The 144,179-nt window shown below is 43.2% G+C and overlaps 1 protein-coding gene across 1 annotated transcript; it reads left to right on the forward strand.

Annotated features, from left to right (window-relative positions):
• Positions 1 to 7,370: 7,370 nt before the first annotated feature.
• Positions 7,371 to 115,030, forward strand: LOC144817799 (uncharacterized). Its single transcript, XM_078674628.1, has 4 exons — positions 7,371 to 7,429; positions 79,773 to 79,858; positions 97,084 to 97,590; positions 114,014 to 115,030. The coding sequence occupies exons 2-4, from the start codon at positions 79,813 to 79,815 to the stop codon at positions 114,493 to 114,495; spliced, it is 1,035 nt and encodes a 344-aa protein (XP_078530754.1). The 5' UTR covers positions 7,371 to 7,429; positions 79,773 to 79,812; the 3' UTR covers positions 114,496 to 115,030.
• The last annotated feature ends 29,149 nt before the right edge of the window (positions 115,031 to 144,179 follow it).

Consider the following 144,179-nt stretch of genomic DNA (forward strand, 5'->3'; position numbering starts at 1 on the left):
CTGTGTGATATACGCCCCTAGTGTATATTTTACTTAGGTGGTTAGAGTCTAATCTATTTAGAAGTGTGGGATACTGTGCCTGTTATGATTTATATTACAGGTTGACGCTGAGTATAGTGTCTGCCAGTGATTACTGGCTGTGTTATAGGTTCATATATATATTCTTTTACTATTTCTTTACCAAGTTCTAATTCTGACAGTGGCCCATGTCTCCCTGTCAGGGGTAAATAATCCCTTGTAAATATTGCCTGTGTCAGTTGGCACAATGTATATGTGTAATTACTATCTAATGTGTTTTGAGAATAAAAAGGCTGGTGGGTGCGTGCACAAATGCTTCACACATTGCATCCGGGATAAGCCTTACTGCTCGTGCCATGCTACCAAGGGGGTGAGCAGGGGTTATCTTTGGAGTGTAACTCCCTTGCCCGAACTAGAGTGGTGGTCTCTGCCTGGCTTTGGCGCAAGCCTCATCCAACCAGAGATCCCATTTCTAACACAGGGTTATCTAACAACTCCATGCATCTGGAGTGCAAATATATGTGCGTCTGGTTTATTATAGGGGTGAAGTGGTGTCTGTACACCAGCGTACTTTCCTTAAGCGTGTTTCTGATGACCCTAGTCTTGTGTGGTCTTCCCATCTTTTTACTGCCTAATGTTTCTTTTAGAGGGTCTAGTGGGAATTCACTATCTTCTGCATCTGTTGAGTCTGCATTTATTTGTGGCTCATTACTGTTGGTCTGTTCAATGTGTTCCCACATTGTCAGTACTTCTGGGCAGAGTCTTACCCCCCTAGTTTCTTCTCTTGTCAATGCTCATTTTCAGCTCTTGCCCATTGTGTTACATCAGTTTTGCATGTCTTGACCAGAGGTCCTGTTGTTATTTTCAAATCTATCACTATTCTCCATTTAGCCAGTCATAACGCCAAGTCTAAAAATCTAGTGCCTACTTCCTTGGAATTGAGTCTCGGATAAAGCCCCATGATACATGCCTCAAGTGTGCGGGGGGAGTTTGCCCAAGTGTCAGTATCTCTGACCAATATGGTTGCAAACATGTACAGTCCCATATCATGTGCATGAAGTCTGCGTCCATGTGCCCACATCTAGGACAGGGACAAGGATAACGTATAGACTTTGTGGTGTCATGTAGGTCATATGCACGTAGTTGTATTGGGTTTATTTTAATCTAGTATTTCTAGAGACCTTTTTTGGTGAAGCTAGTATTTTTCGCCATTCCAGATCTGATACCTATGGTTGGAGGGTTCTTTCCCAACTGCCCCGTAGCACTGTTAATGGGGCTCTAGTCATGTTGGCAAGGGATCTATAAAACTAAGTCACTAAGTGCATCAGGGCCCCCATAGACACCATCTGTTGTAAAGTGTGTGTGTCATGGGTTCCACTCCTTCCTTTTCCCACAGTTCCTGAAATGCTTGAGACAATGCTTCATACATAAGAAACTGGCCGAGAGGTAGCTAGTAGCAGTCCATTAGGTCCTCTGTTAGGATCAATACTCCCTGTCGGTATATCATCCTCACATAAGGAAATATTATGTTCCCAACCTTCTACTTCCACCTATCAGCCATGTCCCATCTGTCTGTATCGTTCTGCAAGAGGTTTGATTGCTAAGGCGAACAGGAGCAGAGAAAGTGAAGTGGGTCAGAGCAAGGGTTTTCGGAAGGTGGCGCACAGCTTAAAGTAACGCTAAAAGTATGAGTAACGATTCTAGTTGTGCGAGGTGCAAAGAGACGAGGGGATACGCCCTATAAACCCTCCAGAGGAGTACTAACCGAAGTCAGTACCTAAAAGTCAAAACAAACAGGGTGCCCATGCACACTCTAATAGTAAAGATAAACAACATAGTAATAATTAACAGTTTCTATAGAGACAAAGGTTACTGCCAAAACATGTATGATAACAAGTAGTCCAGCGCGGATGTGATGTCGTTTATTGTTCAGACACGAGAAAGACCAGCCGACATGTGTTTCGTCGTATATGGCACAATCAGCCTATGACTCTTCAGGACTGTACCAAACGGGTATAAAACGAAAGGTCGCCTTATCGGTGATACTTCCGACCCGATAGGGCCCAGGACGGGTGAAACGGAGGTCACGTCCGTATTTACAGGCTCTTAAGCAGAATCTGAGTGACAATCTGGATCCAGGTATCCAAAACAAGGCAAATTTTGTAAGGCGATCCGATTTAAATTGGTTAGAAATTATTATTAAATCGTAGGGAAGGAGTTGATAAACGGACGGGTTGCTCCGACGAAATATCAGTACGAGCCGGATAAGCTCATGAGCTTATCCGGCTCGTACTGATATTTCGTTTCGTTTATCAACTCCTTCCATAGATGCTCCCTAGGGTGATTTGTTTCCAAATAATCTGCCTCCTATTAAAATATACCTGCCATCTCTATCTATGGTGGAGTGAATGAATTCAAATGGGTTCCCTTGGTGTATACCGAGTAGGATGTGGCATAAAACTAGCCTTGCCATCTCCTTCTCAGCCTATCTATCTCAGGCCCCTACAAATGTGTTTCCTGAAGAATGGTAATCTGGACCCTCTACCCTTGATATATCTGTGAACGTTGTGCCTTCTGTAGGGGATCCCATTCCCTTTACATTCCACAGTATAAAAGCCACCCCAATGTCATATTAGGTGTCCACACTATTCTTGTTTTCCTTCGCAGATCCCCCACCTCAGTCTCCCCATCTCCCCCCTGAATTAGGCTCATGCTCACCATGTGGATTAAGGTGTGGGATAGAAGAACAAAAAAAAGAAAATAGAGGAAGTGGAAACCCAACCCCAACAACAACTCCTGAGACTCAGGGCAGTACAGTACTCTGCCCCAGCCCAATATTTAGAGAGTAAGTTTCAATTGATCCAGCTTGTGGATAATTCCACCTAATAAAAGGAGCAAGCTGGAGGCCTCTTTCAACCCAAATCGTTATTGTCTCCAATAATTCTAAGGCAACCTAGTTTCTCTCGGACTCTTACCCCCCACATTCTGTTTCAATCATTGAGTCTTATGTATATAGCATTAGAAGAAAAAATTATATTATATCACCTGCAGTCTGCGGTGTCACTGCTGGGAGTATCCTTCCTCTCCTTCAGAGGAAATCAAGTCCGATGTGATCAATTTACAATCGGATGAGGATTCTCAGTCTTTGAAGGTCTTCTGAGTCAATCCTATCTCAGCTACCATCTGCACCACTACCACCCATTCCATTTCTGTTTGTGATGATGACGGACCACTCCTGATATTGATCTGCAGTTTTGTGAAAAAGCATCCTTGTTTCCCTCTTCTTTGGGGTAGCGCTTTTGTACGTGTTGTCTGTTGGGTCATCCCCGCTTTGTAGTCCTACATCCATGACCATGCTAGATCTGTAGTGTCCCAGAAGTGCATAGTACCATCTACCATAATTCTAAGCTTTGAGGGAAACTTTAGGGAGCATTGTATTCCCTGGTCACGAAGTGCTCTCTTGGCTTCTGTATAGGAAGCTCTCCTGGCTTTCAACGTCGCTGTGTAATCTGGATATATGGAGACTTTTTTATTGGTCACTACAAAGAGGCCTTCTGTAAAATGGTTTCTCGGTCCCTGTAATGCAGTAAACTTGCCATTACTAGTCTCAGTAGCATGCCCAGTGCTAGTGGTACTGATGGGACCCAGTGCACTCTTTCTAGTGCAAGGAAGGGAGTCATGGTCCCAGGGACAACTTCAGGCTATAACCAGTTGTCGAGTCAGTCTACCAAGTCTCCTCTTTTAATTCCTTCCAAAAGACCTACCACCCTAATGATGTTGTGACTGTTGCAGCCTTCAACGTTTTCAGCACATTTTTCCAACAAGTGAACTATGTCCCTCAATTTCAACATTTGCTTGGAGAGCTTTTTATATTCTGGTTGTAGTTCCTGGACATTATTTTCCACTCCTTTGATGGTGTCTGTGGTGGTGTTCTGTTCTCAGTAAACCTGGTCCCATGGACACCACGCCTATATCTTGCCATAGGGCATTCTTGCTAACCTCCAGGATCATATCTAGATGCAATCTTATCGGATCTGTGGGGGCGTTTTGCTCCAAGTCAGCATTTGCATTCTGAGCCTAATCTTGTGACTCGTGTGGAGCTTGATTCTAGGCGTACCCATTATGGCCTTGTCGAGGTGGCTTGTAATCCTCACGCGCTATCTGTGCACAGTGCTTTCTGTGAGTGATAAATGATCAGTCATACCCTCGTATTGGCAAAGCAAGCAGGGGCAATACATGCAGCGTCTTGGCAATAGGAGTATTGGAGTGAGTATGTACTTCAGGGGGAGAATTTCACATGTCTTGTTGTCCTAACTGGCTTGCGTGATGTTCCTGGTAGTTGAGCAGCAGAGCGTTCTACCCCCACTAAGTGTCCACATTAAGAGGCTCAGGCCTGTTTCATATAGGTCATCTGTCAGTCCCTTGGGGCGTAGTATGTGGCCATGAGTGCTGTTGTTGAAAGCGAGATTTCAGGCACCTTCTCGTTCCCTTGTGCTTGCTTTCTGCAGTCCCGGGCACTGCGCTTCAGCCTTGCTCTTGGGGAGACTAACCGTTCCCGCGGTGGTTCGCCCCACCTGCTCCTCAAATGGTGCTTCTAAGTGTTTTTTTAATTGTTTTTTTAAACGTTGTTTTCCAGTTCACATTGGTTTTACAACTATACATACCTACAATGTCTTGCATTGATAGTTACACTGTTATCCTCACATAGGAGATATGCACTTCAAAGAATTGTAATAGATGCTGTGTCTGACAGCGCTGGCATGAAGAATACAGTAATATCGTAACGCCATCTTTCCGAAGGCCACTTCCCCGCCCGCAGCCATTGTTGTATTCAGCCACTTCCAGTACCTCAACATAGTAAACATCGAGGACCATCAATTCCAGACATATCATCAGTGTGAGTTGTTCCTGTTAGTAAGAGAGCCCAACCTGTTGAAGTTTGTTACACCATTCCCTCAGGGACAATGCCATTTTCCAGTTGAGAGTTGGAGGCACGTTGCAGACTTTCCATGCAGGAACAATATGGGCCCTATATGTCTTTAGGACAGGAGGAACTGGGCATTAGGCTGGAATAGGTGTCACTATTCACATTAAAATAGGCCAAACTGTTCAGCCAGTTCTACACTGTAGGTGCATTTTTTTGACCCCAATGAATCGGGCAACACTGCCAAGACTAAAGGAGACCCTTTTGTGAATAAGAATGGCTGTACACCTGGCGTAATTGCTCAAATTGGTGAGGTATCTATGGCCACCCCAGCTGGTGCCGAAGTGTGCTGCATATGTTTTGGGTAGGTGTGTTTCCTGCAAGTAGGCAATGTCATCCCTGTGTCTCGTAAGGTAGTGTACTACCACCTGCCATCTTTTGCGATTGTCTTTGAGCCCTCGTACATTCCAGGACACCATGGTCAGGCTAAGGGGCCCTCTATGTTACCCAGGCAAGCCATAAGATGAACAGGTCAGACCAGTCATAGCAAAGCAGTGCCAAAGAAAAAGAATTTGTGACAGTGAACATATTTGCAACCAATAAAGAGCATATAGGTGAACCTGATCACCCTCCCACCCCCCACCCAGCCTCTCTATAACAAAGTGAGGCCAATCCCTAACTAGTAATAGAACATGGAGCACCAATTGACTTGATACCTAAATGACAGTCCCCAAGAACCGCACCCTTGTGTGTACAAGAACAATCCCAAGGGATACACCATATGGGGTGGCATTGCAAGGGCGAACAAACAGCCAAGTGAAGGATCAATGTTTGCACTGATTGCACAGTGCTGGATGCTTGGCTGCACTGTGCAATCATTGCAAACGGCATCTTGCACAGTGCAAATGTTTTTTTTTCTGCCGCTCGAGTAGATTTGTACTCGAGCGGTGACTTTCTCAACGCGGACTGGTAGTTGCTCATCGCGAGCGGTCATGAGCATACGCAACCACTCGCAATGAGAAACCTGACCTCCCTGTGTTGAGAATCTCGCCCGGAGGTTTATTTTCCACGCTCGCAATCGGCAACTTGATGTTGCTGATCGAGAATGAGGAAAAGTCTCACTGGGATGTTGATTTTGCTTGCTCGCGGTCACCAACTTGAAGTTGAGGACCGCGAGCAAGCAAAAAATGCCTGCTACACTACGCTAAGCATTTTTGCAATGTGCTTTGTTCAATTTGTGAAGCTCATAGTAGCGCAAACTACGTACGGTCGGCGAGCATTGCATAGTCCTGCTCCCAGGGTTAGTCTCATCATCATTTTCTCTCAATACCATAGATAATTTCACTGTCTATTTTCCAATGAATATTATATTTTTGCCATTTTCAATTAGGACTCTGAGTCCATTCAAGATAGAATAATGAATGCCAAGGAATCGGAATAATGATTGTGTTGTCTTTTGAAAGATTTGTCAGTTTGTGTAAAGCTGAATTTGGTACTTCTGATACTTGTTGTTTTGTGCCTGTGCTTACTAATTGGTAAAGATAAGGCCATAGCTGCTTCTGTACAAGTCTCCTCCTATAGTTCACATGATTCCAATATCTGTAGCACAGTCAGAAGGATACTTGCAATATTCATTATTATTTTTGCATATTGTGTGCCAGTGAGACCTTTGTGTGCACCCAAATATCTCTGTGTCCTTTAGAGTAGGAAGTTGTATCTAGATCATTCTTCTTACTTTGGAAATACAAAGTCCTTCTTTTTGGCCAAGATTACTTGCTAAGTTTTAGCTTGAAATTGTAGGTTACAGTACGTCGCTACATCTAGCCCCAAAGATTGAGTGGAGCTTTGCATGACACCGCCTGACTTTGCATCATTGTAAAATCTTGATAATTGTGTGCCTGAAAGAGGGGGTGTGAGGACTGTTGATGGTGTGCATATGTGAATGAAGATAAATGGCATAGTTAGTGAGTGAAGGTGAGAATGTGGTTAGAGACTTGTCTTGCATTTATCATGCCTTGCTGTGTTGCATCCTTATGAAGCAATGCCACATATTTCTCTTGTTTACCTGTTTATTTGCATCCCCTCAAGCCCTTGTTGATTTATTCCTAAAGCATTAGCATTCATTTGGCATTTTACTTGTGGCAACAATATTTGGGTACATGCCATCTGTGAAACTTTGTAAATTGTTGACTATTGGAATATCTAAATTACTTTTTTTTAAAGTATTGTGAATATTCTCAGAAGCAATTTCCTCTGGCCTTCCAGTTGCATCTGCATGCTGGGGGTGTGGCGGGTGGAGACATGGGAGATAGCTGCAGGGGAGTGGCCATTGTGCAGTCGGACATCCCACTTTCTGCCTCCTCTTGTGATTGCATTCACGGCTCCTATAAAGAAGAGAGTCTGCACAATGAGGCATGCACTGTGCAGAGGGATCCTTCAAGCACAGACTGAAGAACCTGTACCTGGTGTGAACTCTTCAGACACTAGGTAAGGGACAAGAAATGTACGGGAATCCAGAGCAGTGCCCCTCCTGGAGGAACTAACCCAGACCAGTACCTGAAGCAATGGACTGGCCCTGACTGACGTAACACAGCAACCTGGGGTCAGACCTGACTCATACCTTGTGATCTATTTACCGACCCTTCTGATTGCTCATGAGAAACATTTAATTTCAAAATAGCGAAAGTGTTTTAGCTGTGCTGCTCTTAGGGGAGCCAGGTAGCAAATTTACACATTATAGTATTTTGATCATCTGCATACCTAAGCTCACTCCAAATATTCAGACGTGACAATGAAAATAATAAATTTCCTCCTGTGCTCTTTTCTCCCGTATCCAGGGATTAGAGTTATGGAAATGTGCATGGAATACTATTTTTCTTTGTAGATATAGCTCTTCAAAACAGGAAGATTTCACATGTGCATTTATGTTGATAAACTGCATTTGGGCTAACTACGGATTGTGAGTGAGTGAATGTAAGAGTCAGTGACTGAACAAGTAATTATCCTGGCATATATGTAGAATTTATATAGCAGGGACCTAGCCTGACAGCAAAAGAGAGTTGCGTGGTGACATGCAAAGATACAAAGAGTGATAAATAGAGTGTGCTCTTACTGCCTCCGAATGTAGCTCTTCAATGGAGTTGGCTGCCCATGGTGATTGGATGCAGGGCTTTGCTGCACTCTCGCAGTGCATTGCTTTTGACCTCACACCTTACATCAGTCATAGCATCTTCTAAGACATAATTTAAAGCATCACTGGTTACCCCAGCACGCACAACTATCATCCAGCAAAGAGGAGACGGGAGAGAGGAAAATATTTGCCCACAACCTCCTGTCCACCACCTTAATCTGAGGGAGGGTTGTAAGCGAAAAGACTAGTCTCTTTCCAATAATGCATTCTCATGACACTGTGGAGGAGGGCTAGATAATAGGTAAGTTTGTCCCCATACCCTACTATGCACATCGAATGTTCTGGGGACATCTGTAAGCAAATAAGCCAATTCCCCACACACACTACTCTGTACACTCATTATTGAAGACAGAGGTATCAGCAAAGAAGCCATTCCCTCCACATGCCCTGCTATGCACACCTGTTATCGGAGAGAGAGGTTGAAAGGAGAGTCCAGCCCCTATGCACTTTCTACTATGCACAACAATTATCTGTGATAGAGGTCTCAAGGCGAAGCTAGTACACCCCTCCCCATGCACTACTATGCACACCCATCATCTGAGAGGCAGTTCTCAGAAGATATTCTAGTCCATCCCCAAAACCTGCTACTAATATTCATATTCTGGGACATGCCCTGTCCTTTCGACACTCTACTATGCACACCCGTCATCAGAGGGAGATTTCTGAAAAGAGGAGGCAGTACATCCTTACCCAGTCATGCAAAAGAGAGGTGTGAGAAGAGAGTGCTATTACTCTGCACTGCCTTCTAGGCACTTCTATCATGCAGAGGTAGGTCTCAGAGAAGAAGTCAGTCCCAGTGCACACCCTACCATGTGCTCCTGTCATCCAAGAGTAAGGTGTCAGCATGTAGAGGGTAGGCTGGAGGTCCTTTGGCAGTGTGTGCCAAGGGGGTTACACATACTCATTATAATTAAATATTGCTTTACTTAGAAATTCACAAAAAAAGGTTAAAGTAACATTATAGTCAGTGACAACATTAATGCTTTGACACAGAAATACACCACTTATATTTAGCAGTGCTAGCTATATCTTGCACCCTGATATGCACTGCTCATGACTTCAAATATTATTTCACTCATGGCATGTTATATGACATAATTTATGACATTGTTGATGGCATCTAAAATGACATCATTGATGACATCACTGATGACATCATCCAATAAGTTTGTTTTATAGATTATACAGTGACAAGTGAGTAGCAAATTTATTTTCTGCCTATTTTAGTAGAGCCTGGGTCCAGTAATGAGTGTAAGTATTTGCACATCTGCTCCTAATGCAAAAAAGGTGTGCAGAGGCATTAAACTTGTTATATGTATTTGTAATCAAGAGTAACTCTGTGTGCAGGAAATAGTTGACTTGTGTTCATTATGTTTCACACACTTATTTAGTGCTGCAGAAAAAGTATGCATTAAGAGATAGATTCTACGTAGTCAATCTAACTTTTATAAGCAAACAGAGCAAGATGATGGACGAAGTGCTGAAACCTTTCAAACACTCACCCCAGTCAAGAGATCTAGGTGAAATCCATTGTTCTTTTGCTCAACATCCATCCCCTGTTTGGACACAGTCATATGCAAATTAGTCTTGATCCTGCTCCCCATGGGAATAGTCCATCCCAAAATGCCAAGCCAGGTCCACCCTAGATGGGAAACAGGCATCCTGGGACCAGCTTTGGGGCATAAACCCTCATCAGCTAGGCTAGCATGAATCCAGTGGCACAGCGAGCAAGATACCCACGTCTGGGCATACCCTTAGTCTCTTAGGGTGAACATAGGGTGATGGATTGTGTGCTGAAACTTTTCAAAGACTCATCCCCAGTCAAGAGATCTGGTTTAAATCCATCCTTCTTTAGCTCTCCATGCTACCCCCGTTTGGACCCAGCCATATGCAAATCAGTGTTTACCCTGCTCCCATTGGAAACAGTTCAGCCTGAACTGCAAAGTGAGGTTCTCCCTGCACCAGTTTCGGGGTAGTGCACTGCATCAGCAAAGCTAGCTTGAATCCAGAGGCACAGCGAGCAAAGGACTCAGATCTGAGCAACATGGCTGATGACCGGTGGAGCTGCTAGACAGCTATAGAGGAAATTGGCCCTGGTTTTCCCCCTTGGCCGTCACCTACCCAGCCGGACATTGGGTACAGTTCTCCTTGTCCCCCCACTGTGTCTCACTCTGACGAACTACTTTAAAATTGTTTTTTGTTTGCCTGTGTTTTTACTATGCTCTTGTAACAGATGTAATTTGTATCTTGTAACTCAATGTTCCTCATGTAAAGCACTCTGATACCTCCGGGTCTAGCCAGAGCTATATAAAACTCTTCAAATAAAACAAATAAAAATAAATTGGGCATACCCTTGGCCATTGAGGGTGAACATAGCAAACACAAGAATAGGATGGACGGGGGGCTGATACTTTTTAAACACTCACCCCTGTCAAGGGATATAGGTTAAATCCACTGTTCCTTTTTCACACCATGCTTTCCCAGTTTGGACCCAGCCATATGAAAATCAGTCTTTGACCTACTCCCCATGGGAATAATCCAACCCGAACTGCCAAGCCAGGTTCTCCCTGGGACAGAAACAAGCATGCTGGGACTAAATTTGCGGTATCAGGCCTCATCAGCCAGGCCAGCTTGAATCCAGTGGCACAGCAAGCAAGGGACCTATGTATGGGCATTCCCTTGGCCTCTTAGAGGGAACATATGATGGATGAATAGCTAAAATTTCAAACACTCACCCTAGTCAAGAGATCTGGGTTAAAACCATGGTTATTTTGCTTACAATGACACCCCAGTTTGGACCTAGTCATATGCAAATCAGCATTGACCCTGCTTCTCATTTGAACAGTACAGTCCAAAATGTGAAGCCTGGTCCTCCCTGGAACAGAAACAAGCATCCTGGGACCAGTTTTGTGGTATTACCCCTCATCAGCCAGGCTAACTTGAATCCAGTGCAAACACAAGGATATGATGGATGGAGCACTGAAACTTTTACGACACTCACCCTCAGTCACAGATCTGGGTTGAATCCATCATTGTTCATTATCTCACTTCGCAATCCCAGTTCAGACCCGGCCATATGAAAATCAGTGTTGACCCTGTTCCTCATAGTAACAGTCCAGTGCGAATTGCTGAGTTAGGTCTTTACTGGCCAGAAACAAGCATTCTGGGACAGGTTTCGGGGTAACACTCTTCATCAGCCAGGCTAGCTTGAATCCAGTGTTAAAGTGAGCAAGGGACCCACATCTGGGCATACCCTGCCATCTTAGGGCAAACAAAGCAAACACAGCAAAGATTACCGGGACATTATAGTTTGAAAATGGTATAAAAATACCTTAGAAATTCACTAAAAAAATAATGGTTATGGGGATGTTATCGTTAGGCTCAGGTTTCACTCCTACAAAAACAGTGACATTCAGCAGTTATAGTTAGCTCCGCTAATGAAAACGTGTGCCCCCACATTCAATGCTTATGAACTCACATAGTATATCACTCATGACATGGCCAGTGAAATCACTCATGAGATCAAACATAACATTTCAAATGAATCACTGATGACATCATACAGTGACTGTGAGTGTTTTTAAAAATATATTTTACAAGGTGTATTGGTGAATCAGTGAGTGCATTAGTGCCTGTATGAATGAATCAGTGGGTGCATGACTGACTGTATAAATGAATGATTACGTGCCTCAGTGAATATAGGAGTGAGTGACTGGTTGTGTGAAATGTTTGTTTCAGTTTGTCAATGATATCTAAGTAGCTGTATGAGTGTGAGTGGGTACATGAGTTGCTGCATAGGTGGGTGATTGGCTGTCTGAGTACCTGTTTGGGAATCCGAGTGTCTGTGTGGGTGGGTGAGGGTGTGTATGACTGCCTGTATGTATGAGTGAGTCGGTGAGTCAGTGGCTCTTTTTGTTAGTTATGTTATGTTATGTTATGTTATTCGAGCTTGTAAAGCGCACAGCTGCCCCAGCGAAGGGGCGTTCTGGCGCTAGATCCAGATGAACAGATCAGGAATGTCCAGAGGAAAAGGTCAGAAGAGCAATTTTTACGGAAATAAATATGTTTTTATGGCTTTCCTAAAAGTAAACAGGTTTCCATTTCTCTAATATAAGAAGGCAAGGCGTTCCATAATTTTGCAGTTAGAACGCGGAAGGAGCGTCTTCCCGCTCTGGTACGCTTAAATCTAGGAACTTCAACCAAGTTTTGACCTGCCGAACGTAATGTTCTCGCAGGAACATACAAGTTCAGAAGCGCACTCAACACGCTAGGAGTGGCCAATCTTAAAATTTTAAATAAAATACAGAGAGTTTTGAACTGTACTCGTTGGGCTAAGGGGAGCCAATGAAGCCTGCGAATAGTAGAAGAAATGGGGCTAAATCTGGGCAGGCCTAGGAGGGCTCTGGCAGCCGCATTTTGAATGCCTTGCATTCGAATAAGTTCTGCCTGATTAGCACCTAACAACAGTGAACAGGCGTAGTCCAGTCTAGACAACACTGTAGACTGGACAATCAGCTGTCTGGTGCATGAGTCAAAAAATGTCAAGACAGGTCTCAGGCTACATAGGATGCCAAAACAGGTAGCGGCAACCTTTTTAGTATGTTAGTGAGTGAGTTAGTTAGTGAGTTAGTGAGTGTGTGTGAGGCGAGTATGCAGAGTGGTGCAGAAAAGGGCAATGGTCTCCTATCACCTCTCAGCAATCTTGGTGAGTGGGACTTACTGGGGTAACAGGAGGACGTGTTAGCCCCTAAGCACCCTCAGCAGCCAAGGGGACTTGAACCCCATAACATGTAGCATGCCAGGAGGTGCGATTGCAGAGTGCTGCAAAAAGGGGCGGAGTCTCCAGCATTGTACTATTTTTTTCTTTTTTATAAAGGAAGGAGAACTGTGAAGTTTTCCCTTTCCTAGGCCATATTTGGTCAAGGATTTCTAGAATGGGGAGGGGGCCATGCGACCCCCTCCTCGGGTCGATATATGCCCCAGGAACCCATCTTCTCGTGCCTGGGCTCACCAGAGATGGGGGCCGAGGGGTCAACTTACCAAGGAAATACTTGTGAGACAAGGAGTACGTCAAGGTTGTGTGTTGGCGCTCACCTTGTTTACCTTGTATGTAAATGATATCCCTTCTTTCTTGGAAGGTTGTAAAAACGATTCCCCTAAGCTGACTGGTGAAGTAATACCCTCATTACTTTTTGCAGATGATACCATCTTAATCTCGCAAACTCCCAGCAGCCTCCAAAATCTGCTGAATTCCTTCCATTTGCACTGTGCTAATAAGGGACTTAAAGTAAATCCCAGCAAGACCAAATATATGTCTAATAATCCCCACAAATCTGTTAAAAAGAATCTAGAGTTAAATTGCCAAAGATTAGAATATGTACACAGTTTTAAATATTTAGGCATCACACGAAATTGACCTGGAAGCCACAACTGGAAAAAAATCGAATAGTATTGCTCCGAAATTGTACCCCTATTATAAAGAAGCATGGGGGACTACCTCTAAGGCTGTATCTCCTGCCATTGAGGTTTTTACATTCAAGGCTCAGTCAGCTGCCTTGTATGGAGCAGAAATATGGGGACCCTATTGTAAAAGTAATTTTGAATTTGGAGAAAATAACTTTATCCATAAATTATTGTCTCTACCTAATAGGACCCCGTTGATTCCGGTAACATTGGATTTGAATTTAAAACATACTGATAATCTTGCTGTATTACGCCCCCTTTTATTTTGGGTAAGAATCTGGTCAACAGTGGAGCTTGTACACTATAAAAAAAGGTTTACAGGAGATAATAAGTATTGGCCTTTTAAAGGCCATTCCATGGTTCCATCACGTGTCAACCCGGTTTGAAAAAATAGGGTTATCGCACTACTGGGAGGAGCCCTCAGATCTGACTATGGCATGTAGTAAGCTTATTAAGTCATCTTTTTGGACCTACGTTAGCAGTAAATTACTACATTACTCCAGTCTAGGATCCCTAACCACGTTGTTTCTCTTCTTTAAAGACATAGCCGAGTTTGACCCATTTCTAGATGAGGTGCGCCCGCAAATTGCCAAATCTTTGTACCTGAAATTTAGATATGGCGTTCTACAAACAAACAATAATAAATCCAAATGGGACAGTAATCGCGATGATTAAGATTATGATAGGTAGGTTTTGTAAAAATTTGTCAGAGGCCAAGGAAGATGTTGCACATATACTTTTTTTTATCCAATATATAACACTCCAAGAAAAAGATGGATTAAACCACTCTGCAACACTTTGAACATAAGGCACTGTAGAGAGACAGAGCGTCTATTAAGGACAGATGCCATGCAATTGCGGTTTTTTTGTGTATCTAGACTCCTGTGTAATGTGATGTTTATATGAGCCAAAATTGGTTTGAAACTGTAATACTGCTACATGAAACTCTAGCAAACAATTGACATATTTTGCATTTATATTTTATATTTGCAAAGAATCCAGTGAGGAATTTTTCAACCGCTTAAAATGGTGGAGCTATCGGATGTTATATATTTTGAAAATTGTAATTATGAGGAGTGCGATTGAAAGATTTTAGATAGTTTTTTATAGATCAATTGGTTTTTATTCTATACTTAGGACGGACCATGAAAATTGTGATTTCTAACACCCAATCAATATGACAAAAACTGCTATCGATTAAGTGTATGATGGAAATGTTTACTTTTTTATGCACTTTTATGGTCTAAGAGACCGAAATAAAGTTATAATTGAATTGAATTTATACCTTTTGCGCCGATTGACGGATCTTCCCTAAAGTTTCAAAACGTATGGCCCGCTCCGGTCCGCTCCGATCTTGTACGTTTTGGGGTGATTCGGCAAGCGGGGCGAGAAAAAAGGGGGGTCCCAAAACGTAAAATTGAAATTAAAAAAATGTCGATATCTCGAGGCGCGCAGGATCGGCGCACCCTCCCGATCACAATCTTCATGCTAATTGGCATTCAACTCTCCAAACCAGGAAGTGTTGGCAGCCATCTTGTGCCTCGGTAGAACCGAGGCACAAGAAAAGAGAAAAACACCCGACTCCGAAGGCCTGCTCAGGAGGTCCCACAAGGACCCCCAGGGCTCAAAAAATTAAAAAATAAACCAGGAACTAGGTGCCTCCAGTATTCACTAGGGAGCTGCATTGCAGAGAGGAAACTATTTCTCTCAAAGACATTCAAAGGCTCAATGATGTACAGAGAGACATCCAGGACTGGCTGACATGTAACCACCTTAAACTAAATCCCTACAAGACGGAGATACCCTTAATCTCGAACAAGGAAGAGAACCCCCAAATTGCGGAATGGTTAAAAGCCATTGATGCGCTCAACGGGAATCTCACTCTAGCCGACTCAGTCAAATGTATAGGCATCACCCTAGACCCAATACTGAACATGACGAGACATATCAAGAATTCGGCCAAAAGTGCCTTCCTTAACCTCAGAATACTGAACAAAATAAAATCCTTCATTCCGCCCTGTAATCTCAAACAGGCCAAACAAGCACTAGTACTGTCATGACTGGACTACGGGAACGCAGTCCTCTCTGGAGTTCCTAAAGTGCATTTGCCTCCCATCAAGGCAGCGCTGCATGCTGCTGCCAGAATGATCACCGATATCAAGAAATTCGAACATATCTCACCCACACTCAGAGAACTTAAGTGGCTTCCAGTCAAAATGTTGATCTGCTTCAGAACAGCCTGCCTCACCCATAAAGCCCTTCACACCGGCCAACCCGAATACTTGGCGAAAAAACTCAAAAAAGCCAGTCAGACTAGGAACCTGAGAAGTTCAAACTACCTCCTACTCATCCCTTCAAAAACTAGAAGAAAAAAACTGCGAATCGATGCCTCACCGGAAGCGCTCCAAAAATCTGGAACTACATTCCCCCTCACATCAGAACCATTTCCTCCTTTGTTGAATTCAAAAGACAACATAAAACTCTATTCTTCAACCGCTCCCTAGGGAAGGGATAACTTGAGCCGGCTAGCAGACATCTTGCTCTGTCCAAGCTAAATGACGCTGAATAACCTTGAAGTTAAATCTGTCCTGCACTACAATGTGTTCCTCTTCTATTTTGCACTCTTCATAACATGTTTTACCTCCTTTTGTATATATGGTGACTACCTACTATGTATATGGTGATTATCTGTTAGTATCTGCTGTAAAGCGCTCCAATACTCTAAGGGTCAGGCCAGCGCTGACTCCTTAAATAAATAAATAAATAAAGGTATTCAGAGGCCACGCCCCGTTGTAAACCTGTCTGCAATGCAGCTCTGTGGCGCTTACTGGAGGTACCTAGTGGGCTAGTTGGACCCAAGGGACCCTCAGGATTCAAGGGGACTTAATCTCCCAATTTACGCAGTTTACGCAGTGGTGAAGGGAGCGGACGGGGCCTGAGGTGACATGTGCAAACACGTCCTGTGGCGTTTTTCAAGTTGAGGAAATAATTCCTCCTTAATCCTGAGGGCCCCTGGGGCCAACTAGACCACCAGGTGCTTCCAGTACCCGCCACTGCGCTGGGTTGAAGAGAAGTGGTCCATGCAGTGCCCCTTTTTTCACCTCTCTGCAACGCAGCTCTGTGGTGCTTGCTGGTGATACCTGGTGGGCTAGTTGGACCCAAGGGACACTCAGGATTCAAGGGGACTTTATCCCCCAAATACAAACGGCCAGAGGGCGTGTTTGCACACGTCACCGCAGGCACCCCCCTTCCCTCATCAGTGTGCAAATGCGCCTCATGGTACATTTTAAGAGGTAGTTTTAATCCCCCTGCCCTATTATGTAGAGGTCGGCGGAATTTGTGTAATTGCGTTACGCAAATCTCTATGAAACGGTAAAAAATGTCCACGAACACTCGGAATTGCTTGTTCTCGATGCTTTTTTCCTGTTCGCAATTGCTGTTTGCGTGCTTGGGGATGAATATCTTGGGAACACACATTTTGAGAACGAGAACAAGCAAATAATGTCACCAAGTCGCGGAACGCTGAATTTTGGGCAATTTCGCATTCTCGACAGAATGCGAAATTAACCAAATTCCATTCCGCCCAGGCCTACTATCATGTTCTAGGGTCGTACAGGAGGAGGTCACGGTAAACACAGGGGCACCCCAATGCATAGTGTTCCCTACTGTATGTAGGTGTGTTCACTATATTCTAAGTGTCTTTTAGCATAGCACTGGCTCTAGGCCTGGTTAATCAGATTAAGTTACAAAGGCATAGTCCCAGGCACACGTGGTGAGGATACACAGAAGTTGCTGTAGTCTCTAATGGTAAAATATTCTGAGGTCAACACCAGTGTGTTCTTGAGAGACATTTAATGAGAAGTGTAATAGTACTTTTATTTGATTTAAAAAAAATCATAAAAGGGTGGAGCTTATCACCATTTGGTCAATATTTACATTTTAAAACAGCACAAAATCAACTTCAAGTCAAAATAAAACGAAGAAAAGAAATCAATGAAAAGAGAATGTAAAGTTACACAGGCTTTTCGGAAAGAAATGGGAAAGTGGAATTTAGGGAAATGATCAAAATTGGATTAAATTATTGGATAAATTGGAATACTGGAAAATGGGGAAAAAGACCGTTAAGAAAATGAGGGGTACACTTTTGTGACATGACATTAGTAGCTAGGGAGTGGAGACTGAAAAATACATTGAGGGAATAAAAGTGAGTCCATGGCCGGCTGTGTCCAGACCTGTTATCCTGAGTTCAATGAAACATTACAAAGCCATGTTTGAAAACTGAGAGCAAAAATGTAGACATATACAAGTGAGTTCACTGATACAGGAGAGACTCAGAAAAGACACACTAAAGCAATATATTTTGATTTCATATTTCATATACGAAGAATATGCTACAGGGAGACTGAAGGACCAAAGGATATTGTGCATGTCTTCACTTGTGTTCATGCCATTAGGCATTTTAGTATCGATGGCCAGAATGAAGTGCCATTTGACGCAAACTTATTTCTCGGTTCCCTCTCTGTCCGGCGAGGGGAACGGCACCTAACACAGAATACGTCAAGTCTTTCAGTTTATTCTGATGGACCAATTTGAAGTGCCTGGCAACTGGATAACTAAAGTCGGAGTTCACAATAGCCCTGACATGCTGCAGGAACCGTTTATGTACAGGGGCATGGTGTTCCCTATGTACTCAAGGCTGCAAGTGCACCGTAGTATATATATTTCATATTCAGGTGGATAAGTGAAATATTCCATAATTTCTATTCTTTTGTCACTGAATGCAGTCACACAGTGTGTTGCGTTAGTTGCAAAAGTACAAGCACGGCATGAGGGGCACTTGTAGAAACCCTTTTTAGTGAGCCATGTACCTTTGGGTTTAATCCCAGGGCTAGATTTGACGAACGCATCCCTCATGGGGGGGGAGCCCTCCTGAATGTGATGGCTGGCAAAACCGGTAAACTGGGTCCTAGTGTTATGTCAGTAAGTGTTATCCGCCATTGAGAGTTAATGATTTTGAAAGATTTTTTGTTGCTGTTGATTAAAGGTGGTAATAAGTCTAACATTCTGCTTCTTAAAATCAGTATTCCCAGAGGGCAAGACTTGAGCAGAGACCAAGTGATCTTTAGGTGCAAACAGTACTTCTCTAAGCAAATCGTTAGCTTTGTTGAGTGCCTGAGTCAGCTGGGACATCTTATAACCTCGTTCAAGAAACCAACACAGTGACACCTGTTGACAAACCTGCAAATCAGTGTCTAAACTGTAAATTCGGTGAATACGCACAAATTCGCCATAAGGTATGCTTTTGATCAGATGACGGGGATGCAAACTGTCTGCATGTAAAATCGAATTACCAGCAGTTTGTTTGCGATGGAGCCTTGTGTGGATTTTGTCCTCACTGATATATACAAGAACATCTAAGAATTACACTCTCTTATTATCAATTGTGGCAGTATATTTAAGATTTGGCTCATTAGAATTGATAGCAGTGACAAACCTAAATGCTGTTTCTTAAGTTCCGTCCCAAATTAAACAACTATCATCTATGTAGCACCAGCCATACTTCACATGTCTATACCAATCCTATTGCTTAGTCATGAGGACACACCTCTCCCATCAGCCAACATGAAGACATGAATAGCTGGGGAGAAGCATGCCGCTATACCCACCCCTCTAAGCTGTTGGTATATGTCCTGATTGAATGAAAATAGCTATTACATAGGCACAATTCTATCATCTCAATTAGCAACAGTTGTGTTCCTTCATGCTGATATCTCTATTGTGCAAGAAGTACTTAGTTGCAGCTAGACCATCAGAATGGATAATGCTTATGTACAGGGATTCAATATCCATAACTACAGGCAAATATTTAGGTTGCCATGCCTCAAAAAATCGGTAGAGCCCTTTACATACGATGGAAGGGAGTTGGCATGGGGCTGTAAACAATAGTCCACATATTTTGACACATTGCACAGTATTAAAAGAAGCATTGTCCCAGCCTGTCTTTTATTTCAATTATCCTCCTTTGGACCTCACAGTAGAGTAAGTATAATAATTGTATTCTGGGATGTGTAGTACAATAGCTCTAGTTTAATCGAGGATGCCTCTTTAAATATTTGTTCACCGCTTCTGCACTCAATCATAAAAAGATTTCCTTTTACCCTCTGGTGGGCCTCTGAGCAAAGAATTCCTGAAAATTATGCCGCTCTTTTTTTCCAAATGGACGTGAAACAATTACATGTCCTTGGCCCCTCATTTCCAAGGGTGGTGCATCCTCACGACTGGAACGCCGTCAATTTATGGAATCAATCTCTCCCCGGTACAAGGAGTACTCCAAAACAGACTCCAGTGTAGGCAGCCAGAATTATTTGATTAAGAGATTTATTCAACTCCGTAATGTGTAAGGCGTGTGAACAAATCTCTAAATCAAAGAATACTGGCTACCTACACTAGGGTCTGTTTCCCCATGTTAATTTCCATAGGACGGTCCGACAAGTCTACAGCCCGAACCGCTGAATGGAATTACGCCAAACTTGGCAAAATTGTAGGGACTGGTACGCAGATGTGCCTTTGCTATATTTGGTGAAAATTGCTCCGGTGGGTTTTTTGAAAATGAACTTCAAAAACAAATATATATCTATAGGCGCGCTCCGAGGGCGCACCGGTACGCGTACCGGGGCACGCACCCGGCGCACTACGGGAGTGCGCGAGCAGACAGCTGTATGGCTGTCGGGTGTCTGTCAACATTCTAAACAGTCCGCAGAGTCCGCCATCTTGTGTCTCGGTAGAATTGAGACACAAGAGGTAAAAAAAAAAGGGGGGAAATAATTAAAAGGGGGCAGGGTAGACATCCTTTGACCCCCTAGGTTTTTTGAGGTGGGCCTAAAAGGACCCTGAAGAGCAAAAAAAACTGTTTTATTTTTTTTGAAATTTTCGCGGGGTTAGCGCTGGGTGCGTTCTCAGGTGCGCTCACCAGTACGCTCACCCAGAGCGTACCACTGGGAAAAACATTGAAAGAAAATAGTGTAAAATAAGAATTTGGAGTGCTTAGAGGTAGGGTAGCTCTAAAAAGAGCTGTTGTGTTATGTGGGTGATTTAAGGTACTGATGCAGAGTCTAAAATTCACTTCAATACAATCACTTCGCTACTACTTCAAAAATTTGAAATAAAAATGAATAATATGTTGACTAATTTTGAATTTGTAAATATTAATTTATTGTTCAGAATTTTCATAATTTAATAGAACTTGTAGCATGTCCTCATCTGGAATTTCCTCTTCAATCATATGATCAGGAATGTCCTCATTAAAAGTGTGTCATGATGATTCTATTTTATCTAAACATTCGATTAATTCTTCGTCAAGAGATTCATCCCAAAAATTGTCCGTGTCATCTTGAATTTCAAGAAATATTGTGGAAATTTCAAATGAAATTTTCTTGGTCTCCTCATTTGGATTCATTTTAATTTCAAATTTCTTGCTGTAAATTGCAGAAAAAAGTAATCACTTTCAATTATCGTTTTTTAGTAATACATAACATAAAAGTAGCGTAATCAAGTATTTAGTTCTTTAAAATTAATTGGGCAGTGTATAGTATCAGACAGGAACTAGAAATATAAAGTACTGCATGTGATAAAGCCAAGCTTAAACAATTATTATAACAGAAGGACTGTAAATGACTAATAGAAAACATTTTCCAAATTATCTTAAAGTGTACAACATAGTTCCCCTTACTAATTAACAACTCACCTTTTTGAAAGTAGAAGAGTTAGTACTGTGATATTCTAAGTCCAGCAATTGAGCACCCACATTTTCTCTCAAAAGTACCTCAAACTGGGTATCACAAAATGGCTGTTTTCCTCTCATTTAAGATATATACATAACCAATCAAACTTCATCACACACAAATTACAAACTAAAGTAATATTTTGATTGGTTCTAAATTTCAATACTTTCAGATGTGTTTTCCCCATGCAATTTTCCATAGGACATTTAGACACGGCTACAGCCTGAACGGATAAATGGAATTACACCAAAGTTGGCAAAATGATAGGTACTGGTATGTAGTAGGGCCTTTTCTATATTTCTTTGAAATTGCTCCTGTGGTTTTTATGAAGGCCAACTTAAAAAAAACATATATATCAATAGGCGCGCTATGAGCGCTCACCGGTACGCATACCGGGGAGCGCACCCGGCGCGCTACGGGAGTGCGCAAGCGGAAAGCTGATTGGCTGTATGATGTCTGTCAACATTGTTAACAGTCCGGACAGTCCGCCATCTTGTGTCTGGGGAAAATCGAGACACCTGAGGTAAAAAAAAGGGGGATATGATTAAAAGGGGGCAGGGTAGACACCCCCTGACCCCTTAGATTTTTTGAGGGGGGCTTAGAAGGACCCTGAAGGGCCCAAAAAATATATATTTTTTAAATTTTCACGGGGTAAGCACTGGGTGCGTTCCCGGGTACGCTCTCTGGTACGCACACCCTGAGCGCACCACGTGGAAAAACAGTGTAAAAAATAGAGTTAGCTCTGAAAAGAGCTGTTGTGTTATGTGGGTGTTTTTTGTACATACAAGTAGGTACCAATGCAGAGTCTCAAATTCAAGAGGAAGACTCTATTCCCCTCATCTGTAAAATGAACACCATCTCTCCTATAGATGCCTTGCATGTTGTAACGCAAGTTGTTGTGGTAAATGGAACCCATACCATAGTCTCTGAGGAAAGCAGAAACAGATTTATTTACATGTTTCCTTGCTTTCTCAATCTGTGGACAAAATTGGTTGGACCAGTTCCATTTTTGCCTTTGGCATATATTAGAAAAAACCAAGGCAGTTTTTGGAAAAAGTGACATCAATTGCCCTAAGATGTCCATTAAAAGCATTTACAGACCTACCCCAGTCAAAGTGCCTAGGTCATTTCCACCACAGTGCACAATTATAAGGTCAGGGTGTGGAAGATGCATAAAGGATTTTACCAATGGTATCAATTGGTGACATCTCAATCCTCTCTGTCCAATCCACACAATGTCCACATTTGGTAAATCAACGTTGTAAATACCTCTATTGCTTGCACATTTTTCACTCCAGAAGACATAGCTATGACCCACAAACCAGACTTTTGGCATCATGAAGGTAGATGTGCTTCTAGTCAGATGAGTTGTGGAAATTAAATGGCAGTTTAGTTTGATTATGAAAAAAAGTGGTTGAGATTCAGTGCACTTGAAAAACCAGAAATGATTGGTGCTTTCTTAAAAATCTCCACTGAAAATTAGGGTGCATGCTTTTTTTTGTAAGAAGCCATTTCAATGGTTGAGAAAAAGTAATTTAAAGAAACATTGCACTTGATTAGCTAGTACATTGAGAGGTCAAACACCCTTGATGGATTATTTTGCAACATAGTATGATGAACTTGTGAACTGTGTGCTGGGTTAGGCGGGAGTTACCATGGTTACAGGGTGAATGAGCAGTGGGGGATGAGTGAATGTTATGTGAGTTTCAAAGTCTTGAAATGTACAACCAATTAAAATGTGCAGTTTGGTTTTGAATTTGTGTGGGAACAATTTTGATTGGTTATGTAGAAGAATATAGGTCTGAAATGAGAAAGAATCTGTGCCATTATTCTGAGGCTCAAGTGAAAGAAGCATTATTCAGAGATTCTGCTTAAGAATATCTGTTGAGTGTCACTGACACTGTTCTATATCTTCCAAAGCATTTTTAAAGGTGAGTAATGATTCTTTTAAAAAAGATAGAGAGCTCTATGCACTATGGGGAAGATTAAGAAGCATATTGTGCTTCTTTATTCTTGCATTTTGTCTCATGTTTTATTGTAATGTTGTTTAAAAAAAGAATGGTGCATATTTGAAATGTATTTTGAAAAGGAGTTAGGTTTCTGCCTTGTTTCCTTAGTGGTCATTTAAATGAGCTGTGCTTTGTGTCAAACACGATTTAGTATGGAAAATATTTTCTGGAAAAAAGTCTGCTTTTTAAATTTTGGTGAAGTATCACACTGCCTTTCTGTTTGCAATAAGCGAAAACATTTTCACATTTTTCAATAATGTCACCTGTGCCTTGTAACAGTTTGCATCAATCAGGTTAAAGAGTATTCTTTGCTTGTGTCTAACTTTACTCTGTGCCTGTGTGTTATCTGATATATGATTCATTTAATGAAGATACACTGCTGTATACAGTATAGGGTAGATTAAGAAGCACATTGTGCTTCTTTATTCTTGCATTGTGTGTTATGTTTTTTTGTAATGCTGTTTAAAAATTGTATACTGCATATTGGAAATGTATTCTGCAAATGAGTTAGGTTTCTGCTTTGCTTTGTAGTGGTCATTTAAAAGGGCAGTGCTTTGTGTGAAAAACAATTTACTATAGAAAATGTTTTCTGGTAAAAGGTATGCTTAGTTGATGTCAAGCTTCACTCACAGTGTGATCTTAGGCACATGATCAGAATGTTAGATATAATGTACCATGTCTGTCTCTGCCAACAGTATGTGAGACTCTGCCTAAGATCACAGTGATGGGTGAATAAAGCTTCAGTCACAGTGTGATCTTAGCACATGATCAGAATGTTAGATATAATGTACCATGTCTGTCTCTGCCAACAGTATGTGTGTCTCAGCCTAAGATCACAGTGATGGGTGAATAAAGCTTCAGTCACAGTGTGATCTTAGGCACATGATCAGAATGTTAGATATAATGTACCATGTCTGTCTCTGCCAACAGTATGTGTGACTCTGCCTAAGATCACAGTGATGGGTGAATCAAGCTTCAGTCATAGTGTGATCTCAGGCACATGATCAGAATGTTAGATATAATGTACCATCTCTGTCTCTGCCAACAGTATGTGTGTCTCAGCCTAAGATCACAGTGATGGGTGAATCAAGCTTCAGTCACAGTGTGATCTTAGGCACATGATCAGAATGTTAGATATAATGTACCATGTCTGTCTCTGCCAACAGTATGTGTGTCTCAGCCTAAGATCACAGTGATGGGTGAATCAAGCTTCAGTCACAGTGTGATCTTAGGCACATGATCGGAATGTTAGATATAATGTACCATGTCTGTCTCTGCCAACAGTATGTGTAACTCTGCCTAAGATCACAGTGATGGGTGAATCAAGCTTCAGTCACAGTGGTATCTTAGGCACATGATCAGAATGTTAGATATAATGTACCATGTCTGTCTCTTTCAACAGTATGTGTGTCTCAGCCTAAGGCCACAGTGATGGGTGAATCAAGCTTCAGTCAAAGTGTGATCTTAGGCACATGATCAGAATGTTAGATATAATGTACCATGTCTGTCTCTGCCAACAGTATGTGTGACTTTGCCTAAGATCACAGTGATGGATGAATCAAGCTTCAGTCACAGTGTGATCTTAGGCACATGATCAGAATGTTAGATATAATGTACAATGTCTGTCTTTGCCAACAGTATGTGTGTCTCAGCCTAAGATCACAGTGATGGGTGAATCAAGCTCCAGTCACAGTGTGATCTTAGGCACATGATCAGAATGTTAGATTTAATGTACCATGTCTGTCTCTGCCAACAGTATGTGTGACTCTGCCTATGATCACAGTGATGGGTGAATTAAGCTTCAGTCACAGTGTGATCTTAGGCACACGATCAGAGTGTTACATATAATGTACCATGTCTGTCTCTGCCAACAGTATGTGTGACTCTGCCTAAGATCACAGTAATGGGTGAATCAAGCTTAAGTCACAGTGTGATCTTAGGCACATGATCAGAATGTTACATATAATGTACCATGTCTGTCTCTGCCAACAGTATTTGTGTCTCAGCCTAAAATCACACTGATGGGTGAATCAAGCTTCAGTCACAGTGTGATCTTAGGCACATGATCAGAATGTTAGATATAATGTACCATGTCTGTCTCTGCCAACAGTATGTGTGACTATGCCTAAGATCACAGTGATGGGTGAATCAAGCTTCAGTCACAGTGTGATCTTAGGCAAATGATAAGAATGTTAGATATAATGTACCATGGCTGTCACTGCCAACAGTATGTGTGACTCTGCCTACGATCACAGTGATGGGTGAATCAAGCTTCAATCACTGTGTGATCTTAGGCACATGATCAGAATGTTAGACATAATGTACCATGTCTGTCTCTGCCAACAGTATGTGTGACTCTGCCTATGATCACACTGATGGGTGAATCAAGCTTCAGTCACAGTGTGATCTTAGGCACATGATCAGAGTGTTACATATAATGTACCATGTCTGTCTCTGCCAACAGTATTTGTGTCTCAGCCTAAGATAACACTGATGGGTGAATCAAGCTTCAGTCACAGTGTGATCTTAGGCACATGATCAGAATGTTAGATATAATGTATCATGTCTGTCTCTGCCAACAGTATGTGTGACTCTGCCTAAGATCACAGTGACGGGTGAATCAAGCTTCAGTCACAGTGTGATCTTAGGCACATGATCAGAATGTTAGATATAATGTATCATGTCTGTCTCTGCCAACAGTATGTGTGACTCTGCCTAAGATCACAGTGATGGATGAATCAAGCGTCAGTCACAGTGTGATCTTAGGCACATGATCAGAATGTTAGATTTAATGTACCATGTCTGTCTCTGCCAACAGTATGTGTGACTCTGCCTATGATCACAGTGACGGGTGAATCAAGCTTCAGTCACAGTGTGATCTTAGGCACACGATCAGAGTGTTACATATTATGTACCATGTCTGTCTCTGCCAACAGTATGTGTGACTCTGCCTAAGATCACAGTAATGGGTGAATCAAGCTTAAGTCACAGTGTGATCTTAGGCACATGATCAGAATGTTACATATAATGTACCATGTCTGTCTCTGCCAACAGTATTTGTGTCTCAGCCTAAGATCACACTGATGGGTGAATCAAGCTTCAGTCACAGTGTGATCTTAGGCACATGATCAGAATGTTAGATATAATGTACCATGTCTGTCTCTGCCAACAGTATGTGTGACTCTGCCTAAGATCAAAGTAATGGGTGAATCAAGCTTCAGTCACAGTGTGATCTTAGGCACATGATCACAATGTTAGATATAATGTACCATGTCTGTCTCTGCCAACAGTATGTGTGACTCTGCCTAAGATCACAGTGATGGGTGAATCAAGCTTCAGTCACAGTGTGATCTTAGGCAAATGATAACAATGTTAGATATAATGTACCATGGCTGTCACTGCCAACAGTATGTGTGACTCTGCCTACGATCACAGTGATGGGTGAATCAAGCTTCAGTCACAGTGTGATCTTAGGCACATGATCAGAATGTTAGACATAATGTACCATGTCTGTCGCTGCCAACAGTATGTGTGACTCTGCCTATGATCACACTGATGGGTGAATCAAGCTTCAGTCACAGTGTGATCTTAGGCACATGATCAGAGTGTTACATATAATGTACCATGTCTGTCTCTGCCAACAGTATTTGTGTCTCAGCCTAAGATCACACTGATGGGTGAATCAAGCTTCAGTCATAGTGTGATCTTAGGCACATGATCAGAATGTTAGATATAATGTATCATGTCTGTCTCTGCCAACAGTATGTGTGACTCTGCCTAAGATCACAATGATGGATGAATCAAGCTTCAGTCACAGTGTGATCTTAGGCACATGATCAGAATGTTAGATATAATGTACCATGTCTGTCTCTGCCAACAGTATGTGTGTCTCAGCCTAAGATCACAGTGATGGGTGAATCAAGCTCCAGTCACAGTGTGATCTTAGGCACATGATCAGAATGTTAAATTTAATGTACCATGTCTGTCTCTGCCAACAGTATGTGTGACTCTGCCTAAGATCACAGTGACGGGTGAATCAAGCTTCAGTCACAGTGTGATCTTAGGCACATGATCAGAGTGTTACATATAATGTACCATGTCTGTCTCTGCCAACAGTATGTGTGACTCTGCCTAAGATCACAGTGATTGGTGAATCAAGCTTAAGTCACAGTGTGATCTTAGGCACATGATCAGAATGTTACATATAATGTACCATGTCTGTCTCTGCCAACAGTATTTGTGTCTCAGCCTAAGATCACACTGATGGGTGAATCAAGCTTCAGTCACAGTGTGATCTTAGGCACATGATCAGAATGTTAGATATAATGTACCATGTCTGTCTCTGCCAACAGTATGTGTGACTCTGCCTAAGATCAAAGTAATGGGTGAATCAAGCTTCAGTCACAGTGTGATCTTAGGCACATGATCAGAATGTTAGACATAATGTACCATGTCTGTCGCTGCCAACAGTATGTGTGACTCTGCCTATGATCACACTGATGGGTGAATCAAGCTTCAGTCACAGTGTGATCTTAGGCACATGATCAGAGTGTTACATATAATGTACCATGTCTGTCTCTGCCAACAGTATTTGTGTCTCAGCCTAAGATCACACTGATGGGTGAATCAAGCTTCAGTCATAGTGTGATCTTAGGCACATGATCAGAATGTTAGATATAATGTATCATGTCTGTCTCTGCCAACAGTATGTGTGACTCTGCCTAAGATCACAATGATGGATGAATCAAGCTTCAGTCACAGTGTGATCTTAGGCACATGATCAGAATGTTAGATATAATGTACCATGTCTGTCTCTGCCAACAGTATGTGTGTCTCAGCCTAAGATCACAGTGATGGGTGAATCAAGCTCCAGTCACAGTGTGATCTTAGGCACATGATCAGAATGTTAAATTTAATGTACCATGTCTGTCTCTGCCAACAGTATGTGTGACTCTGCCTAAGATCACAGTGACGGGTGAATCAAGCTTCAGTCACAGTGTGATCTTAGGCACATGATCAGAGTGTTACATATAATGTACCAGGTCTGTCTCTGCCAACAGTATGTGTGACTCTGCCTAAGATCACAGTGATTGGTGAATCAAGCTTAAGTCACAGTGTGATCTTAGGCACATGATCAGAGTGTTACATACAATGTACCATGTCTGTCTCTGCCAACAGTATGTGTGACTTTGCCTAAGATCACAGTGATGGATGAATCAAGCTTCAGTCACAGTGTGATCTTAGGCACATGATCAGAATGTTAGATATAATGTACAATGTCTGTCTTTGCCAACAGTATGTGTGTCTCAGCCTAAGATCATAGTGATGGGTGAATCAAGCTCCAGTCACAGTGTGATCTTAGGCACATGATCAGAATGTTAGATTTAATGTACCATGTCTGTCTCTGCCAACAGTATGTGTGACTCTGCCTAAGATCACAGTGACGGGTGAATCAAGCTTCAGTCACAGTGTGATCTTAGGCACACGATCAGAGTGTTACATATAATGTACCATGTCTGTCTCTGCCAACAGTATGTGTGACTCTGCCTAAGATCACAGTAATGGGTGAACCAAGCTTAAGTCACAGTGTGATCTTAGGCACATGATCAGAATGTTACATATAATGTACCATGTCTGTCTCTGCCAACAGTATTTGTGTCTCAGCCTCAGATCACACTGATGGGTGAATCAAGCTTCAGTCACAGTGTGATCTTAGGCACATGATCAGAATGTTAGATATAATGTACCATGTCTGTCTCTGCCAACAGTATGTGTGACTCTGCCTAAGATCAAAGTAATGGGTGAATCAAGCTTCAGTCACAGTGTGATCTTAGGCACATGATCAGAATGATAGATAAAATGTACCATGTCTGTCTCTGCCAACAGTATGTGTGACTCTGCCTAAGTTCACAGTGATGGGTGAATCAAGCTTCAGTCACAGTGTGATCTTAGGCAAATGATCAGAATGTTAGACATAATGTACCATGTCTGTCTCTGCCAACAGTATGTGTGACTCTGCCTATGATCACACTGATGGGTGAATCAAGCTTCAGTCACAGTGTGATCTTAGGCACATGAACAGAATGTTAGATATAATGTACCATGTCTGTCTCTGCCAACAGTATGTGTGACTCTGCCTAAGATCACACTGATGGGTGAATCAAGCTTCAGTCACAGTGTGATCTTAGGCACATGATCAGAATGTTAGATATAATGTACCATGTCTGTCTCTGCCAACAGTATGTGTGTCTCTGCCTAAGATCACAGTGATGGGTGTATCAAGCTTCAGTCACAGTGTGATCTTAGGCACATGATCAGAATGTTAGATATAATGTACCATGTCTGTCTCTGCCAACAGTATTTGTGTCTCAGCCTAAAATCACACTGATGGGTGAATCAAGCTTCAGTCACAGTGTGATCTTAGGCACATGATCAGAATGTTAGATATAATGTACCATGTCTGTCTCTGCCAACAGTATGTGTGACTATGCCTAAGATCACAGTGATGGGTGAATCAAGCTTCAGTCACAGTGTGATCTTAGGCAAATGATAAGAATGTTAGATATAATGTACCATGGCTGTCACTGCCAACAGTATGTGTGACTCTGCCTACGATCACAGTGATGGGTGAATCAAGCTTCAATCACTGTGTGATCTTAGGCACATGATCAGAATGTTAGACATAATGTACCATGTCTGTCTCTGCCAACAGTATGTGTGACTCTGCCTATGATCACACTGATGGGTGAATCAAGCTTCAGTCACAGTGTGATCTTAGGCACATGATCAGAGTGTTACATATAATGTACCATGTCTGTCTCTGCCAACAGTATTTGTGTCTCAGCCTAAGATAACACTGATGGGTGAATCAAGCTTCAGTCACAGTGTGATCTTAGGCACATGATCAGAATGTTAGATATAATGTATCATGTCTGTCTCTGCCAACAGTATGTGTGACTCTGCCTAAGATCACAGTGACGGGTGAATCAAGCTTCAGTCACAGTGTGATCTTAGGCACATGATCAGAATGTTAGATATAATGTATCATGTCTGTCTCTGCCAACAGTATGTGTGACTCTGCCTAAGATCACAGTGATGGATGAATCAAGCGTCAGTCACAGTGTGATCTTAGGCACATGATCAGAATGTTAGATTTAATGTACCATGTCTGTCTCTGCCAACAGTATGTGTGACTCTGCCTATGATCACAGTGACGGGTGAATCAAGCTTCAGTCACAGTGTGATCTTAGGCACACGATCAGAGTGTTACATATTATGTACCATGTCTGTCTCTGCCAACAGTATGTGTGACTCTGCCTAAGATCACAGTAATGGGTGAATCAAGCTTAAGTCACAGTGTGATCTTAGGCACATGATCAGAATGTTACATATAATGTACCATGTCTGTCTCTGCCAACAGTATTTGTGTCTCAGCCTAAGATCACACTGATGGGTGAATCAAGCTTCAGTCACAGTGTGATCTTAGGCACATGATCAGAATGTTAGATATAATGTACCATGTCTGTCTCTGCCAACAGTATGTGTGACTCTGCCTAAGATCAAAGTAATGGGTGAATCAAGCTTCAGTCACAGTGTGATCTTAGGCACATGATCACAATGTTAGATATAATGTACCATGTCTGTCTCTGCCAACAGTATGTGTGACTCTGCCTAAGATCACAGTGATGGGTGAATCAAGCTTCAGTCACAGTGTGATCTTAGGCAAATGATAACAATGTTAGATATAATGTACCATGGCTGTCACTGCCAACAGTATGTGTGACTCTGCCTACGATCACAGTGATGGGTGAATCAAGCTTCAGTCACAGTGTGATCTTAGGCACATGATCAGAATGTTAGACATAATGTACCATGTCTGTCGCTGCCAACAGTATGTGTGACTCTGCCTATGATCACACTGATGGGTGAATCAAGCTTCAGTCACAGTGTGATCTTAGGCACATGATCAGAGTGTTACATATAATGTACCATGTCTGTCTCTGCCAACAGTATTTGTGTCTCAGCCTAAGATCACACTGATGGGTGAATCAAGCTTCAGTCATAGTGTGATCTTAGGCACATGATCAGAATGTTAGATATAATGTATCATGTCTGTCTCTGCCAACAGTATGTGTGACTCTGCCTAAGATCACAATGATGGATGAATCAAGCTTCAGTCACAGTGTGATCTTAGGCACATGATCAGAATGTTAGATATAATGTACCATGTCTGTCTCTGCCAACAGTATGTGTGTCTCAGCCTAAGATCACAGTGATGGGTGAATCAAGCTCCAGTCACAGTGTGATCTTAGGCACATGATCAGAATGTTAAATTTAATGTACCATGTCTGTCTCTGCCAACAGTATGTGTGACTCTGCCTAAGATCACAGTGACGGGTGAATCAAGCTTCAGTCACAGTGTGATCTTAGGCACATGATCAGAGTGTTACATATAATGTACCATGTCTGTCTCTGCCAACAGTATGTGTGACTCTGCCTAAGATCACAGTGATTGGTGAATCAAGCTTAAGTCACAGTGTGATCTTAGGCACATGATCAGAATGTTACATATAATGTACCATGTCTGTCTCTGCCAACAGTATTTGTGTCTCAGCCTAAGATCACACTGATGGGTGAATAAAGCTTCAGTCACAGTGTGATCTTAGGCACATGATCAGAATGTTAGATATAATGTACCATGTCTGTCTCTGCCAACAGTATGTGTGACTCTGCCTAAGATCAAAGTAATGGGTGAATCAAGCTTCAGTCACAGTGTGATCTTAGGCACATGATCAGAATGTTAGACATAATGTACCATGTCTGTCGCTGCCAACAGTATGTGTGACTCTGCCTATGATCACACTGATGGGTGAATCAAGCTTCAGTCACAGTGTGATCTTAGGCACATGATCAGAGTGTTACATATAATGTACCATGTCTGTCTCTGCCAACAGTATTTGTGTCTCAGCCTAAGATCACACTGATGGGTGAATCAAGCTTCAGTCATAGTGTGATCTTAGGCACATGATCAGAATGTTAGATATAATGTATCATGTCTGTCTCTGCCAACAGTATGTGTGACTCTGCCTAAGATCACAATGATGGATGAATCAAGCTTCAGTCACAGTGTGATCTTAGGCACATGATCAGAATGTTAGATATAATGTACCATGTCTGTCTCTGCCAACAGTATGTGTGTCTCAGCCTAAGATCACAGTGATGGGTGAATCAAGCTCCAGTCACAGTGTGATCTTAGGCACATGATCAGAATGTTAAATTTAATGTACCATGTCTGTCTCTGCCAACAGTATGTGTGACTCTGCCTAAGATCACAGTGACGGGTGAATCAAGCTTCAGTCACAGTGTGATCTTAGGCACATGATCAGAGTGTTACATATAATGTACCAGGTCTGTCTCTGCCAACAGTATGTGTGACTCTGCCTAAGATCACAGTGATTGGTGAATCAAGCTTAAGTCACAGTGTGATCTTAGGCACATGATCAGAGTGTTACATACAATGTACCATGTCTGTCTCTGCCAACAGTATGTGTGACTTTGCCTAAGATCACAGTGATGGATGAATCAAGCTTCAGTCACAGTGTGATCTTAGGCACATGATCAGAATGTTAGATATAATGTACAATGTCTGTCTTTGCCAACAGTATGTGTGTCTCAGCCTAAGATCATAGTGATGGGTGAATCAAGCTCCAGTCACAGTGTGATCTTAGGCACATGATCAGAATGTTAGATTTAATGTACCATGTCTGTCTCTGCCAACAGTATGTGTGACTCTGCCTAAGATCACAGTGACGGGTGAATCAAGCTTCAGTCACAGTGTGATCTTAGGCACACGATCAGAGTGTTACATATAATGTACCATGTCTGTCTCTGCCAACAGTATGTGTGACTCTGCCTAAGATCACAGTAATGGGTGAACCAAGCTTAAGTCACAGTGTGATCTTAGGCACATGATCAGAATGTTACATATAATGTACCATGTCTGTCTCTGCCAACAGTATTTGTGTCTCAGCCTCAGATCACACTGATGGGTGAATCAAGCTTCAGTCACAGTGTGATCTTAGGCACATGATCAGAATGTTAGATATAATGTACCATGTCTGTCTCTGCCAACAGTATGTGTGACTCTGCCTAAGATCAAAGTAATGGGTGAATCAAGCTTCAGTCACAGTGTGATCTTAGGCACATGATCAGAATGATAGATAAAATGTACCATGTCTGTCTCTGCCAACAGTATGTGTGACTCTGCCTAAGTTCACAGTGATGGGTGAATCAAGCTTCAGTCACAGTGTGATCTTAGGCAAATGATCAGAATGTTAGACATAATGTACCATGTCTGTCTCTGCCAACAGTATGTGTGACTCTGCCTATGATCACACTGATGGGTGAATCAAGCTTCAGTCACAGTGTGATCTTAGGCACATGAACAGAATGTTAGATATAATGTACCATGTCTGTCTCTGCCAACAGTATGTGTGACTCTGCCTAAGATCACACTGATGGGTGAATCAAGCTTCAGTCACAGTGTGATCTTAGGCACATGATCAGAATGTTAGATATAATGTACCATGTCTGTCTCTGCCAACAGTATGTGTGTCTCTGCCTAAGATCACAGTGATGGGTGTATCAAGCTTCAGTCACAGTGTGATCTTAGGCACATGATCAGAATGTTAGATATAATGTACCATGTCTGTCTCTGCCAACAGTATGTGTGAATCTGCCTAAGATCACACTGATGGGTGAATCAAGCTTCAGTCACAGTGTGATCTTAGGCACATGATCAGAATGTTAGATATAATGTACCATGTCTGTCTCTGCCAACAGTATGTGTGACTCTGCCTAAGATCACAGTGATGGGTGAATCAAGCTTCAGTCACAGTGTGTTCTTAGGCACATGATCAGAATGTTAGATATAATGTAGCATGTCTGTCTGTGCCAACAGTATGTGTGACTCTGCCTAAGATCACAGTGATGGGTGTATCAAGCTCCAGTCACAGTGTGATCTTAGGCACATGATCAGAATGTTAAATTTAATGTACCATGTCTGTCTCTGCCAACAGTATGTGTGACTCTGCCTAAGATCACAGTGACGGGTGAATCAAGCTTCAGTCACAGTGTGATCTTAGGCACATGATCAGAGTGTTACATATAATGTACCAGGTCTGTCTCTGCCAACAGTATGTGTGACTCTGCCTAAGATCACAGTGATTGGTGAATCAAGCTTAAGTCACAGTGTGATCTTAGGCACATGATCAGAGTGTTACATACAATGTACCATGTCTGTCTCTGCCAACAGTATGTGTGACTTTGCCTAAGATCACAGTGATGGATGAATCAAGCTTCAGTCACAGTGTGATCTTAGGCACATGATCAGAATGTTCGATATAATGTACAATGTCTGTCTTTGCCAACAGTATGTGTGTCTCAGCCTAAGATCACAGTGATGGGTGAATCAAGCTCCAGTCACAGTGTGATCTTAGGCACATGATCAGAATGTTAGATTTAATGTACCATGTCTGTCTCTGCCAACAGTATGTGTGACTCTGCCTAAGATCACAGTGACGGGTGAATCAAGCTTCAGTCACAGTGTGATCTTAGGCACACGATCAGAGTGTTACATATAATGTACCATGTCTGTCTCTGCCAACAGTATGTGTGACTCTGCCTAAGATCACAGTAATGGGTGAACCAAGCTTAAGTCACAGTGTGATCTTAGGCACATGATCAGAATGTTACATATAATGTACCATGTCTGTCTCTGCCAACAGTATTTGTGTCTCAGCCTCAGATCACACTGATGGGTGAATCAAGCTTCAGTCACAGTGTGATCTTAGGCACATGATCAGAATGTTAGATATAATGTACCATGTCTGTCTCTGCCAACAGTATGTGTGACTCTGCCTAAGATCAAAGTAATGGGTGAATCAAGCTTCAGTCACAGTGTGATCTTAGGCACATGATCAGAATGTTAGATAAAATGTACCATGTCTGTCTCTGCCAACAGTATGTGTGACTCTGCCTAAGTTCACAGTGATGGGTGAATCAAGCTTCAGTCACAGTGTGATCTTAGGCAAATGATCAGAATGTTAGACATAATGTACCATGTCTGTCTCTGCCAACAGTATGTGTGACTCTGCCTATGATCACACTGATGGGTGAATCAAGCTTCAGTCACAGTGTGATCTTAGGCACATGAACAGAATGTTAGATATAATGTACCATGTCTGTCTCTGCCAACAGTATGTGTGACTCTGCCTAAGATCACACTGATGGGTGAATCAAGCTTCAGTCACAGTGTGATCTTAGGCACATGATCAGAATGTTAGATATAATGTACCATGTCTGTCTCTGCCAACAGTATGTGTGTCTCTGCCTAAGATCACAGTGATGGGTGTATCAAGCTTCAGTCACAGTGTGATCTTAGGCACATGATCAGAATGTTAGATATAATGTACCATGTCTGTCTCTGCCAACAGTATGTGTGAATCTGCCTAAGATCACACTGATGGGTGAATCAAGCTTCAGTCACAGTGTGATCTTAGGCACATGATCAGAATGTTAGATATAATGTACCATGTCTGTCTCTGCCAACAGTATGTGTGACTCTGCCTAAGATCACAGTGATGGGTGAATCAAGCTTCAGTCACAGTGTGTTCTTAGGCACATGATCAGAATGTTAGATATAATGTAGCATGTCTGTCTGTGCCAACAGTATGTGTGACTCTGCCTAAGATTACACTGATGGGTGAATCAAGCTTCAGTCACAGTGTGATCTTAGGCACATGAACAGAATGTTAGATATAATGTACCATGTCTGTCTCTGCCAACAGTATGTGTGACTCTGCATAAGATCACACTAATGGGCGAATCAAGCTTCAGTCAGAGTGTGATCTTAGGCACATAATCAGATTGTTAGATATAATGTACCAGGTCTGTCTCTGCCAACAGTATGTGTGACTCTGCCTAAGATCACAGTGATGGGTGATTCAAGCATCAGTCACAGTGCTGATCTTAGGCACATGATCAGAATCTTACATATAATGTACCATGTCTGTCTCTTTCAACAGTATGTGTGTCTCAGCCTAAGGTCACAGTGATGGGTGAATCAAGCTTCAGTCACAGTGTGATCTTAGGCACATGATCAGAATGTTAGATATAATGTACCATGTCTGTCTCGGCCAACAGTATGTGTGACTCTGCCTAAGATCACAGTGATGGGTGAATCAAGCTTCAGTCACAGTGTGATCTTAGGCAAATGATCAGAATGTTAGATATAATGTACCATGGCTGTTTCTGCTAACAGTATGTGTGACTCTGCCTAAGATCACAGTGATGGGTGAATCAAGCTTCAGTCACAGTGTGATCTTAGGCACATGATCAGAATGTTAGATATAATGTACCATGTCTGTCTCTGCCAACAGTATGTGTGACTCTGCCTAAGATCACACTGATGGGTGAATCAAGCTACAGTCACCGTGTGATCTTAGGCACATGATCAGAATGTTAGATATAATGTACCATGTCTGTCTCTGCCAACAGTATGTGTGTCTCTGCCTAAGATCACAGTGATGGGTGAATCAAGCTTCAGTCACAGTGTGATCTTAGGCACATGATCAGAATGTTAGATATAATGTACCATGTCTGTCTCTGCCAACAGTATGTGTGACTCTGCCTAAGATCACACTGATGGGTGAATCAAGCTTCAGTCACAGTGTGATCTTAGGCACATGAACAGAATGTTAGATATAATGTACCATGTCTGTCTCTGCCAACAGTATGTGTGACTCTGCATAAGATCACATTGATGGGTGAATCAAGCGTCAGTCACAGTGTGATCTTAGGCACATAATCAGAATGTTAGATATAATGTACCATGTCTGTCTCTGCCAACAGTATGTGTGTCTCTGCCTAAGATCACAGTGATGGATGAATCAAGCTTCAGTCACAGTGTGATCTTAGGTACATGATCACAATGTTAGATATAATGTACCATCTCTGTCTCTGCCAACAGTATGTGTGTCTCAGCCTAAGATCACAGTGATGGGTGAATCAAGCGTCAGTCACAGTGTGATCTTAGGCACATGATCAGAATGTTAGATATAATGTACCATGTCTGTCTCTGCCAACAGTATGTGTGTCTCAGCCTAAGATCACAGTGATGGGTGAATCAAGCTTCAGTCACAGTGTGATCTTAGGCACATGATCAGAATGTTAGATATAATGTACCATGTCTGTCTCTGCCAACAATATGTGTGACTCTGCCTAAGATCACACTGATGGGTGAATCAGGCTTCAGTCACAGTGTGATCTTAGGCACATGTAATGACGGATATACAAAGAGAGAACTGGCACACATAAAAAGAGAGATTATGCACATGCATAGTGACATGAGATACAGACAGTACCTTTTTAACTAAAAGAGACAAACTGTTCTAAGGCACAGGTGATATTATTGAAAAATGTAAAAATGTATTTCTAGAAACTTAGGGGCAGATTTATGTTGGGAATGCGGCACGTTTGCGTCACGCAACTGCGGCGTAAACGTGGCGCATCCCTATGACCCATTTACAACGTGATGCATCTAGGCAGATGCGTCACGTTGTAAAGCCCTGCGCCACTTGTGGGTGTTCCGGCGCAGGGTGGGCGTTCCGGGGCAGGTGCGCCTTGCAAAAGTGGCTGAGTGAAATCTATAAGATTTCACTTAGTCACTTTCAGGCCAATGCTGCATCAAAACCCTGCGCCTGCTTGAAGCAGGCGTAGGTCTTGACGCAGCATTGTAAAGATGGGGCACCCCCGAGCCTTGCTGGAGCTGCGTCGCGCTTGCGACGCAACTCCTGCGATGCGTCAACTTTACGGAACAGATGCATCACGCATCTGTGCCGTTTTGCCCCATGGTGCGCCGCATTGTAAATGCGGCGCACCATGGGTGGCGGAGCAGCGGCGCAAAATAACTGGCGCATCCCTGGGGATGCGCCAGTTATCATAAATCTGCCCCTTAGTGTGATCATTGACAAACATTTTTTAAAGCCAGACACTTCACCAGAAAACTTGTTACCTAGTAAATCATTTTTGTCACAAAGCAAAGTACACGTAATGTAAATAGGCTTTTTGTTCTATACTACTGTTTATATCGTTTACTTATTGTAATTGCTATGTAATATGTTTGTAGTGGTCTATAATATGTTATTTTTTCTTTACCACAGATTATAATTATCTCTACAAAGGAACAATAATAAGCCGTCTAAACAAAGACGAGCAAAAAAATATAAAAAGGATTTAAGGTCTAAGGAAAGAAAAATAGAAGACTCATCTAAAACAAAATCTTCAGTCAACAAAAATAATGCTCCTGGTAAGCAAACTAAAAATTTTCTCAGGAACTTATTGAAATGTCAAAAAATAAAAAATGTGACTTCAAAGAAAAGTAAGACACCTTTAATTACAAAAAAGAAAGTGTGTCTCTCCAAAAATGTTAGATCTCTAGAAGGGGATGATATTGTCTATGACAATAGACGGAGAAATCAATTTATTGAAATTTGTAGACGAATGTTTTATAACAGAATTATATCTAATTTATTTAAAAAAGTAAAAAGGTATCAAAAAAAGACCGCTTTTTACAAGAAAATAAAGCATAATTAAGATTGTGGATGAGGCATTTAAAGTGAAAAATAAGTTATATGGATTAGTAATGAATAGATTTCGTACACTAGATAAAGTAATCAATGTGTTCAAATCAAAATATAAGTGGAAGAGAGTAATTAATCGGACTAATGTTTGTGATTTTTTTTGTGGAGAATGGAAGCCTAGTTCAAGTTGTGAGCCATTTTTTAATGAAGAAAGTTACTTTCAGGATAATGATTTGGTGCATGCAGTTGACACCAGTGGTCGAGCATATGAGGTGAAGGACGGTTGTCCGGTTGAAAAAGAAAAGATTGTGCCTAGAAATACAGAAGAGGTGTTAGCTGATGAAGTTGTAGGCAGATGTCCTAAGGCTCCAGTCTATACTTGGAATTGTAGTAGTATTTGTAGTGTGCGACAGGATTCAATTGATTTGTTTTGCAGTTTCTTACGGACATATACTAAGAAAAGTCTAACAGAAAAAATTTAAATTTTGCAAGAGTTAGATCCTTGTAGAGTGAGAGAAAAAACAGGTTTGCAAGGGCATTCACTGGCTTGTCTTTCAAGAAAAGTATGTCAGAGTGTTTTTCATCATTTTAGGATGTTAGCAGTGCATCATAATAAAGTGAGGAAATTAGTGAGACGGTTGTATTATTCAAAAAGTCCAGTACTTAAACTAAAACAGTTAAACCGTGCTCTTTTGCATGGAACTGAATTAGATGTGAAAAACATTTGTGAAGAAATTGAGTTTTGTTACTTTGGTGAAAAAGAGGTCAGTGCAGAAACTGATACAGTATTAGAAAGTAATGTAGAAGTGAAGGTAGACATTTCAAGTACAGAAACATTTTAACATGAAATTACAAAGTTTAAGGTGAATTCACGTGAATGGCCTAATTTTACTTGTGTGTGTTGTCGACAAACTCATTATAAGCATCAAACTAGATTAGTTGATTTATACGTAAAAAGTGAAAAGATAAATAATTATGAGTGGAAGGATTTTGCAACTTATTTGTTGGTAGAAAATTGTTTTGATTTGGGTTCTGATCAACGTATTTGTAAATATTGTTATAATAATTTAAATGAAAATAGAATGCCTGCTAGAGCTGTCCATAATAATCTGGAGTTGGTAGACATTCCTTCTGCATTGATGGATTTAAATACCTATGAGTCTATTCTGATTCAATGTGTGCATCCTTTTCAGGCTATTGTTCGCATGGAGCCTAAGACAGGGAAATTGCCTCCTTCACATTTACTGAGAGGATTAAAGGGAAGAGTTGTTTATTTGCCTCTAGATTTTAAGAATAATATTGATACAATTGGTGTTGAAAAAGTAGAAGAGGAACCTCTGGTTATTCTAGTTAATGGTGTTCCAACAAAGAGTAAGAAAATCAGGCAAGAATTAGTGGATGTTAGGAAAGTCAAGAAGGCAACGTTGTATCTGATAAAAAATAATCAGTACTATAAACATGTGTATGTGGAAGAAGAGGAAACAACTGTAGAAGACAACACTGTTTTCTCAGCTGGGCAAATTGAAAAAGTTGATGTCTCTAGAAGTAAAGAAAATTATGAACATTATAGTGTTCATCCATTGCATTCCAAAGAAGTAATGGGGAATGCTATTGACTTGTTTCAAATGAAAGAAGCAAAAGGAAGTCCCATTAGTGTATGGGAAGAACGTTTGGAAGCTCGTTGTTTTCCACAGTTATTCCCAACAGGTAAAGGTGGACGATATGACGACCGACCTGTTCAAATTCCTGCATCTGAATACCGGACTTCAGGATTAAATGCAGAAGATCCAAGATTTTGTCAATGCATTGCATATTTGTTCCATCTACTGTTTGAGAGTGACTTGTCTGGACTTTCTTATGCAATAAACCATATACTGAAAAGTTTCGGCAAGGGATTTCATGGTTAAAGTGAAACTGCAAGACAGTGTTTTGGAATCTCAGCTAATTAATCTCATGGCATGTCAGTCGTCATGGGGAATTGAAATGTATGCTAAGAAACTTAGGAACTACTACATGGTTCCTCACTCTTATCTGTGCTTGGGAAGACTTACTTGAATTTCTACGAGAGGCAAATAAAAACATTGAAAATATTGAATACAAGACACCTGGAGAACGGTGCTCTTTGGATCCAGTTAATGTATGCAGGTATTTCAATCATAGGTTTGAAGCTATGATGTCTTTTATTACAAACAAAAAAAATCCTCCGCTTGGAGAGGTGTTGGATTTCTTTTGGAGAAAGGAGAATCAAGCGAGAGGTGCTCCTCATATACATATGCTGCTATGGATTAAAGATGCACCAAAATTTGGAACAGATTCAGATGAGAAAGTGATGAATTTCATGGAGCAGTATTTTACATGTGCTGTTCGGAAAAGTACAGAAGAAAACTACTAGGAGGTACTAGGAGGTGTGGTGGCAGCACTACTGAAGGTCCGCTGAGCGCTGGGGACAGACTGCGAGCTACCGGCATTGGGTGGAGCTCATCTGTCACCCCTCTCCATTTTTGCCTGTTTTCCTTTCTTTTAGCAGCTTTTCAGCGCCTGGCAGCGCGATCTTCTTTTAACAGCTTAAAATTGAATTTTCTTACCTAAATACATTTGGGCCAGACAGCGGGTGAATCACTACTCATTTCCGAGCTTAGGGTGTGCCTCCCAGCCCCGGTCCATCACGGCTGACGTGCCGATTGTAGTGGAGGGCAGGTGCCATCTTAGGTGAGGACCTGGTCCCCGGCGGTTACGCGCGCTGCGCTCTAGCTGGGGGTGGGGTTTGGGCTCAAATTGCAATGACATCCCGGAAGCGCAGCGGACGAGCGCAGCGGGCGCGACGACGGCGCGCCGAAGGTGCGCCTAAGGTAAGCCCGTCTGCGCCCGTCCGCGGCCGACCGGGGCTGGGGGCTAGTCCCCCTGTCTGTTCTGCTGGGTATTCATCTCCCCTTCTAATCCAACTACATGCTAATTGGCCCCTCGCTGCCACCACTCGGCTGAAACTCGAGTCATCAGGGATATTTTATACTAGGTCCTCGTTTCCTGAGATCCCTCTGCCCCCGTCACAAAGTCCAGCAGGTCCCCCTCCTCTGCTCCTCCCTGCAGCCATCGATCCCCCCCCCCACTAAAGGGTCTTCATTATTAAAACTCTCAGTGACATACCTTAACACTCGTTCACTAGTTAAACACCAGTTGGATATTTTTATCTACTTAGACTCCGTGAAACCTGACCTTTTGCTGCTGACTGAGACTTGGCTCAATGCTGACTCTACCCCAGATATTCTAGCAGCTATCCCCCCTGGCTATTATATCTTGCAAGCAGACCGAGCCTCTGACAGGCCAGGTGGAGGAGTAGCTGCAATTATTACAACTTCTATCAGATTCTCTTCCCTAACCACAGTCCGCATCCCCTTGGTTGATCATCTGGTGTTAAGATTGGAATCCTCAGTCACTCCCCTGATCTGTGTATTAGCGTACCACCCCCCTCAACCCATGCCTAACTTTCTGACGCTGTTTGGCGATATGCTTTCTGAATTAATCATCAATAACTCTAATATCCTAATTTTAGGGGATTTTAACTATTGGCCCCTTGATAAAAAGGAGAGTGTCTGCTCCAGTATGTTCTCTGAGCTCCTATCTGGTATGAACTGTTGCCAGCATATAAATGTTCCCACCCACATTAAAGGCCATATACTGGACCAGGTCTGGACGTCTAACGTGAAGATTTCGGATCTCTGTATTTCCCCCTGTTTATGGTCAGATCATTTTATAATTTCTTTTTCCCTTACAGTCATTTCCTGTCCCAGTAGAACCTTACAGAGCAATTTTCAAGCCCGGAATTGGAAGAGGGCTGATCTTGGCGAATTCTCCGATTTACTTAACATTTCGGCCCCTTCCGCAGCCAATCTTACTGACTCTATTGACATCCAAGCCTCAGCTCTTACGAACTGGCTTGTGACAGCCAGTAATGCTGTTGCCCCACTTAAACGAATCAAGCTCAGACGCCCACATGACGCACAAATATGGTTTACTGAAGATCTTAAAATCCTAAAGTTCGAGCTTAGGCAGGCTGAACGCCAATGGCGGCGAGGCTATGCCGCGGACACGAAGTTGCGGTATAGGTCCCTACACTAAGAGTACAAATTAGCGATTTTAACTGCTAAGACCTCTTACTTCTCACAAAAAATTGTCAACTGAGCCACCAAATCGAAAGAGATCTTCTCTATAGTGGAGGAGTTATCACTCCCTGATAGGGTCACCATCAAACCCCTCCCCTCCCAAGCGCTCTGCGATTCTCTCAATCAGTTCTTTGTGGACAAGATTATCAATATTAAAAAGAGCATTTCTTTTACTGGCCCTCTTACCCCCTGTGGGTCTGCCCTCCCCCTGTCCCCTTCAAACTCGCAGCAACTCACTCAGATCCCCCCCATTTCGGAAGAGGACTTTTTAACTCTTTTGAGGAAGGTCACCATTGGGTCCCCCACTGACTGCTGCCCCCCTTTAATTCTCCGTGAGGCGTTTACCGCCTGCCTGGTCCCTCCCCTGAGACTCTTGAATTCGTCTCTGTTTTCCGGTTTGGTTCCCAGTTCCTTCAAGGTGGCTGAGGTTGGGCCCATCCTGAAGAAACCAACAGCAGACCCAACGATCATGAGCAACTTTCGCCCTATATCCCTCCTCCCCTATCTTAGCAAGGTGCTTGAGTCTCATGCCACTAACATACTAAGCTCCTTCATTGAGAACTCTCAATACCTTGACCCCCAACAGGCCGGTTTTAGACCCGCCCATTCCACCCAAGCAGTTATTCTTTGAGTTATGGAGGAGCTGCGGAGAGGAGCGGACTCTAACATCAACCAGGTTTTAGTGCTCCTGGATCTGTCGGCCCCCTTTGACATGGTCGACCATAACATTCTGATCGACTGTGTCAGGGAGGGTGGCATCCGGGGCACGGCTCTGGACTGGGTCCGCTCCTTTTTGTCCAACCGCCACCAGGCGGTCCGGCTCTCTCAGTTCTCTGCTGATAGAGTAAGCCTCACGTGTGGCGTCCCGCAGCGTTCCTCCTTATCCCCACTCCTTTTTAATTTATACATGTCCCCTCTTATCCGGTCTCTACGTGGCAACCATGTCACCGCGTTTAATTACGCGGATGACATTCAACTGATTTTTAATATTGATGGCTCGGTGGAGTCCATCTCCACTTTTCAGTCTACTCTTTGCCACATTAGCGACTGGATGGTGGCCAACCATCTTAAGCTCAACCCCGACAAGACCGAACTGGTTCTTGTCGGGGGTGCCGCCAACCCATGGAAATCCACCTTCTGGCCGGTGAGCCTGGGCTCTCCCCCCAGTCCTGTTAACTCAGCGAAAAGTCTGGGAGTCATCATCAGTGATGACCTCACGATGAGGCCCCAGGTAAAAGCTGTAGTTTCCTCTTGTTTTTTCCAGCTCCGGGAAATCCGGAAGATAGCCCGCTTTTTGACCATTGAAGCCCTTACTTTAGTTTTGCTGGCCCTAGTCATTTTGAGAATTGATTATGCCAATTCACTTTATGTAGGTATTCCATCTTACTTGTTGAAGAGGCTGCAGCTTATTCAGAACCAGGCTGCAAGCCTCATTCACCATCAACCGAGGTATTCCCACGTCAGCCCTCTGTTAAAGTCCCTCCATTGGCTCCCTGTGTCTGAGCGGTGCAAATTCAAATTGGGCTGTATTATTTTTAGGTCCCTTGCCGGTCTGAGTCCCTCTTTCATTTCTTCCTTAGTGCACCCCTATGTCCCTGCTCGTGACCTCCGCTCTTCCCACCTTGCGCTACTCAAGGTTCCCACCTTTAACCGCAAGAAACATGGAGGTTCAAGATTCTCATTCCTTGCCCCTTCTTTTTGGAATTCACTCCCTCTGAGCATCAGACTTGCCTGCCCATATGTTTGCTTTAGGTCTCTCCTCAAAACCCACCTGTTCCGTAATGCTTTCTGCTAATGCCTTCATGCTGTGATCTGTTCTCTCCCCACTGCTCAAGCGCCAAGAAACCGTTAGGTGTTAGCTGCGCTCTATAAGTAATTTTTATATTACATTACATTACAAAACAATTTAAGACATCAAGTTTTACGCTTTCAAACCCATCGTTCTGGGAAATACTGTCGTCGAAAATACAACTCCATGGACAAGTTCTACACGAAATTTCGTTTTGCATTTCCACGTCCAGTAACATGGAAAGGAAGAGTCAACAATTTTATGTCTTCTCTGCGACATACTGTGACAAGAAAATCGCCCAAAAAATACATACAACCTAAGAAGAAATAAGGAATCCAAATTCATAAATGACTACAACCCAGTCATTTTGTCCATGTGGAATGCTAACATGGATATTCAATATGTGGCTGACAACTCTATTGCTGTGGCTCGATATGTGACGTCTTACATCACAAAATCAGAAAAGACGGAACTGAAGGAAATGTGGGAGGAAATTTCACATGAAAAGAGTCTAAGCAAGAAATTATACAGTTACAGTTTGAAGATGTTGTTGCATCGAGAAATTGGAGCATATGAATGTTCTGATTGGTTATCATCAGCAAGTCTATATGCCAAATCTAGAACCATCATTTGGGTGAGTCTAGGTCTTGCTGCAACACGAAACCGAGTTTTGAAATCTGTACAAGAAATAGAGTATTTGGCGGAAAAAGAACCAGACAGTACATATATTCTGAAGACAAACATGTTGGATACATACTATCCAAATAGAAGTACTCGTCTTGAGAACGTTTGTCTTTATGAAGTTCTACAAACCTATATTTTTAAAAAGTACGTCACAGAAGACATCAATAAAGGTGTATATGCTGTAATTGGTGGTGAAGGCTGTCTAGTGAAACAAAGAAAAGGCCATTTGATTAAACATTGAAAATTGAGTTGTGATTCTCCAGACAAAAGGGAATTTTATTATTTATCTCTTTTGCAACTCTTTAAGCCTTGGCGTACAGAAGAGGAACTACTTTGAGATTTTCTTACTTATGAATGTATGTAAATGTATAGGCATTTATATAGCGCACTACTTACCCGTAGGGTCCCAATGCGCTTCGACCGCTGCGAAACCCTTCCTGGCTTCCCTGAGAGATGGTCCCTTAATGGGTATCTCCAGGGTGAGACCAGGCATCCCCGGCGGTCTGGTGGGGCCGTTAGTGAAGATGAGGCAAGCTAATGCCCAGAGTTGCCGAGTGTGATCGCTGATCAGAGTGGGCACCGAGGCGAGAGAATTATCGAGTCCGCTGACCCTGGTCCAGAAACCTGCCGCGCTGGGAATCGAACCCTGGTCCCGGGCCGTCCTCTGCTCTCGGGTCTGCCGCCTCTAACCAGTGAGCCACACTACTTCACAATGAAGATTCGTTCAATGCAACCAAGGATACGATTGAATGGCCTGTTTTTTCAAATTATCTGCAAATGTTGAACGAGGAAATACAGCAAGAAGCTACAATTGCAGCAGAGATTGCTAGAGACAGTTCTCAAGATAGTCAGAGTTCTGCTTCATTGAGTCAGGATCCACTAGGAGGACTAATTATACAAAATGAAGCTGCCACTGCCATGGATGAAGTTGAAAGAGCCATGGAACAAGCTCAGGAGGATGGAGTTCACTCAGAAGATTTGGAAAAAGAACTAAACGTTGAGCAGAGACAAATATATGACGAAGTCACAAAACACATTGAGCATGGTTTATCTCATGAGAAAAAAGAGTGCTCATGTTGTGGAAAAGTAAATTTTGCCATGTTCTGTGTCCCTACGCGTCCTCCATCATATGTTATCTGTGCATGATTAATATGCATATGTATTCCCCATGTTCGATTAATGACGCAATTACAGTTGTGTCCATCTCTAGTATGCCAGTTTCCAGTTCTCGTGAATACTACGAATATCAGGCATATGTAAAGCTACGTTGCCACGTTTCTCAGTGTACATGTTATTTCATTATAAAGTCCCCGTTTCTAGGCCTCAAAAGGGCCCGGACACTAGATTCAGCTTCTGTCTCCTGAGCTTCGCTGAGGAGCGATACAGCCCCCACCTGTATCCTCGACCCTTCACTTACTTCCTGCCTCGCAGTGCCTGGCCCAGCCTGGCTCTGCCTCTGAGTCTGCCAAGAGTATGTTATGATTCTAGTTATCAGTCCAGCCCTCCTTCTCTGCATTCCTAAGCTACTGAACCGCATCAATAGTTTCCGTCATAGTCTAGCCTTTACGTCTCCATGTTAGAGAAATACTGTATTAATGGTCATTTAATATTCTTCATCACGCACTACATGTAGAATAATGCATGCTCCAGTCTTAGAGTCTGTTAGCCTTTACCCCGACAGCTTTTGGATTCTATCAACATGTTCTCTAAACATCAGATACTAGATACTGTTTAGGTACATGTCGCCCTGACTCTCCAGACTTCAGTCTCTGCTCCTAGCACAGAGTTCGTAGCCCCCAGCTTCTCCTAGTAATACGTCATTGCCAGTTTGCGCGCACCACTAGGTTAGAGGTCCCGGCTCCTTAGGTAGCCCCCTCCATGTTTCCGCCCCATTCATGACATATTCTGTTACGTTTGCATCACATGTCTATGTATACGCCCTGTTACACCCACTTTCACCCTTATCTTTCGCGACTGCTACGCGTCACACCCTTTGCTCCACCCACCGCTCCGCCTATCATATGTACTGTAATGCAACTGTTTTACTATATATACTTGTGTATTGTTATTAAATGCTAGCGCGCTCATCCCAGATCCAGCCCCGGCAGCTGCCGGGCCCTGCCATCCTATTCCTATGCAGGTTGTCCTGTTCCTGTCCTTTATGCTGTAATAAACCTGCAAACTCCTACTACCTCGAATCTTGACTCTTATTTATTGAGCTATCTGTTATTACTATGCCTAGTCAAACCTAGATCCGGTATTATTTATTTATATACCACATAATGGCGCCCGAACAGGGACTTGCCCTTTCCCCACGCGTCGGTGAAGCCACGCCGGCCCCCTGACCCTCTGCAGTCGTGACGGAACTCTTCTGCGCACCGGCAGATATTTCTGCTTCAAGTATCCCTCAGGCCCACGGAGGAGACGGAGGAGGCGGTCCAGCATCCAGACGAGACGGTGGAGGAACGCGGCGAGTCCCGACCAGAGCCCAAGCCGAGAGTCCAAGGTCCGAGGTATCCGGAGGCCCACCCGTAACAGAAGTCCGAAGTTCGTCGTCCGTCGTCGTAGCAGTCCAGTCCAGTCCGAGGCCTTCCGTTCTTGCTGCCCGGTGAGTACCGTTGCTGGGGTAGTATCTAGACAGGGTCAATCTAATTGACTCTGGTCCGTGGGTTGGTGGTACACAGACCCACAAAACGAAGTGTCCACTTCGGTGGATGCGGGTCCTGACGTGTCTCTTTATGAGACCGGTGAGTTTCGTACTGTTTCAGCAGTGCATCTAGTTTCTGTTCTGGTCAGTTCTGTTCTCGAGAAAATTCATGTATTCTGTTTTCCGTATTCCAGGAAGTATTCTGTTCGAACTGTTATTTTAAATGTTCTTCATGTACTTTAATGTCGTGGTATGAGTGTGAAGTAATTATCGTGTTTATTGTGTATTGTATTGTGTCCAGATTATAGTTCAGTCATGCCGCTATTTTCAAAACTGCGTCAGTTAAAAACCAGAAAAGGTCTGCTAGAAGCACAGTTCCTGTCCCGCCTAGGGACAGTCAAGGTCATTTTATGTATCAGAAACATGGCATAAGCGCCATATTGTATCTAGATTTATGGGTAGAGTATACCAAGGAGTTAGAAGAAAAGTATAGATGGCCCGTATCAGGTACGTGGGATGCCGAGTGCATCATGAGAGTAGAAGAGGCATTATGGAAAAAGAAGGCCAGACAGTCACAGAAAGACGCCATCGAGTTATGGCGCAAAGAATCTCATAAAAGAACCGAAAAAGAAATCAGAAAGTCAGAAATAAATCGAGAATCCTTAGAACGAGCCCAAGAAAGGGAATTAATCGAGATAGGTGAACGAGTTAAAACCGAACAGTCAGACAGACAGAGGAACGCCCTCATTAAGGGTATGTATCCTCTTCTTGCCGAGGGCTTGCCAAAAGCGACCCCGGAGGCATCCAGTAACTTTCCGCCACCCTTAGTTCCGACTAAGCTACGTCACAAACCAACCGCAGCTGATATTTTCATTTCGTCCTATTTGGACGATACAGTCCCGGAATATGCAAATCCTGCTCCGCCAGTCCCTGTAAATCAGGCACTTCCTGCTCCTCCAGACACCGGGGCACCCCTCGCAGTACCTGCTACGGTCCCCCAGGTTCAGCCCGCCATACAAGTTCAGCCCGCATTTCAATTTCCCGCCGCGCTAGTACGAAGAGCATCAGTCGATGATTCCAGTTTAGGGGCCGCAGGAGGAGGTCCTCCTGGTACCCCGCCACCGCACCAACGTAAAACGTTGGCCGAGTTACATGAATGTGCGTCACAACGTACGCCCAAATATCAGTCCGCTGCAGATATCCGACCAGTCCTTACTGAATGTCGCTATGATCCAGTCACAGGTGATGATAGTATGATTCTATATTCTATACGTGTAAGACGGGTGCTCGGGTTTTTAGACACCCTACCAGATATGAAAGAAGATCTAGACAGAATATATCGTTTCATCCGTACAGGGAATGATCCAGAAAGTATTAGTGACGTTATGTGCCAAAGAAAAGTTGAAGTCCAGCTCATGCTATTAAAGTTTCTGATTAATTGTCTAATAAGAGAACAAGATTATCCGACCAAAGATCAAGCCGAAATGAGAACCCTGACAAGATGGAGTGATAATATAGCCGACGGTAAGCATAGAACTATCGGTAGTATAGAGAGTATGTACAAGAAAATTCGTAAGGAAATAATAAGATTACATGATCAACGTAAGGCAGCACAAGTAAGCGAGAAAGAAAATGACTCTGCGGAAGAGGTAGAGGACGAGAATCCCGCCAGAATAGCGTATGTAGGAAAATCTAGATTTCCAGACCGCCATTTACGCCTAGAACACAAGTCAACTTTCCATCGTCCAACACCAGAACAAGGTTCTCTAGAACAAGTATTTCAAGCTACCGACCACATTCTGAAATCACGAATCGGTTATAGCGAGTTGAGTACTATGCATGAACAAGAACTAGTCCGATCAGCAGTCCGATGGATTACTGATTCTACCACTTTTCCAGACGAAATAGTGGCACAAATGTTTCTGAAATTGCCCCCAGCCGAGCAACGACTGGTGGGTATGTATATGATTCAACACCTCATTACTTTGTATGAGGGTCAACATTCTGATCCAGGTCCGTTACATGATGTCCTGAACGAGTTACTCCAGTATAAATGGAAAGGTTTAGGTACCGATTTAATTAGTGTCATTCTAGAACAGCGCCACAAATATAGAACGTTCTTGAACCCGCATTTTGTTCATGTCTCACCCCCAGAAAGTAAACCCTTTTACATAGACAGACAGAATCCGTTACGAGAAGTCCACCCAGTTAGAGGAACGGGTGGCGAACTAGAACGAGTGTTTGTTTACACCCCTATCACAAAGATGGAACTCTTAGAGATGAAAAAATTAATTCCCTGTCATGATAAAGATCCAGCAGGGTTCCACCGAGAATTAAAAGACATGCTCCGTATGGGAGAATACACGTATCCAGACATAATTAAAATGCTAAAGGTCCTGTTGCCCGCAGGGGTATATGAGAAACTCAAGGAAAAAGAATGGGAGGTGGGAGAGAAAAAGATCGATTGGGCAGTTCTAGAAGCTGAAGATAAGGCACGAGTACCAGGTACCGGTCTTGGAGATAAATGTAAAGAATTACCTGAACTGTTAATACAAGTTTTGCCCAGACTATTAGCAACTAAAAAGGAAGACTGGGATGCAATCTCAGCATGTAAACAGAAACAAGATGAAGATATTAGTGATTTTTACTCTAGATTTGAAAAATGTTTTATTATAAACAGTGGCCTCAAGACAAGTAGCGAGTCATACCCTCACCTTTTTGTTACCAAATTAGTCGAGAATTCAAGTCCACTAATTAAAAAACGAGTTTTGAAAGTCGAAAGTACCTGGCAAGCTAATACCCCGTCCCAGATGTTACAGATGCTTCAATATCACCAGAATAGAATCAGAGAAGAGCAAGAACACGAGAGAAAGCGTATGAAAGACACGAAAATGAAAGTACTAGTTGCACAATCTGTCCCACAAGACAGTCAGAAGAGGGGTCCGAATCAAGCCAGTCATCCTACAGCTCCCGTTAAAGGGAACTGCAATTATTGTAAACAGCCAGGTCATTTTATAAATGAGTGTGCAGTTCTGAAACACAACATAGCTACCGGTAAGACTAAAGAAAGACCACGTCCGCCTAGACAAGAACAAGTTTCACAGACTCCTCAGCCACAGAATGCACAACAGACAGTTACTGTACCGCAGCCCATCGCTGCAACACAGCATGTTACACAGCAGATGTACCAGTATGCACAGTCCGAGTATCCAGAGTATCAGCCATATTCATGAAACAGCCTAGAGAGGGAGGTAGGCTTGCCTCTCATTGAGATACCTGTAGATCAAGAAGGTCCCTATGTTCATAGTCAAGTACTAGGGAAAGACAGAAAGTTTCTGATTGATACAGGGGCAAGTAGGACCACTATAAGTCACGCCGAAGTTCCAGGGGCTCCGCTCTCAGGCTCTAGAAATGTTTCCCTTGGATTTTCGGGAAAGCCTATTGTAAATGAAATATCAAAGCCAGTTACCCTAGAAGTAGGTCCATTGTCCCGCACTACTGATCTCTTACTTACTAAGTCATGTCCAGAAAATCTATTAGGCATTAAAACACTGAAAGAATTAGGTGCAGTTATATGCTGTTCCCCAGAGGGAATACGATTGTTTCTTCGTGACTTCAAGGGTCACTATGTATTACGAGATTTTGATCCGAGATTGTCCAATGTCCCGCAGCATCTATGGGCACAAGGTCCAACTGATGTTGGTTATATGCAAATCACACCCCATCGTGTGACTCTCAAGCCAGGTGTAGTCCTGCCACGAATCAGACAGTACAGATTGCCACCTGAGGCTGTAGCAGCCTTATCCAAAATTATTGACGAGCTCATGGCTCAAGGAGTAGAGGTAGAAACTGACTCCAATGTATGTAATTCTCCGATCATTCCTGTCATGAAACGTACTGATCCAAATGCACCTCCAGTATATCGATTAGTGATTGACCTTCGAGAACTCAATAAATGTATTATTCCCCAGTACCCAGTTGTCCCAGATATCTCTTCCCTATTGACAGCCATTGATTCTGAAGCCACATTTTTTACAGTCATAGACCTCAAGAACGCGTTTTTCAGTGTCCCCATTCATCCGGACAACCAGTTTCTTTTCAGATTTTGTTTAAATGGAAGGAGCTATATGTTCACACGCGCTCCTCAAGGTTTCACAGAAAGTCCTAGTATTTACAGTCAAGCACTCAAGAGACAACTAGACAACATTCACATGCCTACTGACACTGCCCTGCTCCAGTATGTCGATGATCTACTGATCACAGCCCGTTCTGAACGTGCTTGCGAGCGAGCATCCCTTACAGTCTTGTATTTCCTAGCCGAGATGGGGCACAAGGTGTCCCCTTCTAAGCTTCAATTCTGTGTCCAGCAAGTGGTCTACTTAGGACACTTACTGTCCAAGAGGGGTAGGCAGTTGACACCAGATCGTATTCAGTTAATAGCGAGTCTTCCTCAGCCCAAGACCCAGAAGGAGGTACGTGCTTTTATCGGCCTTACTTCTTATTGCAGACAATGGATTCCTCAGTATGCATTTCTAGCCAAGCCACTGATACAGTTAACGACACAGGAGGCAGCCGTATCGACTGTCCTCCCTTGGACATCTGAACATACACTTAGTTTTAATGAATTAAAGAAAGCCCTATGCCAAGCTCCAGTTCTAGCTACACCGAACTACAGTAAGCCTTTTACACTTTTCGTCACTGAACGCGAAGGTACAGCATTATCTGTTCTCACACAAGATCAAGCAGGACAATACAAGCCTTGTGCTTATTTTTCGAGCACATTAGATCCTGTAGCCCAGGCTCTGCCTGCGTGCCTCAAGTCAGTTGCAGCCACAGCACTAGCTATCAGACAAAGTGATTCCATAGTCTTAGGACACTCCCTGACAGTACAAGTTCCACACTCCGTGGAAGTTCTTTTAAACCGAACACAAACTCAGCACTTGACAATTGCACGTTTAACAGGTTATGAATTGACACTGTTCCAGCCACACATAGAGATCAGACGCTGCAACGTCCTAAATCCTGCCACACTGTTACCGTCAGTTAATCCAAATCCTGCCACACTGTTACCGTCACTTAATCCAAATCCTGCCACACACGATTGTGTGGAAGTAGTTAACATCATGACCAAGCCAAGACAAGATCTGACAGATATTCCATTACCAGATCCCGACCTGACACTTTATGTGGATGGTTCATGCATGAGAACAAGTACAGGAGAACTAGTAGCCGCGTATGCAGTAACTACTGACACTGAAGTTATTGAAACACACCGTATTGACACCCTGTCTGCTCAAGCAGCAGAGCTAGTTGCTCTGACTCAAGCCTGCATACACGCCAAGAACCTGAAAGTTAATGTTTACACAGATTCACGTTACGCATTTGGAGTTGTACACGACTTCGGAGTGCTCTGGCAGGAGAGAGGTTTCATGACTTCTCATGGAACCAAGATTCAGCATGGTCTCCTTATTCAGGCTCTGTTAGATGCCATACATTTACCGACATCCATTGCTATCATGAAATGCAAAGCACATACGAAAGTTACTGACACTATTTCTCAAGGTAATGATCTAGCAGATCGCACAGCCAAGCTTACAGCTCAGACTCCAGACATTCCAGTTAATATGACACCGACACTTACTCCAGATCCGACTACCTGTATGACAGTTAAGGACCCTACACAAGATGTCATAGACATACAGTTACATGCTACTCCTGAAGAAATCAAGAAATGGTCCGAACAAGGAGGGGTCCAGACAGATCAGGGATGGTTAACGAAGGGTAGAGCCACATGGTTTCTCCCCGACTCTATGGTTCAAGTCATTATCAATACCGCACATAGTCCAGCACATTTAGGAGAAAAAGCTATGTTAGACAGTATCCAGAACATTTGGTTCAACAAGCATTTACGAGCTGCAGCCAAGCAGAAAGTCCGTACCTGTATGATATGTTGCCAGTTTAATCCAGGTAAAAGTGTCCCGGTGGAACAAGGTGGATTCCAGCCCCCTGACCACCCTTTTGAAGTCCTCCAGATGGATTACATTCAGATGGAGCGATGTCGAGGTTTCAAGTATGTCCTTGTAGTTGTATGCGCTTTGTCCAGGTGGACAGAAGCATATCCAGTCCCAGATTACACAGCCGCGACCACTGCCAAGCAGTTGGTTTGTGAGTTCTTCCCCCGTTATGGACTCCCTAGAGTCGTATATTCTGATAACGGCCAGCCATTCTCATCTGAGTTGATGAAACATGTTTCCCTGTTGTTAGGGTACCAGTGGAGGTTCCATTGTGTACGCCATCCTGAAGCAGCCGGTCTCGTAGAGAGACATAATCAGACCCTGAAAATTCGCATTGCCAAAGTATGTCAAGAGAAAGGTGTGGACTGGCTAGTAGCTCTGCCGGTCGCCCTGTTCTATATGCGCATGGTCGCACATTCCAGATCAGGTCTGTCCCCGTATGAGGTCGTTTTCGGCCCCCCCCCTAACATGTGGGGTACTCCTAGACCCCGAAGTATTACCGATGTTTCAAGTAATATGCTGACAGATTACCTAGCTTCCTTGATGTCTGCCCTCAACTCTTGTCGTTCACAGGTTGCCGCCGCATTTCCAGACAATACCGAGGTGGCACCGCATGAAATCGTTCCTGGATCCATGGTCTTAGTGCGAAATTTTGATCGTTCAAGTCCGCTGGAGCCTCGCTGGAAGGAGCCCCGACAGGTCCTCCTGGCCACCCGTACAGCCGTGAAGTTGGAGGGACGCAAAGGCTGGGTGCATCTTTCGCATATCAAAAAGTTTTATGGATTGAAACCAGTTTCAAAGAACATTTCCGAGGATTTAAAGGACTGCCAAAGTACTATTCTTAAGGACTGTCCATGCAAAAGACAATGATACTGCACCCTCCCTGTTAGAGACAACTCCGCAACAGGAGTATAAGAAAAAGTTAAGGTCTAGTAAAATAAGTCAGCCAGTTTGATTGTCTAAGTCCTCCCCTAGGTGAAACGGTTAGACCGGTTTCTGACATGTATAAAATAGACCCCTATAGTGAGAGAGTTAGTCAAAACTCAATCCGATGTATCATTTTTCTAAGTTTCATATTATTTCTCAGCATTATGATTTCCTGCACCAGTTATGCATTTTATCTGTATTTTCCAGTTTCTCATGTAAATAAGTCTTCTAATGTTACAGTAGAGCACACGTTTAGTGATCTGCCTCCTCATGAACTCTCTTATCGCCTCGCTATGCGTAACAATTCTTTTATCCGCATGTTACATTATTCACACCAGACCAGCAATGCCACTAATTGTTGGGTGTGTGGTCGACTCCCTCCTTTCCAGACACCGAAGGGAGTTCTGCCACTCTTTCCTTATCCATTTTCACATAATGGTTCGTGTGGAGCATGGTCCACGTTAACGTCATCCTCAACAGATATGTCTTTTCTTAACAGTACATGTTTCCCAGACAAGCAAGGTCTTCCCCACAGAACAGGGTTAGATCTAGAAAACGAAGTTTACAATTTAGGAAATTATTCTTCGAATTTTATGGTCCTGAATGTTCAGTCTGATACTACTCCAGACTTACCTGCTATTTCAGTACTACCAGTCAAAGGCGAATTATGTGTCCGAAATAATGGTTCCGTACATGTAGGCCATAGCGATTGTACTACTATTGTCAAGTATAGTGACAGTGGGAAATCTATTTTCAAAGCTTCACGTCATTCTTATTTTATTTGTGGCCAAACCGCATATGTTCGTCTGCCCCTCGATTGGGAGGGAACCTGTTACATTGCCTTCCTACTGCCACCAGTTTTCCTAGCCCCATCTGATTATCATAGAAACACACATCTAGTACACATTAGACATAGAAGGGAGATCGAGTCCCCGATTGTCGATTATACTGAAACTGCTGTAGAACAGTATACAGATTTCAATAGAGGTTTCTTCTTCTTTATAGGACCTATCCAGAATAGCAAGCTAATCCGTAGGTTAACAAGAACCCTTGAAGCTGTAGTAAACGAGACTGCCTCTGCTCTAGGTAACTTAACCGAAGAGCAATCTGCTATGAGATTTGTCGTGCTCCAAAATCGTCTCGTCCTTGACGTCATACTGGCCGATAGGGGCGGGGCCTGTAGAGTCATCGGATCTAGTTGCTGCATTTTCATTCCAAATAACGCGCCGTCTGTTTATTCAGCTATAACCAGACTCCATAAAATTGCCCATCTGTTACACCAAGATCCAGGCACCTGGACATGGTCCGGTTGGTTCTGGAATATAATTTCCGTCTGGGGTTGGAAAGTATTGTCCTTTCTAGGTATTGCAGTAGCGATCATATTCAGTTGCTGCCTCTGTATACAATGTGGCCCTGCGATTTGCGGCATTTGTGCTACCTCTTGTATTCCTAGTCCCAAGCCCCGTTCTAAATCCCGTTCCAAGAAAATTCGAGACGAGCAAATGATACTGTATGAAATGATAGATGGTATCATGAATATTGATGTTTCCTGATGGAAACGTAGTGACAAGGAGGGAATGTGGAAAAGTACATTTTGCCATGTTCTGTGTCCCTACGCGTCCTCCATCATATGTTATCTGTGCATGATTAATATGCATATGTATTCCCCATGTTCGATTAATGACGCAATTACAGTTGTGTCCATCTCTAGTATGCCAGTTTCCAGTTCTCGTGAATACTACGAATATCAGGCCTATGTAAAGCTACGTTGCCACGTTTCTCAGTGTACACGTTATTTCATTATAAAGTCCCCGTTTCTAGGCCTCAAAAGGGCCCGGACACTAGATTCAGCTTCTGTCTCCTGAGCTTCGCTGAGGAGCGATACAGCCCCCACCTGTATCCTCGACCCTTCACTTACTTCCTGCCTCGCAGTGCCTGGCCCAGCCTGGCTCTGCCTCTGAGTCTGCCAAGAGTATGTTATGATTCTAGTTATCAGTCCAGCCCTCCTTCTCTGCATTCCTAAGCTACTGAACCGCATCAATAGTTTCCGTCATAGTCTAGCCTTTACGTCTCCATGTTAGAGAAATACTGTATTAATGGTCATTTAATATTCTTCATCACGCACTACATGTAGAATAATGCATGCTCCAGTCTTAGAGTCTGTTAGCCTTTACCCCGACAGCTTTTGGATTCTATCAACATGTTCTCTAAACATCAGATACTAGATACTGTTTAGGTACATGTCGCCCTGACTCTCCAGACTTCAGTCTCTGCTCCTAGCACAGAGTTCGTAGCCCCCAGCTTCTCCTAGTAATACGTCATTGCCAGTTTGCGCGCACCACTAGGTTAGAGGTCCCGGCTCCTTAGGTAGCCCCCTCCATGTTTCCGCCCCATTCATGACATATTCTGTTACGTTTGCATCACATGTCTATGTATACGCCCTGTTACACCCACTTTCACCCTTATCTTTCGCGACTGCTACGCGTCACACCCTTTGCTCCACCCACCGCTCCGCCTATCATATGTACTGTAATGCAACTGTTTTACTATATATACTTGTGTATTGTTATTAAATGCTAGCGCGCTCATCCCAGATCCAGCCCCGGCAGCTGCCGGGCCCTGCCATCCTATTCCTATGCAGGTTGTCCTGTTCCTGTCCTTTATGCTGTAATAAACCTGCAAACTCCTACTACCTCGAATCTTGACTCTTATTTATTGAGCTATCTGTTATTACTATGCCTAGTCAAACCTAGATCCGCTATTATTTATTTATATACCACAATGTACATCATTTGTACCTGTCCGACTATATGTGAGTGAAGAAGCAGGAACTGGAAAAAGTTTCCCGATTTAAGCAATTGCAACTTATCTGCCGAAAACAACGGAGTCATCGCTCTCTTGTGTTGTTACTGCTCCAACTGGGTTGGCAGCACACAACATTAAAGGGATTACGAATTACAATACCACAAGCTATCTGGAGAAGCTTGTTGTGAAGTTTCAAGAGTCCTAACGAAAATTAAACTTCTTATCATTGATGAAGTAATCATGGTATCAAATGTAATGCTTGCTTTTGTGCATTTAAGAATGCAAGAAATTCTTAAAACAGACTATGGAGAGTTATTTGGAGGCAAACACATCATTGTTTTTGGAGATTTACTGCAACTAACTCAAGTGAAAGGACAGCCCGTGTTTAAAATGCTTACGCATGAAGATACCAGGAAGTGCTTAGGAAGCATTGGAAATGTTAATATATGATTAAATTTCAAATATGCAGAACTGCTTCAAAATATGCGACAGGCAAAGGATGAAGATTATAAAAATATTCTACAAGATGTAAGAATTGGAAAAATAACTGAGCATGGCAAAGAAGCTTTACATGGACGATTAATTCAATCTTCAACAACAAAATGTTAAAGTTGGAAAATCAAGAGATTGTGAAACTGGAAGCTATTGATAAAATTGAACATGAAGGAGCAACTATTATTTTGTCAGAAAAGTTGAAATCAAAATTGGATTCTTTAGACAATATTTAAAACTGCTGGTATGGAAAAGACTCTGTATGCATCTTTAAATTGTCGTATAATTTTACAACGTCATTTACATGTGGAAAGAGGTTTAGTAAATGGAGCAATGGGTCATGTTGTGGATTTTGTCAATTACCAAAATAGAGATGGAATTGAAATTATAAAAATTAAATTTGATGGTATTGAAGAAGTACAACAAATCAGTCTTTGTTCTGCCCGTTTTTTGCTTGTGAAAGATTTATATGTCCGCAGAAAACAGTTTCCTGTTTCTTTGGCATATGCAGTAACTATTCATAAATCTCAAGGTTTAAGTGTTGATAGTGCTTTGGTGAATATTGGAAATTCTGTGTTTAAGGAGGGTATGGCATATGTTGCTTAATCTCGAGTCAGAACTTTATCAGGATTGTACTTGATTGATTTTGATGAGACAAAGATTAATGCAGATCTAAATATTGTAAAAGAATATAATAGGTTAAGAAGAGAGTATGCTCCAAATTTACCTCAATATCCTCTATTTGAAAAGCATGTGGTAGGCCGAAAAAGGAGAAATGAGATAAATTGTAGTGAAGTTGTAGCAAAAAGAAAAAAAGTAGATGGACCAGTAATTGTAAGCAGAAACAAAATGGATTCAGTTAAAGATGTTGTTGGATTTCAGTTTGAAAATAGTTCTGGTGTCAACTGCTATGCTAATGTAGTGGTTAATGTTGTTTTCTTTCTCCAAACTGTACAAGAACAGATTGCTGAAAATCGTGATCAAACATTTTTTTTTTTTTTTTTTATTCTGTATTAGAGAAATGTAGCAGTGATAGAAAAAAAATACAAAGTGTTTCTGAAATTCGAAAGGTTTTAGACATATGTTCTGGTCTAAATCAATTTTCACAGAATATTCAGCAAGATTGTCAGGAATTTCTAACGTATATGCTTGTTGTATTGCAAGATGAAGGTGTAGATGTAGAAAATCTTTTTGGCCTTTCTTATTAATGGCAGCATGACTGCGACAATTGCTCCTTTTCAAGTAGTACTACAGTAGACACTGAAAGATTTATATATTTGACTTTACCAGACTGCAAATCAGTGTCTTTTAATAATCTAGTTAGAGAAGCAAATCAAAACATGGTCTGCACGAAATGTAAATCTGCAATGTTATCAACTTTATTTTTACGAAGATATGTATATGTACGTATGTTATTTTAATGTTCCAACGATGTAGACCTGATGGAACTAAATTTACAACATTAATAAAAAATGTTGTGGCTTCTCAATTATCAATTTCAGGAAAACCTTTACAACTGCAGCAATTATTTACCATGATGGTCCTTCAATAACATCAGGACATTGCACAGCATATTTAAAATGTGAAAAAGGCTGGAAACACTGTAATGATATTCAATTGACTTTCAAACAACGTTTGCCTTCTGACTTACTAAATTCTTACCTAGTGTTCTTACAACCGAAATGTTAGGAAAGGTAATTGGCCTATGAAGATTGCAGCAGTTAATATACCTTAGTATGCTGTTCAAAATTACTTTCTGAATGAGAGTGATGAAGATAATAAAAAAACATGTAGTTGTCAAAGAGATAGTATATGTATATCATATAGTGTGTGCTGTGAGTATTATACAAATTATTTATAAAAAGTAAACTAGAGGTGGAAATAAAACTCTTGTTTCATAATGTAAAAGATGTTGGAGCTTTTCTTTCAGAAAGTCGGGTAAATGAGAAATTAAGAATACTCTGGACTAATTTCCAAAGAAAAGGACTTTGCATATACTATTTGGCCTCGTGGAAAAGTGGATGGATCAAAAGTGAGTTTAGATATGTTTTTTCAAAATTTTACATTATTTAAGAAAAGATTTTATGGGTTTTTTAAACACAATCAATCAATCAATCAATCAATCAAAGCATTTATATAGCGCACTACTCACCCGTGGGCTCTCAAGGCGCTAGGGGGGGGGGGTCCGCTACTGCTCGAACAGCCAGGTCTTGAGCTGCTTCCTGAAGGCGAGGTGGTCCTGGGTCAGGCGGAGGTGAGTCGGGAGGGAGTTCCAGGTCTTGGCGGCGAGGTAGGAGAAGGACCTTCCCCCTATGGTGGCTCTTCGGATGCGGGGGACGGTGGCGAGGGCGTGGCCGGTCGATCAAAGCTGGCGTTTGGGAGCGTAGAAGTTGAGGCGGTTGTTGAGGTATCCTGGGCCTTCGTTGTGTAGGGCTTTGTGTGCGTGGGTGAGGAGGCGGAAGCTGATTCTCTTGTTGACCGGGAGCCAGTGCAGGTCCTTCAGGTGTCTGGAGATGTGGTTGCAACGGGGGATGTCCAGGATGAGTCGGGCTGAGGCGTCTGGATCCGCTGGAGTCTCTTCTGGAGTTTGGCGGTGGTTCCGGCGTAGAGGGCGTTGCCGTAGTCCAGATGGCTGGTGACTAGGGCCTGGGTGACCGTCTTCCTTGTCTCGGTGGGGATCCACCGGAAGATTTTACGTAGCATACACAGGATGTTGAAGCACGACGAGGAGACGGCGTTGACTTGTCCGGTCATGGAGAGGGAGGAGTCCAGGATGAAGCCCAGGTTTCGTGCGTGGTCTGTTGGTTTGGGTGCGTTGCCTAGGGCAGAGGGCCACCAGGAGTCGTCCCAGGCGGAGGGTGAAGATCCCAGGATGAGGACTTCCGTCTTGTCCGAGTTCAGTTTCAGGCGGCTGTTCTTCATCCATTCGGCTACCTCTTTCATCCCTTCGTGAAGGTTTGCTCTGGCGGTGGCGGGGTCGTTGGTGAGGGAGAGGATCAGCTGGGTGTCGTCGGCGTAGGAGATGATGTTGAGGTTGTGCTGGCGTGTGATGGCTGCGAGGGGGCTCATGTAGACGTTGAAGAGGGTTGGGCTGAGTGAGGAGCCTTGAGGGACGCCGCAGATGACTTCGGTGGCTTCGGTGGGGGAGGCGGACTCTCTGTGTCCTTCCGGCGAGGAAGGAGATGATCCACTCCAGTGCCTTCTCCTGGATTACGACGTTGCTGAGGCGCTGCACTAGGGTGCGGTGGCAGACAGTGTCGAAGGCCGCGGAGAGGTCCAGGAGGATGAGGGCCGCTGTTTCTCCGTTGTCGAGCAGGGCTCGGATGTCATCGGTCACTGCGATCAGGGTGGTCTCGGTGCTGTGGTTGGCCCGGAAGCCAGACTGCGAGGAGTCGAGGGATCCGTTCGTCTCAAGGAAGGCGGCGAGCTGCTTGTTGACGGTCTTCTCGATGACTTTTGCTAGAAACGGGAGCAGCGAGATGGGGCGGTAATTCTTGAGGTCGGTGGGGTCGGCTGATGGCTTCTTTAGTAGAGCGCTGAGTTCGGCGTGCTTCCAGCACTCCGGGAAGGTGGCGGTGTCGAAGGAGGTGTTGATGATGTCCCGCAGGTGGGGTGCGATGATAGCGTCGGCCTTGTTGAAGACGTGGTGAGGGCAGGGGTCGGTCGGAGATCCGCAGTGGATGGAGTTCATCGTGCGGACGGTCTCTTTGGTGCTGATCGGGGTCCAGGCGTGGAGGGTGGTGGTGGGTGGCGGTGGTTCGATCGTGGCGTGCGTCGGTTGAGTGCAGAAGCTGTTGTGTATGTCAGCGATCTTGTTGTGGAAGTAGGAGGCGAGGGAGTTGCAGAGGTCTTGCGAAGGGGTGATGTCGTTGTTTCCGTCGTTGGGGTTGGAGAGCTCTTTAACGATGTTGAAGAGCTCCTTGCTATTGTGTGCGTTGTTGTCCAGTCGTTCCTTGAATGCGGTTTTCTTGGTGGCGTGGATCAGTTGGTGGTGTTTTCGGGTGGCGAGCTTGAGGGCAGTCATGTTGTCCGGTGTTGGGTCTCTGCGCCAGGTTTTCTCGAGTGCTCTGCAGTACTTCTTGGAGCTCTTCAGTTCGTTGTTAAACCATGGGGCTTTCTTGCTGCCGGGTCTGTTCGGCGGGGTCTTCAGAGGGGCGAGGTTGTCTGCGCAGTCGCTGATCCATTTCGTGAGGTTGGTGGCCGCTTGGCTGGGGTTCGTTGTGCTGGTGGGAGGGTTCTTGCTCAGGGAAGTAGCGAGCTGGTCGGCAGTGATCTTGTTCCAGCTTCTGCGTGCAGCCTGTTGCTGGTGATGGTGGATCGTGGTCCTTCTGAATCTGAAGTGGACGCAGCTGTGGTCCGTCCAGTGGAGTCCGGTGGCGTGGCTGAAGGCGATGTCCTTGCTGGATGAGAAGACCGGGTCGAGTGTGTGTCCGGCGTAGTGGGTGGGGGTGGTCACCAGTTGCTTGAGTCCGACGTTGGCGAGGTTGTCCAGCAGGGTGGTGGTGTTGCGGTCGTTGTTGTTCTCCAGGTGGAAGTTGAGGTCCCCGAGGAGGATGTAGTCAGCGGAGGAGAGGGCGTGCGGGCTGACGAAGTCGGCGATGTCCTCGCTGAATTGTGTGCGTGGTCCCGGGGGTCTGTAGATGAGGGTGCCTCTGAGGGTGGTCTTGGGGTTGGTGTGGATCTGGAAGTGCAGGTGCTCGGCGGGTGTGAGGGTGTCGTCGGTGTTGGTCGTGATGCGGATGGTGTTCCTGTGGATGATGGCGATGCCTCCTCCAGTCTGGTTGATGCGGTCCCTCCGGATGATCTTGTAGCCGTCTGGGATGGCGATGGCGATGTCGGGCGCTGAGGAGGCGTTCATCCAGGTTTCCGTGAGGAATGCGACATCTGGGGCTGTGGTATCGAGCAGGTTCCAGAGCTCGACGGCGTGTCTGTGGACGGAGCGGGTGTTGAGCAGGATGCACTTGAGGTGGTTGCTGCAGGAGTTCGGCTTGGACGGTGCTGGTGTGGTGTAGGTCCGAGTGCAGGTGAAATTGCAGGAGTGGCAGCTGAAGGGTCCGTGGGTGCGTCTCGGGGTGGCTCGGTAGCAGCCTGGGATTCTACCGGCGTTGAGTGCGTTGAGTTCGGTGGCGTCGTAGGTCCGTCGGGTCGGCTTCCGTCGGTGGAGGCCAGGGGTCCAGGCACTGGGCGCGGTCCCAGCGCGGACAGACGCAGACGGGCTTACCTTTGGCGGACCTTTGGCGCTCATTCGGTGCTCCCGCTGCATGCAGCCGCTGCGCGGTTGCTCAGGGGGCGTCATAAGAAGGGAGCCGGGAGGGAGGGTTCGCAGGGAGGCGGGAGCGTGTGAGCCAATCGGCTCGCGGGGGGGCGGGGCCACAGGCAGGTAGCGCCGGGAAAGTCTGTGCGGGCTTGGCGGGCGGCCCTGCGGCGGCAGGGGCGCCGGGAACAGCGAGCAGGCAGCAGGGGGCTCAGGCACTGGCAGCAGGGGGCTCAGAGCAGGAGCAGCGAGGAGCGTGGGGGCGACCAGGCCGAAGGCGCAGTGGTCGCTCCCGAGGAATCATTTTGATTGTGGTTTTTTTGCCCACTGTTATATGATGAGTACTATTGAAGTCACTGTTTTAAGTGAAATTCAATATATTCTGAGAACAGCAAAAATAAACCATATAACATGTTTTTGAAATTATTTTGTATGTTCTATTAATAAATATATATTATTTTCCCATTCTCTTATGCTCACTTACCTATTTCCACCCTCTATCACTCCTCTTAACTCACCCTCGCTGGCCTTTTTTCACTCTCCGTCACCTCCCTTCCCTTATTCCACTTTCCTCCCTTATTCTCATTAACCACTCCTTCACTGCTCTTTCCCTCTCTCCCATCCACTACTTTCCAGCTGTCAGTCACTCTACTTCACTCCCTTTCCCCTTGTTTTCTTTCTTTGTTCCCTCAATAATTCCCCTTCTCTCACTCATCTTATTACACTTCACTCACTCCTTCTCTCACTTCCTCTGTCCTCTCACATCCTCACTCCCTTTCCCTCACTCCCTGTCTCCTAGCTTCAGTCTCTCGATCCTCTCACTCTCTCACTCCTCTTCCGTCATGCTTACTCCCTAAAACTCACCCACACTCCCTTACTTATCTTTCTTTGCTCTCTTAATCTGCCACTCTTTCCTTCACTACCGCTATGTTCTCACTCTTTCACTTCCTTTGTCTCAAGCTCATTTGCTTTTATCCTCTTTTTATTTTCCCTTTTTTATCAACCTCACTCTCCTTCACTCACCCTCCCTCACCCTTGTTCCCTTACTTCAGTTCCTTTAGTTATCCTTGTGCCTTGTTCTTTCTTTCGTCACTTACTCACCTTTTCCCAGTCCCTTTGCTTCACTTTTCTTCCCTTTCTTCCCTTCCTTTGCTATCTCAGTCATTCTCCTTCCCTTAATCACCTTACTGCCCTTTACTCACTATTTCTCTTACTCCCTCTATTCTCTCATATTCTCATTTGTCTTTCCTCACTGCCTCTCTGTTACCTTCACTCCCATTGTCTGCTCACTGTCTTACAAGCCTACATTCGCCCTCACTCAAATTCCATGCCTCATTGTTATTAATCCACTGTTATTCACTCCTGCTTCTCTGTCACTCACTCCCCTTTCTTTACTCCCCTTTCTGCCTTTAGTTTTCGTAATGCATATTCCTTTAGGATCTTTCTCACCTTCAGTTTATTTCTCTCTCCTGCTCTTGTTCACTGTCACTGAATGTATCTATGTCATTATCCTTTTAGCAATTTGCTCTCTCTCCATTTCTTTTTAACTCTCTATAACCTTCACCATTCCTTTGTTTTTCTTTCTGAGTCCTTCACTTCTACTTTATCTCTTACTAACCTTTTATGACTTGTAATATCCTACTTTGTCTCTTGTATTGTAAAATATATATTATAAATATTCTAACTTTTTTTGTCTTTCACAGATATACATTTTAATGAAAATATGTAATTAAGTTTACATTACTTATAAGGTAAGTTTGATGTACAACATTTACTTTCCCTATACTCTTTTCCTGAACCTCACTACTCTTCTCTGATGCTCCCACACCTCTGTTCCCTTATTGCGCTTGCCTCACTTATTCTGAATCCCCACATTTACTCCCCCTTTCCACACTCCTCTCTTACACTCACCTTCTTTCAGACCTTCTCCTTTATTTTCTTTCCTCTCTCTTCTCTTACTTCATTGCTTTACTCTTTTTTCTTCCCTTACTCTCCTTACTCCACATCATCCAGTGAATGTGGTTTGCTTTGTTATTTAAATATGCATTATATATATAGCAATTTGCATTGAAGAATGAGTGGATATATAAATAAATATTTGGATGGAGGATTTAGTAGCAGTGTAATTGACTGTTTACTTGACCAATTTATAATGTCTCACTAAATATAGTGGATAGTAACTAAACTGTGTGAATATCTGTATCACTTTGTCAGTTGTTGTGTAAACTGATTCTACAGTTGGTTACTAGCTATGTGAAAGTCTATATTAGTTATTGATTAGTTAACTGAGTATTTGTATGGGAGTGTGAAAGTGTGTGTGGTTCGGTGGAGGGTGTGTGACTGTCCAAAGATGTGTGAATAGTTTATTCAGTAGATATATGAAGTTAAAACTACATGTTCTAACAGTTTGGGTGAGTGAATATCTTTATGGGTGTGGTGATGAGCAAATATATTTCTCAAAGGTACAGGTCCAACAAACTAGAAAAATAAAAGGCAGTGTATGTGTCAGTTGTTGTATACAAATAATTATACATAAGACACAATGATTGTGTGAGTGACTGTATGGATAACTGTATACTTGTAATAATGATTTTATAATTCACTAAGTATGACTTACTATCTAAATGAATAGAAGAAGTGGTGTTTGTATAAGTGTTTTGCTAAGTAAATATGTAAGTATGATCCATTGTTTGCATAAGTGAGTAGGATGACTTCATATGTGAATAGGATGCGTGCTGTTGTTTAATGTCGATATAGATGTATAAGTATTTTTGATAGTGTTCTATTGTTCATTGACAGCATGTATGAGTGAATCCACAGGTAAGGGATTAGATGTGTGTGTACATGTATGAATCACTGAGTGGATTTTTAGATACTTGTATTGCTGTGACAATGGATTTAAATATGATACTCTGTATTTTACAAAGAGTGATGAAAAATTGTAATAGTGTATGAAAAGGTGTATGTGATTGTCACGTGGATGATGTCATCAGTGATGTCATCAGTGATGTCATTTGAGATGTCATCAGTGATGTCACTGACCATGTCATGAATGATCTAATATGTGCCAACATCAGCAGTGGATTGAGGGTGCGCGAAATATAGTTAGTACAACTAACTATATAGGAGCAATTTCATTGGTTTTGAATGAGTAAAATGTCCAGCTAACTATAACACCACTAACACTTATAGTTTTTTGAGTGAATTTCAAAGGTTTTGTAAAAGCTAATTCCTAACTATATAACTCCTGAAACCTATGGTTTTTTCAGTGAATTTCAAAGGTTTTTTTAAATGCTAATTCCTAACTATATAAGGCCTGAAACCTGTTTTTTTCAGTGAATTTCAAAGGTTTTTTTAAATGCTAATTCCTAACTATATAAGGTCTGAAACCTATGGTTTTTTCAGTGAATTTCAAAGGTTTTTTTTAAAATGCCAATTCCTAACTATATAAGGCCTGAAACCTATGGTTTTTTCAGTGAATTTCAAAGTTTTTTTAAAATGCTAATTCCTAACTATATAAGGTCTGAAACCTATGGTTTTTTCAGTGAATTTCAAAGGTTTTTTAAATGCTAATTCCTAACTATATAAGGCCTGAAACCTATGGTTTTTTCAGTTAAGTTCAAAGGTTTTTTAAATGCTAATTCTATTAGCCGATAACGTTTAAATATATTAATATCCTAGTGGGGCCACCTGAGCAGCCCTAGGGGGTCAGGGTGTTTCTACCCTGCCCCCTTTTTGTGTTCTACACGTTTGTTTTTCTGCTTTCTTGTGCCTAATTCCTAACTATATAAGGCCTGAAACCTATGTTTTTTCAGTGGATTTGCAAGGTTTTTTAAATGCTAATTCCTAACTATATAAGGCCTGAAACCTATGGTTTTTTCAGTGAATTTGCAAGGTTTTTTTAAATGCTAATTCCTAACTTTATAAGGCCTGAAACCTATGGTTTATTCAGTGAATTTCAAAGGTTTTTTAAATGCTAATTCCTAACTATATAAGGCCTGAAACCTATGGTTTTTTCAGTGAATTTCAACGTTTTTTTAATGCTAATTCATAACTATATAAGACCTGAAAGCCCACCAGGAATCTCCAGTATGCACCAGGGGACTGCATTGCCGAGAGGTGTAATTAAGCCACGGCCCTTTTTACACCTCTCTGCAACGCAGCCCCCGTGCATGTTTGAAGAGGGGGAACTCATTCCCCCTGCATACTGGGGGCCCCTGGGGGCCAACTAGCCCACCTGGGACCTCCAGTATGCGCCATGGGGCTGCATTGCAGAGGTGTAATGAGGCTATGCCCCTTGTTACACCTCTCTGCAATGCAGCCGCCTGGCGCGTTTGCAGAGGGGGAACTAATTCCCCTTGCATAATGGGGGGCCCTGGGGGCCAACTAGCCCACCAGGAGCCTCCAGTATGCGCCAGATGGCTGCATTGCATAGAGGTGTAATGAGGCCACACCCTTTTTTACACCTCTCTGCAACGCAGCCCCCACGCATGTTTGAAGAGGGGGAACTAATTCCCCTTGCATTCTGGGTGTCCCTGGCAGCCATCTTGTGCCTTGTTCGAACCAAGGCACAAGAAAGCAGTGAAACAAAGGTGTGAAACTCGCAAAGGGGCCAAAGTAGAAACACCGTTACCCCCTAGGCCTGCTCAGGGGGTCCCACAAGGACCCCCAAGGCAAAATCTTTTTTTTTGTTTTTTAAAAAGTCGCGGGGTACAAAAAAACAATAAAAAAATATAAAACAACAATAAGAATAAAAAAACTGTTCTTTTCAGAACTACCTCCAATTTATATAAAAATGCTACATTTTAAAAAAACTCTGTCTTTCTTTTTTTCTCCAGGGTACGCGCACCGGTACGTGTACCGATACGTGTACCGGGGCGCGCACCCCCTCAAAAAAAAAATAATAATAATGAGTGTGTGTGTGAGTGGTGTGTGTGTGTGGGGTGTGGGTGTGGGGTGTGTGTGGGGGGTATGTGAGTGGGGTGTGTGTGTGTAAGATGTGTGGGTGTGTGTGGGGTGTGTGTGTGGGTGTGTGTGTGTGTGGGGGTGTGTGTGCGTGTGTGTGGGGGTGAGGAATGTGTGTGTGGGTGTGGGTGTGTGTGTGTGTGTGTGTGTGGTGTGTATGTGTGGGGTGTGTGTATGTGTGTGTGTGTGTGTGTGTGGGGTGTGTGTCAGAGGTGTGTGTGTGGGGGGGTGAGGTGTGTGTGGGTGGGTGTGTGTGGGGTGTGTGGGTGTAGGTGGGGGTGTATGGTGTGTGTGTGGGTGTGTGGGGTGTTTGGGTGTGGTTGGAGGTGTGGGTGTGTGAGGTATGTGTGGGGGGTGTGTGTGGGAGGGGTGGGTGTGGGGTGTGTGTATATGTGGGGGTATGTGTGTGGGGTGTGTGTGTGTATGAGTAAAATGGTCAGCTAACTATAACTGGTGTCAAACCTATGGTTTTCTCAGTGTATTTAATAGGTTTTTTAAATGCGAATTCCTAACTATAACTGGTGTGAAACTTATGGTTTTTTCAGAGAATTTCATAGGTTTTTTAAATGCTAATTCCTAACTATAACTGGTGTGAAACCTATGGTTTTTTCAGTGAATTTCAAAGGTTTTTTAAATGCTAATTCCTAACTATGTAAGGCCTGAAACCTTTGTTTTTTTCAGTGAACTCGCAAGGTTTTTTAAATGCTAATTCTATTAGCGGATAACATTTATATATGTTAATATCCGTATGGGACCACCTGAACAGCCCTAGGGGGGGTCAGAGTGTTTCTACAAGGCCCCCAAATCTTTTTTTTTTCTTGTAAAAAAATGAGGTACGCGTACCCTGACCAGGCCTAGGGGGTCAGGATGCTTCTACCCTGCCCCCTTTTTGAGTTCTACACGTTTGTTTTCCTGCTTTCCTGTGCCTCAGTCTACCGAGGCACAAGATGGCTGCCAACAGTTTCTGTTTTGGAGTGTTGACAGACATTGGCAGCCAATCAGAATGCAGCTCGCGCACTAGAGGTACGCTTACGGTACGCACACGTACGCGTACCGTAAGCGTACGGGTAAGCTCACGGGTAAGCTGCTATAGTTATATCATTTTTTTTAACCTAAATTACTCCAAATCCACTGGAGCACATATCTTGAGACATAGCAAAGGCACATCGGGCTACCAGTCCCTACAATTTTGCCAAGTTTGGTGAAAATCCATTCAGCCGTTCGAGCTAAAAGTGCGACCGACCGCCCTATGGAAATTAACATGGGGAAAACACGTTTTGGGACCCCCCTTTTATCTCGGCCCCCGCTTGACGAATCCCCCCCAAACTTTCAGGGAAGGACCGGAGCGCCGTGAGGCAAAGTTGCTGAAAACTTCAGGCAGATTCCTCAACCGGCGCCAAAGTTATTCACAATAGAATGTTGCGATTTCGCTATGGAAATCAATCCTAACTATATATACCTACTGGCTATCACCAGTAGGTAATATATATATATATATATATATATATACACATACACATATATATATATATATATATTACCTACTGGCGGTCGCCAGTAGGTATATATAGTTAGGATTTTTTCTCTATGGGTTTTTTGAAAATTCTATGTCTAATAACTTTGGCGTTTGTGGACGGAATTGGCTGAAATTTTCAGGAAAATGGCACATTTTGTTTCTGAGCAGCCCTTGAAAATTTGGGGGGGGTTCGTCCAGTGGGGGCCGAGAAAAAAGGGGGGTCCCAAAACGTGTTTTTAACATTGAGTTTTCCATAGGGCGGTTGGCCTCACTTTTAGCCCGAACGGCTGAATGGATTTGCACGAAACTTGGCAAAATTGTAGGGACTGGTAGCCCGATGTGCCTTTTGTAGGTCTCAATATATGTGCTCCAGTGGATTTTGAGAAATTAACGTTTAAAAAAAGATATATATCTGTAAGCGCGGACCAGGCAGCGCTCTGGTTCGCGGACTTTTCGCGCAACGGAGCTTTGTGAAGCGAAGCTGATTGGTTCTCCGCCGTCTGTCAACATTCCAAACAGTCCGTAGCGGCCGCCATCTTGTCTCTCGGTAGGATCGAGAGACAAGAGGAGGTCAAAACAAAGGGGGAAATAACTATAAGGGGGCATAGTAGATCCTCGCTGACCCCCTAGGTTTGATGTGGAGGTTTTAAAAGGGCCCCGCGGGGCAAAAAAAAATAATAAAAATAATAATTGAACGGCTGAATGGATTTGCACGAAACTTGGCAAAATATTAGGGACTGGTAGCCCGATGTGCCTTTGCTAGGTCTCAATATATGTGCTCCAGTGGATTTTGAGAAATTAACGTTCAAAAAAAGATATATATCTGTAACAGCGCTCCGCTTCGCGTAACGGAGGTTTGCGAAGCTGATTGGTCATTCTGTCACTGGGCTATAGTTGGGCTACATCTTGCTGATATTTGGGCTACATTTGTTTTTTTGTGTGTCTGGCGGCCATCTTTGGGCTACATTGGGCTACATTGGGCTTCATTGGGCTACATTCGGCTAATTAGCAAATAGCTCATCGCAAACTAGGAATGGTAAAGAATCGCTATTTATTCCTTAAAGTTCGCTATTTAGGAAATGCAAATAACTTTGATGATACATATGGCGGTTCATCTCTAACAAGATAAGAAGCATAGGGATACATTTATGATGACTGGCGCATCACCAGGGATGTGTTAGTCATTCTGTGCCGCTGTTCCGTCACCTATGGTGTGCTGCATTTACAATGCGGCGCATCATGGGGCAAAAACAGCACAGATGCGTGATGTATCTGTGCCGTAAAGGTGGCGCATTGCTGGAGTTGTATCGCAAGTGTGATGAAGCTCCAGCAAGGGTCGGGGGTGCCCCAGTCGCAGGGTTTCTGTTCTCACACAGAACTGTGGACAGAGGATTGGAACCTCGGCGAATGCATTGCTGGAGTTGTATCGCAAGTGTGATGAAGCTCCAGCAAGGGTCGGGGGTGCCCCTGTCGCAGGGTTTCTGTTCTCACACAGAACTGTGGACAGAGGATTGGAACCTCGGCGAATTAGGGTGTCCCAAAACTCACGTTAGTAATCAAAAACTATTTAGCAAGCTAGGTACAGTGTCACATTGGATATAACAAACTCTCAATGTTTAGACAATCCAGAATATGAACTTATAGTACCTCAGGATACGTGGAACTCATGAACAGTCGGTCGTTATAGATTTCTTAGAAACCAGAACATGGAGTTAAGAAGAACAGATGTGTATTTGAAATGTTTATTTACTAATGCCGTCTTCTCAGGCGTAGTACCTTAGATAATAAAAGTACACATATTATCAGTAGCAAAATTACCAGCATAGTTACTAGTACATAAAAAGTGAATGGTGATAGTATGTTAACATGCTGTAAATGAATAAGAGTTAGCAACACTTATAAGCAGCCGCGGGCCGTGGAGGGAGTTACGGTGAGGCAGGGAGGCGGGGAGGGGGAGAAGCAGGGTGGAGAATACAAGTACACATATTATCAGTAGCAAAATTACTAGCATAGTTACTAGTACATAAAAAGCGAATGGTGACAGTATGTTAACATGCTGTAAATGAATAAGAGTTAGCAACACTTATAAGCAGCCGCGGGCCGTGGAGGGAGTTACGGTGGGGCAGGGAGGCGGGGAGGGGGAGGGGCAAGGTAGAGAGGGCTCCACCCTGCTTCTCCCCCTCCCCGCCTCCCTGCCCCATCGTAACTCCCTCCACGGCCCGCGGCTGCTTATATCTCACCCTCCCTAATACACATATTATATTATTTGCTAAGAAGGTCTCTTTGTGTTGGTTTAGGGCGTGCCCATACTTTAGTGTCTTAGATTTGAAGGAATCACATCAGCATACACCAGCTCTCTCTTCATGTGAACCGCATCAACTGTTGTGTATGTGTGTTCGGCAAAGCAATATAAAACCCGCCTCATGCCCAGAATTGGCAGAAGTTGCACTTATGTTATGAGTATGAAGTCGTGGAGATCAGACCTCATAACAATTCTGTATCGTGTTGTTCTTGAAACTTTAGCACTCGCTGTACAGATATAGTTTAACAAGTAAAGCAGATAGTAGACCAATAACATATTATTCTCATGTAAACCACGATGAACTACTAGGTGGAAAGCTAAAGCAACAACTAAGTGTCGTGTGCAGAAGTTGCAAAAAAGGAAAAATGGCGTTTAAACCGGTAATGAGCCCATGCTAACTTAACACGGTGTAAAGATATCCAGGACCTAGATGACACCTCCTCATGATCCGGAAACGAACTGAATAAGATAATAGAAGTGCCATCTCATGAGAGCAGATTGCAAGTTTATATGTGGACGGTCCGCAAGGTAAAGCATTAAAAACTAGGAAAATTCAATGCTAAAGAAAAATAAAACAGCCAAGTACTTTATCGAGTCTTAAGCCAATAGGCAAGGTAAATAATAAAAACTTGACAAATAAGTCAATGAATTGTCAATGAAATGCTAGTACTCAGCATATCAAACATGAAAAAGGTCTATGACATAACTGTGTATGCAAAATAAGCTGCAACAGCCTCCAATAGGAAGTCACCGTCTTCATCCGAAAACAGTTCAGCCATCCAATTTAAAAGCGGAAAAGAACATACGTGCTCTCCCAGCACCGGATCCTCTATCACCATCAGAGGACAGCTCGGTGGGTTTTCAAGAAAGCTCTGTTCCAAGAAAGACTGTGCTGCCGCCAGTAAATTCCAGGGACCAAGTAGTCCATGCATCAATGCCACAGCCATAATCCTTTCGCCAGGACAAATCAACTCGTGAGTAATGATAGGAGTCATCAGCTGATTAAAGTCGACGTCAGGAGAAACCGGTCCGCAGAGACACAAATCAATGGCCCAATCGAAATCACAGGTCAGGCAGTGAAATACAGGCTGGACACAGGTGAGGTAGGAGAACCGAAAAGATAATCCATATGCCGTGCTTAATATCGCCAACGGCATTGTGCCATAATATTCTAGCATGCGATTGCGGAACAGTGTCAGCAGCTGCAGGGTCGGAGGTTGCATAGGAGGGACATCCATATTTAAAAATGTAAAAAAGCACAAGAGCGTCCGCTGGTAATGCAAGTAAAAATGCCAATCCACGAACCAGAGTGCAGAAAATACAATGAAAGGGAGCAGGGATGACTCCAAAGATTTTCTCAAATGAAGTCACGAGACCACTGGTAACAACTTTAAAAAAGTGTGCCAGGGATTTTGTGGAGGATGCGTTAAAGATAGTCGGAAACATGTTGCTGAAATTGAAAGGCAAACCTGTGTACGGGTGTTCGCTATGTGAAGTACGAAAGTTTCACGGGCCGAACTCAAGGCCACCTCTCTCTGAGACAAAAGAGCTCTTATTCTTGCCATGCCGTTGAAACGTGTCCCAAGGTTGGTATTTGTGGCCAGATTGAAAACTCCCTATGTTCATGTGTGGGAGGAAATAGAACATTTCTGCAGCAAATAACCCGTTCACTTACTGTTACGATAAAAGGAATACTTTTAATTAACTCAGAACAATCTTCATTATTGAGCATCAAATAACTACCATTTTCCAACAACTTGAACGTGGGGATGATAGCAGGAACTGGCGTGCCTTGCAACACGCAAGCCATATTTGGTCGGTGTTTGTTGCATGAATCGTGTAACTGTATGTGCCTACACATTAGTGAATGATCTGGCGTCTCAGTGCATTCCTCTCCATTCAGATAAACTTCTTGATCATCTTTGAAACATCTGTATGTGTATGGAAGCGACCAGACCTCATGAACAAAAGCACTACCTAAAGGTTCATAACGACCTATTGGTATATATTTCATACAATTTGAAAACTTATATAAAGCAAAAGGCAGCGTTATTAAACCGTGGATAAGGCATGTTGCCAAAAAACCCGCAATCCTCTGCTGATGATGTCACTGAGCATGTCATGAATGATGTAATATGTGACATCATCAGCAGTGGATTATGGGTAATGGTATCTCTAGTTTACTCCCCTATAGCTGTCTTTCTTTTAACATAAGTGTGTGTTTCCTTCCCTTATACTTACTGTTTTTGGTTCGCTTCCAGTTCGCGTACCAGCGAGCGAACTAGGAAGCGAACTAAGAGAAATAGAGGTTGGCACAGTTCCAAATATTGTACCAATTTTTTAATAACGGGGAGGTAGTTCTGAAAAGAACTTTTTTTTTTATTTTTCTGAACATTTTTTTACTGTTTTTGAATTTTTCGGAACAGTTTTATATTTTTTTGGGTTTTTCTTGGAGGGGGCAATGAAAACGATTCATTGTAAAGGGCTCAACAGGAGCAACAAAACAAAAAAAAGAAGTATTTATTATTTTGGGCGTTTCGGACAAACTTGCATATGATAGTCAATAGCTCTGTTGATCAGAGTGATGCTTCTTTCTCCGTAGGAAATGAATCCATCGCAAAATACGCAGGTGTGTTTTACTTCACCAAATCTCATTTGTATATTTGGCACCATCTCCCTGCCCTCTGGTCCCGTTACTTCCGGTACAACAGATCTTCTGGCCATAATAGGGAGATTATCTAGGTCGTTCCGAAACTGTGCAGCACTGTAGTTGTTAGGATGCCACCTAGTCATATGGCGATGCATTGTGTAGTTTCCGAAACTGTATTTTTTGTCGGTCCCTCTGGACAGTCTATCTTGACAAATAAGGCAAGTTACGTATCTTGCATTTACTTTTTTCTGACCTTTGGGAATTTTAAAAAATTGCCAAATGAAGTTTTCTTTCCGGTGAGACGTCTTGGGCTGCTCAGGCAAAAACTGCCTCTCTTCGTGCTCGTCCTCCTGTTCCTCTTCTTCTTCTTCTTGTTGAATTACAACTTGAGCAGGTGGTCCACTCTTCCTTGGATGTGGTGGAGGTGGTGGGGAAGCACCAGCTGAAGCTACTAAAGAAGCCATTGCTCAGTGATCACAAAGGGTCTTTCTCTCACAATGATGAAAGTCAGAGTGAGGAAAGAAGGAGGGATTTTCATCATTTGGGAAAAACAAGAGTTCTCAACCAATCAAAAGTGTTCATTTTAGATTATATGACCTAGTCTTACATCATTAGGAAACCAAAAGTGAAATGAACCAATGAAAAGTGTTATTACCAAGTCACATGACTTGCTGTGTTTACGTTAAGCGCTTTGCAGGGCCTCCCGGTTTGCTTCCAGAAACCTGCGCTTTGCGACTCGCTTCGCGTACCAGTTCGCTAACGTAGCACGTCATATGACGTATCACGCGACAACGTGAAACGTCATGCGGACGGGAGGCGTCACGATGTTGTTTTCTAACGCGGCACTTGCGGTAAAGAAACGTTTACCGGCTCGCGGTCTATTTCGCGGCATCAAGGTCAGCTAACGGGAAGCTTCCCGATTCGCGAAGCGGGAACGAAGAAAAAAAAATATAAAAAAAAAAAATTATTCATAAACATATAAAATATATTTTTGGATTTAAAGAAGAATACATTTTACAGCTACAGATATTAGCTGTTAAAAAACCAATGAAATTCACAGAAAAAACCATAGGTTATAGACCATATATAGTTAGGAATTAGCATTTACAAAACCTTGAAAATTCACTGAAAAAACCATAGGTTATAGACCATATATAGTTAGGAATTAGCATTTAGAAAACCTTATTTTACTCACACAAAACCATTGAAATTCCATATATAGTTAGTTGCACTAACTATATATCGCGCACCCGCAATCCACTGCTGATGATGTCACATATTACATCATTCATGACATGGTCAGTGACATCACTGATGACATCACTGATGACATCTCAAATGACATCACTGATGACAACATCCAGTGACTGTATGTTTCTGTAAAGTTAAAATATGTCTTAGATATTGAAGAATGAGTGGATGTATAAGTGTCTGGATGAAGGATTTAGTAGGTGCGTGACTGACTGTATGAGTGAGTGATTAAATGTGTCTCACTGAATGCATGGGTTAGTGACTAAACTGTCTTAATTTGTGCATCATTATGTCTGTTGTGATGTAAACTGCTGCATGTGTTGATCATTAGCTATACGAGAGGCTATATGTGTTATTAATTGGTTGCCCAAGTATTTCTATGGGAGATTGAGTTTGTGTGGGGGTGGCTGGGAGGTGTGTGACTCTGTGCATAGATGTGTGAGCAGTTGATTCACTAGGTGTATGAGTTCAAGAGTGCATGTGGAAAAAGCTACATGGGCGGTTGACTGTGTGCATGAGTGTATTGATGAGTGAATGGATATCTCAATGCTACATGTCATAGTAAGTACATATGTAAAACACAGTACATGTGAGAGTTGGCATATATAAATAACTGTGCATGAGAGCCACTGAATGTGTGAGTGGCTGTATGGATCATTGTGAACTTGTATCAGGGATTGTATAAGAGAGTAAATATGTGTTAGTATATGTTTGAATAAGTAAGGTGTGTATAACTGTATAGTTGAGGAAATGGAGGTGAGATTGTTTCTTTGCATGACTGACTAGGTGTGTGAGTAACTCCATGGATGAGTGACAGTGTGTGAGTGTCTGTATACACTGAGTGTATCTAAGGTTATATTAGAGTCTGAAGAGGTTTATCGTATTAGCACAAGAATGATGTCAAATGAGATGTCATCAGTGATGTCATTTGAGATGTCATCAGTGATGTCATCAGTGATGTCACTGACCATGTCATGAATGATGTAATATGTGACATCATCAGCAGTGGATTGCGGGTGCGCGATATATAGTTAGTGCAACTAACTATATATGGAATTTCAATGGTTTTGTGTGAGTAAAATAAGGTTTTCTAAATGCTAATTCCTAACTATATATGGTCTATAACCTATGGTTTTTTCAGTGAATATATATATATATATATATATATATATATATATATATATATATATATATATATATATATATATATATATATATATTTATATGTATTTTTATCTAACCATTGTGAATTTTCATGATTCTTTTCATTATATGGCACTATGTCGTTATTTCTTTGGATGGTTCTTTTTATTTATTGTTTTTAGAATGTAATAGGAGGATCAATTACATTTATGTATAAAAGTGAACATTGTTTAACAATGCATTTAGCATTCTCCTATAATTCATTTTAATTTCTATGTTTATAATTTCATGGATTTGCGTGATCACATTCTATTCATATGTACTGCGTATTGTTTTTACAAATATTAGTCTGGCTTTTATTATTTCTGAAACTTGCATTTCAGTTAGTCTTTTCACTATTTCCATGATGTAATGCAGAGAAGGCGTATACACTTTTTTGTATTGTCCCACCTTTATTGTTACTATATAGGTCTCTCAATGTTTTGGGCGCGCTAATTGAACAAGCTCCCTGGTGGAGCGAAACGCGTCATCTTTTATGGAATAAACCGTCTTCCTGCAAACTCATTTGAGTAGTGATTGTTTTTTGGCTATATTCCGCTGCATCGTTTGAGACTTTTGAGGTCCAGACCTATCAAGTTCCCCCGTCACCTGACGGAACAAGGACTGCTTTTCCCATATGTATATATGTATATATATATATATATATATATATATATATATATATATATATATATATATGTCGAAAGGCACTCTCCTCTGCATGTCCTTTCTTTATTTAGCTTTCAGTGTGCCTCACAGGTGGGTTTAACTTAGTGTTGTATGCTGAGATCAGTAGTGCACTTTCATGAATTCCTTTACCATCTAGTAGGTTTCTGGGCTGTAGCATACTCTTTAGTAAATTTCAAAACCCTCCAGTGGGCCCCCGAAATGAAAAGGTTTGATCAATTTTTCCTTTCCTGCTGTTCCTCTAATGAAGACTCAAAGCAATTCCATGCCCTTGTGGCCCATTGGCGAATATAGCTGTTTACATCTAATGTATGATGTTACATTGCAAACATTTACAATGCATTCCTTTACAACGCAATTTTTACATCGCAACATCCTTTACAACACATGTTTTTACATCGCATGCCATCACAACGGTGTTTTAGGAACTACATTAACATCACATTCCATTACAATGTATACCATTACAACAAGGCATATTACTTTTAGGGCCACAATAGGGTAGAGTTGGATAGTGTAGGGGTAAATTTTACTATTCACACTCCAGTGAGTGCAACAATAGAGTAAGTGTTGGATAGTGTAGAGGAAAAAATTACTATTCCCACTCCCGTGAGTGCAACAGTAGGGTAAGTGTTGGATAGTGTAGGGGTAAAAATTACTATTCCCACTCCAGTGAGTGCAACAGTAGGGTAAGTTTTGGATAGGGGTGGGGTAAAAAAGACTATTCCCGATTACTTAACTTATATTGCGTTGTAATGACATGCATTGTAGTGACATGTGTTGAAATGACCTGCATAGTAGTGACATGCGATATGATGGATGTGTTGTAATGGCATGTAATGTAAAGGATGTTGCATTGTAATAACTGCATTGTAAAGGTAGTGCAATTTAATGACTGCATTGTAAAGGTTGTTTCCCTTTACATCGCATTTGTTTACAACACATGCAACTACAACATGGTTGTTACAACGACAGCGTTGTTACATCGCAACACTATCGCAACACAAGTTGTTACAAAAACTTGCTGTAGGGGGTGCGCTGGGCTTAGGAATAATATAATTTACCATTCCAACTCCAGTGTGTGCAACAGTAGGGAAGGTGTTGGAGTAGTAAATTATACTATTCCTTAGTTTAGAGAGCCTCCTAGAGCAAGTCATTTTAATGGTTCTGCGATGAAACAACGCAGTTGTTGTAACAACCACGTTGTAATTGCATGTATTGTAACGCATGTGATGTGATGGCTGTTTTCCCCCACTGACCTCTAGGGGTGGTTCAGTCTTCCCATCTGGGCTGCCTTCATGAATCAATCACAAAAATATGCATATAAATATAATGTACATGAATATATAACTTCCACCTAAGATGCCATTGCTTGAATCTTTGACCTCATTGACAAAACAAAATTTCTGAATGTTTTTCAGGAGCTGAGATTCCTCCTTCCGAGTGAAACAAAGCAAAGGCATGGGTTCCACTCAACTCTTTTCCTTTCTTCTTACTGTGATCGCAGGTTAGTGACTTGATATCTCACAAATTTGCATAATTACACTATAGAGGTTCCCCAGAGGGATTAAATACCAGGTAGTTAATCATGTTAGATGGACAAGCGAGATGAACAGTCCACCCCTATGCATCATGGACCATCGCATAGCCCACTCATTCTACCTATCTGTACTCTTTTGTAGCCACCATAAATTGCGTTCCCACATTTGTTTATGGTTAAATGATTTATTTAAAAAATGAAAAGAATTTGGTTGAATACAGGGAGCTGAGAAATTGTCAGTGGTAAATGCACTGGTTACATTTACAAAAAAAAAATGGGCTTATTTTTGAGAGTGTTGTGTCATGTTTGCAACATGCAATGTTACATGTGTTACGCAAACCTTTCAGTCACATTTTTGGAACGACTCAAAGCCACTTTGCATGGCTTTGAGTTGCTTCAAAAATCTGGGGTAATGCACTGCTGCATACATTGCTGTGTTAGGTTATTATGCTGCATGGGCTTTGCATGGGTGTTTTCATGACACATTCGCATATTTACAAGAACTTGTAAACCTGGGATGTACCAAAATATTACACCTTCCCAGGGGAGACAATACAAGAAAACATATCTCTGTTTCTCCTAATCTAATTTGTACCTGTTTCTATGTGTGCTGAATTCTGCAGCACACATAGAAAGAAAAATCTGTCTCCCAGGATTGTTTTTGCACAGGAAGGTATTTCTTCCTTCATAAAAACAATTGCTCATTTAACACTGTCACCCTTGTACCATGATGCAAGGGTGCCTGCAGTAGCGCAAGTGTGGTAAAAGGGTGCAAGGGAAAGTACAAGATTTCTCCATATTGTCTTAAATAGGGGGCATTCCTGCTGTTTCCCTGTCACGCACTGCAGAGCAGCAAGGTGACTTGCTGCACTTCATCAAGAGGTCATCAATGAGCCCCTATATATTTAGAGATGTATTCCTTTGCTTGAATAAGTAGTACTCCTGGAAATTTGACACAAACAAACTTTTCCTGGTGTATTAAAGTGTAATTCATGTAATATATTCCCTGGGTTGGCATTTCGCCAGAGTATAATTGTACAGAGTTGATTTATACACTGGAGAAATCCAGACTGAAGCACAAATGCATATTTTCCCGTTTCATTTTTTTCTCTTGACTATCCTCCTCCTCTCCCTCTCTTTTGAGTTTGGAAATGATCTGGTCTCCCTCCCACCCTGGCAGGACAGTAACTCTAGCCCTTTCCAGACAATCTAGAAACACCCTTTTGCAGCACTCTGAAGAACAACATGCTAACAGTGCCTTCAAGAAGGTGTTGATGAGTTCTTATAACATAGTCCACTCATAACAAAAAGGTGAATGGAATAGGACCCTTTACATCGCATGCGTTTACAAAGTATGCAATTACAACGAGGTTGTTACGGAGACTGCGTTGTTTCATCGCAGTGCATTACAATGCAAGTTGATACGTCGACATGCAGGGGGTGCGCTGGAGTTAGGCATAGTATAATTTATTATTCCTACTCCAGTGTGCACAACTGTAGGGAAGTTGTTAGTATAGTAAATTATACTATTCCGTATGTAAGCGCACCCCCCACAGCAAGTCAAGGTAATGACTTGCATTGTAATGTACTGCGATGTAAAAACGCGGTTGTTGTAATCACCGCATTGTTATCACATGCATTGTAACACATGCAATGTAATGGCTGTTTCCTGGGTGCATGATGCCGATGTGACACCTCTTTACATAAACTGGATACTGAGTCCACTGTTAGCATTTGCTGGAGCTGCTATAATTCAGGTGACCTCCCACTCTATTGTCATCTATCCCGGGTACATGTTGATGATTGATCTATACATTTGCAGGTCCTTCATTTGCACCTCTATTACTCTGTGTTACCCAATTCATCTACATTCAGACTGTTAAGAATTAAATTGCAAAGTGCTTTGGTAGCATTATGTTTACCCTTGTTCAATTATCGAGTTTCCATTGCTGGTCTTGCAAGGAGAGGGGGCTCCTATATACTTTGAGACTGAACCATTTGCAACACAAGTCAACTTCCACTTGAAATAGGGCCAAAAATGCAAAATTACTTGAATAAGCTAAAAAACAAAAAAGGAAATGCAAGTGGCTGCATTCTAGGGCTCTTGCACCCCACTGGGGGGGACAAGGACTGGTCCCCCCCTCCGAATGACATCACACCCTTTCAGAGGGTGCGCCCTTAAATTTTAAGACCATTGTTCTCTATGTTGATCCACAGGCATTTTACTGTAATGTGCCTCTTTGCATGCTAATGTGGTTGGCGTTATATAAACATTCAAAATAAAAAGATAAATGTTTCAAATATTCCCAGTTTCCTACTATCCATTTTAGCAGACAGAGCAGGTACAAACATGGTTCACAATCTTAACACTTGAATAACATGTAGACCACACGTCCTCAATCCTTTCTGTCTCCTGTTCCCTTCAGCCCCACCAGTTTTGGGAATTGTTCTGCCCCACTGTCCACCTTTTATGTTCACTCAGTCTTGCACTTGACCTCTACACTTACCCAGAATGGGGATGTGCCTGCTAGAATGCCCACACAAAAATATGAATGTTCTGTCATGTGTTCAGTGCTTGGCACATTTTAGTTCTCCCTATGTTAAGCTAAGAGTGCATGACACAGGATGCAGTAACTTTGCGCATGTTACTATATAAACGCATTTGACTTTGTGCCGCATTATATTTTTACACAGTACCTGCTGTTGTTTTCGTGCTCAGTTCTTTCCTGGGATTTAGTCTGAACACAGCTGACAAGGTCAAACCACAATGTCTCTTGTTATTGTGTTCTGGTTAGCACTAGCACCTAGACACATACAGAAATGCAGATGTTGCTTAGGAGCATGTATGTGTTGTCTTATAGCTGTGCACAGTAATGTAACACTCAGAGAGAGGGAAATTTTTTCTGAGAGAAGATCACAACTGCATCTGAGATGTAGAACATCCGTCTGTGTATGCTAAGGTAAGAGGTTCTCTACTTATCCTAGAGATCTTTACTGTATAATCAGTTTGCTTCTGTAGAAGGGGAGGGGGATTAGGCTAATCTGCCTTATAATATGATAGGGCTATTCATAATATACAGTTTACTGACTATGCTGATGGTATTTTTGCTAGGGAGTTGTTTTCTTATTTTAGTACATAAACTGGATTCTTGAGCACAATAGTTTAAATAAAAGTTTCAAACTTCCTTCATAACTCTGTCATTTTTTGTTGTGGACCAGTACAAGTGTGTGAGTGAAAGGGGTTGTCCTGTAATCACGATCCCTAGAAGGGTCCGGAGTGTTGTGTTCTTGGGTTTTAATTATTTGTGTCTCTGAATATGAGTAGGAGGGCAAGTGAGACACAGTAGCTAATCGGACTCAGGCTCATGGTATTTAGGTTTCATGGTGGCTCAGTCCCTATCTACTAATGTTCTATGGTCTCAGGCATAGTTCTATCCTGAGAAAAAACCCTGCAACGGTGTGTCACCAATGTTTGGTCAGGTAAATATATCAGGGATCCTGAGTAGCGCTTGTGCTTGTCCAAAAAAACTTTGCACAGTTTTGCGGAAAAGTCTGTGGTGTAAGGGAATTATCCACCACAGTTTTTAAGGAATGCCTAGTTTTATTGGTTCTTCAAGCGTGACTATTAAAAGGTGTATAGCCCCTTTTGTGCTGCCTTTTTGAATACTTTGATCATTGGTTGTGGCCAACGCAACTGCGGCTTATTGCCACCTAGCAGTTACTCAATACTTACTTCAACATGAAGTCCCTAATGAGGGGACTCCTGCGGTTTTTGTGATTGAGGAGGATGCAGCATGCCACTTTGAAGTTTTTCATTTCTGGGTCACATCTCCCGCTGTTGACAATAATGATAATATATCTCATAATTATACTGCACCTATCGCACCAAATCTTTGTCCTTATGCACTTCTTGTAGTTCCTCTTACAATCTGGTAACACCAGACTTTGTTTAACGGCTTACTTCTCCACGTTCCTGGCATTGTTCACATGGGCCCCTTAGGTGTTTGTGGGGCCACTTGGCCTACTCTTGCAGGCTTTGTGCCCTACCAAAATTTAGCTGCATTAAATTTGGCAGAAACACATGCGTTGTATAACAAAGTAGTAGCTATTTTATATCGATGCTTAATACAATTTGTTTCCTGTACCATCCTGACTGGTCCTGCTAGAGCTGGATTACCTGTTCAACCACAACAAGCTCTGCGACTTGTTATTAGTCTGGTCATTGTACATTCAATTATGTGCAAATACCCAACAAAGCACGTGGACAATTCCTTTTAGATTGCGCAGAAAATTGATCAACTTGACTCTGTGTTTGCTTAGTGATCTGAATCTCCCTTTAAACAACTGCAACACTTGGGGACATTGCATCCATGTCCCAGTAAGTCACTTGCTGCAACAATGTCTTGTTTCCCCCTCCACACGTAATTGTGGATAGCTCACTGTGACCTTTCCTTCCAACTTTAAATGGCATAACAAGCTAAGCAGACACAAGTATTATTGTTTCAACAAGAGGTGGCTCTCATGTCTGCCTATGAGACCTTCAAGTTGCAGATGGATAGAACTACTCTTGAAATACAGTTTTGTTAAATAGAAATCTCCCCCTGAATTTCAAGGAATTCCACATCAAATATGTAATTCCTCTGATACTGCGTGTGTAGCTCACTTTTTTTTAAACATTTAGGCTCTTTCCAGGTGACTTATTTTTAGACAATTTTTGGAGTGATTCCCACTTTAATACAATCCATTATTTCCAGCTTGTTTGGTGGCTTCCCATTATTGTTGTTCCTTATTTGCAGCATTCTCATCCTGTTGCTGCTCTTCTACAATAGATGTTACTTCTGCGGCCGCCCAGGACATGCCATCGCTCCAGTACTGCCGTAAGCATATGCTTCAGCTCTTTGGCCTTATTCCACTGCAGGCATTGTATGTGGATTGTTGCCTTGCCTTTCGCTGTGCTTAATTCACATGCATACATCCTGTATTTCACTGCATCAGGCATACCTTTCATGGAGATATGTCTGGGTCTACAGGCACCAGTTGCCCTGGATCTCGAACTTATCAGGACTGTTCCTTGGGTTTGTGAACTCTACAAAATCTGAAGCTGGAGCACATAGCCAATGGGAGTTCCTGTGTATCACACAACGAATATTAGATCAAAGCTTCATTGAAGTCGATGCAGGTTGCCCAATGACAGAGTCTGCATTAGTTGGAGTTAAGGATCATGTCTGCTCTCTGGAACTACTGAACAGGGTCGTAGACCTGTCCATCTACATGGTGTTAGACACCATTATGGAGTCCTTTGCTAATTAAAAACTGGATTCCTCTGCCATGCAACTTGTGGATAGTTTTTATTTTCAAATCGTCTTTTTCCAACTCTGCTGAACAATGAATTGATAACAACAGATTTTAGTTTGTCTATCCTAACATTTCTGTCATCCCTTTAATTACTAACTTTCTAACCAAGGGGAGTTTGTCATGTGTCCCTTTTAGCCTAACTCTGTACGACACGGTCCATATTCGTTTTGCACACGTTGCTATATAAACACGTTTGACTTTGTGCCATATTGTATTTTCACACAGAACATGCTGTTGTTTTTGCATTCTGTTCTTTCCTGGGATTTACCTTGAATACAGCCGACAAGGTCAAACACCAATGTCCTTTGTTATTGTGTTCAGGCACAACACTTAGACACAACGCAGAAATGCAGCTGTTGTTTAGGAGCATGTACGCCTTGTCATATAGGTATGAACAATAATGTAACACTCAGAGAGAAAGTAATTTTTTCTGAGATAAGATCAAGGATATGATCGAGACCATTCACACTAGGCCCTCCACCACCCGCAGGCTACCACCTGCGCCTCATCCCTGGTGGCCAGTGGTAGGCCGTAGGTAGGTTTGTTCATCCTCTGCTTTATTGCTTTTATTGTAGTGCCTGTATTTTCATTGTTGTGTCTGTGACTGCTGTTGTCTGTCTTCCCCCACTGCCTGTATGTGGTCCGTGCCCCTTTGTCTTCCCTCTGTTCCCCTCGCTGTCCCCGTGCTCTCTCTGCCCAGTTTTCCCTTCTGTTCCCCTCGCAGCCCCGTGCCTCTCAGCCAGTTCTGCCCTCTGTTCCAATAGTTTTTCCCTCGTTTTTGTGCCTCTCTGCCCTCTGTTCCACATGTTTTTCCCTCGTTTTGTTGTGCTTTTCTGCCATCTGTGCAACTCGTTTTTCCCTAATTGTTTGTGCCTTTCTGCCCTCTGTTCCACTCGTTTTTCCCTCATTTTTGTGTCCTTCTGCCTTCTGTTCCACTCATTTTTTGTGCCCTTCTGCCCTCGGTGCCACTCGTTGTTCCCTCGTTTTTTGTGCCTTTCTGCCCTCTGTTCCATTAATTTTTCCTTCGTTTTTTTGTGCCTTTCTGCCCTCTGTTCCACTAGTTATTCCCGCCTTTCTGCCCTCTGTTCCACTCATTTTTCCCTTGTTTTTTGTGCCTTTCCGACCTCTGTTCCACTCGTTTTTTGTGCCTTTCTGCCATCTGTTCCACTTGTTTTTTTGTACCCTTCTGCCCTCTGTGCCACTCGTTTTTCCCTCATTTCTGTGACCCTTTTGCCTTCTGTTCCACTCATTTTTTGTGCCCTTTTGCCTTCTGTGCCACTCGTTTTACCCTCAATTGTTGTGCCCTTTTTCCCCCTGTTACCTTCGTTTTTCCTCTCCGCCCTCGCTGCTGCGTCCCCTGCGGCCCCGCCCCCTGACTGCCCATTGCCCATTCGCTGCCCTCGCCTCCCAGCTGCTCCTACCTCCCACCTCCCCATATATAACAGCCGCTGCACGGGTGCACCACTGGCGTACAGAGGACACGCACTTGTGATACTAGTGTCCTGTAAAATGCGTGTGTTAGAACCGGAAACTAGTGCATCCAGGGATTTGTCATTTTGCCAGCCCTAAACAGTGGCCTCGGTGGTGCTGGGGTCACCATTTTTTTTTTGTTTGGAGGTTTTTGTTAGGGCTCACCGGCAGAATTGTACTCTTTTGTAATCCTTTTTATTGGCGAATGCGGGCTGACCATTTCTTCAGGGGTCGGAAGTAGGCAATCTTTCTTTTTAGGTCCCATCTTGCTGAATTGCACCATGTAGTGATTTCATTGTCTAAACGGGCCATTCTTCCTAGTCTGCTCTGGTCTGGACTGATGAAGTGTAGTCTTAGCCAGGGGTGCGTTGAGGCTTGTAAAATGCAGGGGTGATCACTTCCCCTAATAGTGGTCAATACAAAATTGTTTTATTTTTTTATTGAGGCCACTGCTTGGACTGCTGCCGGTGCCTGCGACATGCTTCCAAATGTGTGAGCCGTCTACTGCTTTTCCTTTTACTGGCCCTGCTTTTTGGTGTGGACTCTGGATTTTGCTACTCCACTCAGCCACCCCAGTATGCCACCAAGCCGTCCCATTATACTACCACCCACCCCCCTCACAAATGCTTAGGGGCATGGAGAGGCTTGAGGCTAGCTGGCAACAGGAGGTGGGGGGTGGGAGCACATCATAGTCGGAAGGCAGAAGACCTAGAGGATGTGGCAGGGCAGCCAAGTGCAGTCTGAGGCAAGGAGCAGGAAAGAGGGCTGCTTTACACCAACATGCAAGCTGTACCCACCTTACACTGGTCACCTCCGCAACTCTACCCGCTACTGCTTTCAATGTCGTGTGCCGCCTTGCGCCATCAACGTACCTCTGAAGTTGCATTGTGGGTTCATAGCCCTAATGAAGGATAGTGCAAGATGACATAAAGCAGTCAGTCATGCTGAGCTCCCTCAGAACAGTTGTGTAAGGCACAGAACAGCCACAGGTAGCTGAGCCCCCTCTGCTGCTACTTTTTCAGGCTAGGTCTGCTGCCACAATGGATCCCAATAGTCTGGACCTGGTCCTAATTCTGGTCGTTTTGCTGGTTCTTCGCCTACAGTCCCCCCCACCAGCTGTGTCTTTTCCAGCAGCCTGTCTAGTGAGTAAGGCACACCAGTTGAACCGCAGGCTGCACCTGGACCTAGCCTCCGCAGTCCCCTTGGGGGTGCACACTCAGTGGGAGCCGAGTACGGCTCCTGCACTAGCGGCAAACGCAGCAATCGCAGAAACTGCAGCGGACACGGTGAAGATAATTGCAGATTCACGGGGCCGGCTCTGTGTTGACTTGAGGAGCATCTTGTGCTTAGAGCTACTCTCCCTGACCCGGACTCTGTCAGACGCCCGGCCACAGCTCGGCGCTCCGAGGTGCTCCTCTCTGCTGCTGCCGCTCTCTACCTCAGCTTCTGCGGCTCTCACCATGCAGGAGCAATTTTACTGCTAAATGCATGATTGTCTTCTGTTTAGATGAGTCTTCCGCATGCAAGGATTTTACACAATGTGTAAACAGATCAAAAAAACTAAAATTAAGCAACATGCCCAATTTTTTCTTTTTTTTATGAGCATATCTGGGACTTCAAACACAGAACATTTCTTTTGCTTATGATAGATTTTTGTTTGCATGTTTTTTCAATTCAGTGTCTGTTTCCCCTGAGCCCCTACCAATGTTAGAGATAGTCCACATCCCTTCCTAACCACCATCCCAGATTTATCTGGTATACATTCCCAACCAATTACAGTGTGGAAATGGATATGCAAAATGTATATAAGGTAGAGTTGTCCATGTCAACTACATTTAGGGTTTGAAATGTCTTTGCCAAATATATGTGAAAACCCTCAACTACTTTGGTACAAATCAATGTTGTTGATCACTGACAAAAGTCACCATTGGTAATGAATTTCACCATAGTTTCACCATTTTAAAAATGAGCAAGTGGGTTTCCAAGTTCCGTTTTACATTTTGTAAACAGGGACTTGAATTTGTATTTGACAGTGATGAATATCAAAGCCATTGATCAGGCCCCTAGTTCTTGTTATTGGCCTGAAATGGTTCTCAGAGCCTTGTACTAATTCTCTTGGATTTAACACCCAAAGCCACTTTGCAAAGAATATACAGGGAATTTATACCAAATGACTCTTCCCTGGAACACAAAAATCTTCATATCACCTTTAGTACTCCTTCCAGGATACTTGCTCTAGCCCCTCTGTCTTATATATCAATATTTGCAGACATCCTCTACATTGACTTTGTGAATGCACAGGCATCACTCTTTCCTGGCCCTCCTGGCAGACTACAAGATGCTGATGACCTCAAAGCAATGTGTAAAGATTGGTGGAAGGTTAAGCAAGTGCTTTGGACAAACTCATTTTACCATTGTGCTATGATAACACGTTTCTGTTGGTGGTAATGTATGACAAGAATGTTTATGTATATGTGTCAATGCAGTAATACTTTCTGTTGTTTTGGTGATGCTGTGTGTATGTTGCAATGTGCTGTGTTGTACTGAGGCTGCTGAGTTTTAGAAAAGTTTTGACTGTTTGTACTCAGTTATTTCATTGTTAAGTTGTTGTGGGTATCATATAGTGTGATGTTGTCTTGTTTATTTTAGATAAGGATATAAATACTGTACTATTTCCAGCTTAGAGCACATGACTTTAAAAATCATCACCGTGTAAGTTAACACAATAGCCTTGTTCCAGCTACTCAAATTGTTATGAACGTTTCAGGCCAAATAAAGAGCATTGGTTATTTTATGTTATGCTAACTTATGTTATGTTATTCTACGTTATGTAATACAAATTTCTAGAGCACACTATCACCTCAGAGGGTTTCCTGGCACTGAGCTAGGTAAACTGAAAACTTAGATAGTGGGATACCTGAATTTCAGGGTTTTCAGCTCTTGTGGAATTCAAGGAGTGAGGTAGGTGTAGGCTCAATCACAGTATCTGGTTTTCCATACAAATTAAATGTCTGTACATAGGTTTCTGGCAAGTGGTGGTGACTGAAAAGTTTGTGAAAGTAGATGCGCTTGTTGAGGTATGAAGGGCAAGTGTTACAAAGTGCCATAAATGTATAAATGTGTGGATGAGAGTTTGAATTGTGCTTGCTTGTGTATGAGATGCATGTGGGGCTCATACGGGTGTAGTGTTGTGTGAGTGTGTCATGTGAGATTGAAAGGGATTCTAGCTAGATTTATGAATAGTCTGCAGACTTCAGGTGGGTTTTATGTTGTTCCCAGCATATGGGGTATTGCCTTGTCCAACTTGCTCATGACAAGGGTGTACTAGACGGTCTTCTGGGTGCTGACTGTGACACATGTGACAACCATCCTCAGCATCTTGAGAATGGAAGCTTGAGATGATGATCGCATTACCTAGGGTGATCAAACCAAGTTTGATGTTGAAAATGATCCTGAGTTTATGGGCATGGTTGATGAGTGTCATTCAGTCTTAGTTCTGATGGCCACCAAGTGGCATCTCATGGTTGAGTGATCTTCCCAAAGATCACAGATTCAGTCAGATTGTTTTTATCCAGTGGGCAATATCAGTCATGCAGGCATTAAACTTGATCTTGGTACTGGGAGTCTAGTCCATGAGAGAGAGTATGATATGTGTATTGTTGCCATAGCAAAGGACATTGATGTCCTGAGAACAGATGGTGCTGCCTCAAAGGATCATGTATGCAGGAGAAATCCTTGCAGAATGTTTTTGCAGGCATCAGAGGTGTACAGCATCATGCTGACCAACTGTGTTCTTCCAGTCAGGAAGGAGCAGATCCATGGCAGTGCGTGTCCTTGGATTTCAATAATGTCGGTGTTAGATGAAGATGCGGATGAGGTTGGAAACTGTGTCAAACAGTGTAGCAGATACCATCTCTTTAATCAGCATTCCCAAAGCTCACTTCATGTGGTACCACTCCCTGTCTCAGACAATGAATACAACACTAGAGTTAGGCCTGAGTATGACTGGAAACCTGGAATCAAGAATGGAAAAAGACAAGACAAAGAAGCAAGTATTCACAGTCTATGACTTCTTTCTCTTAAATATCACAATTTTGGATTCAAGTGAGAATATGCTTCCCAACATTTTTCTTGGATTGGAAGAGTGTGTAATGAGATGGTAGGAGACATTAAGAATTAGTATACAGAACGTGTGACAATCCTTGGTAAGGAGAGTACTTTGCAAGTGTATTGAATGTATTTTTTTGTCATTGGGTTTAAGCACCACATTTTTTAAAACAGGCTTTGGTTTAGAATTTGAGACTAAAGAGACACCCCCATGTGCCAATATTTTCATTTTTAAGAGATTACATGTAGATGGGGGAGGCTGCACTGTAGTTTTACCACTTTCCCTCCAAGGGTCATACCCACAAATATGATTTATTCGGACACAATTCATAGTTTGCATTTACTTATTTATCATCCTGCTTTTTGGGAATCTATATAGTGATAAGGGTAAGGGAATGAAACAAGTCTCCTGGCAACCAAAAAATAATGACGAAAACGTCTTTAAAAGAGTCACAGTTTCCTGAACTTGATGTATCTCAAGTTTTGCTGGAGTTGCTAACTGAACATAATACATGGATAAAGTGTAGTGATGATGAAGAGGAGTGTTTGTGAGGTGAAGGATGGTCGTAGTGCTCAAAGAATTTGCTGATAGATCACAAGATGTTGGTGTCGTTAGAACCATAAGATTTCCTCTGATTAGGACCCTGTGTCTTGTCATGAATTACAGTACTGTTTTCATCAGGGCAAAGATCATGTGATGTCACTTCCAGTAATGCAATAGTTACGTTTTTTAATGATTTTGAATTGGAAAAAAACTACTTTGAGAACTTACAAATTTGGGGTGAAGGATTGGCATTGGAAAGCAAGTGTATGAATCTGAATGTTAACTTCTACCTCTTTTTTAAAAAAAACTCTACCACAAGAAATTAGCAAAAAAGACAAATGTGATAGTTAACACACTCAGGCTTATTTAATTGTGGAAAATGTTAAAGTTGCATTTGGAAATAATTCAGCTGCTACAGAGACATGTGTGTCCCATGCAAGTTATGCAGTATGAATTGAATAAGATACCTCTGGTGTTTAATGCTGCTGCTCCTGGAATCAGTATACAGACTGAACACCAATTTGACTCGTCAAAAAATTGAATAGACAATTGGAGTCTTCCACAACAAACTACATTTAGTATAAAGGTCACAGATTTGCATTGTATACAGATAGCTTGGGAGGTTACTGGCTCCGTAAAAGAAATACTGGTGTGACACAAGTTCCACCAAATATTGATTTTTTGGGACTGGCATCTAGGAGCTACATTTGAATAGCAAATCATAACGTTAGAGCCTTCCTGTTTTGTCTCAATGTTTTGTTATTCCAGTGTTCCTAAAATGAATTCCTTTGGAGAGTTATAAAGACTTAATAGTACATTTGTAGCTGACATCCTTATAGGGCATCCATAACTTTCATGTAAAGCTTTGAAATTCAAAATATGCCTCCATTTCATCTGACAGTCATAATGTGCATTTATAACTGTTCATACCAAGCTTAGAAGACTTAAGACGTGCCCCAAAATCCCATTTTATCTCATGAAACGAGTAGCTGATTGTGTTTGCTTCCTGGCATAAAGATGTTAAAGGTATTAAAGCTCAATTGACCCCCCCAGCCAAGACTTATGGCCAGATGTATCAATTTCAGGAATATTGATTTCCTATTTGCGCTGTCCTCATGAATCTCAATTAGGCAATCAGAATTCCTTATTTATGAAGCCCTTTTGAGTTTCATTAGTGATTCCTAGTGGATTGCAAATAGACCTAGCTCATGCATATTAAAGGGGTAGATCGCAATTTGTGACCCATTAGGAATCACAACCATCATATGGATGGTGGCCTGCTAGGGTCAAAAGATAACCATATCTATGATTGGTTTTTAATAAAGCAATCTTTTTTTTTTTAAATGCATCCCATTTTTCTTACAGGGAAATGGCTGCATTTAAAAAAGAAATACATTAAAATGCCTGCTCTTAAAAAAATATATTTTTTTTAAATGCAGCCCATTTTCCTTAGAGGGACATTGGCTGCATTTAAAGAAGAAATACATTTAACTGCCTGATCTCAAAAATATATATTTTATCATTTTAAAGGAGTGCTCTGGGGACCCCTTCCTATTTGCAAATAGTTTACCAGCTCCTTGAAGGAGTTGATAAAACATGAATATTTTGCAGCCCTAAACATTATTACATCCCATTCAGATTAATTGTTTGGAAGGGAATCCTTAAACACGTCCCTTCCAAATACCGAATTGCACAAAACAAATTGTGATTCGGTAATGTGTCATTAAATCGTAATTTGTGTTTTGTACATATGTAAAAGCATGTATTCAAGCAGAAACAGCCTGATTGGCTGTTTCCAACTGCAAAAATGTTTTGTAGTTGTGGCCCTAAGACTCATATAAAAGGAGTGGTTCTGACCTCTTAGTAGAACCATTTATATAGGGCAAAGCTGGAACTGAAATCGAGAGACCTTCCCCATCTCTTGCAAGTTAATGCCCTGAATGCATAACACACAACGTACAGATCTGCTGAAAGTGCCCTGATGTCGGCACCAGGACAAATTTGGCATATTTCCCTGAGTAACCGGATCTTGCTTTGCAGTAGTTGCCAGATGCAAGATTCAGGAGGATAACCTGAACCAGGACCCCGGTCCCTGCTTGCAGGCAGGTCAACCCCCTGCTGCCGAACAGCTCCACCAGCTGACTGCCGCTCCTGCTCCTGTGCGCGTTCGTGCCCGCTGTCTGCCACTGATCACCTCCGTGACCGGGTTCGGACCTGTGCCCTTGTTCTGGTTCCTGCATGTGTCCTGTGTGCTGTTATCCCTTCTGTGCCTTTTCTTTTGCTCTTTCTCACTCTGTTCGCACCACCCTGCTCTCTGTTATCCCGCTCTTTTCCGCCGATTCCCCCTCCCCCCCCCTGCTCTCTGCTATACCGCTCTTTGCTGCTGATAGCCCTGAGGCCATGCCCCCTCACTGCCCCGCTCCTGCCTCCTAGCTGTTCCTCCCTCCCTTGACCCCTCATATGGCAGCCGCTGCATGGCGGCAAGCCCGTCTGCGCCCTGCCGTGCCTAGACCGCGCCCAGTGCCAGAACCGCTGGACCCCGTGCTTTCCACACCCCCAGACTGCGATACAATTCCAACACCCTACACGCTCTCAACACCGGCCAAGACCACCGCTGCTTCCAGGCTGCCCGGAAATGCACCCACGGACCCTTCGCCTGCCACACCTGCAACTTCACCTGCAACAGAACCACCAAACCTTGAAGGACCGGACCCAACCACCTCCATTGCATACTCCTCAACACCCGCTCCGCACGCAAACACGCCGTCGAGCTCTGGGACCTGTTCGACACCTTCGAACCAGACGTTGCCTTCCTGACCGAGACCTGGTGGAACGACTCCTCGGCACCCGACATCGCCATAGCCATCCCGGACGGCTACAAGATCTCCCACAGAGACCGCACCAACGGGATGGGAGGAGGAATAGCCATCATCCACAAGTCCACCCTCCAGGACCACACCCTCGCAGACGACCCCTCAATTCCACCGAACACCTTCACTTCCGGATCCCAACACCAACCTCAGAGGAACACTCATCTACAGACCCCCCAAACCCTGAGCCCTCTTCAGCGACTTAGTCGCCGACCTCCCCAGCACCTACGCACTCACCTCCATGGACTACATCCTCCTCGGGGACCTGAACTTCCACCTCGAGAACAACAACAACACCAACTACACTGCCCTGATTGACAACCTCACCAACCTCAGCCTCCGACAACTCGTCACCGAACCCACCCACGCCGCCGGCCACACGCTTGACCCCATCTTCTCCACAAGCACCAATGTCACCTTCAACTATACCACCGAACTCCACTGGACTGACCACCGATGCATCCATTTCACCTTCAGGAAACCAACCACGCGCCACCGCACTCAACAGCTGCCTCGCCCTGCTGGAGCAAAGTCACCGAAGACCAGCTGATCACCACCCTTGCCCAGAACCCACCCACCGACCCCACTGACATAGACGCCGCCACCCGAAATCTCAGACAGTGGATCGACGACTGTGCCAACATCCTCGCCCGAATCAAGAAACCCTCCATCAACCACCCGAGGTAGAAAGCCGCCTAGTTAACTGAAGAACTCCAGATCACCAAACGAACATGCCAGAAGCTGGAAAAGAAATAGCTCCACACCCATACACCAGTCAGCCACGCAGCCCACAAGGTCATCGTCCGCAGACATCACCACCTCATCAGGATAGCCAAGAGATCTTCCTTTAAAGCTAGACTGGACAACAGCGCACACGACAGCAAAGAACTTTTCAACATAGTAAAGAAACTCTCCAACCCCAGTGCCAACACCAACGACATCCCGCCCTCGCAAGATCTGCACAACTCACTGGCAACCTTCTTCCAGTGCAAGATCACCGACATCCATTACCGCTTGAACTCCTCATCCGCCCCGACCACAACAAACCACACCCCGAACGTCACCTGCACCAACCAGCTGACCTCCTGATCCCTCATTAACGACGAAGAGACACGCCAGGTCAAGAACTCCATCCACTCAGGATCCCCGTCAGACCCCTGCCCACACCAAGTTTTCAACAAAGCTGACGCAACCATCGCACCCCAATTGAGGAAGATCATCAACATCACCTTTGACACAGCAACATACCCGGAAAGCTGGAAGCCTGCCGAAATCAACTCCCTCACGAAACCCAAGGCAGACCCCAAAGACCCCAAGAACTTCCAGCCCATCTCCCTGCTCCCCTTTCCGGCGAAGGTCATCGAGAAAATCACCAGCATGCAGTTGACCCGCCACCTTGAGGACAACAACATCCTAAACCCATCCCAGTCTGGATTCAAACGAAACCACAGCACCGAAACTGCCCTCATCACCGCCACAGACGACATCAGGCGCTAGCTAGAAAACGGCAAAACCTCAGCCCTCATCCTCCTGGACCTGTCAGCCGCCTTCGACACGGTCTGCCACTGCACACTAAGAACACGCCTCCAAGAAGCTGGCATCCAGCTGGCAGAACCCAGAGAGTCTGCCTCCCGCTCTTCCAATCCAAAGCCACCGACATCTGCGGCGTACCCCAGGGCCCATCCCTAAGCCCAACCCTGTGGCCCCCCTCGCACAAGTGGCCTTCCAGCATGACCTGAACATCATCTCCTACGCGGATGACACCCAGCTCATGCTCATCCTCACCAAGGACCCACAAACCGCCAAAACCAACATTCATGAGGGAATAAAAGCCGATGGATGGATGAGGAGCAGCCGCCTGAAACTGAACTCGGACAAGATGGAGGTCCTCATCCTAGGTCCCACCCCCTCTGCGTGGGATAACTCCTGGTGGCCGACCACACTGGGAGCAGCTCCAACACCCACGGACCACGCATGCAACCTAGGATTCATCCTCGACTCCTCCATCTCCATGTCGAAGCAGGTCAACGCCATCTCCTCCTCCTGCTACAACACCCTCCGCATGCTTTGCAGGATCTACAAGTGGATCCCAACCAAAACAAGAAGAACAGTGACCCAAGCCCTCGTCAGCAACAGGCTGGACTACGGCAACGTACTCTATGCTGGAATCCCGGCTAAACACTGGCGATGACTACAACGCATCCAGAACACCTCAGTCCGACTGATCCTCAACGTCCCCCGCCGCAGCCACATCACCTCCCACCTTAGTGACCTGCACTGGGTCCCCGTCAACAAGAGGATCACCTTCAAACTCCTCACCCACGCACACAAGGCACTCCACAACACCGGACCAGCCTACCTGAATGACAGACTCAACTTCTACACCCCCACATGCCAGCTCTGCTCCACCAGGCTCACCCGTGCTGCCATCCCGCACATCCAGCGAACGAACTCCGGTGGCAGATCCTTCTCCTTCCTCGCCGCCAAGACCTGGAACACCCACCCCACCCACCTACGGCAGAACCAAGACCTGCTGACCTTCAGAAGGAAGGCTCCTCAAAACCAGGCTCTTTGAGCAGTGACAGCACCCGCCCACCCCCCTCTCAGTGCCTTGAGACCCTCACGGGTAAGTAGCGTGCTTTAAAAGTTCTCTGATTGATTGATTGATTGATTGCATTTCCCGCACTGTTTTGAGGCCTGAAATGACAATGTTTTTTTATTTGTAAAATATTGACAAGCTGTAGAGCAGTATCTTTGTTTTCTGAAATTCTCCCTATCTAAAAATATTGTAAAACACTCCTCCTGAATACATCTCTAACCTGTGTTCTTCTCTTCTGCCCTTTAAGGTACAGTGTTTCAGGGTCACATTCTGGGTGCCACTCCTGCTACAGAAAAGAGTTATGAACAGGCTGTTCTGCCGCCCTTTGTGGATGGCTTAAATTCCTTGATGTCTGTTGCTGAAACCTTGCAATCCAGCACCGACCTACAGCAGGGCATTCAAAATGTTCGCCAACTCCTAGAGGCATCCGAGAAAAGTCTGTCAAAGGCAGAGGAGTCATCCCTGGCACAAGTGAAAGCATTGAGCGTAACTATGGAAGAGCGCTTAGACAAGATAAACAGCCTAAATGATGAACAGAAGGCGCTACAAGCTCGGGATGAAGGACTTAAAGTGCAACTCTCTGGACAGCAGGGGCAGGAGTCCATTGTAAAACAACACCTAGAAGCAGCAAGGGAAGCGCTCAAGAATGCAGATAATGATCTAGAAAGAGCGATTCAAGCATGGCACGCTGCAGAGGAACAAAAGAAAGTGGGCATTGGCCTGATATTTATTCCGATAGTTGGACCAATAACAGGTATATTTTGCTCTTCGCCCATATTGAATATCTTAAAATGAACAGTACAAGCACTTTTATATCACATAGTCACAGATGACACTCAAATAAACACCTAGGGGCAGATTTATGAGTTCTGCAAATCAGCAGGGATGCGCCAGCACTGATGCGTCACGCAATTCCATCCTTGCGGCACCACAGATGCGCCGCATTTACAATGCGGCGCACCATGGTGCAAGGAAGGGCAGATGCGTGACGCATCTTGTGGTGTACGGGCGGCGCATTGCTGGAGTAGCGTCGCAAGTGCGACGCAATTCCTGCAATTTACAGAGGCCACCCATACATAACGTGGTGCGTCACTCCTTACGCCTGCTTCAAGCAGGCGTAAGGATTTGACGCAGCAGCGTCGTAAAACTGACTCAGTGAAATCTTGTAGATCTCACTGCGTCAGTTTTACGGGGCTTTCCTATGAGGGAACGCCCACCCTGCGACAGAACGCCCACATGAAACCTGACGCAGGTTTCATGTGGCGCAGGGCTTTACAACGTGACGCATCTGCCTAGATGAGTCAGGTTGTAAATAGGTCGCAGGGATGCGCCATGTTTCCGCGCCGTTGCGTGATGAAATGGCGCCGTAAAAGTGGCGCAAGTCCGACATAAATCTGCCCCCTTGAGCCGGATTCTCAAAGATTTTTTGCAACGCAGCGCAGCAAAAATAGTGTTGGTGCTCTGTGTTGTTTTAGCGAGAGCTGAACTGTGCCATTTCTACAAAGTATTGGCACAGTGATGCTGGCTCCATGTGCTGGCACATTTCTGCAGCACTGCATCAAGGCAGACAACCTTGTGACCTAGGGGCCTCATTTATGAGGCCTTGCGTGAGTTTTGCGCTTCCGATGCGTCACTTTTTGTGACGCATTGGCGGCGTAAAACATGCCTCCTGATGCGCACTATTTACAAAGTGACGCATCTAAGCAGATGCATCACTTTGTAAACCCCTGCGCTACATTATACTGTAGTGTAGTTCTTATTATCCCAATAGGCTCTGCGCATTGGAATAATACCTCCAATAGTATAGACCTAGACCAGACGTTAACTAGGTCTTCTACTGTCGATATTAGACTTAAAGTTTTGGGTTTGCCAGCTAGCTCAGAGTTCACTAGAAACTTTCTCGAATAGGCAAGGAGGAGTTGAACCTCCCTGGATAGACAAGAAGGGATTTAGTTTCTGACAACCATAGAACATGACAACTTTGCTCTCCCCTAATCAAGAGTGTATCTCTACAGTCGTGTGAAAACAAAAGACAACTTATTTTACTCAGTCAGTACGTGTAGAGAAAAGGAAGAGACGGGCGTGTTCAATAAAAGATGTTATTTATTGATCAGTCTCTTTTCTCGTACAAGAGAAATGGATCGATATTATCGCAATACTTATGGTTAAGTAAAGTGCATACAATAAAAGCAGAATTATAAAATAATACTGTAAAAACATTGATATGGTTTCTAAGCCATACGTTATTTAAAATGGACAGAATATATACGTACACATATACATTTGACTAATAGTACTCAACTGGTGCTTCTAACTACGCCTACCCCAGTGTACCTGACCTAAGCCTAATATGTGGGCGGGGATAGAAAGTAGCAGTTTAAGTTAAGTTTGTTTTGCCAAGTGACTGACTCAAGAATTCTCTGTAAGGGGTTATTCAGCTCTGTACCTGAGATCTAGGATGGTTGAGGGATAGTATCTCTCGTCTGAGGTCTCGATATTCCAAGCTGCCTGCGAGGGCTGCTCGGAAGCGCCGGAGCTGGATTTCTCGGCAGGAGAAAGCAGCGTCTCGTTCTCAGCGCGTCAGGAAGGCGGGGCAGCGCCGGTGGCTTCGCTCTCTGCTGGGCTTCGGCAAGTCTCGCTGCTCCGATCTCGTCACCACCGCGTGTGTTTGCTTAAGGCAATATCGGTAATATTTATACCTGGAAGGTGCCGAGATTGACGTAAGGATGGACATAGATACGTCAATAAGGATGTCATACGAGCTGGTCGTTAGCACATTCTCTTACTGAAGTTCTCGGTGAAATCAAAACAATGGCCGCAGGGTTTTTCCCAGGTTGTCATAGGTTTGATTTGTTTTGAGAACTCCGTATGCCTTATCAGGGGCTGGAGGAATATTGCTTTTGCCTAATTAGATGGCAAGCGTTATGACCTAATCAGATAACGCGCTCCTGTGCCGTGGTCTGGCGTAATCAGATAATGGTTTCTGCATCATGGGATGGCTGCTAGTTAACTTGTTAACCAGAATAGGGTCAGGAATAGGGGGATCGATACAGAACCTATAGGAATACATCACACCCACTCCACGCTAACTATGGCCATATTTACGAATCTAGGCATAGTAAAACATACTGTAGAGTATCGTGTATACCTTACCACCCCAAAATACACATAATGCATTTTGAAATTATGTAATATACGGGAAAAAATAGTCACATGTACTATATGCACTCAAGCAGTAGAATAATGCTAAATTAATCACGCATATGGATACATTATTAGTAATTGAATATGAGAATTACACATGAAATGGCTCTTAATACAGAAGAAAAGTTCGAGACCACTTCATCACAGTTCAAGAAGAAAAGAAATTTATGAACATACCAGCGGGCAGCTAATGTCTATGAAGTTTCTAAAAACAGAAATTAGTTCTCTAAGAATAGTTCCTACTTTAAGCAGAAGAAAAGTGTCCCGTAAAATTTAAAAAAATATTTTGGGGCTGCTAAAAAATTGCTGTCCGTGGACTGGAGGAAAAGTTGATCTTGCTACTTTATTATTAAAGTTGAAGGCCAAATTCAAGGTGTCGGGAACGCCGTGTGCTAGCTTGTTCAAGAGTCATTATTTCTGCTCTGGTGAGAACATCATATCATTGAGACTGCTGAAAAAGCTGTCAACAGCTTCCTGTGAGAGTTCCACTAACTCGGAAAAGGATGTAACCACGCATTCATGTGCATGATTGTCTCCATTGACGTTTTGAGTAGTATTGCTGACAGAAGGTTGTACCTGATCGATGCTGCTTTCATCTTGATCTTCACTACCCCTTAATCGTAGTGGTGAAGTTTCCACGAATGCCGTCATCAGGATTGGCAGCCGTTGAGGGCAGCACAATGCATGAGCCTTTACCGGACCCAACAATGTTTCTGCATCCATTGACGCATCCGATTGTAGCGTCAGACAGGTGTCCAACATGCATTCTTCTCCACACAGCATGCACCTTAATACAGGTAAAACACATCTTTGCCATATCGGCCGAAATGAAAGAAACCAAGTCATGTTCAGGTCTCTAAGCCGGGTTAGTCCCAGCATTTTTGATATCCGGTCCCGGTATCCAATGGCTCGGATTGTTTCTTCCCTTGTCGCGGGTGTTTTGTCTGTGACATGGTTTGCCATAACGAAATATAAGGACTAAGAATAGGATTCCTGCAATTAGTCCCAAAATGAGGGGATCTCCTCCAAAAATCGAATGGACGTGTCTGGAAAAATACCCAGTATGGCTTTGAATGGTGTTAATGCCATCGAAAATACTGTCTTAAATACATTTGAGACTCCACTGGTATCAGACATATTTAAGATTTCATTCAGGATTTCTGCGAAATGTATGGGGGAATTAGTTGATAGCAATGAGTGAATCTCTGCAGTCGTCCTTGCGACTAGGAGATCATACGTTTCTTTTGATGACGTGAGCCTGGTCGGCGTCTGAAGAAGCACTGTTTTCATTCTGCTTAAAGTATCAACTCGAATAGAAGTAATTTTCAAGTTAGGCCATGCCCTTGCCTCCCTGTCTGAAAAGGAGCTGGGGAACAATAAGCGTCCACAGCACATGACCTTCGCAGTCGTACTAACGAGATAAGGAACCCCGGGCAGTAGACTACAACATCTGCGATCCACAATTAGAATGTAACTCCTGTTATAGAGTCTTTTAAAGAATGGTTCTATCTCTGTTGCAGGTGTGCCTAGCTGGTGACATGAAAGGTTATTTGAGTTCCCTTCACAGGCTCCATGCAAACTAATTCCATTACACAGAAGTGTACCGCTTAGTGACCTCGCACAATTATTGCCACTAAGAAACACTTTCTGTCCTTTATTACTGACACATGCATGTGAATAGGGCAAGTTCCATATTGTCTTAATGTACCCTTTTCCCAATTTTTCGTACATGCCAGCCTGTATATATTTTTGGCAGTATTGAAACCTGAAAGTAGATATCGGAATATTAATTATCCCATGTATTATCCATTCAATGACAGGTCGTTCTGACATTGTCAATGGTAATCTCTCGAGTTTCTCAATGCTCAGGATTGTATAATCAGCACCCTTTTGTGCCATACTGATTTGTTTATCAGTAAGGTTAAAGATATTGAATAGTGACGTTGTGTTGATTAAACGCCAAGGCACATAGCCTGAACGCTGATTTTGTAACGTCCAGCCAAGCTGTACAATAGAACGCAATTGAGACTGACCGTGTTGTAACAACAGTAAGTCTTGCGATATTATGTCGATTGCTGATGACACAATGCTGTCCAATGAAAAGATTCTGGAGGACAGAGTCATTAACCCATTGTCCACTACAGAAAGCGATTTTTCCAAATTAATACGGTCAATTTCCCGTATACTTTCTGCTGTCTCAATTTGAGTTATCTTCCAGGCCTCGTTGTAAGCTGCATATATAGAGGCTGCTATGAAGCGTTTTTGACGCTGTTTGCGCGGTCCCATAATGAAATCACGCAAGTCAGCACCATCAGTAAGTAAAGTTAGGTGTTGCTTAATCTCTGTCAGTGTGGAAGTTTGTAGCCATTGAAGGCAGAGTTTGCCCACACTGTAGGTGGTGATTATCCCTGGGTGTTGTCTTTGGGAATATCTAGGGTCTGGCCTGGTCAATGTGAACCCCTGTGTTTTGATTTTGGAAAAAGGGGGTGGTGATGGACAGAGTTTCTGTATGATGCAGAATACTCTTACCAAGTCAAGAGATCAGGGTTTTAATCCATCACCTGTTTTTTAGCTCATTGCACCAACCCAGCTCAGAACCTGGCTATATGCAAATTAGTCTGTTCCTGTCCCAGTGCATGATGGGAACCCCTGTGTTTTGTTCACGAATCTGTCTTGACAGTTATTAGTATCTGTGGGCCAGATCAACCATTGTTTCCAATCAGGATTTGTTCTGTTTTGGTTTAATACAAAGTTTACGTCTATCTCTTCATCTGCAGAGTTATTGCTGTTCATTGTTGGTTTTGGAATAGACGGTTTATTTAAGTCTTTGATTTTGGCTAATCCAAGACAGGTAGTTTGTTGAATAGTTTCATTCAAGAATATAATTTGTTCTGGGATCATGCAGGCTCTAAACAATGATTCTATACCTTGTACTTGCCATTCTTTTGTACCCCAAACACTTTTTACTTCAACATTTTTGTCCCAATAATCAAAAACAAATGTATTCATTTGTTCAAAAAATGAGTCCGAATATATCAATTTCGTGTTTGTAAGCATGGTTTTTGTTCCTGTCCTATTTGACAATTTGAAATAAAATGTTTCAGCATTACTTGTGTTGAACCCTGAAAAGTATGAATATTTGTCATAAAAGGTTCTTGAGCTTCCTTTTGGAGGGGTTGCACAATGTTCCCATTGATTATAATTTAAAACATTTCTAGGTTGTGCTGATTTATGTAAAAAATGGTTACCATAGTGGTTGTAGCAGTACATACTGTCATAATTAGATGAACCCTGCAAAAATTCATGTTTGGTAAATTTAGCAGACATCACTAGGTCAGACATCATGTCATTAATACTTTCAAAGTCCCAATCATCAGCAAATGAGTTTGGTTTTACAAAGTCACTCAACGAGATCTTGATTTGGTGTGGATATTTGAGGATTTCAACCGGACCATAAATTTCATAGTCAGTATTGTCCCATGCTACCCCACCCGGTATAGGATTGGCTGTGAAGTTGACTGAAGAAAGTTCTCTTTTCTCGACGTGTGAAGACGTGTGTGGCTTGAGGATCAAGTTGATTTTCTGGCTTGCTGTGTCCATTTTTGCATATTTTCCCTCAATGAAGCGTCCCAAACATAGTATCACGATGAGCCAAAGTATCAGGATAAATACACCAAAGGACACCCAAAATTCAATCCATGGAGAAATCAGATAGGTTTCTTTCAGTTGTTTCAAAAGTTCCTTAGCTTTATCTTTAAAAGTTTTTGTTGATGGCTGTGTCTTTGATTCACTTAGATCTTCAGAAGAATCATCAAAGTTGATGAAGTAGCCAGATGCCGTTCTGTCTATTGTTCCAATTGCTTCAGGATTACTGTTTCTTGCAGCTTCAGCATATTCATTTGTTACTTCATTGTAGGTTGGTGTGTCTCTACTAAATGTTTTTATTTGGGTTTTCAGAGGTGTGAGTTCCATTGCATTGTTGCATAGTCCTTGTTGTTGTTCTGTAGGCGTTTCGAATGTGATTAGTCTTTTAGTTAGCACCTCTGTACTTGTAGCAAACCTCGGTGTTCTACTACTTATCGGGAGTCCACTTGGCCTACTGTTTGTTATCGGCCACATGATTGTGGTTTTACCAGGTCGATGGATACAACTCGGTTCTCCTTTTTACCAGCAAGTGGCGGTAGTACAACTGATCTCGTCCCGTTGATGGACAAGACAGGAACTGCTTTTCTGTAAGAAGGCCCAAATTCCTTCTTTACCGCGATCTTTTCTCTGACTAGATCCCCGATTTTTGGAATCCAGACAGGTCTTGCTGGGACAGGTGGTGGTTCTTCAGTGGTTGTTGGCTGCTGTTTCAACTTTATGTTGCTCAGGACTTTTCTTGTTTCGTTTAAGTCCTGTAAAATATCCAAACGATCTTTGATATCAAAGCTTTTTTCTTTCACCACTGAAGTCTGACTGTCAAGATCCAAGACTAGCATCCTAGTCCCAAACAGTAATTCGTACGGACTGAATCCCCTCAGAGAATTTCTTGGCAAGTTGTTTAGACTACGTTGGACACTTATTAAATGTTTGACCCTCCCAACTCCCGAACCTAATACCTTTGCTGTTATAGATCGCTCTCTGCTTTTGGTTTTTTCTTTACTCCATCCCGTATCCCTCAGGAAGGAAGTGAGAAGATTCCCGCAAATGCAATGCTCATTCTGGCCAAGCACTCCCCACAAACCCGAGAGGCAATGGAAATATATTGGTCAGTACGTAGCATGCTTCTAGCGTATATGCCATTATAGACTTGCAAATCTTGATATAACAGTTCTGGCGTCAGCCGAAAGTTGGGGTCTACATTATAAGTGAAAACTAGTCTCTGTATGTTAATACGACGCATTTTTCATATTGGGTTTATTTTTTATTGTTGATCCTTTCTGGTGTGAAACGCCAAGGTAATATACCGTTTCTTTCACCCCTGCGATTTCTGTTACAGTTTGGGCAGTTTTTTACAAAAATGGTATGATGCAGGCCCATGCCTGGCCACCAGTACACTGATTGTAATTCTTCCAGAGAATCTTTTAGTTTGAGGTGTCTGAGACCCTCGCCTATATGTGCGTCTGCTATTAACAAAGTTCTCCTGTCCTTGTTTGGAATTACTCTATCCCCCACTCCAGGGATTCGAGCAAAAGGAACGGAGTTCGCATCGATTATGTATGTATATTTGAGTGGATAACTGATCGGTAACGCTGAGCAGTCGCCTTTTGATGACGTTTTCACCGCCAGCATTGTTTCACCGTCAATGTATTTTACTGCACGCTTTTTTCTAGCTACGGAAGCCGATTTAGTTGCTACCGCTGTGGCTTTTTTAGCCAATGAATTCCCTGCAACGTGAACGCCATCACGCTGATGACTCAGTGTATGTATCACGTGAGTCTTTGGTAGTTCCTTTTGTAAAAGAACTATTTGTTCACAAAGCAGTTTTTGCTTTATTGTTGCACCTGGGTCATCTTTGTAACCGTTTTGAATCCATTTCTGTAAATCGCTGTTATATGATTTGACGCAGTAATACGAATCGGACACTATGAGTGTCGGGAATTCGCGATCTGCATTATCTAGCGCCATTTTCAATGCTATTATTTCAGTCTGTTGTTCTGAATTAGTTTCTACTGAGTGTGTTTTTGTTAATAGAGGTCTTAGTATACCTCCGCGCCACACTTCTTTTGTAATCTCACATGTGGGGTTGTATGCTTGTTCTCCCCAAACGGATGGTTGAGCATGTCCGTCTGTATAGATTACACAAGCGTACTGTCGTAATGGCAGAATGTCGATTGACAGAGGGAATATTCTTTCATATTCTAGATATTTTAGTTCCTTTAGTTCCGGCTCAAAGTAGTATTTTACTTTGTCCATTGTAATTAAATTCACCCATTGTATCCATTCCGGATTCAATGCTGTTGTTGGTAAATTACACGGGGTTGTTAATGCCTCAAAGGCTGATTCTGCTGTTCTGACTGTGATGTGTCTACCGTCAGCTTTATCTTTTTCTCTAGCTATTGCGGTTTGAACTGCATGAACAATGTTTTCTTTAATGCTGAATTTCTTTTCAGCTTCTGTGTACAAGTGTGATTTGAATGCAATTGGTACCTTTTCTCCCTCATTAGAGGTCAGGTATGTGAATCCGCATCTTCCTGGGATGACTCGAATCACAAGGTTGCGTGTGTTATCACGTGTTTCTAATTTTGTTTTAATTAACATATCTGTTTGTAAGGATCTCAGAATTTCTGTGTGTATTTGAGTCCAATTGTTTTTTTTAAAATCTGGTTTTATTAGATCATAAAGGGGTTTGACCCTTTCTGCGTAATTTGCAATGTATATTCTTCCGAAATTTAGGAAGCCTAGAATTGACTGTAGGTTTTTTAGTGTTCTAGGTGCTTGGAGTACGGCACATTTCTCTAGGAAATTGTCAGCCAGGCTTTTGCCTTCACTTGATAATTCATATCCTAAGAACAGGACTGTTAGATGGGCAATTCTAGATTTTTTAAAGTTGAATTTGTAACCCTCTGCCGCGAACCCAAGTATTATGGTGTTCACTCTCTTCAAGTGAGTATCCAAGTCATCGTCTGTTAGGTATATGTCGTCGACATACGATAATGCTTCGTCATCATATGTTTGTAGTAACTCTGTTACTCTCGCTGAGAATAATCCTGGGCTGTTCTTGTACCCCTGGGGTAACCAACAGAATTCTTTTTGAGCGCCATTTATTGAGAACGCTGACAAGTATCTGCTCTCTGGTGCTATATTTTGACAAAAGAATCCATTAGAGATGTCTAATGTTGTTTTATATTTTTTGCGCACTATGTTATTCATTAGTGCAGCACTATGCGAGTTTTGTACTGCAAAAGTTTTGCAACATGAGTTAAGGTGTCTGTAATCCAAGACTAGACGATATGAATTGTCTGGTTTGGAGACAGGAAACAAAGGGTTGTTCATTTGTGAGGTGAAAGTTTCAATCACCCCCTGGTATTCTAGTTGATCTAGAATTTCTAATACCTGTTTTTTAGCTTCTTGCTTGATTGAATACTGCCTTTGTGCAGTAGGTTGTGATTTTAACTGGATTTTGTGTGGAGGAGATTCCTCATCCCATCCCACATGATTTTTATATAAAGCAGGAGCTTGAGCTACTGCCCACTTTCTTGCAAGTGTATATTTTTTATGAATTGGAATTTGATTTGAGAAGGCAGGCATAATTATTTCTTCGCCATGTGGGCACTCCCTGACAAACTCTGGTGGCCAGTCTTTTTCAGCTAGAAGGATGTCATAGCCCTTGGAGAGATTATCCCAAAAAAGGCCCCTTATTTTTCTAGTTTTATCCCCTTCTATACGTAAAGTTATTTCATATATTTTGTGAGGTTTGCTAACTCTGGTGTCTGCAGTTTCCACTTGAATGTATTCATTCGTGTCCACTGTCTCCAGATGATTCATAAGGACTTTGCGTGCTATGCTCACTTCTGCTGCGCTGTCTAGCATTGTCTGAGCCCACTCTCCGTTTTTCAGCTGTGTCCTCAGTATTCTCGGCATTGTTGAATACTTTAATACTGGCTACCTTCTTTTTTGGAAACTGTATTTTTTTTTCTTTATGTTATCCCTATTTCTAAGGTTGTATTTCTTCACAGAGGGCTCCCTTTGGGGAGACTTGGGTCCTAGGTCCGGAGATCTTTCTCTCCGCCGAGGAGACCTTCCTCTGGACTGGAATCTTTTTTCTTTTGGATTGGATTGTTTGTTTCCATCCCAGTTCTTCTTTTGACTATTTAGATTATTTTTAATAAATATTTTTTCAGGACTTTCAATTAGTTGGGGCTTTACTGGTATTCCACCCAAACTATCTCTACCTAGTTCTTCATAGAATTTTTCTATAATCCTGGCAATTTCAGCTGGTTGGTCAGCTATATCTGTCTCTTTTAACCTCTGGCGGATCGCCACATTCGCTGCTTCTCCTTTTATGTTGGCTAGTAATATTGCCGAGACCTGCTTGAAGTCTTTTAGTAATTTCATACCGAGAGTTAAAGCGGGTTCTGGACCGTATTCGTCTTGAATTTGTTTTAGCACATCTGGTATTACCGACATGGATGGTACACCATGTGTTTTTGTGTAAATGGAAGCAAAGACTGTACCCCAAGTGTCACAGTCCTCCACGTGTGGTGCGATTCCCATTGGAAGACAGATAGTCAGAATCCTGTGTTTATCCACAGGGGTGGTGTCTGGAAACACCGCCTCTATTTGGGTGATTTTTTGTGCGAACCAGAATGGTATTTGTTCCCGTTTAGCTGGTACTTTACCTAGGCAGGACTGTATGTTCTGTGGTGTAATTTTATTTGTGTTCCCCTGATGTGGGGGTCAGCTATGGAATTTTAATTACTGGTTGGATGGTTGAAGTCCGCATTACATATTGGACTAGTTGTCTATATATTTTAATTAGTTGTTTTAGTTGTACTAAAACATCTGCTGCAGACATTCTTTCGATGTCTGGATGTGGTGTGTATCCGGCTAGGACCGGCCATGTTGCTCCTGGTCTACCTAGTGGACCGAGCCTGGTGATGTGATTATTATGTTTTAGGGCGCCATTAAACAAGAGCAGGTGCTCTTGGAATTTGAGTGGTACTTCCACTTCCTCGAAAGGAGTGTACTCATTAGGAGGTTCCTCTATTTTATAATAGTGGAACTCCTTTGTTACAGCATTTGCTGCTGGAAAGTTTATCCATGAATAGAATATCTCTGTCTGCCGATATTCGTGTGCCTCAATTACGAATATGACTGTACCACCTCTTGGTGTCAGTCCATTGTCTATAAGTTTTAACATTATAGATCTTCTTATGTTGACCGGGATGAGTTTTATATCCGGGTCCGCTTCTTGCATAGTATTATCAGCTAATCTAGCTCTCTCTCTTTCATCATCACTTTCTGGCATTTTACTGTCAGGAAGGTTATTCTGTTTGTTTGCAGATCAGGTTTCTTATGGAAACAAAGATTAGATGCACAATATTTTGGAACAGTGTATCCTTCAACGTTGATTGAACCAAGAACCAATCACTAGGAGTTCCCTCCTGCGAGGTTTGGCGGATTTTACCTCTCACCCACTCCAGACGTCTTTGGAGTATTATGGGAAAAAGGGGTCTGAGTGAAAGAGCACGACTGAGTTACTCTAAAGTCTTGCGTTAGTTTTATCGCCTATCCAAACACGTTGGGCACCATGTAGTGTAGTTCCTATTATCCCAATAGGCTCTGCGCATTGGAATAATACCTCCAATAGTATAGACCTAGACCAGACGTTAACTAGGTCTTCTACTGTCGATATTAGACTTAAAGTTTTGGGTTTGCCAGCTAGCTCAGAGTTCACTAGAAACTTTCTCGAATAGGCAAGGAGGAGTTGAACCTCCCTGGATAGACAAGAAGGGATTTAGTTTCTGACAACCATAGAACATGACAACTTTGCTCTCCCCTAATCAAGAGTGTATCTCTAGAGTCGTGTGAAAACAAAAGACAACTTATTTTACTCAGTCAGTACGTGTAGAGAAAAGGAAGAGACGGGCGTGTTCAATAAAAGATGTTATTTATTGATCAGTCTCTTTTCTCGTACAAGAGAAATGGATCGATATTATCGCAATACTTATGGTTAAGTAAAGTGCATACAATAAAAGCAGAATTATAAAATAATACTGTAAAAACATTGATATGGTTTCTAAGCCATACGTTATTTAAAATGGACAGAATATATACGTACACATATACATTTGACTAATAGTACTCAACTGGTGCTTCTAACTACGCCTACCCCAGTGTACCTGACCTAGGCCTAATATGTGGGCGGGGATAGAAAGTAGCAGTTTAAGTTAAGTTTGTTTTGCCAAGTGACTGACTCAAGAATTCTCTGTAAGGGGTTATTCAGCTCTGTACCTGAGATCTAGGATGGTTGAGGGATAGTATCTCTCGTCTGAGGTCTCGATATTCCAAGCTGCCTGCGAGGGCTGCTCGGAAGCGCCGGAGCTGGATTTCTCGGCAGGAGAAAGCAGCGTCTGGTTCTCAGCGCGTCAGGAAGGCGGGGCAGCGCCGGTGGCTTCGCTCTCTGCTGGGCTTCGGCAAGTCTCGCTGCTCCGATCTCGTCACCACCGCGTGTGTTTGCTTAAGGCAATATCGGTAATATTTATACCTGTAAGGTGCCGAGATTGACGTAAGGATGGACATAGATACGTCAATAAGGATGTCATACGAGCTGGTCGTTAGCACATTCTTTTACTGAAGTTCTCGGTGAAATCAAAACAATGGCCGCAGGGTTTTTCCCAGGTTGTCATAGGTTTGATTTGTTTTGAGAACTCCGTATGCCTTATCAGGGGCTGGAGGAATATTGCTTTTGCCTAATTAGATGGCAAGCGTTATGACCTAATCAGATAACGCGCTCCTGTGCCGTGGTCTGGCGTAATCAGATAACGGTTTCTGCATCATGGGATGGCTGCTAGTTAACTTGTTAACCAGAATAGGGTCAGGAATAGGGGGATCGATACAGAACCTATAGGAATACATCACAATACCTGCGTCAGGTATAATGTATGCAGAGGGGGCGTTCACTCGCAAAAAGCCTCGTAATAGTGACGCAGTGAAATCTATGAGATTTCACTGCGTCACTTTTAGGACACTGGTGCGTCAAAATCTTGCGCCTGCCTCACAGCAGGCGTAAGACTGACGCAAGCTCTTTCACATAGGGCTTTCCCCATGTGAAAGGAAGCATTGCTGGAGTTGTGTCACTTTTGTGACACACTCCAGCAATGCGTCACTTTTGCGCCTACAGATACATCAGAAATACTGACGTATCTGTAATTCCTTGCGATATGATGCGTCATATTATAAATATGACGCATCAATCATGTCGCAGGGAGAGCGCAGTGAAAAGTGACGCATCGCTGTTTTCACGCATCGATGCGTCACTTTTCATAAATAAGGCCCTAGGACAGGGGCAAATGAGTTGTGGGCAGGTTAGTTTTTGTGCTGTAATGATTTCCTCTCTGCTTTAACGCAATTTCCTTTGTTTTTGGGTGCTGCAGAATGCAGCACACATCCAGAGAGGAAGAAAGGAGGAAAAATAAAAAATATTTACGCCAGCCTCAGGGAGGTGTAAATCCATGTATACCAGTCTGCGTTGATGTGAATTTTGTTCTAAATCCATTGGTGGACGCAAAGGAATGCCCATGCGCTGTCCACAGTACACTCCTTTGTTGCAAATTAATGCAAGGCTGTGTTGCACTGCATTGCATTACTATTGGTCATTTGACAACACATCTCATCATTTGAATTGGTTTAGAAATACCACCCTGGATTTTGCGTCAGGTCTGTGTTTAAATAGAAACACAAAATAATTGGCAAAATATTTGCACATTTGTGCCCTGGTTTCTAACACACACTTTCTCATAGAGAGGCACAATCCACTGAAAGACATATTCACATAAACTCACCATGCTCACACTAATACATACACATGGAGAGGCTAAGCTGCAAAGACATAACTCACAAACACATAATCACACACATACCCATATACATCAACACACAAACACATACGTGCACACCTGCGCGCACACACACATAGTGGACAGATACCAACTGTCCAGGCATAACTACAGAAAGACACCAAGGTGACAGAACGCAACACTAGCACATGTAAACCCACCTTGAGTGGCTCTGCATGGCTTAGCCTAAATTAGTGTGCTAGATAACTCTGAATTGAGAAGGCGTTCCACCTATTAATTTTGACACAATCCCATATTTACTAAGGTCAGTAAACCTTTGATGACATCAGAATGTTGCACCTTCCCAAGTAAGGTGTGGGGAGTGGAAATATCTTTATTTCTGGTTATTTCCTCTTTTCAGTTATGCTGCATTCTGCAACACACATGTATAGCGGAAAATACCTCTAAGGATTATTTTGTGCAAGAAGGTTACCCTTTCTGCACAGACACAGTACTGCCTGCAATGCAGGAACCTTTCACTATGATGCACGGGTGTCAGCAATGGCTGTTAGCTGCACACATGTATAGAGGAAAATACCTCTAAGGATTATTTTGTGCAAGAAGGTTACCCTTTCTGCACAGACACAGTACTGCCTGCAATGCAGGAACCTTTCACTATGATGCACGGGTGTCAGCAATGGCTGTTAGCTGCACTAGGTCAGGAAGAGAGCAGGAATGTTTTATATCTTTGTAAATATTGACCATTTCTGCTATATCTATTTTTCGCAAAGCAGTACAGTACAGCATCTTTGCTTGCTGCTCAGGATCGCAGGGATGTTTAGTAAATGTACCTCCAATGGTTCTGCAAGTTATGTTTCGCTCACTATGAATATCGAATCGACATGTATTTAAATGTTTCAGCCTGGCTATGACAAGTGCAGCATAAAATCAAAAGCACATGGTACATCTGCGGGAGGCACACTCAAAACAGCCTCACTCATGTCTATGTTTTCAAGAAATTGATAGTTTTTTCCATATAATGACAAGCGTCGGGTGGAATGTGCAGAATTTGATTCCGCTAAATTCTATTAAAATCCCAGGAAAATCTGTGAAATTCTGGGCATTTCACACTATTTTCTTAACGCACAAAGGGGCATATTACCAAGCAATTGTGATAATTATCGCTATTGCTTGGTTAGAGACAAAAATTTCCCGCTGAGCTGCGGCGATTTTTATCGCTACCAAGGTTTATCGCAAATGCGATAAAAATCGGCCGCAATGCATGAATATCACTGAAAAGTCAGCGATATTCATGCATTACCGAGCTAATGCTCTTAGCCATGTTATCCACCTCCCATTGGATAACATGGCTAAGAACTGCTCAGGGCAGGTGTTAGCTTTTGGAGATATTCGCGCTTAGCGCGAATATCCCCAAAAGTTGGTAATAGGAGATAGCGATGTTAGAAACTGTTTCCAGTCGCTAACATCTTGGCACGCCCACTTTGCATGTCATTAGTGATAAATATCACTGACATGCAAAGTGGGGCCCAAGATGGTCGCTATCTCCTACTAGCTGTCGCTAACTGGTGTTAGCGACAGCTAGGTAATAGGGAGATAATTTTATCTCCGCTTTCTTGGCTTTTAAAGCCAAAAAAGCGGAGATAAACCCCCTTGATAATATGCCCCAAAGCACCCTTATACCCAAACACAGAATGTGATGATGCATGCTGCACCAATGCTTACTGCATACCCCTTTGCGACCTTACATACTCTACAATGATTACTGAGTATTTATGGGTGCTTAGGGGTATGCACTGCCAGGCAGTGGTTTCTAAACAGGGCAGAAAGTGGGAGAAATACATTAAAAAAACACAGCAGATTGAAGTTTAAAATATGTTTTTTAAACATAGAGGGACTGCTTTATACCTCCTAGCCAGTTTAGAAATCACATAAAAAAGAATGGATGGATATACAATTTAAGAATAAGCTCGCTTTTTATTTGTGGCTTCCAGCGAGATAGCTCTCCTGCTGTGATTATTTTTATAAAAAGGATAGGGTCTAACCCAAATGGGTTTATCTTTTTTTTCTGATATAAACCCATTTGGGTTAGACCACAAAATAATGTTGCAGCTAATTAATATGAATGTTGTGCTGGTGCCTGTAGACGTTTTTTTTCCAGTGGTTCCCCAATAAGGGAGCAGCAGAATGTAATTATTCATAACAAGAGTAATGCAGAATTACTAAATTCCACTGGTAGAATTAAAAAATCCGCCCAGGCCTCAAATATTAACAGTTAGCATGTAATCCTATTAGCAAAACATGAAATCCTTTTAAGAAGGTGCCTCGTAGCCAAATTAAAAGAAAATGCAATTAAATGCTTTATACACTATTAATTAAATTGGCTGAATAATCTCATAATTTATATTTATTCACACACTTAAGTGTTACAGTGTGCCAATAAACATGTAGTCTTTTTTCCATTTCTTTCAGGTGGGATCATGATCGCTAAAGCAAATGCAGCCATTCGTGATGCAATAAATAGAGCTAACGAAGCTAAAAGGTTGAAACAGATGCACCAGGCTGCTGTGGACAAATTTGAATCTGAGCTTCGATCCGACAAGGAGGCAATCCGTTCCACCGAACAGACCATTTCGGATAACACTCAACAAATTCAAATCCTACAACGAGACCTAAACTCGGAAAGGGCGCTGTATCAAAAGTTGAACAAATTCCTCATTCCATTGAGGAAATGTACCAGTTTCCTGAGCACCTTGGCTGGCAAGACCAGTGCAGCAAGCATATCCATTGAGTTTAATGGTCTGCTGGGAGTCTTGGATGAAATCATAGTTACTTTACGCCCATTGGTTGAAAGTAGTACAGAGTACTCACTCCTAGTCACTGCTAAATTACCAACCATCATACATAAGCTGGAAGAGGCTAACAGCAGGTTGAAGAAAGCTGCAGCGCGCTAAATCAGTGTGTTCCTATAGCACTGCAATGTGTGTGCAATCCCTGTCATGTGCTTCTTTTCATGTATTTTACTTTGCAATACCTTTGGGTGGAACTCTCACATCTCCTAAGCTTTTCTCCTTAATTGTGAATGGGCTGCTAGCTGACCAGGTCCTCTGGCCCAAAGAAGGCATAAAACCAAGCACGGCATCAAACCCCTTCCGGGCCCTTCATTTACTCAAGAAATAGTACAGAAAAATGCAATCCCAGTAACTTTTTTCAATGAATGAATGAAGAACACCCAACAGCACATTAACAACATCAACCTTCCTTTATTTCCTGCACCTTCGCATAAAATCCAGTAACAATATGTCTTCAAATTCCTATCTCTCTCCCATCTCACCATCATATTGAACTCCTTCAAAGCCACAAGATAGGGCTGCATTTTCAATATGCTGGCTTAGAGCAGCTCTGAAAGCCTTCTTGCTGCTGTATGGCAGAGGAAAAGGGCAGGAATATGCTATCAACAAACGAAAGGAATGTCTGGGGGTCAAAGAATGCTGCAATCCCACTGTGTAAGCATCAGAATGGGTGTTATGTTAAAGCAGATTTAACATAATATCCGCAAGTCAGTAGGGTTTGACCCTACTGACTTGCCGATATTAAGTTAAATCTGCTTGTTTTCTTAAATTTTAATATTGGGAGTATTGAGGGAACATAATAAAATAATTCTTACACCCACTCAATTACTACCTAATTTTAATACTTGCACTTTATTCTCACAAAATTTATTTTTGCCACTGTAATTCAGCTACCCGGATATACAACACTTTCCGGTCCAACCCAAGGTACAACTCCTGATTTACTTGTAGTTGTTCGTCTGTCAAATATTACTTTCATAGACAGACTGTACTTTCTCCCGGGTAAGGAGAGCCCAAATGATGTAGAGCGGTACCGGGCGGGAGCTGATGGGCACTTTTTCCAGGACCTAGGAATTTAAGTGCAGTATGACACATATTTTCACATAGTAGTCTTACTCCTGTCCATCTCACAACACCCTTTCTGATGCTTGCACAGTGGGATTGTAGCATTCTTTGACCCCCAGACATTCCTTTTGTTTGTTGAGTGTGAATAGGGCATGTGTCTGTTGGGTAGTTAATCTAGCCCTTGGACCCTCTTTCTAACTTTGTAGTCTATTCAGGAATATGCTATGTCTATCATATACGGCACTTTCCTGTTCTATTTCTCTGCACAAGCAATAAATGGACTGCCGTGTGCCAATGCAGACACCCCATGATGCAAGGGTGGCTGTGTTATATGAATGATAGGGCCGGAAGGGACAGCATCAGTGGTTAATTTGTAAAATATTAAGGGCCAGGGCACTGACAAGGAGGTCACTGACTCTTGCTTCACTCATCGCCCCTGTCATCGCTGCCAAAAAAACTACTCACCATCTCTCTTGCATGTAAATGCGACAGTTCAGATTATTCTAGGTCCCCAAAGCTAAAGGAATGGCTGGGGAGGTAGGTTTTAGCATTTTCTATTGATATTGTATTCCTGAACAATCCTTGCTCTGCTCATTTCTAAATTAGATGAGCAGTTCCACCATGTGGCAGACTGTTCTAAGTTTGGTGTTGACAATCAGGTGCCGGTGCCGAGGACCGGAAACCAATTAAGTACCGCTGCTGAGCACCGGAAAGCTTTCCGGTCCAGGGAAGGCATGGCTTGGCAGTTCGGGCTGGACTGTTCCCATGAGGCACAGGGTCAGACTGTTTGCATATAGCCATGTCTGAGCTAGGGTGGCAGAGTGGGCTAAAGAACGGTGATGGATTAAACCCAGATCTTTTGACTGGGTGTGAGTGTTTGATTGTTTCAGATGCTCCGTCCATTACCACCCCCTTTTGTACCGCTTTTGGCTGCCACAAGTGTGGCAGGGTATGCTCAAACGTGAGTCCCTTGCTCACTTTGCCACTGGATTCAAGCAAGCCGGGCTGAAGACGGCTGTAATGCCAGAAACCGGTCCTCGGAAGCTTATTTCCGGTCTAGGGAAGGCATGGCTTGGCAGTTCGGGCTGGACTGTTCCCATTAGGCACAGGGTCAGACTGATTTGCATATAGCCATGTCTGAGCTGGGGTGGCAGAGTGGGCTAAAGAACGGTGATGGATTAAACCCAGATCTTTTGACTGGGTGTGAGTGTTTGATTGGTTCAGATGCTCCGTCCATTACCAGCCCCTTTTGTACCGCTTTTGAGCACCGGAAAGCAGCACCTCATATTAAGCACTGGACAACATCCTTCACAGCTACAATTAATGGAGTCAATGTCCTCCTTGCATGTGTTCTGCTGAATGCAGCACACATGGAAAGAGAAACAAACTAGGAGAAGTAGAACAAAAAATGTTATTTTGCCTCCTCTACATCTCCCCTTGAGAGGCGCAGACTTTTGATCCATTGCCATGTTTACAGTGTACATCTGGGCATATGTCAAATGCCATGGGTGTTACCTGGGAACAGAAACTGTAACGCCCATGGCATGCCTCCCCAACACAGTGTGAGGCAATGCAGCGTCTTATGCTGCTGTACATCACACCATATCTACAAGGCTTAGAAAAACATTACAGAGTGGCTTTACATGACCTTGTAGATATGGCACTGTAACGTGTGCCTCCAAAGCGTCATTAAAAGTGATGTTCCCGTGGTGCAGGGTCCTTGTTAATGAGGTCCATAATGTCTTACCATTGCCCTTCTTCAAAGACCTTTGAGGAAACTCATTCGTACCCATGCTCTTCATTGCTAATGCCTCCCTCACTCAAAGTATTTTCTCAGAAGCTCTCAGGCCAGGCCGAATACTCCCATGCCTGGAGAATCCTACACTGGCCCTGATGACCTCACCAACTATCAGCCCATCACTTATAAAACATTCATCTGGATTCGTCCAAAAGCTCATTGGATCTGGCTGATATTGTAGCTGTTGCAGGACATTATGCGATCAATCATAAAACAGACTATAAGGAGGACTTACAGGTGGAGGCTTTGGCTCCGTCCTCATGTTGGTAGCCTGGAGTACTTAGTTAGTTACTCAAAATATACTGAGCTTCTACAAAAAAACTGCTTGCCCTACACACAGCTGTGATACTGTTTTATGTAGCCAGCTGACCTAGCTTAAACTTTCATGCGTACACACATGATATTGTCTTGGATAACAAGATAATATACAGTGTTTGTTTTTCTCTGGCAGAAGCACAGATGAGCGGAGTATGGTTAATACCTTTACACTTCACACTGCAGATTTGTATTTGAGACCCAGGGCTTCACTAATCTATATTGACTTTTTTTTCTAGCACAAAAGTGCAACTGTTACCTGACCTTATATGAATTAAACAAAAAAAGCTTTGGAAGTCTTACTGAGAAAGGGGCATAAGCTTCACCCGCATTATGGTTCTCATGACTCCTGGATATGAATGGGCCAAACATGTGTTCTTCTAAGACTACACTACTTGTATTCCACTTTTTTGGCTTATGGAAAAGTGTACACTCAATGTAGCAGGACTGAGCAGTTTAAAGTGTCAAGCCTGTGATTCTGACTATAGGCCTGAACTGCCTATGATTCAATATTATCATAAAGGCATTAGGCCTGACACATTTATTGTGAAAAGCCTGTGTTTAGGTCTATGGATATTTAAGGTTAGAATGTTATTAGACTATTTAAAAGCCTATAGATAGGTTAGAAGTAATATGGAATCTCACTTATTTCCCATAGTGGGTTTTGTGTCGGTCACTCAGTATAAGAAACTGTAGGTATAGAAGGCTTGCTGTGTGAGAGTCTATTTAGCCCATAGTTGGACAGGCAGCATTTTGCAAACCCTTCTAATTTTATGACTGTGTGTCTGATGGTTGTCTTCTGGAAAGGCTTACTCTCAAAACTGTAAGCCTTAGATGGTTAGGATATACACCTGTTAGGTGTAATGGAAATGGTATCTCCAATGACAGGTCTGGTGTTCTTATTATGTAGCATTAGGACAAAGGTAGTCTGTCTAGCTTATTAACTGTAAAAATCAAAGTCATAGTTGCTTATTACATGGAGTTACAAGCTATAGACAGATTTTTAGTTACATTTAATCTCACAGATCAGCAGAGTGGGAAAGGGTTATTGCATTGGCCACCCACTTTATAAAATGTTGAGGGGTTTTCACTGAAATACTCATTGATAGACCCCATCTAGATGGATTGTTTATTATTTTGCATTTGTAGTTTGTTACATATTTGAAATGTTATATATGTATGCATGAGGGTTGCAATTTTAAGAAAACTTGAATAAGCATGTCATGGTTAAGGTGTAGAGCAATCACAAAGGGAAAAAGCCTTATAGGGATGAATTGTTATTATACACAAAACAGAGGGGGAGAGGGTCCTAGGGACAGTTTAAACATGTCGACCGTTCACTCTTATCAGTGGTTATTTGTTTAGACCACTACGCACTTTTTATTACTTTGGGATTGAAGAGAATAATATTAAAAAATCTTTCTTTTCTTCTCTACCCAATTTTATTGTTATTCACTTTCACGCATTCTCACTTCTTATCTCACTTTTAGAGCACTGCTTTCAGTCACCCTCGAACACACAAATTGAATTTAAATCACTGGGTCCCACATGTAGGTCTAGGCTTCGACACCTGCCAGTCCGCAGTGGGTACACTATTCTACCTTCAGGTGTGAAGGATCCCAGATGATGAAGGGTGGATCCGAGTGGTGACTGATGGGAACCTTTTCATAAGGAAGGGAGACCCTATGGGTGACTTTAGCAGCACACATTATTAGTTTAACTTCTCCTGATCATCACATAGTAATTTAGCTTGTTTGGCATATGATTTGACCTCTTGATATTCTATAAATTGTTAATATACAATGCTGACATATTGTTAGATGGAAACTCACAGATTTAGTAGTAAAGAGTTTTGGTGCTGGTGATCCACCCGTACAAAGTCTGTGAGATCAATAATCCTTGTTAGGTTCTCTTAGGTGTGGTTGTCTTTTGTTTTGCCAACAGTGATTTTCTTTACATTCATACATGCATAACTCTATGCCAGATAGTTGGCATGTACAGAAGATGTAAAAGGCATGATTTGCTGTAGATGTGGCAAAAAGGCAATTTATATTCAGATTAGGAATGCCCAGATCATACTCGAGTATGCAGAAGATGTAATCCTAAATGACTTTTTGCTCCTATCTGTAAAGTAGGCAAGAGTACTTCCTTTAAGTGCAACAAAAATGTGAATAGTGTGGACCTGTACGATACAGGTGATGAATATTTATTGTGGGCTTGAGTTGGCTTGGTGACAAGAAAAGGATAAAATTATTGGCTTGATAGTTTATAATTAAAAGGTAGTAGGTCTGGTGTTTTTATTGTGAAAATCACATATTAAAGTAAATAGGCATTTAGAGGTAGAACTCTATTAAAACGTTTACCACAGTAGGCAAAGGTTTTGGTGCTGCTCACCCCCTCGACAAATGGTGGATATCGAAGATTTGTCCATATAAGGCCCTGTTAGGATATAAAGTATTTCGCTTTGCCACCTGTTACTTTGTGACTGTTTGTTGTCTTGTGGAAAATGTAAGCTCAGCACGTGAGTCCTCAGTTGTTTATGGTGAGAAGCCAATTAGAACAGCTAGAGGCCTGACTGGTTCAATAGGAGGAAAACATTTCAAATGACACAGATTAGATCTGTTTATTTTGGAAAGCAGATGTTAAAGTCGATACACAATCACAGATGGTGTCTATTTCTCTACATTAAACCCTTCAGGTAGATAAGTTGCTACCTGAAATGGATGAAAGGCAATGTGCCAGCTCCATCATTTATAATGAGAAAGACACCACTGAAGCTGGTAGAGCTGATTCCCCTGTGAATTTGCTGTATGACATCTAAGCATGAAGAGGATTCTCCTGTGTGTGGCTGAAACCTGTTTGCATTGTATGAGGCCACTTTTCCTACAGCTGTCAGAACATTTCCACACTTTGAAATGAGATGCGGCCCAGTAGCCTGAGCTGCCGACCTTTAGACCTTGGAAACCAATGGGTATATTTATTAACAAACATAGGGCAGCAAGGAAAGTTGCTACTCTTTGCTGCATTAATGGGAGAGTGTTGAATATTTGCTGATATATAGTGTTCTTCACCTCTCACCTACCACTGGCGCAATTGAGGCAACCTAGGACCAAAGCAGACACCCTTGCACATGATGGTAGAGTTCCTGCATTATGGGCAGGATTATTTTTGTACAAAAAGAAATACCTTCCTGCACAAAACAGTTCAAAGAAGAAATTTCCCTTTTCAATGCGTGATGCTAAATGCATCACGTAATGAAAGAGGAAATAACAAGGCTATATAAACATAGTTCTCCTCATTGTGCCATGATTGTGGTGGAATCCCGGGTTTTTCAATTGCAGTATATCTAGGATTACATCAAATTTAATCGTAAATACATAAGTAATACTCATGCTTCATAATGGATGCACAGGAACGCCATGCGCACCCATCAAATGACTAAAACTATGAAATCTAAAGCAACTTGGCACAAGGCACTGTGCTGCATCACATTTATTTTAAAAGGCATGCATATCACCCCTTGCTTGGTTTTGACAATCTTACTTAAGCCTTTACCTTGATGCAAGGCTTAGTTATTCTGGGCCACTCTTAAACAAGGAGCATCAGTGGGATACGTTACCAGGCCACCCTCCACTCACAAAGTGACTCAACAAAAAGGACTGGTTGCAACTGACACACAAAAAATATATGCATTCTTAATCCACTGGGTATCAATAAATGCCTCCTGTGTGCAGCGGACAGAGCGCGCAGGTCACCCGACTAGTCTTTTACAATACTCACCTGGGCCCATATTCAATAAACACAAATTAATCAGGTAACCTTCGCTCTACTACCAGTGTATTTTATTCATTTAGGACTTATGACCTCTATATCTTGACTTACCAATCCACGTCACTGGTACCTAAAGTCCTAAGGGATCAAGGTGTTAGAATAATAGGTAGACAACAAAAATAACATTTGCACTCATATATTAACCACAGAATCGGGAAAGGTTTAAACTCTTTATCTAAAATTCTTAAATGTCATGATCCAAGCGTTAAACATTAAACAAATCTCAATTTGGAAAATGTTGATTAAAGTGAGAATATGCCAAGATTTAATAAGACAGCCTTTACGCATTTAAACATGAGGGTGGGTAGAGAGAGAGAGAGAACCAATACAATGACAAACCCACATTTAATAGTTACCAACACTGGTGTGAGGACCAACCCTGGTCAGTAAAGGATAGAACCCCAAAAGTTGCAGTCGCCAGTAGTCAAGCAGGTGCAGATCAGAATCAGGACAGGATAAAGCCAATTTGGATCAGGACAGGACCACCAAAGTTTAAGACCGGCACCCGCAGTTAAAGTTGCAACGCCTGCGCTACTCCCTCTCTGCAGATAACAGCCAGAACCCCGATTGGGTTATCGAATTCCCCGACAAAGTGCTTCGCCAGAACTTCAGCTTCCCAACCCCGATTGGGTTCACAAATCTTCTGACAGAGGGCTCCGCCAGGACCTCTGCTTCCGAATCACCTATTGAGTGTGTTGGGTCAGTGACAGGTCAGCTATTCGGACAAATCGGACAAGCTAACTAACTACACCTACCCTAGTAATACAATTTTTCAGGGCAGTGTACCACCCCCCCCAATGTTGCAAGTGTAAGGATCCCCATTTTTGATTGGACAAAAGAATGAGTAAAGATCATCGCATCATACTAAAATGAAACTTTTCTCATATCATATTTAAATTAACGTTACCGCCCATCAATCTTTATTTCTCATGCATCTTTATTCCACCCAACAATGGTTTGGTTTTAATATTGAATACATTGTAATATAATTTGTACAGTTCAGTTTCCTCTGGCAGGGTTAAGGGTCATTTTCCCAGGCGCATCTTGGCTGAGACTGTCTTTGGCTCTGATTCAATGACAATGATTTCAGCTTCTCTTTGGAGTTTGACATGCCTCTCAGGCCCAAGATTATCGTTACATGAAAAAATAGAAAGAAACAGTTTTAGAACAAGGAATATATCAATGCACTGTATACCATGTATCTCAACTCTATTCCCATTACTTTATTTTAACTATTGCATTAATAATTAGGCAGAACAAACAGCTTAGCAAAAGCAGCAGTGCAAGCTTCTTGCATGTGAGGACACAGAGCAGCCATCTTAGTCTTACTGCGCAGAAGCAAAAGTTTCCCACCAAAGCTAAAGTACGTCATGTCACGTGAGTATGGCTGATACATGCGCAATAGAAAACCCTGCGTAGCAGCGGACATTTTAATGCAAGCGGATTACAGTTAGAAAAACACATAGGTAAACTTCGCTCTGACACCCATTATGTTGTGTAAAGCAATATTAGGAAGACAAAACATGTTGGTTAGTACGTTATGAGTTATTAGAGAGGGTTGAATACAAGCAAGGCTCTTTATGTGTGCACCCTTGCTACATCATAGCTATGATTATATTATTTAGTCATACCTCCCATGTGTGTACAATTATTTTGTAAAAACATTCAACCCCAAACGCATCCCGAATATCCTTAAAATTGAGGACGATACTGGTAAATTTGTCATAAAAAAGTAAAAAAGATATGTGAGGTAGGTCAGAAAGTACCTCACATACGCAACGTCCACAGAGCTGCTGGTAGGTACTCACCAGTTTGCTCACTTTGTCATCATCAGCACCTTCATGACAAGAAACAAATAAATGTGACCTAACTCAAAAAAAATTGAAAATGTAACCCCTAAATGAGAAAGGTGTAACAAATAATGGTGCCATCTCAACTCCATAATGTGTAACAAACAGTCAACTGCAATCCCCATTAAAAGACGTTGTGAACACCTATCATATGTATTTAATATTGACCTAGTGTTTACACCCAATTAAAAAGAGGGCATGTTTAGCCCATTTTAAGTTGAATGACTGACATCTTTCATTGCCTCTACATTTTTCTGCATTTTCATCAGGGCAAGGGGACACATCTCCACCTTACTAATACTGGATCCTGCAGTGGTTCATAAAAAGGGAGAGAAGGAGAGGTAATGCCAAAGATGAATGTTTGTAAAAAAACAAAACATGGTGTGGGGTCTTGTGCTCCCCCCCCCCTAAGTGTTGACAACACTTGCAAATAGTGTCATATTAAAAGAAATAAGCTATAGTTACTGGGTGGCTGCCAGGTGGACACCTACCAGTAACTCACCAGGGAGAAACTTCCTCTCTTACAACTTTAAGCAGCAGAAAAACACCTACACCTGTGATTGAATATGGGCATATCAACCTAAGCCATGTTGGTTGTGCAGAGGTATAAAGTATGGGAATCAAACATCCATCAAACTTTCCATTAAAAAGGCACATGTATACAACTTTTAATCACTCCAATCATGTTACCCAGAGATATATACGATCTGACAAGATCAAAGGCTCTGCTAGAATTTTTGCCGAGAAATGTTTTTAAAAGAAAGGAAAGGAAACACACACCAGCATCCTCATCTATTTGTAATGAGCCACCGCCGGGACCGGGCATTCGTGTATCACTACTCGAGTCATTGGTAATCACTAAAATGGGGCTCAAGTACCCTATTATGTCGTCCTACCCGGAAGCAGATCCGGGACTGCGTCAATTTGAACAGGAAGGGTTCCTGGAGAGCACCTATGCGAGAGATATCAGGAAACGCCTCTGGATGGCGAGGCCACCATCTTGGAGTAGTAAAAACTGTGCAAAAGAAGAATGCCACTCACAAAGCAGGATTAATAAAGCAGGCAAGTATTTACTAAACATAAGCCCTAAGTATCTTCTTTACAATGTTACCCCACATCGCGCTGCTCAAAGTTTGTCTGATGTTAAAACAAACACAGTAACACTTTTGGGCAGTGCCCAATGCATTAGGAAAAACATATGGGCGGGGCATGCTCAGGATCTGCCAGATGTCAAATGGAGGGCCACTCAATACTTTCCAACATTTCTTGGAGGTTTCCTACTCAAAATTCATGCATTTAATTGAAATGTTTTTTTTCTTTTATTGAACTCGAAAATGTAATTTAAGTGTGACCCCTGGTCCTATATATACAGCACCTATTTTTACATACCATTGTATCTGTGACTAGCATCTATGTAATAATCTTATATTGGTCCCCCAAGGAACAAATCATGTGTTACTAAAGAAAGCTCTAAATGTATACCACTGATTGGAAACTCACTGGATGCGGAACCTGGAGCTCTATAATAGTAGGTGGCATCACCTGCCCACCTTATGCCATCCAATAGAGTGATTCAAGCCATTGTGATCATCCTTTTTTTTAAAAAAATCCAGCGAGCCTCTTACTGGATGAGTAGATTTTCATTGACATGTGTTTCTCTAATCACTTCACCGTCCATTGTAGATCCCTGCAGTTATGGCCCATTTATTGGAAGTGGCGTACAAGGCACGTAGTTAACTTTCCCACCTTTGGAGTCCTAATGTGCTCCTGAACCCTCACTTTGATCTTTCTAGATGCAGGGCCAATGTAGTGCAGGCCACGTCCACATGTCAATCGAGAGAGGACATTTGCAGTGTTGCAATCGCTAAATGTTGTCTGGAACCATGTTCTTCCGTCCTCAAGTATGATACTCTTAGATGCCTGTGTCAGACTTCACACCGTGCAGCTCCCACAGGGGAAATGTCCTGATGTATCTCTGTCTCCTGTAGCTCTTTTTGTTGAGTGTGAACCAACCAATCGCTTAGGTTGGAGGCCCTTGTAAAAGCAAATCTTGGTTGTGGCATTTCTTTAGGACCAGACTCAAGCAAGTGCCAATGTTTTCCAATAAAATGTCTGATTTTAGTGGACAGAGGATCAAAGGTCGTCAATACTGGGAGACACTCATTATTGGTTTTTGTACTCCTTAAAAAAAATGCCTCCCGGGGGGTATTCATGGCTCTCTTGCATGCCTATTTGATCACCATTGGGAGATAGGCTCTAACAGCAAGGCGTTGGGCAAGGTTCTCTGATTGAAAAATATTCTGTATTTATCGGTACAATTCCTGCGGTATCTAAAAAAAACGCCCTACCTGTAGATTGTCCCGCAGTGCCCTAGGATAGAATGACCGGTAATGGAGTAGAAAGTTCCTATCCGTCCGCTTTTGATGGACCGTAGTACAGAGTCTCTCATCACCGGTTCTTATATCCAAGTCGAGATAAACAGCTTTGTGTCAGTCGATGGTCCAAGTGAAATCAGCCACATTTATCCAGTTGAGGAATGCATGGAGTTGGCCCCCTGAACCTGACCAGATGCACAACACGTCATCAACATATCTCTTCCACAAATAGATATACTGTAAGAAAGGACTGGATATGTGGTTCACAAAATTGTCCTCAAACTGTCCGACATAGATACAGGCCAAACTAAGTCACATAACCTCCCCATTGATATACACCTTGTTCTTTTGCAAAGTCTCCCAACACCCCCAGGCCAGGCCCGTACAGTCTGAAACTGAGGAAAACAATGCTGCATTCATTTCTACCTGAAAGACACCCATTAACCTTGATTGGGAACAGGGATGCTTTTAATTCTGGCCCTAATAGTCTGAAGCAATTCAGACTTTTCACACAATACCTTGTATTTTGCCAAAGTATTAGAATCTGAGATTATCAGTATGATGCACTGCACATGGCCACTTTCCTAATATAAACACATGGACAACTACCTTAAATAATTATCTAATACATCCAAAACAAGGGTGGAACCTGTGTTTCTCTTGATATGTAATGTATGCCTCTTGATGATGATGCCTTGAGTTTCTGCACAGAATATCTGCACTATATGTGATGAACACTTTTCTGTCTTATGATTGACTGTATACCAACTAATGTTTCTTTTTTTTCACTGTTATGCTTGCGAATAAAATTAACCCACAGTGTACCATGAATTACACGTGGGAGCTCATTATGAAGATTCCATTCGCTTTTTACTGTGAAAACAAAATAAAAACAAAGAAAAACGTATTCCATTGCTTGTACAGAACTTCCATTTAACCTGACATAATATTTACTGCACCACCGATTGAAAATATACATTTGGAGAAGTGTCTAAAATAGGCCCTAAGGTACAGTTAGGTCCACTTAATTATGCAAAGAGAAGTATTCTCAGGGTTAAATAAATGTTTCCATAGAAAAATAAAAACAATTTTGAAGCAAAGAATCACATCCATAAATATTAGTCATGCTTCACAAAAATGACAAAAGACAAAGCTTCAAACGTTAACACCAATCACTGACATGGACAGAATTGAAGAGTCAATCTTATGAAAGAAAGCAGAAAAGGATAATGAATACAATACCTTAAATTGCCGAATTAGAAGGAAAAAGTAGAAAGAATACAAAATGTTTCAACACATAATGTGACAAATTCATGTCCCAGCTATTGATTCTTATGGCCAATCTATATATTTCATGATGAAATAACAGACTGCATATAAACCGCCTGCCATAGGGTGATATCAGACTTTTGACATTATGCACCACTCTGGTTATTGGATAGTAAAGGAAGGTGTAAGGAAGACTAGTTGAGGGACTAGGGTGATATACAGTGCTATACAAAGGAGCTAGAATGAAAATGAGAGAAAGGAACGTGTAAAATATGAGTAGAGCTGACGTATACATATAATAAAGTAATACCAGCTGTACATTAAAAGGCTATTACAGGTCACAGATGAGTTATGTTACCAATAGCGCAACGTAATTTTAATATATGGCAGAATTCTAGGTCACATCATCATCATTCCAGAAATTACTCACATTAATAGGACCTTGCTTTCTTGTGTGCAAGACAAAGATATGATGAATAAAAACACAATATGTAGTAATGAAAAAAACGTCAAAAAGCAGTTAGTAATATTTTGAAAATAAGTATTAGAATAAGTAGAATATAAATCAGTTTACATAAAATGTTGGAGCTTAAAATGAGTAGTACCATGACAATCTCCTTTCTGCTGTCCACTTTTCATTGTACAAAAACAGTTCATGTAAATAAACGTCAGTTCTTATCCCTATTCTTTAAAGTGCACGTTCCCTGATTCTCCATGACCTGATTTATACTGGTAATGATGTCTCCCACACAGTATAATGATATAGAACTGCAGATGTTAAGAAATTACAGCTATGTGCATGTGTGTGTGTGTGATAACACACATACACTGTTGGGACTTGATCGCACCGTGGGGACTTGAAGCCAGGTCTCCACAAAGCAACACCTTTTAAATTATAAAAAATTATTTCAGGTATATCTGTGTCAATGTTTTTACAACTTTCAAAACAAGCTTTTGCAATGGTCTTGCCTTTGGGACCTTTAAGTATTTATCCATGCAGCACACCATCCTGGGAGTTGCAACCACTGGCTTAAATTAAGCAGAGGAAGAAGTGAGCAACAAGGGAGGGAGGAGAAGCCTTGAGGGAGAGGGAAGTAAAGAACTGGACCTTCAAGGGTCCAGCGGCGCAGGGTACGCCTAAATCCCCGAGTTCAACTGCCTTCTTGTACAGAGACACGGGACATTCTGTTAAGCATAGACAACAGGATTTATTTAGCTGCAGCTATGCACAGTTATCTAAGAAGTACACCAATGGTATGTTCTCAGGAGACGGCTCCTTAATTCCGTGGCTCACACACTTTTATATCATTTTTCATTGGTAAGAGAACACTCCCTATGCGCAAAATTCTAACCATTGACAGGTTTACAATTTTCTAACAAACAAGACGTCACACAATTACAAAATCTACCCTCTGTGTCATGTTTTGACTAACTCCGCAAGAAGATTTGATTATATGGACTCAAAGTTAATGAACAGTGGTAGACATGTATTGCAGAAGGGAGAAGTATAATAAAAACCAACAGATGGTTTGACACAAGGATTAGTGAGTCGGAAAAGTATACTAAAGGCCACCAGACACCTTTGGATAAGCATTAGTGAATCGGGGAGAAGAATACTGAAGGCTAACAGACTTTAAATAAGGTTTTAGGTGGGATTTGTTAACCGTATTGGTTCCGGAATTGACTTTACTGCAAGGATAAAGATGTTATCTATCGCGCAATGGTACGAAGGGCAAGGGTTTTCGGCTCGCCAAGCTGCCTGTGTGAGGGCAAGACAAAATGGCGATGAAACACAAGATGGAGTCCGACTCCAGAATGTTCAGTTACTCTGCACCTACATGGGTGTGGCCACTTCCTGGTTGTGGGGTGGGGAATATGCATTTGATTGGTTGGTTCCTCTGTTGCTTTGTTGTGGGGTGTGGTGGATAAACCTGACTGGTTGACAAGCTCAATTGTCTTTTTTTTTAAAATCTCCAATTCGGTATGTACCGATTCGGTATTTACCGAATCGTTAAATACCGAATCAGTAATTCTCATTCATTTCTATGGATGAATGGGTATTACCGAATCGGATTTTACCGATTTGGTAATTACCGATACGGTAAATACCGAATCTGAGATTCCGATTTTTACCGATTCGGCGTATTTTACCGATTTTTTTACCGACATCCCATTTTTCAATTCTAAAATACCGAATCGGTAAAATTCGTTATTTTAGAGTAGGTAAAATGGGATTACCTACATCTGGCCAATAGTGTGTTGCATGCATCAGATCTTAGGTAGAAGACCATATCTGACATGGTTTTTGTTCTTTTAATGATTTCAAATTTGACACATAAAGCGGTGTATGTTCTATTAGTTATTTCCAGTGCCCTAATGGCTGATACTCTACTGCAAGAGGTTAGGCATAGGAGAGAAGCTAGCTCAATGGAGAATTTTTTCTTATGGAGGTACCTGTTTTCTGGCCAGTGAGAGAAAAGTTCAAGTCATAACTTGACATCTCAAAGTGTCTCATATTTAGGGTTAGGTGGTCTTTTAAGTCTAATTCTTTTCATAATTCTGCATACTAAGGTATTTTTATTTATAGTTTTGCGATTTATTAAACCGTGACCTGCTAAATTAGAGGTAGATGATGAGATGGATTCCTCTTTCCCTCAAGAAGGATGCAATATTCCTCATTACCTTGGTAAAACAACAGAGGGCAGATGAAAGTCCAATAGGGAGAGCTTGGAATTGGTATAGACGGTTGTTCCAAGTGAATTGGAGGAACGCTTGGGATTCTAAGGCCATCAGAATTGTAAAGAAGGGGTCTTTCAAGTCTAGTTTCACTAGCCAGCCTTTTTCCAGAAGCATGTCTCTGAGGAGGTGGATATCCCCCATTTTTGTAGTGTCTGTAAATGTGAGATTTGTTCAACTCTCTCAGGTTTATGACAGGTCTCCAACCTTTGTCTTTTTACTCTACTAGGAGTAGATCGCTTAAGACTTCCATATGATCCCAAGGTACCCCTCAATTGTTCCTTTCTCTATAATGGACTTAATTTCTTCTACCACTATACTCTGTTGCTCTTCTCTCAAAGTTAAGACACTTGGGGGTGTATGTTGTGTTAGTGTTTCTGAAAATTCTACTTTGAAGCCTTGAATGGTTGTAAAATCCAAAGATCCTGGGTGATTTTCTCCCATGTGTGTAAAAAGTATTTCAGTTGACCTCCCACTTGTCTTGCTGCAAAGGAAGGAGGACGTGAGTTGGTACTTACTTGGGAGGTTGGTAGAGCTTTTGCCTCTAGCCATGCACCCTTTAGAACAATGGGGTCTTTAGGGGTGCAGTTAATGTGGCTCTCTTTGGCTGAGTTGATAATTCTGCAAAGAGATCCTAAGATATCAATCATGCTGTTCTGGCATGTCTTTAGGGACCTTTACATGCCCTTTCTTGGGTCTCTGCCCAGTTTGAACAAGTATTTTACAAGTTCTGTATTTAGGTTGGGTGTGAGGCCTACTTTCTTTTGGACCACTGGGCTGGGACATTCTGCCCCTTGGATGTTTCGCTTGTCCCTTTCCATGGGGTTTCTGATCCATCTTTTAATGAATTTAGCTATGTGGTTTTGGGGGCCACCATTCTGTGCTCCTAGGATGTTGGATATTGTAGGGGGAAAACATCTCCTCACCCAAAAGGTTAATTATTATTTCTTTTAGAGGAATAGGGAAATTCTCCCTTTGAAAGAAGGAACTCTAGGTCTGGATGGTTTGGCTCAAGGTCAAGGATGTATTCATCCATGGTCTCAAGGTCTCTATGCGGTTCTAAATCAGCCGCTTGAGCATCAGAAAGAGTACTTTGATACTGTGTGCTGCTTGGGACACCCTGATAGTTTGTGCTGCTTAGGACACCAGATACTTTTGGATCGCATAGGCCTCCCTTATAATTTGAAGTGCTTAGACCTCCTTTAAAAGATTAAGTGTGGGGCGTGGCCAAGATGGCGACCGCGGTGGACGCAAGTTCGTGAGGCTCCCAGTCCAGCCCCAGTTTTTGACCCATAATAAGCCCTTTGACCCCCCCGGACAACGCATTTTAGAGCCCCTGCGCTTCGTCCTCCTGAGAGGGGGGACCGCAGCGACAGCCCAGCGTGATCCTTTGCTCCCGGCAGCGTGGTCGCTGGCCACACGCCACGCCTCCAGGGCGGAACGGGCCCGGGGGAAACTGCGCCGGACGCGGCCGTCTGCCGAGAGTGCAGCCAGCGGAGGCGGAGCGGGCCCAGAGCGCCAGAGTCGGCAGCGTAGTCGAAGACATCGGCCCCAGGAAAGGAGGTGAGAGGCTGGGGAGCGCTCCCGACTAGACTGGGCACAAAACGCGGGAACGCGAAAATTGAGGCCCAGGCTTCGGGGCCTACCCCCGGTGGGGGGGTTGACAGTGAACACAGTCAACCCTGGGGGTGAGAGTGGAGGCTGACCGGAGCTCCCCCTAACCAGCCAGGGCCTGCAAAGGCAGCACAGGGGCGAGGAAGAGAAGACGTCAGGAGAGAGAGCCCGGCTGAGAGCACAGAGCCCTGCGAAAATTGAGGCCCCGGCTTTGCGGCCTATATCTGAAAAGCTGGTCACACACGGTCACTGCAGAGTGAGCATCAGAGGGAATTGCAGCCCAGGCCTCTTGGGTCTACATCTAGGACATTGTGGACGGTCGCAGACCCTTGCCTCGGGGCCCACAACAGCTTAGCAGGGAGGCCCTCCTCTCACCCATGGTCGCCCGACAGGGCTGGCGCGGACGTGTAGCGGTGGCAGCTGATATATCTCTGAAAACATTCACTACAGAATGTCGAGGGGCCCGGCCGGGCTAAGGGGCCTATCCACAGCTAGAAGCAGGGCTCCGAAGCCTACCAGATGGCGCCCCTCTACAGGGGGTCAGTCGCAGTGCTGCAATCGGGAGCGACGACGGGGCATTGCTGCAGGCCACCGGTGCACACATCACCCGGGAGGTCCCGGCCCAGGAGCAGACAACAGAAGAGTGCAAGCGTCCACTCCCCTCGAGAGCCAGGCAGTGAGAAGTGGTAGGGCCTGAGAGTGATCACTTTCCCCGCGGGCCTACGACAGCCGGAGCCTATCTGACCAGAACCGCGATCTTTCCCTGTCTGGAGAGGCGAGGTTCTGTGTGCCTGTTGCGGTGATGGCTGTCCCACGTCACGGCGGAGTGCCCAGTGCAACTGAGGGCTGAGGGCAACGGGCGTCATAGGCTCTCAGACACCGTCCCACAGTGAGGCCCCAGAGGACAGAGAGCTTGGATCGCTATGTCAACGGTGTTGCGTCGATATGCTGACTAAAGGGGAAAAGAGCCCGCCGAGCTCTGCAGCAGCCAAAGACACCGCGGGGCCGGAAGATGAGGGAGCCCCCATAACCAAGGCATTTCTGGAATCCCTGTTCAACTACCTACGGGAAGATTTCCAAATCTTGAAACAGGATCTGACGGGCGGGATGTTGATGTCTTGGGAGAACGCGTGGCCACAGTTGAATATGTTGATCAGACACGGAGCGAGGAGGTGGAACACCTGCAACAAGAGGTGTTACGCATACAGGAGCAACAGTTGGATCTACAGGCCCACGCGGAGGACCTTGAAAACCGTTCCCGTAGAAACAACATAAGGGTCCGTGGTGTGCCATCTAAAGCAGAAGGGGACACCGTCTCCTCCTATTTGCAGTACCGTTCAGGGAGATCCTCGGGGAGGGCGAGGGCTTCACAATCCGCATTGACTGGGCACACAGAGTGGGATTAGCACACAGAGCGCCCGCTCCTCCAACGGATATTCTAGCGCTCCTACCTGATTTTCCATTGAAGGAATGTATAATGAAGGAGGCGCGTCAGAAGCAGCCTCTCCGCTACCAGGGGCATCCAGTGGCACTCTATCAGGACCTCTCAGCCATCACCCTGCAGAAAAGGAAGGCCTTCAGGGTTGCCACCACGTTCCTACGAGAAGTGTGGCTCAATGGTTAGAGCAGGCAGACCTTGATGCAGAGCTCTGGCCAGGGACCAGGGTTCGATACCCGCCTCGGCGGGTCTCCGGCTCATTAATTCCCCTGACTGGATATTCTCACCTCAGTGCCTGTTCTGATCATGGGTCCCACGCTGCAACTCTGGGCAATAGTTTGCTTAGTCTCCACAACAGCCCCAAAAGCGCTGGGATGCCTGGTTGCACCTGGGGGGTGCCCAGGAGTGGACATTTCCCAGGAAAGCCAGGAAGGGTTCCTAAGCAGTATACGGACAGCGCCGGGACACCTCCGGTGGAGGTAGCTGTGCGCTTTACAAATTCCGACATTTTACTTTTTTTTTTTTTTACGAGACAAGGGAATCCCATACTCTTGGGGTCACCCCTTCCGACTTGTTTTCAAGTGGAATGGCGCCTTACAGCAACTACGATCATTGAGATACACATGTGCCTTGTTAGGAATCAACATGACTGAGAACTCTGCAGGTAGTGAAGAAACCGGAAGTTCCTCACAGGGGAAATCCCCGCGCTGGGGGATGGATGGCAACGAGTACGGCGCAGACGGTCCTCTAAGACGGTACACAAACCGGACCCGACCACGATGGCAAAGGAGCAGGCAGCAGCCATCCACGAGGTGTCTAAGGACACAGCCACAGTTGATTGATGCACGTCCCCATGGGAAAAAAGGGGGGGTATTTCATTTCGCACGCTTTACTGACATGCGGGTCTGACAGGGGCGGGGTGGGGGCAATTTGGGTCGCCAGTGCAACGTCTCCATTCATTGACTCACACCATGGGCCTGAATGAGATAGTGAATGGTCCAGGACTATTTTGAACAAATGGGGTTCCTCGGTTGGGGTTAGGGAGGGTACGGGAAGGGGTTTTGTTGGGGTTGGTAGGGATTGGGGGGACACTTGGGGGTGAGGGGCGGTTGGGGACACTTGGGTGGTTGGGGCCAGGGGGATGGTTATTTGGGGGGTACCTCTTGTCCACCTCTTTTCTGTTGCTTTCCATTTTACTCCTTTTATACCATTCAGAGCTTCAGAAGCCACCCTGATGACCGATGACACACTCCAGACTTAAAGTCCTTTCCCTAAATGTGAGAGGACTCAACAACCCTATTAAGCGCCGGGCGGTTCTGTCCCTTTTAGTGCACTCCTCAGCCGACATTTGCCTCCTCCAAGAGACGCACCTACTGCCCAAGGACCAACACCGACTTAAATCCCGTGCCTTTCCCACACAGCTTTTCTTATCCTTCTCCAAACAGGCGGCAGGGGTAGCAATACTGGTGTCCAAATCATTCATAGGCAAGGTTCTTCAGCGAGAGGCGGAATTAAAGGGGAGACTGTTGGTATACCCGCTTCCTAATCGCAGGTCTGACATTCATAGTGGGCTCGGTCTATGCACCGAACTAGGGGCAGGAAGCATTTCTCCAGACAGCATTAGCAGCAGCTACAGCCAACACCGAGCGCCAGCTACTAGTTGGGGGCGACCTTAACTTAGTTTTTCACAACACAGCATACTGTTCATGCCAAAGGACAGGTCAGGTGGGGGCCCTCTCCAAGTCAGGACATGCTTACCTCCGCGATCTCGGTCTCACTGACCTATGGAGACACCTCCACCCACGCAGCACTGCCTACACTTACCACTCGGGAGCCCACAAGTCTTAAGGAAGGCTAGACTACTTCCTATGCGCCTCCCCATTGGTGACGCGAGCGCCTGGATATCTTGCCGGCCTCGCTCTCTGACCACTCTCCGGTGGTAGCCACATTCCTCTTACCGGCAACACCGACCCCACAATGACATTGGCGCCTCAGGGAAGCACTTCTCCATCCCCCCTCAACAGTAGATTGGATTAACACCGCTATCACACAATTCCTGACCCACAACAACAACATCGACACCACATGGGGCACTCAGTGGGCAACCCTAAAAGTGGTCCTACGAGGCAAGTTTATATCTATAGCCGCAGCCAACAATAAAGACAGAGAGCAGAAGAGGGCCGAAATTGCGCAATGAGTGTTGGAATTGGAGCAAATGCACCAACGCACTGGAGCGGCATGGGCCTGGCGGCAATTGTGGGCCGAGAGGAAAATGTTGGCCGCTCTAGACCAGGAGGCAGCGGAATACGCAGCCCTCCACTTCAAGCGGGCGTACTACACAGGAGGGGACCGCTGCGGACGGTTACTGGCAAGCATATTACATGAACAGTGCCAAAGGCAGGGTGTGCAGGCCATACAGGCAGATGGGGGCGGCCTTGTCTCAGACGAAGCGACAATAGTGGAGACCTTTGGGAAGTTTTACCAATCCCTCTACACTGGAGACACCCTTGACCTGCAGGCAGGTCAGACTTACCTGCAGGGGGCACATCTCCTGTCCCTGAACTCGGCCCAAGCAGATCTCTTGGATAGGCCCATAGGCTTGTAGGAAGTGGTGTCGGCAATCTCCCGCCTGAAGCTTGGGAAATCCCCTGGCCCAGATGGTTCCCCAGCGATCTTCTACAAGACGTTCTGCCATCAGTTGGCCCCCCCCTTGCGTGGCCTTTTTAATTCAGTTGGTCAACCTGGCGCGATCCCCGCAGAACTCCTGGAGGCATCAATTTCGGTCATCCCAAAGCCAGGCAAGGATACGACCCGATCTCACTATTGAATATCGATTTCAAACTCTACACAGGTATCTTAGCGAGCTGACTCGCTCCCTACATGCAACAGCTGGTAGAGCCGGACCAGGCGGGCTTTATACCCCAGCGACAGACTAGTGACAACACCTGGCGAGTCCTCCACCTCATTGAAGCAGGGTCGCGTACGCGACCAGACTGTATGCTCCTCACAATCGACACCGAAAAAGCGTTCGATAGGGTGCATTGGCCATACCTAGAACAGGTCCTGCATCTTTTTGGCCTAGGGGACATCCTCTGTACCCGCATTTTGAACTGCTATAGACATCCTAATGCCACGGTGCGCGTCAATGGGCATACCTCCTCGCGCTCCCCGATTGGCAGGGGGACCAGACAGGGATGCCCCCTCACCCCCATTCTGTTTGCCCTCTACATGGAACCGCTGGCACAGAGGGTCAGGCAGCACACCCTTATCAAGAGTATTAAGTTTGGAGGAGATACCCACAAAATTAGTCTCTCCTGCTCTCCCTTACCGACCCTGTTCAATCGCTACGTGCACTTTTTATTGAACTCCATAGCTTTGCGCTCGCCTCTGGGTTCAAAATCAACATGGAGAAATCAATTGCCCTTAACATCTCTCTGTCGCCTGAGACTTTAACCAAAGTACAAGAAGAGCATGACATGCAGTGGTCCGGTTCCACAGGTCCCTATTTGGGAGTCCTCCTAGGTCCCACCATCCCAGCTACGGTGGAAGTGAACTATGCCAGACTTCGCATGCAGCTCCGTGAGGAACTACGGAGATGGAAACGCCATTCCCTTTCCTGGCTGGGGAGGATAGCCGCCACCAAAATGATTCTCCTGCCACAGATCCTTTATCTGTTTCAGACTCTTCCCCTGCAACCGCCACGCGGCTGGATCCAACAGATGCAGTCCGAGCTGGCACGCTACATATGGCAAGGTTGTCGACCGCGCTTTAAACAGGCCATTGCAGTCCTCCCACCAGTCAACGGCGGCATTGGGATACCAGATTTCCAACTCTATTTCTACGCGACACAACTCCGGAGCCTGGTGGAATGGCACCAGTTGGAGTCTGGCAAGAACTGGCTCTTCCAGGACCAGGCGGTGGTGGGCATGCCCCTACAAGGGATTCCCTTTCTCCCCAGGCGACACCGGCCTCCTAACCTCTATGCATCCCATATCACAGGCACGGTTATGGAAGTGTGGGACCGTGTCGCAACCAAGCACGAACTGTCGTCCTTCCCCTGCCCCCTAACACCGCTATTCGATAACCCCGTCTTCACCCCGGGCCTCGACCCGAAAGCATTTGCGAACTGGCGTCGCTCTCCCTGCAAAGCGTTGGGACATCTTTTTAATTTGGAAGGTATTCTTTCCTTTCAACAGCTGAAGGAGGACTATGGCATCCCAGAAGAAGACAGGCTAGCTTATCTACAAGTACGACACTGGGCTCTTCACCCTGACATTAAATCCGGAGCACAGCGACATCTTACCCCCGACAAAAAATGGCTAGTCACTCGCATCTCCGAGAAAAAATGGATCTCTGACCTGTACCAACATCTCCTCCTCACGAACATTCACACATATAATGCGGGCAGAAGTCGAAGGGAGCGGGAACTTGGAAGGGCCCTCACACACAAAGAATGGGGTGGTATCTATCATAGAGCACGGCACTCCGCATATCACACCGGGCTGACGGAAACCCTGACCATGGTGGCCACCTATTGGTACCTCACACCTGAACGCCTTCATCAAGCAGACCCCCACATTAGCGACCGCTGTTGGAGAGGATGCGGGGCATTGGGCACACTGGAACACCTACTTTGGAGCTGCGATCGCATACAGGGGTATTGGGACACGATATTGGATGACATAGATTCCCACTTGGATACCCAGCTCCCCCGGTTCCCTGCCTATATCTTGCCGGGGCTGCCCAACACCCTGATGTGTCCCCTGAAGTCACGGAGGGGCCGCCTCATAGCCATTGCATTGGGGGCAGCCACACAAAACATTTTAGCACACTGGAGAACTTCGCAGGCCCACCCACACACAGGCTGGCTGCACAGGTTATGGATGGTGCTTGGCATGGAGAAGTTGTCACTGGTACAGGCTGGACGGGGAGACGAATTTCCATAGTTGTGGCGGCCCTTTTTGATGCTGCTCACAGGGGAGTTCCGTGAACTGAACTGTCCCAGATACTTACGCCTTCTCCGATTGGCGGACACTCCGATCCTGGAACAAAAGGCATCCAAGTGCACACGGAAACTCAAGTGCTTATGCTCCTCGCAGTATCCCTACTTCTTTGCTATAATGGAGTTATCTTTTTTGTTGGGTGGACAAGGGGGGGAGGGAGGGGGGAGGGACAAATTGTATTGTTGATGGTGATATATGCGGCCTGCATTACTGACCAGCTCCGGCGGACACTGCATGTGCTTATCTTTCTCACATTGGAGCATGCCCGGTTAAGCTTGATTAAAAGAAAGAGGCTCTATTGTCTTGTTCTCTGTGGAAATTTAATAAAAGATTTAAGCCATAAAAGATTAAGTGCGTAGACCTCCCTGTATGTTTGAGTTGCCTGGGCCTCCTGTAGTGTAGTTCCTATTATCCCAATAGGCTCTGCGCAATGGAATAATACCTTCAATAGTATAGGCCTAGACCAGACGTTAACTAGGTCTACTACTGTCGATATTAGACTTAAAGTTTTGGGTTTGCCAGCTAGCTCAGAGTTCACTAGAAACTTTCTCGAATAGGCAAGGAGGAGTTGAACCTCCCTGGATAGACAAGAAGGGATTTAGTTTCTGACAACCATAGAACATGACAACTTTGCTCTCCCCTAATCAAGAGTGTATCTCGAGAGTCGTGTGAACAAAAGGCAATTTATTTTACTCAGTCAGTACGTGCATTCTTAGTCTCATCAGATTGTAGAGAAAAGGAAGAGATGGGCGTGTTCAATAAAAGATGTTATTTATTGATCAGTCTCTTTTCTCATACAAGAGAAATGGATCGATATTATTGCAATACTTATGGTTAAGTAAAGTGCATACATTAAAAGCAGAAGTATAAAATAATACTGTAAAAACATTGATATGGTTTCTAAGCCATATGAAGGTTTAAAATGAATAAGATATATTACATACACATATACATTTGACTAATCGTACTCAACTGGTGTTTCTAACTACGCCTACCCCGTGTACCTGACCTCAGTCTAATGGGTGGGCGGGAATAGAAAGTTACAGTTTAAGTTAAGTTTGTTTTGCCAAGTGACTGACTAAAGAATTCTCTGTGAGGGGGTATTCAGTTCTGTACCTGGAATCTAGGATGGATGAGGGATGGTATCTCTCGTCTCTGGTCTCGATATTCCAGGCTGCCTGCGAGGGCTACCCGGAAGCGCCGGTGCTGGATTTCTCTGCAGGAGAAAAACGGCTTCTCGTTCTCAGCGCGTCAGGAAGGCGGGGCTGCGCCAGCAGGGTCTGCTCTGCTCTGGGCTTCGGCAAGTCTGGCTGCTCTGATCTCGTCACCACCGCGTGTGTTTGCATAGGGCAATATCGGTAATATTTATACCTTTAAGGTGCCGAGATTGACGTAAGGATGGACATAGATACGTCAATAAGGATGTCATACGACCAGGTCGTTAGCACATTCTTTTGCTGAAGTTCTCGGTGAAATCAAAACAATGGCCGCAGGGTTTTTCCCAGGTTGTCATAGGTTTGATTTGTTTTGAGAACTCCGTATGCCTTATCAGGGGCTGGAGGAATATCGCTTGTCTAATTAGATGGCAAGCGTTGTGACCTAATCAGATAACACGTTCCTGTGCCGTAGTGTGGCTTTATCAGATAACGGTTCCTGCATCATGGGGGTTTTCTGCCTCATGGGATGGCTGCTAGTTAACTTGTTAGTTTGTTAACCAGAATAGGGTCAGGAATAGGGGGATCGATACAGAACCTATAGGAATACATCACACCCACTCCACGCTAACTATGGACATATTTACTAATCTATGCATAGTAAAACATACTGTAGGGTATCGTGTATACCTTACCACCCCAAAATACATAAATGCATTTTGAAATTATCAAATATACGGAAAAAAAGCATTTACATGTATTGTAAGCACTGAAGCTGTGAAATAATGCTAAAGTAATCACGCATTTGTATACAATATTGCTAAATGGTATATGAGAATTTACACATGAAATGGCTCTTAATACAGAAAAAAAGTTCGAGACCATTCCATCACAGAATAAAACAATATTGAACATACCAGCGGGCAGCTAATGTCTATAAGCTATCTAAAATTTAGAAATTTTAGTTCTCTAAGAATAGTTCTTACTTTAAGCAGAAGATAGTGTCCCGAAAAATATGCAAAAATATTTTGGGGCTGCTGAAAAAATCGCTGTCCGTGAACCGGAGGGAAAAATGTTCATGGTACTTTGCTATTCTAGTTGAAGGCCAAATTCAGGGAACGCCGTGTACGAGCTTGCTCAAAAGTCTCTATTTCTGCTCTGGTGAGAACATCATATCATTCAGACTCTCGAAAAAGTTGTCAACAGCTTCCTGGGAGAGTTCCACTAACTCGGAAATAGGTGTAACCATGCATTCGTGCGCATGATTGTCTCCATTGACATTCTGATTTGGATTGCTGACAGAAGGTCGTACCTGATCGATGCTGCTTTCATCTTGAACTTCACTACCCCTTAATCGTAGTGGTGAAGCTTCCACGAATGCCGTCATCAGGATTGGTAGCCGTTGAGGGCAGCACAAAGCATGAGCCTTTGTTGGACTCAACAATGTTTCTGCATCCATTGGCGCATCCGATTGTAGCGTCAGACAGGTGTCTAACACGCATTCTTCTCCGCATAGCAGGCACCTTAATACAGGTAAAACACATCGATGCCAAATCGGTCAAAATGAAAGAAACCAAGTCATGTTCAGGTCTCTAAGCCGGGATAGTCCCAGGATTTTTGATATCCGGTCCCGGTATCCAATGACTAGGATTGTTTCTTCCCTTGTCGCAGGTGTTTTGTCTGTGACATGGTTTGCCATAACGAAATATAAGGACTAAGAATAGGATTCCTGCAATTAGTCCTAAAATGAGGGGAAGTCCGCCAAAAATCGAATGGACGAAATCTGGAAAAATACCCAGTATGGCTTTGAATGGTGTTAATGCCATCGAAAATACTGTCTTAAATACTTTTGAGACTCCACTGGTATCAGAAATATTTAAGATTTCATTCAGGATTTCTGCGAAATGTATGGGGGAATTAGTCGATAACAATGAATGTATCTCTGCAGTCGTCCTTGCGACTAGGAGATCATACGTTTCTTTTGATGACGTGAGCCTTGTCGGCGTCTGAAGAAGCACTGTTTTCATTCTGCTTAAAGTATCTATTCGAATAGAAGTAATTTTCAAGTTGGGCCATGCCCTTGCCTCCTTGTCTGGAAAGGAGCAGGGGAACAATAAGCGTCCACAGCACTTGACCTTCGCAGTCGTAGTTACGAGATAAGGAGTCCCGGGCATAAGACTACAGCATCTGCGGTCCACAATTAGAATGTAACTCCCATTATAGAGTCTTTGAAAGAATGGTTCTATCTCTGTAGCAGGTGTGCCTAGCTGGTGACATGAAAGGGTATTTGAGTTCCCTTCACAGGCTCCATGCAAACTAATTCCGTTACACAGAAGTGTACCGCTTAGTGACATCGCACAATTATTGCCACTAAGAAACACTTTCTGTCCTTTATTACTGACGCATGCATGTGAATAGGGCAGGTTCCATGTTGTTTTAATGTACCCTTTTCCCAATCTTTCGTACATGCCAGCCTGTATATATTTTTGGCAGTATTGAAACCTGAAGGTTGATATTGGAATATTAATTATCCCATGTATTATCCATTCACTGACAGGTCGTTCTGACATTGTCACTGGTAATCTTTCGAGTTTCTCAATGCTCAGGATTGTATAATCAGCACCCTTCTGGGCCATACTGATTTGTTTATCAGTAAGGTTAAAGATATTGAAAAGTGACGTTGTGTTGATTAAACGCCAAGGCACATAGCCTGAACGCAGATTTTGTAACGTCCAGCCAAGCTGTACAATAGAACGCAATTGATACTGACCGTGTTGCAACAACAGTAAGTCTTGCGATATTATGTCGATTGCTGAAGACACAATGCTGTCCAGAGAAAAAATTCTGGAGGACAGAGTCATTAACCCATTGTCCACTACAGAAAGTGATTTTTCCAAATTAATACGGTCAATTTCCCGTATTCTTTCTGCTGTCTCAATTTGAGTCACCTTCCAGGCCTCGTTGTATGCTGCATATACAGAGGCTGCTATGAAACGTTTCTGACGCTGTTTGCGCGGTCCCATAATGAAATCACGCAAGTCAGCACCATCAGTAAGTAAAGTTAGGTGTTGCTTAATTTCTGCCAGTGTGGAAGGTTGTAGCCATTGAAGGCATAATTTGCCCACACTGTAGGTGGTTATTATCCCTGGGTGTTGTCTTTGGGGATATCTAGGGTCTGGCCTGGTCATTTTGAACCCCTGTGTTTTGTTCAGGAATCTGTCTTGACAGTTATTAGTATCTGTGGGCCAGATCAACCACTGTTTCCAATCTGGATGTGTTCTGTTTTGGTTTAATACATAGTTTATGTCTATCTCCTCATCTGTAGAGCTATTGCTGTTCATTGTTGGTTTTGGAATAGACGGTTTATTTAAGTCTTTGATTTTGGCTAAGCCAAGACAGGTAGTTTGTTGAACAGTGTCATTTAAAAATATAATTTGTTCTGGGATCATGCAGGCTCTAAACAAAGATTCTATACCCTGTACTTGCCATTCTTTTGTGCCCCAAACACTTTTCAATTCAACATTTTTGTCCCAATAATCAAAACCAAAAGTATTCATTTGTTTAAAGAATGAGTCTGAATATATCAATTTTGTGTTGGTTATCATGGTCTTTGTCCCTGTCTTATTTGACAATTTTAAATAAAATGTTTCAGCATTACTTATGTTAAAACCTGAAAAGTATGAATATTTGTCGTAAACGGTTCTTGAGCTTCCTTTTGGAGGGGTTGCACAATGTTCCCATTGATTATAACTTAAAACATTTCTAGGTTGTGCAGATCTATGTAAAAAATGGTTACCATAGTGGTTGTAGCAATACATACTATCATAATTTGTAGAACCCTGCAAATAATCATGTTTGGTAAATTTAGCAGACATCACTAAGTCAGACATCATATTGTTTATACTTTCAAAGTCCCAATCATCAGCAAATGTGCTTGGTTTTACGAAGTCACTCAATGAGATTTTAATTTGGTGTGGATATTTCAGGATTTCAACCGGACCATAGATTTCGTAGTCAGTGTTGTCCCATGCTACCCCACCCGGTATAGAATTGGCTGTGAAGTTGACTGAAGAAAGTTCTCTTTTCTCGACGTGTGAAGATGTGTGTGGTTTGAGGATCAAGTTGATTTTCTGACTTGCTGTGTCCATTTTAGCATATTTTCCCTCAATGAAGCGTCCCAAAGTTAGTATCATGATGAGCCAAAGTAATGAGGATAAATGCACCAAAACCCACCCAAAATTCAATCCATGGAGAAATCAGATATGTTTCTTTCAGTTGTTTCAAAAGTTCTTTAGCTTTATCTTTAAAGGTTTTTGATGATGGCTGTGTTTTTGATTCAGTGAAGCCTTCGGAGGAATCATCGAAGTTTATGAAGTAGCCGGATGCAGTTCTGTCAATTGTTCCAATTGCTTCAGGATTACTGTTTCTTGCATAGTCGTTTGTTACTTCATTATAGGTTGGTGTGTCTCTGCTAAATGTTTTTATTTGGGTGTTAAGAGGTCTAAGTTCCATTGCATTGTTGCATAGTCCTTGTTGTAGTTCTGTAGGCGTTTCGAATGTGATTAGCCTCTTAGATTGAACCTCTGTGTTTGTAGCAAATCTTGGTGTTCTACTACTTATGGGGAGTGCACTTGGCCTACTATTTGTTATCGGCCACATGATTGTGGTTTTACCAGGTCGATGGATACAACTCAGTTCTCCTTTTTACCAGCAAGCGGCGGTAGTACTACTGATCTTGTCCCATTGACAGACAAGACAGGAACTGCTTTTCTGTAAGAAGGCCCAAATTCCTTCTTTACCGCGATCTTTTCTCTGACTAGATCCCCGACTTTTGGAATCCAGACAGGTCTTGCTGGGACAGGTGGTGGTTCTTCAGTGGTTGTTGGCTGCTGTTTCAACTTTATGTTGCTCAGGTCTTTTCTTGTTTCGTTTAAGTCCTGTAAAATAGCCAAACGATCTTTGATATCAAAGCTTTTTTCCTTTACCACTGAAGTCTGACTGTCAAGGTCAGAGATTAACATCCTAGTTCCAAATAATAATTCGTACGGACTGAATCCCTTCAGAGAATTTCTTGGCAGGTTATTTAGACTACGTTGGACACTTATTAGATGTTTGACCCACCCAGCTCCCGAACCTAATATCTTTTCCGGTATAGATTGCTTTATGCCTTGGTTTTTTCTTTACACCATCCCGTATCCCTCAGGAAGGAAGTGAGAAGATTCCCGCTGTGCTATGCTCATTTGGCCATGTTTCCCCTCAGGCTGGAGGGCTAGAGTGAAAACAATGGTCAAACGTAGCATGCTCTTAGCCTATATGCCATTTAGACTCGCAAATCTTT

The sequence above is a fragment of the Lissotriton helveticus genome, chromosome 2_1, assembly GCF_964261635.1.
Source record: "Lissotriton helveticus chromosome 2_1, aLisHel1.1, whole genome shotgun sequence".
Taxonomy (NCBI): Eukaryota; Metazoa; Chordata; class Amphibia; order Caudata; family Salamandridae; genus Lissotriton; species Lissotriton helveticus.

Coding starts and splice junctions, on each gene's coding strand:
- LOC144817799 (XM_078674628.1), top strand. CDS start 79,813: ATGGGTTCCACTCAACTCTTTTCCTTTCTTCTTACTGTGATCGCAG. Junction 79,859..97,083: donor TCTTCTTACTGTGATCGCAG/GTTAGTGACTTG, acceptor CTGCCCTTTAAG/GTACAGTGTTTCAGGGTCAC. Junction 97,591..114,013: donor GATAGTTGGACCAATAACAG/GTATATTTTGCT, acceptor CATTTCTTTCAG/GTGGGATCATGATCGCTAAA.